Source organism: Hyaena hyaena, unplaced genomic scaffold, assembly GCF_003009895.1.
Source record: "Hyaena hyaena isolate Hyena2069 unplaced genomic scaffold, ASM300989v1 scaffold_1713, whole genome shotgun sequence".
NCBI classification, from domain to species: domain Eukaryota; kingdom Metazoa; phylum Chordata; class Mammalia; order Carnivora; family Hyaenidae; genus Hyaena; species Hyaena hyaena.
In genome coordinates, this window is record NW_024082346.1 from 46412 (window position 1) to 190590 (window position 144179).

The 144179-nt window shown below is 37.8% G+C and overlaps 1 protein-coding gene across 2 annotated transcripts; it reads left to right on the top strand.

The window, feature by feature from the left end:
- The first annotated feature begins 46637 nt into the window (after positions 1–46637).
- On the top strand, positions 46638–111075 carry MAGED1 (MAGE family member D1). Of its 2 annotated transcripts, none has more exons than XM_039224690.1 (13): positions 46638–46658; positions 104932–105005; positions 105739–106455; positions 107106–107774; positions 107909–107972; positions 108175–108254; positions 108428–108519; positions 108738–108817; positions 108909–108951; positions 109215–109277; positions 109935–110049; positions 110294–110679; positions 110882–111075. In XM_039224690.1, the coding sequence occupies exons 2-12, from the start codon at positions 104961–104963 to the stop codon at positions 110669–110671; spliced, it is 2346 nt and encodes a 781-aa protein (XP_039080621.1). In that variant the 5' UTR covers positions 46638–46658; positions 104932–104960; the 3' UTR covers positions 110672–110679; positions 110882–111075. The 2 variants fall into 2 exon arrangements, with proteins under 2 accessions (XP_039080621.1, XP_039080620.1); XM_039224689.1 differs by lacking the exon at positions 46638–46658 and adding an exon at positions 104245–104396.
- Positions 111076–144179: the final 33104 nt, after the last annotated feature.

Genomic DNA, 144179 nt, shown 5'->3' on the forward strand with positions numbered 1-144179 from the left:
CAGCCCATCTGCACATCTTGATCAAAGGTTATATGTGGGATCACATGAACTCAGCCACACACTGACATGAGAGTTCGAGGCCTAACACACTACTAGGGAAACTGTGCTAGAGTCTTAGCAGTCTTACCATACTCAGAGGTAGCTGCCACACTGGTTGTGTTGCCAGCATGTCCGACCATAATCACAAAGAATGAGTCTGATGTGCATTTGGTTCCATGAGCCCCTGCCATGACATTAACATCAAAAGCCTGCTGGTGTCCTGCCAGAGCATCAAAGAAACTTCCTAGAAGGCATTTCTTGAACCCCATATGTCATTTTGTGCTAATAATACGTTTCCATTCAGGAAGGAAAAGAGATGTTCTTTTTAATGTCAACTTTGCTCCCCTACCACGTTTTACCCAATGTCATAAGGTTGTGACTCAATTCTCCTCTGTTCTTAGTGTTCATCCTTTAAGACTCGTGTTTCCTGAGATAAAGATCCTGCCATCTGAGCGCTCACTATTCTCTAGCTAGGTAGATGCATGTGGCTCGACACCATTTGTAGATTGATGGGTTCTTGCTGTGTGAGTCTATTCTGAAGAGTACCAGGGAGAGGGAAATTCCCATTATGTAAACACCTCAGGATCTAGTCTTTGGATGATTGAAAAATATTCCATCTGGGGCGTCTGGGTGTCTCAGTCCATTAATCCTCTGACTTTGGCTCAGGTCATGATCTCACGGCTTGTGAGTTCGAGCCGCAGCGTCAGGCACTGTGTTGACAGCTCAGAGCCTGAAGCTTGCTTCGGATTCTGTGTCTCCCTCTCTCTCCCCAGCTCACGCTCTGTCTCTCTCACTCTCAAAATAAATAAATATTTAAAAAAATTTTTAAATTTTGATCATGTTCATATGTCATGTGAAACTAAATGGAGACATCATAATCTTGCAGACTCACCCATTGCCATGTGACATTTCCTCCTTCCTCTGAAAACTTGTTGTAGATTTACTCAACTCTTCCTGAAAAATCAAGGCACTGAAGGTATGAAAGCTTCCTGCTCAAAGTAGATACTGTAGGAAAGTAGGAGCAAGGACACAGCAGGGTGCCTCATCATTATTAATTCTGTTATTATCCTGTTGATTGCCCCATGCTTGCTTCTTAGTTATAAAATCTGTTTTTTGCAATAGATGAAGCAAACCCTTCAGATATCCAAATGAGAAAGGAGAAGTAGTGTGGTGGCTGGGTGCTTTCTCTCTCAATTATACTTGTGTGTCTGCCAGAAAAGAGTCATCTAACATGTGAGAGACAGTGAACAGGTCGTGTCCACAAACACTGACCCTGGGGAAAAGAAACATTTTTTATTTTTGTTTCTTTGTTTTTCATTCCCACCTGAGATGGCTGGGTTTCTTTGCTGAGAGTTAGAAAAGAGTGTACAATTTCTCTGCTGTAATCTTGAAGTAATTCATCCACTAAGAAATGAAACTTCACCATGACAGGTCTGGAAACCAGTGTAGATAATTTCTTACCTCACCCAGTTTAATCTTGAATAGAAAATAAAGGGTCTGTGATGAAGAACCTTTTTAATTCTTTTCTATCTTATAGAATTGAGAACACTTCACTCACTCATTTATTGAAATGACTATGGAACTACAGTCCACCAAAGTAGGCCAAAACAGACAGGCCAAATCTTATAACAGGGCAACTTACTGTGAAAGAATAAAGACTCTTTTTTGTATAGTATCCAAAATATGCAGGACAGGGAAAAAATCATTCTTCATATGTGGAACCAGGAAAGCTAAAACTTAAATGAGCAATGGCAATGCCCTGACAATAACAGAGATGACTCAGATGTTGGGACTAGTTTGCAATGATTTTAAAGTAACCAGTATATAATTTCTTGAAGGAGTAATTATGGATTACTGTGAAATTTAAAAATAGTAAACCTTTCCCAAGTTACAGATATGATACAAAAAGTACCAAATGAAATTAAAAATTTAAAAATACAGTAAAAAAAATAAACACTTGCTGGCTGGGTTCCATTGTAGAATGTAGATGACAGAAGATAAAAGCAGTGAACTTGAGTACAGATCAACAGAATATAGTTTTTGGGAAAATGGCACAAGCAAACAAACATGGGCAGAGAGGTGGGAGCTGTGATTAAAGCTAAAGAGCTAACGTTTGTATCATCTGAGTCCCAGAAAGAACAAATATTTGAAGCAGTATACACCCAATTCTGATATGACACAGAAGGTGGGATAATCACACAGGGAAGATAAACCATAAATGATAAATATGTTCTATGATAAATTGATTTCTAATTGGAAACATAGACAATGTACAACAATAGATAGAAAATGTAGAAGCTGTAAAAGGGATAAATAGATGCAAAGTGTAAAAGGGAATAAAAGGAGAATGCCAGAATTCATACTACTACAATAGCTCTGAAAAATGTTTCTGTTTGCATTGTCAGTAATTGTGAACTTGAAGAGGGGACAAAGAGGGCTTCCCAAAGTGAAACACAAGTAGAAAAAAGATGAAAAAATGGAGAGTAGAACACCCAAAAACTGTGGTACAATTTCAAAATATATGACATATGCATGAATGGAATACCCAAAATGGAAGTAAGAGAAAAAAGAGCAGAAAAAATAAGTGGAAAATGATGATTGTGAAATTTCCAAATTACTGATAGGCACTGACTCATACATCCAGAATGCTCACAGCTATCAAAACAAAACGAACAACAACAACAACAAAAAAGGCTACCTCTTGGCCTAAAATTGGAATTAAAGAAAAGACAAAGAAGAATTCTTGAAGAAAGCCAGACCAACACGCACACACACGCACACAGACACAGACACACACACACACAACACAACACACACACACACCAAGAACAGAAAGAACTACAATGACAAAAGCTGCTTACTGGTAGAGGAACAAGAAGAAAAGTACAATGGAGTCGTGTCAGTAACCATGAAGCAAGAAGAGAGTATAGGAGATCTTGTTAAAGTGCCAAAAGAAAAATAACTCACCCACCTACGATCATTTATGTGTCTAGTAAACAATATTTTATAAAAAGAGATGGTAAATAAAATCTCTTCTCTCAGACAAAAAAAAAAATGGAATCATCACCATTAGACGTATCCTGCAAAAATGGAAAAGATTTTATTGAGGAAATAATAAAAATGATACAGGTCAAAATTTTGGATTTATACAAAAAGGAAGTGAATCAGAGAAGAAATATATAAAGGTAAATAAAGTTAATTTTTCTTGTTTTTAATAGATCAAACGTGTCTTGTTTATACAATAAGACGTATTTATTTTTTTCTTAATAAATGGCAAAGAAATGTTTAAATAATGAGAGTTATAGTGTATCTGGTTATTATAGCATATGAATAAGTGAAAAGAATGACATTCATGTAAACAGGGCAAAACTATTGTCAGTTACCTGCTCAATTTGTCATAGTGTCATTTGAAGGTGGCCTTACATTAGTTTAAAATCAATGTGTAACCTCTAAGGAAAGCTCTAAAATGTTTTTAAAGACCTATAAGTGATACACTAAGAGGTGAAAAAAAACTGGCTTTATATAACATGTTCAATTAAAACAGAGAAGGAAGGAAAGTAAGCCTCTTGTAATGAGTAGGAAACAGCTATAAACAGGGTTGATATAAATGCAAGTGTTTTGGTAACCACTTTAAATAGGAATACTGTAAAAATAGCAATCAAAAGTCACAGTGAATTTTATTTTATTTTATTTTTTGATTTGATTTTATTTGATTTGATTTTCTTAAATAGTTTATTCTCAAGTTGGTTTACATATAACACCCAGTGGTCATCCCAACAAGTGCTTTCCCCCATGCCCATCACTCCCCTTCCCCTCTCCCACACTCCCATCTTCACAAGTGTAGGGGCACTGGGTGGCTCAGTTGGTTAAGCGTTCGACTCTTGGTTTGGGCTCAGGTCATGATCTCACGGTTTGTGAGTTTGGGCCCCAAATCAGGCTCTGGGCTGACAGCATGGAGCCTGCTTGGGATTCTGTCTCCCTCTCTTTCTCTGCCCCTCCTCTACTTGCTGTCTCCCTCTCAAAAATAAATAAACATTAGAAATAAAATAAAATAAAATAAAATCCACAAGTGTATATTGTCCTCAAGCACCTATTTGCAATATAGTGATTCTGATAGGGTATAGTAGAAGTATGCAGAAAGACACATCATGCTAACAGTAAGCTAAAGAAGTCTAGAGAATTTATATTAATTTCAAACTGTCAGGGGCATAAAACTCACAGAAATTGACAGAACTGTCACAACCACAAGAAACCTAAGAAGACACGACTACCAAATATGAGTTATTATCCTGGATAGGATCTTAGAACACAAAAAGAACATTAGAGAAAAACTGAGAATGTCTGAACGGAGTATCACATTTGGTTAATGATAATGTATCAATATCAGTTTTGTTAATGTTATAAACGTGCCTCACTAACATAAAATCATAATAATAGGGGAATGGGATTTTGGGGTATATGGGAACTGTCTTTACTCTCTTTATAGTAATTATGCAAATCTGAAACTGGTTTAAAATGTAGGATTGATTTTTAAGATTCTCTTACAGTTTGTTTTCCTCTCTCTCTTTTCCCCCCTCACGTACGTTCATCTGTTTTGTTTCTTAAATTCCACATATGAGTGAAATCACATGATTGTTGTGAACACTGGGTGTTGCCTGTAAGGGAAGAATCACTGAATTCTACCCTTGAGACCAATATTGCACTGTATGTCAACTAACTAGAATTTAAATGAAAAAAAATTTAAAGTAAATAAATAAATTTTAAAAATAAATGAAAATAAAATGTGAAGTTTATTTTCAAAAACAACATTGCTGCCATGTTGCAGTAGTCGCAGCTTTCTTGATGCTGTCTGGACAGATATTAAGACATAAAATGTCATTTTTAAAACAAGTATACTCAACCCTACTACTGTAACAAGGCTGCAGCCAATAATGTTTGAGCAGGTGAATTGTAGATGGATGAATTTATTTATTTTTTGTTTTTTTTAAATATTTTTTTAATGTTTTATTTATTTCTAGGAGAGAGAGAGAGAGAGACAGCGTGAGCAGGGGAGGGTCAGAGAGAGAGGGAGTCACAGACTGAAACAGGCTCCAGACTCTGAGCCGGCAGTCAGCACAGAGCCGGATGCGAGGCTCGAACCCACGAACCGCGAGATCATGACCTAAGCGAAAGTCGGACGCTTAACCGACTAAGCCACCCAGGTGCCCCAGAACTTATTTTTTTAATAGTTTATTGTCAAGTTGGTTTCCATATAACACCCAGTGCTCATCCCCACAAGTAAAGAGCTCTACTACTCCCACCACCATCTCTCCACTGGCTTGGAACCCTTTGGGGATATGACAGAGAGGAGGCAGCTCTGTGTAAAGCTTCAGTGTAAGGGCTTCAAGTCGTTCTTGGACAATGTGTACCCAGAATTGCATGTGCCTAAAGATGAACCTGGCTTCTTTTGGGTGTTACAGACCAAAAGACTGGAATATTTCTGCTTTTACTGTGAAAACCAAATCTGGGACACCAGATCTGTACCTCTGTCATGGAGTTGGTGAGAACTAGTTTCTCAAGTACATGTCCCAGGAAGAAATAGGCTATAACACCCACCAGCCAACTGATTTGTAAATGTTTAAAAATTTAAGGACAAACTATAGCAAATATTGACATTTGTATTATTGTACAAAATATTCACTGCCACACCCTGAAATGACTTTCCCTAGTGGAAGTATTGTATATCCCTGATGAACGCATGCATGTCCATATGACTTAGCCTGCTTTATGGCATATCTAATCTAAATGGAATGTCTTTGTATGTGTGTGTGTGTGGTATGATATATTTATTATTTAATTTTTAGCATACAGTATTTTATTAGTTTCAGGTGTACAACATAGTGATTCAAGAATGCCATACATCACCTGGTGCTCATCATGGTAAGTACACTCCTTAATCCCCAGCACCTATTTAATCTATCCCCTCTGGTAACCATCAGTTTGTTCTCTATAATTAAGAGCCTTTTTCTTGATTTGTCTTTTTCTCCTTTGCTCATTTGTTTGTTTCTTAAGCTGGATATATGAGTGAAATCATATGGTATGTGTCTTTTTGTGATTGATTTATTTAGATTAGCATTATACTCTCTAGCTCCATCTATTGTCATTGCACATGACAAGATTTCATTCTTTTTAGGTCTGAATAATATTCCATTGTATATATATACCACTGCTTCTTTATCCATTCATCTATCGTTGGACAGTTGAACTGCTTCCATAATTTGATTATTGTAAATAATGCTGATATAAACATAGGGGTGCATGTGTCCCTTTGAATTGGTGTTTTTGTATTCTTTGGGCAAATACCCAGTAGTGTGATTGCTGGATCTAGGGTAGTCTATTTTGAACTTTTTGAAGATCCTTCATGCTATTTTCCAGTGAGGCTGCTCAAGTTTGCATTTCCACCAACAGTGTAAGAGGATGCAGAGCATCATCACTAGCACCTGTTGGTTCTTGTGGTGTTGATTTGCGCCACTATAACAGGTGTGAGCTGATAGCTCATTGTAGTTTTGATTTGCATCTCCCTAATGCTACATGATTATGAACATCTTTTCATGTGTCTGTTCGTCATGTGTATATCTTATTTGGAGAAATGTGTGTTCATATCTTTTGCCCATTTTTATGGGATTATTCATGTTTTAAGGTGTTGAGTTTTATAAGTTCTTTATATATTTTAGATACTTTTTATCAGATATGTCATTTACAAATATATTCACCCATCCCATAAGTTTGCCTTTTAGTTTCGATTGTTTCCTAAGCTGTTCAGAAGCTTTCAATTTTGATAAAGCCCCAGTTTTTATTTCTGTTTTTGTTTCCCTTGCAGGAGACATATCTAGAAAGAAGTTGCCAAGGCTGGTGTCAAAGTGGGTACTACCCGTGTACTCCTCTAGGATTTTTATGGTTTCAGGTCTCACATTTATGTCTTTCATCCATTTTGAATGCATTTTTATGTATGCTTTAATAAACTTGTCCAGTTTCATTCTTCTGTATGTTGTCTTCCTGTTTCCCCAACACCAGTTCTTGAAGAGATTGTCTTTTTCCGATTGGATATCCTTTCCTGCTTTGTTCAATATTAATTCAACATACAGTTTGAGTTCGTTTCTGGGTTTTCTATTTTATTGCATTGATCCAAGTACCTGTTTTTGTGCCATGACCATATTGTCTTGATCACTACAACTTTGAAGTCTGGAATTGTGATGGCTCCAGCTTTGCTTTTCTTTTTCAAGATTGCTTTGGCTATTTGGGGCCTTTTGTGGGTCCCTATAAACATTAGGATTGCTTGTTCTAGCTCTGTGAAAATGCTGGCGGTATTTCAATAGGGTAGTATAGACATTTTAACAAGATTTGCTCTTCCAATCCATAAGCATGGACTGTCCATTCCTTTGTATCCCCTTCAATTTCTTTCATCAATGTTTTATAGCTTTCAGAACAGATCCTTCACGTGTTTGGTTAGGTTTGTTCCTAGCTGTCTTATGGTTTTTGGTGCAAATTTAAATGGGATTGCTTCCTTCATTTCTTTTTCTGCTGTTTGCCTAGTGATGTATAGAAATGCAACAGATTTCTGTATGTTGCTTTTGTACCCTGTGACTTCACTGAATTCATAAGTCATTTTTAGCAATTTTTTTGGTGTAACTTTTGGGTTTTCTATATAGAGTATCATGGCATCTGCAAATAGTGAAAGTTTTACTTTTTCCTTGTTGATTTGGATGCTTTTATATCTTTTTGTTGTCTGATTGCTGTGGCTAGGGTTTCTAGTACTATGTTAAATAACAGTGGTGAAAGTAGACATCCCTGTCTTGTTCCTGACCATAGGAAGAAAAGCTCTGTTTTTCCCATTTATAATGATATTAGCTGTGGGGTTTTTTGTATATTTTTTGTATATGACGTTTATTATGTTGAAGTATATTCTTTCTAACCACACTTTTTTCAGGATTTTTATCATGAATAGATGTTGCACTTTGTCAAATGATTTTTCTGCATCTATTAAAAGGATCATATGGTTCTTACCATTTCTTTTATTAATGTGGTGTATCACATTGATTGATTTGTGAATACTGAACCAGCCCTGCAGCCTGGGAAAACCCCAACCACCGTTGCAATACAGGAGTAAATTGCACTTGATTGTGGTGAATGATTTTTTTAATGTATTGTTGGATTTGGTTTGCTAGTATTGTATTGAAAATGTTTACATTCATGTTCCTCAGAGATATTGACCTGTAGTTCTCTTTTTTAGTGGAGGCTTTATCTGGTTTTGGTATCAGAGTAATGCTGACCTAATAGAATGAGTTTGGAAGTTTTCCTTCTTTTTCTATTTTTTTGAATAATTTGAGAAGAATAGGTATTATCTCTTCTTTAAATGTTTGTTATAATTTGCCTGTTAAGCCATCTGTTCCTGGACTTTTGTCTGTTGGGAAATTTTTCTTTTTTAAAAAAATTTTTAATGTTTATTTATTTTTGAGACAGAGAATGAGCAGGGGAAGGGTAGAGAGTAGTAGTTTTTCTGAGTTAAGTATTGCAACTCCACCTTTCTTTTGATGTTCACTTGCATGATAAGTGTTTCCCCATCCCCTCACTTTCAATCTGCAGGTATCTTTAGGTCTAAAATGAATCTCTTCTGGCAGCATATAGATGGGTCTTGTTTTTTTCATCCATTCTGACATCCTATGTCTTTTGAGTGGAATGTTTAGTCCATTTACATTCAATGTAATTATTGATAGATATGTAGTTAGTGCCATTTTATTACTTGTTTTTTCTTATTTCTGGAGATATTCTGTTCTTTTTGGTCTGTCCCTTCCACTCAGAGTCCCCTTTAATATTTCTTGCATTGCTGGTTTAGTGGTCATGAACTCCTTCTGTTTTTGTTTGTCTGGGAAGCTCTTTATCTCTCTTATTCTAAATGATAGCCTTCCTGGATAGAGTGTTCTTGGCTGCAGATTCTTCCCCATTCAGCACTTTGAAAATATTATGCCACTCCTTTCTGGCTTGCCAAACTTCTGTTGAGAAATCTCTAGCTAGACTTATTGGTCTTCCTTTGTAAGTTAAGGACTTCTTTTGTCTGGCTGCTTTTATAATTTTTTTCTTTATCACTATATTTTGCAATTTTAATTGCAATATGTCTTGGTGTTGTCCTGCTTTTGTTGATTTTGTACTGCTTTTGTTGATGGAATTCTCTGTGCCTCCTGGATCTGGATGTCTGTTTCATTCCCCAAATTAGGGAAATTTTCAGCTATTATTTCCTCAGAAATGTTTTCTGCCCCTCTTTTCTCTCTTCTTCTTCTGGGACTCCTATAATATGAATGTTATTATGTTTGATGGAGTCACTGAGTTCTGTAAGTCTATTCTTATGTTCCATAATTCCTTTTTCTCTCTTTTTTAAGCTTCATTATTTTGTCTTCTATATCACTTATTTGTTTCTTTGCTTCTTCCAGACGTATGTTCGTTTCACCAAGACTATTTCTAATCTCAGTTATTGCTTTCTTCATTTCTGACTGATTCATTTTTTAACTCATTTATCTCTGTGATAAGGGTCTGTCTCCCTAATGTCTTCCATTCTTTTCTCAAGTCCAGAGAGAATCTTTAGTATCATTGCTTTAAATTCTCCATCAGGTATGTTACTTATATCTGTTTCACTTACATCTCTGGCCTGGCCTTATCTTGGTCTTTCATTTGGGATGAATTCCTCTATCTTGGTATTGTGTCTAAGTCTCTGCCTTCTTAGGAGTGTTAAAAAAGCCACTTATATCCTGCTGCTGAGTGTAATGGATTTATAAAGAAGAGATCATGTTTGTCCAGAGCCTTGCACTTCACAGAGTCTCTGGTATGGGCTGTATGCACACTCTGCTGTTGTGTTGTAGCTGCTCTATTCTTTAGGTCAATCATCCACAGAGCCTCTCCTTGACTGCAGTGGGCAGTGTTTGTTCCTTTACCAGAGGTAATGAGTTTTAAGTAGGTGTGCTCTGGTCTGCTTGTTAAATGAGACCGGATACTACTTCCACTAGAACTGAAGCCCTGCTGAACTCTCTGCTCGGGAGACATGGTGCGTGCAGGAGTTTCTGCTGGTCTTCTGGGGAACGTGCCCACTGCTCTGGGACTGAGGCAAGCTTGACAGAAAGTGGCAGTCCCATCAGAGCACAAGATTACTGATCTTGGTGTAACCATGTTAGGCAGCCAGTGTGGACACTGCACTGCTTTCCATGGTGGCTGTGTGTTCATGCTGAGGGGCAGAGGAGGGAAATGGTGCCAGTAAGCTCTTTTGTTCCCAAGGAGACATCTCCATGAATGCTGCGCTCCAAGAGGAGTGAATATTCTCCCCACTGTGTGTCCCAGTAGTTTTTCAGGTCGCTGTTTCCAAACTGTCTACCTTCAGATTGTTTGCCTGTCTTCTCTCTAGAAGCAGAGCAGTGCCTTCCAGACTCTATCCCTGCCAAGCCTTCGGACTTTTAAAACTCCAGGATTTAGGGACATGGTGTTGGCAGAGGTTTGTGCCTGTCTTCTGGATGAGGGGTCTGCTGTGCTGGGACTAGGGCAAGCTTAACCAAGAAGGGAAGTTGGGCTGGAGTGCTGGGGTTTGGGGCTTGGTATAAGCAAGTTAGACAGCCAGTGTTGGTGAACCAATTCCTTTCAAGAAATCTCTGGTTCTGTTACTTGGATAACACTTACAGATATATTCTGCAATATAATTTTTGCACTCATAACTTCATCTCAACATCTGTTTTCTGAAATCTCAATCTGTGACAGAGATTAATATTGTAGGAGATGAGAAGTGGGCAGATTCAGGATACATTTTGAAGGTAGAGTTGACAGAGTTTGCTGATGGATCATATATGCCATATAAGGCAAATACTTATTAATATTTGTTTTAATTAAATATACGACAAATATTACTAATCTTCATTAACTTTAAATCTGGAACATTCTATACAGTGAGGAGTGTCACATTTTCTTGAAGTCAGGTATGGCTATGTTCGTTTCTCTGATAAATGAAATAAAAAGTGTCACTTATTTTTGGAAGCAATTAAGAACTGATGAATGTTTCTCCATGGTTTCTTCTTCCTGCTGCTGTAACTCTGAGGATTCAGAGGTTGTAGACTGCATTATCCTATGTCCCTGGATAAGGATAATATAGAGAAAATATCCCATTTGATCCATGAAAAACATGTACAATGAGCAAGAAATAAATGTTAAAACACTGAGATTTTTGTCTATTTTATTACAAAAACCTAATATTGCTTAGCCTGACTAAAATAGCTACTGGTACTGGAAATGGATTGCCACAGAATCAAAACCCACAAAAGCCTAAACATATGGCGCTGACTTAACAATGTGATGGTAGATGGTGAGAAAAAGTTTTTTGGAAGCACAGAAGACTTTAAAAATTTGTTTCTGTTCACACATTTGATAAATAGCAAAGCTGAATTTGAATGTAATAATATTTGACTCCAAAATCTATGCCATTTACTATTTTGTATAACCTTTCATTTGAGGTTGAGGAAGTTGGATAGTAGTGGCTTGTCTTTAACTGATGCATTTATCCTTTCATACTGTATGTGTAATACTGAGTAAGTACCAGCCATTATGCAGAATGGAATAGGAATACATAAATTAATAAGTCAATTTTTAGTTATGTTGCATTTGAGCTGACTTTAAGACTGTGGAGTGGAATGGTCCAGTAAGAATTAATTAGTTAATCCGTTCATTCATCCCACAAATCAGTGTCCAACATTTGCAATGGGCCAAGAACTCCGTTATATGTTGGGAATGCAATGATGAGTTGTATAATTCTTTTTTTGCATTTTTTATTTTATTTTTAATAGTTTCTTGTTTTATTTCAAGTATGTTCATGAGAAATAATGCTTTGTAGTTTTCTTTATTTGTAGTGCTTTTGTCTTGTTTTGGAATTAAAGTAATAGTTAAATCATAAAATAATTATAGGAAGTCCCCCCTCTTTTATTTTCTGGAGGAGATTATGTAAATTGCTGTTAATTATTCTTTAAGTGTTTGGTAGACCTGTCTGGTGAAACCATCTTGGCATAGAGATTCCTTTTTCTGGAATATTTTCTTTTTTTTTTCTTTTTTTTATATGGAAAATAAGGTTTTATTTCTTTTTTTATTTTTTTATTTTTTTTTTACAAATAGTTTATTGTCAAGTTGGTTTCCATATAAAACCCAGTGCTCATCTCCACAAGTGCCCCCCTCCGTGCCCCTCCCCCCTCCCGCCCACACCCATCAGTCCTCAGTTTTTGTCAGCATTCAAGAGTCTCTCATGGTTTGCCTCTCCCCTTTTCCCCCACCATTTCCCCCCTTCTTCTCCCCCATGGTCCTCCGTTAAGATCCTTCTAAGATCCTCCTATACGTGCAAACATATGACATTTGTCCTTCTCTGCCTGACTTATTTCACTCAGCATAACACCCTCAAGGTCCATCCATGTTGCTACACAAGGCCAGATTTCATTCTTTCTCATTGCCATGTAGTATTCCATGGTATAGATAAACCACATCTTCTTGATCCATTCATCCGTTGATGGACACTTAAGCTCTTTCCATGTTTTGCCTATTGTTGAGAGTGCTGCTATGAACATTGGGGTACATGTGCTCCTATGCCTCAGCATTTCTATATCCTTTGGGTAAATTCCTAGCAGTGCTATTCTTGGGTCGTAGGGGAGTTCTATTGTTAATTTTTTGAGGAACCTCCACACTGTTTTCCAGAGGGGCTGTACCAGTTTACAATCCCACCAACAGTGTAGGAGGGTGCCCGTTTCTCCACATCCTCGTCAGCATCTCGCGTTCTCTGATTTGCTCATTTTAGCCACTCTGACCAGAGTGAGGTGGTATCTCAGTGTGGTTTTGATTTGTAGTTCCCTGATGAGGAGGGATGCTGAGCATCGTTTCATATGTCTGTTGGCCATCTAGATGTCCTCGTTGGAGAAGTATCTGTTCATATCTTCTGCCCATTTCTTCACTGGGTTGTTTGTTTTTTGGGTGTGGAGTTTGGTGAGTTCCTTATAGATTTTGGATATTAACCCTTTATCTGATATGTCATTTGCAACTATCTTTTCCCATTCTGTTGGTTGCCTATTAGTTTTGTGGGTTGTTTCCTTTGCCGTGCAGAAGCTTTTCATCTTGATGAGGTCCCAATAGTTCATTTTTGCTCTTGATTCCCTTGCTTTGGGGGATGTGTCAAGTAAGAGGTTGCTGCGGTGGAGGTCAAGAAGGTTGTTTCCTGCTTTCTGCTCTAGGGTTTTGATGGTTTCCTGTCTCAAGTTCAGGTCCTTTATCCATTTTGAGTTTATTTTTGTGTACGATGTGAGAAATTGATCTAGTTTTATTCTTCTGCATGTTGCTGTCCAGTTCTCCCAGCATCATCTGTTAAAGAGGCTGTCTTTTTTCCATTGGGTACTCTTTCCTGCTTTGTCAAAGATTAGTTGGCTGTATACCTTTGGGTCCAGCTCTGAGTTCTCAATTCTGTTCCATTGGTCTACGTGTCTGTTTTTGTGCCTATACCATACTGTCTCGATGATGACAACTTTGTAGTAGGGGCTAAAGTCTGGGATGGTGATGCCTCCCATTTTGGTTTTCTTCTTCAATATTACTTTGGCTATTCGGGGTCTTTTGTCGTTCCATACAAATTTTAGGATAGTTTGTTTTAGTTTTGAGAAGAATGCTGGTGCAATTTTGATTGGGATTGCATTGAATGTGTAGATTGCTATGGGTAATAATGACATTTTAACTATATTTATTCTTCTAATCCATGAGCATGAAATGTTTTTCCATTTCTTTGTGTCTTCTTCAATTTCCTTCATAAGTTTTCTATAGTTTTCATCATACAGATCTCTTGTATCCTTGGTTAGGTTTATTCCTAGGTATTTTATGGTTTTTTGTGCAATTGTGAATGGGATCCATTTCTTGATTTCTCTTTATGTTGCTTCATTGTTGGTGTATAAAAATGCAACCAATTTCTGTACGTTGATTTTGTACCCTGCAACTTTGCTGAATTCTTGGATAAGTTTCTGGAACATTTTCATTACAAATTCAAAGTCTTTCATGGTTATAGGACTAATCAAATGATCAGATTATGTATATTATATTGGATTGAGTTTTGACAAGTTGTAAATTTTGAGGAATATGTCTTTTTCTGTTAAGTTGTCAAATTTATGAGTATAAAGTTGTTTGTAATATTCCTTGTTACATCTTTAATTATGTAAGATCTGTAATGAGATTCCCTATTTGATTCCTGGTATTGGTGATTTGTGAGTTCTCTCATTTTATTTTCGCTCTTCTAGCAAAAGATCAATGTTATTGATCTTTTTTCCAAAGAACTTACTTTTGCTAATACTTGTGTATTTTTTTAATCCACCTATGTCATTGAATTTGAAGATTCTTGTAATCAGCAGCATGCAATTAGATCTTTTTGTTATTTTGTTACAGGTTCTTCAGGCTCTAGTTTGTTTGTTTTTACTCCATCTCTATGTCCACATTAGATAAATTCTATTGATATGTCCTCAATTCATTGACTCTATGTTTTGTCTTCTCCATTCTACTATTGAGCTTACCCAGGCAGAAGTTTCTTATTTCAGTTATTTTGTTTTATTATTTCTTACTGAGGATTTCTATTTTTTCATTTAAAAGAATTTTAAACTACTTGTTGAAGCATTTTTGTAATGGCTGCTTTAAAATTCTTGTCATGGATGTCTCGGGCTCTGGGGATGAAGAAGCTTCCTGAGTAAAACTCCTTGTTGTCCCTTATCTCTGGCAAGAGGGTAGCCTAGGATGAAAGGAAAGCACTTTCCATGGCTGCTTGTTATCCACAGGTCTCATGAAAGATCATCCTGATCATGGCCATTAGGCCTCATTGGTATTGGTAATGGTATTTCTGTTCAATTCAAGGCAGAAATGAACCTATCTTAGCTTTCTGCTATGGATAAGTTGGGCTTTGGGAATTCCAGGCCTGGGTTGCTTTATTCTATTGAGTTAAGGGAGGTCATAAGACATTCTCCCCACCTTCCAAGGTCTTCTTATATGTTTTTTTATGTATCATGTATAGAGTTTTTAGTTGTACTTGAGGAATAATAGGGAGAAGTGTATTTATCTTGTTCCAGAACCAAAAATCAACAGGTGATTCTGAATGAAAATTTTAGTTTGCAAGCAGACCAATGATATGTTTCTTTGTGTCTACATGTTTTCCCCCTATCTATACTGGAAAAAAAATCCTAATTATAAGGTTCCTTGGTGCACAGTAAGCCATAGCACTTATTAGTATTGATTCATATGGGTTCTGTCCATGACCCTAACATACTCATCACTCCTACCAAAAGGGATTAAAAGTTCATCAAATTTTCTTCCTAATTCACCAGTTTCTGGACTGTATACTGACAGCCTACTACCTCTTTGCTTACTGATTTTTCTATAGCATATGCCCAATAGTTTTTTTAGGTTTCAAGTTTATTGGATTCCATTCTACTCTTTCAGTATTTCACTCTTGTCACTTATATAGACTTACGTATTGCTAAATTACCTCAGATACAAATTTGGAAGCATGAGTGCAAATATAGTGTACATTATAAACCATGAGTATGGTATATAATAGCATCTTATATCTAAATAATACATGATAAATTTGTTAAAGTGAAGTTAACATATGTTAGAGTCGTTATAAAATGACTTTATAAGTTTTTAAAGAGAACTAAATTATCTAAGTCCTTATGGTCATGAATTTTAAAACATATAACATGTTAAAGACATAAAAATGTATACAGAGGGCTTGCTGTCCGGTGCCACCTGCATCCAGAGCACTGACTCCACCAGCACTGAGAAACAGACCAATTATAACAAGATGTAGTGCTACAGTGTGCCGGTAGGGATATATTCAGTCATGACATCTGAATTATCTAGAAAACCTTGCTCAGAAACTTCCAAGCCTTGTGGAACTGTACCTTAATTCAAATAACATACTGGTGGTTCCAGAAGCCACTGGGTCCCCTGTAAAGCTCCAATGTTTGGATCTTAGTGACAATGGCTTAAAAATTATTTGCCCCAAATTTGGTCATCTGAGAGCTTTATGTCATCTTCGATTAGCTAATAACCAACTGCAATGCCTACCACTAGTACCTCACTGTGGACCAAAATCATCTATGCAGTGTGCCTCACCATCTCTGCCAGCTGCCCAGTCTCAATGAGCTCTTTATGGCTAGAAGCCATCTTGCATGTTTGCCCCGTGGCAAGGACAAAAACAACAAAAATAAGTAACTGGAACTACATCAAATTAAAAAGCTTTTGCATGGTGAAGGGAACAAAACAAAACACACAGCTTACTGAATGGGAGAAGATATTTGCAAGTGATGTATCCAATAAGAATTTAACATCCAAAATACGAATGTCAAAAAATAAGCTGATTAAAAAATGGACAGAGGACCTGAATACATTTTTTTTCTAAGGAAGACATACAGATGATCAACAGGCACATGATCAGATGCTCAACATCACTAATCATCAGGGAAATACAGATCAAAACCACAATTTGATATATCACCTCACCTGTCAGAATGGGTGCTATTTTTTTCATATTTTCTTTTTTCTTTTTTTCTCCTTTCTTTCCCTTCATAGTTTAATGTCAAATTGGTTTCCATATAACACCCAGTGCTCATTCCCACAAGTGCCCTCCTCCATGCCCATCACCCCCCCCTTCCCCTCTCCCCCACTCCCATTAACCCTCAATTTTCTTTCAGCATTCAAGAGTCTCTCATGGTTTGCCTCCCTCCCTTTCCCCAACTATTTTTCCCGTTCTCCTCCCCCACGTTCCTCCGTTAAGTTTCTCCTAATACACCTAAACGTGAAAACATATGGTATCTGTCCTCCTCTGCCTGACTTATTTCGCTCAGCATAACACCCTCAAGTTCCATCCACGTTGCTACAAATGGCCAGATTTCATTCTTTCTCAGTGCCATGTAGTATTCCATTGTATAGATAAACCACATCTTCTTGATCCACAGAATGGATGTTATTAAAGAGAAGATTGGCAAGAATGTGGAGAAAAAAGATCCTTCATATACTTTTGGTGGGAATGCAAATTGGTGCAATCACTATTGAAGACACTACGGAGGTTCTTCAAAAAATTAAAAATAGAACTACATTATGATCCAACAACTCCACTTCTAGATATCTACCCAAAGAGAATGAAAACACTGATTCAAAAGACATGTGTATCCCTATATTTATTGCAGAATTATTTACAATAGCTAAGATATGGGAGCTATCTAAATGTCCACTGATAGATAAATGGATGAGGAAGATGTAATATATACATACAATGGAATATTAGTCATAAAAAGAATGAAATCTTGTTATTTGCGACACCAATGGACCTAGAGGGTATTATGTTAAGTGAAATATGTCAAACAGAGAAAGAGAAATTCTGTATGACTTTACTTATATGTGGAATCTAAAAAAAAAAGACAAACTAACAATCTAACAAACTTACGAACTATCTAGGAGTTTTGGTCATAGATACAGAGAACATAGATAGCTATAGAGAACAAACTCAAACAATGGTTGCCAGAGTGGAGGGGGGGGTGCATGAAATAAATGATGGGGATTAAGGGGTGCAGTCTTCCAGTTGTAAAATAAATAATGCACAGTGATGTATGTATAGCATAGAGAATATAGGGGGAAAAGGTACAGATGTGAAATTTGAGCAGAATCTTTGAAAAAAATGTTTTTAATTTGGGTTTGGAACTCAAAGTTTTAAAAATAAAGACAAGCATGTGCAGTACTAGGGAAATGTGGAAAATGTTGTCATTTGACTTTAAAGCAAAAATCTGTGGTTTGTACCAGTCATAGATTTCAATAAAGTTTTTCAGCTTTGGAGGTGAGAAAAAATCAGGTATAAGTCCAACTAGGTGACAGATCAAGATAAAATGCAGAATGAAGACATTGTGCTCTCCATGCTAGTTACCATAGTACTGGAAAATATACTGCTGTAATCCCTGAGTCTGTGCTGGACAGTCGGCATGAAGTCTCCTTCTTTAGGATCTTCTCTGAGGGAACTCTTGGTATTTCTTAAAATTACTACTATAAATCTGTAAGTCAGAACTATCTCACCATTTTTTTTAATTTTTAAAGTAAGCACAAGGATATTTTGTTCGTCATGTGTCTCCTTGCCAGTGTCTCCTGACATCATACCTGGATGCTTGGGCACAGTGCCTGTCCTCTGGCACCGACAGCATCCATGAAGCTTGCCATGTAGTATCACCTCCTACATTATGTGGGAGTTCCCTGCTTATATGGAAATGATGTTTTTTGAAAGACTGTCTAACTAACATCATGGTGAGTCAGGCTAACATGCTTTAAATTCCAGCTTGGCCATTTAATAGCTGTGTAATTTGGGCTTATAAAAGCTATTTCATTTGTCTAAGTCTCAGTAACAGGGTAAAATTAATACTAATTCATAACACTGTTGTGAAAATTAAATAAGTTCCATTTAAAATACTTCTATCACTCATAAATAAGACATAAGCATGAAGTCAATGTGAATTATTTTTATTGTTTCACTAGACTGTTAGAAAAGATTGGGACTGTGTGTGTCTTCACTTTTGTACCCCAAGCATCAAGCATAATGTCTAGCTCAATGCTCATAATAATTTGTTTGTTACCTGAACTATGTAATAGAAATAGAGATGCTGATGCTTGAATACTTAAACCCAACAGAAAAGGAAGCCCTCATTCAAATTCATTAAAATCAATGTATTTTCATTTTTTTGATGATTTTTAATGTAGTTTATTGTCAAATTGGTTTCCATAAAACCCCCAGTGCTCATCCCAAAAAGTGCCCACCTCCATGCCCATCACCCTCCTTCCCCTCTCCCCAACTCCCATTAGCCCTCAGTTTGTTCTCAGTATTTAAGAGTCTCTAATGGTTGCTTCCCTCCCTCTCCTTAACTAATTTTTCCACTTCCCCTCCCCCATGGTCTTCTGTTAAGTTTCTCCAGATCCACATGAGTGAAAACATATGGTATCTCTCTTTCTCTGCCTGACTTATTTCACTTAGCATAATATCTTCCAGTTCTATCCATGTTGCTGCAAATGGCACATGTACCTCAATGTTTATAGCATCGCTTTCAACAATAGCTAAATCATGGGAACAGCCTAAATGTCCATCCACTGACAAATGGATCAAGATGTGGTTTATATATACAATGGAATACTACTTGGCAATGAGAAAGAATGAAATCTGGTTATTTTAATTTTAAACAATGTATACAAATTTTACAATGTAGCCCATGCACCCACCACTCAGCCTAATAAGTTAAACTATATTTATGCTAATGTTTTGTGTTCTTTGAATCATTATTATGGTTCCGCAATTTTTTTAGTAACTCAGTGTGAGACTTTATTCTATGGAAAACAAGACACACACACACACACACACACACACACACACACACACACAGAACAGAAGCATAAGCCATGCAGCATACAAGTGCAAGTACCTTCGTAAAACAATGCATTTTAATTTTATTGCTTCTTTTAAAATTTTTTGAGTATAGTTGATACACAATGTTGTATTACTTTCAGGTGTACAACATAGTGATTCAAAAAGTTTTTACATTATGCTATGCTCACCTGAAGTGTAGCTACCATCTGTCACCATGCAACGCAATTATGATATCATTGAATATATTCCTTATGTTGTGTTTTTTATTGCCATGCCTTATTTGTTCCATAACTGGAAACTTTTATCTCCAACTCCCCTTCACCCATTTTGAGCATTTCCCCCAACTTCCTCCACCCTGTCAACCATTAATTTGCTCTTTGAATTTATACATCTGACTTTGCTTTTTGTTTGTTTACTCAATTGTCTTTTTTAGATTTCTCATATTAGTGAAATCATATGGCATTTGTCTTTCTCAGTACAAACAATGAATTTTTAAGAGTCAGTTTAAAGCAATGACAGTCAACAATCATTTCCACTAAGAAAACAGTTCTGTTGTCAAAGCCACCTTTGCCACCTGAAGATTCAGTCAGCCTAAACTGGAATGCAGTGTTCCAATTGCAACTAAGTTGTGTTTAAAAGGGGCCTACCCATTTTATCCTTTTATTTCAGTGTATATTCTCAATCAACACCAGGAGTTATCCCACATATTTTAGAAAGATAAGAAAATGAAAATGCAGAAAATAAAAATAAAGGCCATATTTCTTTTTAAAAATTTTTTGTTGTTTATTTTTGAGAAAGAGAGAGACAGAGTTCAAGCAGGGGAGGAACAGAGAGAGAGAAACACAGAATCCAAAGTAGGCTCCAGGCTCTGAGCTGTCAGCACAGAGCCCAACACTAGGCTTGAACTCACAAACCATGAGATCATGACCTGAGCCAAAGTCAGACGCTTAACAACTGAACCACCCAGACACCCCAAAGGTCATATTTCTTTAATTAGCAGAACTCAACATTTTTCACACCTATTGTTTTGTCTGGAAGTCTGACAAACTTAGTTTTTCTTCCCTAAATTTCACTGTAACCAATAATAGCATAGTCTTTTCACCTTTCATTTAATTATATTTATTTAGTTTTTAATACATCACACATTCACATGAAGATTTTAAATGTAGCAAAGGGGACATATTTAATCATTTATTAAAACTGTGATAAAAACCTGCCGTGAAATAAGTATTAGTTGTAAATAAAAATTTTAATTTGTTTCTAACTAAATCAAATCTAAATATTTCCTTAAATATGACCATTCCAAATGCACCGGCATACACTTCTTAGTATATTATATTTACTTTGAAAACAAAATGGTACAAGTGAATAAAACATTATAGATTCTTATGAGATGGCTAAATTTCACCTGAGATTTAAAACTCAATGCAAATTGGGGTGCCTGGGTGGCTCAGTCTGTTAAGTGTCTGACTTTGGCTCAGGTCATGGTCTCACAGTTTGGGAGTACAAGCCTTGCATCAGGCTTTGTGCTGACAGCTCAGAGTCTGGAACCTGCTTCAGATTCTGTGTCTCCCTCTCTCTCTGGCCCTCCCCTGCTCGTGCTCTGTCTCTCTGTCTCTCTGTCTCTCTCTCTAAAATAAAATAAATACATTTAAAATTGAATTCCATGCAAACTATAGTAATGTAGAGTTTATCCAATACATATTCATGCATGAATTTGCATATACCATTAGAATAAAGGTGCACTACAAGGGGTATGACATAAAAAATAGAAAATATATAAAACATAGACATTGAAACTCTAGGACTAATTCAGTAAATTAATCTTTAGAAGACAGCTTAATGTGATTTTTCAATTAATAAAGTTCCAAATCATTTTTTTAAAATACACATATACAACATGATTATTGTAGTGAAATAGTTTGCATTAGTGTGGACAAAGTCAGTTACTGTAAAAGGCAGTTTAGTTAACTCAATTTTCCATGATCAGTTCTAAGTACTGAGTAAGTCCCAGCCCTCTAGTAAGAAAGCACATTTGCGTGACAGCCCACATACATACTTCCTTCACTAGTTCTTCATGTATAGCCCTGTATACAAGGATGCAACAGCGTTCCAGCCTTCTACACAGAAGATGCTGATTGGCAAGATGTTTCTGTGATACAATGGCAACAAAGATTTCTTTAATACAACCATGCATCTCTTCAGAGTTATTAACCTGCACATAGAAACTTCAATATGAGACCAATGGAATAGAATTGAGAACTCAGAATTGGACCCAAAGGTATACAGCCAACTAATCTTTGACAAAACAAGAAAGAGTATCCAGTGGAAAAATCACAGCCTCTTTAACAGATGGTGCTGGGAGAATTGGACAGCAACATGCAAAAGAATGAAACTAGATCATTTTCTCACACCATACACAAAAATAAACTCAAAATGGATAAAGGACACGAACGTGAGACAGGAAACAATCAAAACCCTAGAGGAGAAAACAGGAAACAACATCCTTGACCTCAACCGCAGCAATTTCTTATTTGACACATCCCTTAAAGCAAGGGAATCAAGAGCAAAAATGAACTCTTGGGACCTCATCAAGATTAAAAGCTTCTGCACGGCAAAGGAAACAATCCATAAAACTAATAGGCAACCGATGGAATGGGAAAAGATAGTTGCAAATGACAGATCAGATAAGGGGTTAGTATCCAAAATCTATAAGGAACTCATCAAACTCCACACCCGAAAAACAAACAACCCAATGAAGAAATGGACAAAGGTATGAACAGACACTTCTCCAAAGAGGACATCCAGATGGCCAACAGAAAAGGTGCTCAGCGTCCCTCCTCATCAGGGAAATACAGATCAAAACCACACTGAGATACCACCTCACGCCAGTCAGAGTGGCTAAAATGAGCAAATCAAAGGACTCTAGATGCTGGCGAGATGTGGAGAAATGGGCACCCTCCTACACTGTTGGTGGGAATGTAACCTGGTACAGCCCCTCTGGAAAACAGTGTGGAGATTCCTCAAAAAAATTAACAATGGAACTCCCCTTTGACCCAGCAATAGCATTGCTGGGAATTTATCCAAGGGATACAGGAATGCTGATGCATAGGAGCACATGTACCCCAATGTTCATAGCAGCACTCTCAACAATAGGCAAAACATGGAAAGAGCTTAAGTGTCCATCAACGGACGAATGGATCAAGAAGATGTGGTTTATCTATACAATGGAATACTACATGGCAATGAGAAAAAATGAAATCTGGCCGTGTGTAGCAACCTGGATGGACCTTGAGGGTGTTATGCTGAGCGAAATAAGTCAGGCAGAGAAAGACAAATACTATATGATTGCACGTATAGGAGGATTAGGAAGAACTTAACGGAGGACCGCAGAGGAGAAGAAGGGGGGAAATAGTGGGGGAGAGGGAGAGAAGCAAACCATGAAAGACTCTTGAATACTGAGAACAAACTGAGGACTGATGGGTATGGGGGGGGAGGAGGGAGATGTGCATGGAGGAGGGCACTTGCGGAGATGAGCACTGGGCATTATATGGAAATCAATGTGACAATAAACTATTTGCAAAAAAAAAAAAAAGCCAACCACAAGAAAATTTTTGGAAAGACCACAAATATATGGAGATTAAACAACATGCTACTAAACACTGAAAAAATTAAAAATACATAGAAACAAATGAAAATGAAAATACAGTGGTCCAAAACCTTTGGGATGCAGCAGAAGTGGTCCTAGGAGGGAAGTATATAGCAATACAGGTCGACCTAAAGAAGTAAGTAAAATCTCAAATAAACAGCCTAATCTTCCACCTAAAGAAGCTAAAAAAAAAGAATAACAAACAAAGCCTAAAACTAGTAGAAGGAAGGAAATAATAAAGTCAGAGCAGAAATAAATAATATAGAAAGTAAAAACCAATAGAACAGACCAAGGAAACGAGGAGCTGGTTATTTGTAAAAACTTAATAACATTGATGAACCTCTAGCCAGACTTATTAAAAAGAAAAGAGAAAGAACACAAACAAAATTACAAATGGGAGAGGAGAAATAATAACCAACACCTCAGAAATATAAACATTTATTAAAAATATGATAAAAAACTATATGTCAACAAATTAGCCTAGAAGAAATGGATAAATTCATAGAAATACATAAATTACCAAAACTGAAATAGGAAGAAATAGAAAACTTGAACAGACTGATAACCAGCAAAAAATTCAATTGGTAATCAAAAAACTCCAAAGAAGCAAAAATTCGGGGACAGAAAACTTCACAAGTCAATTCTACCACACATTTAAAGAACAGTTAATACCTATTTTTCTAAAACTATTCCAAAAAATAGAAAAGGAGAGAAAACTTCCACATTCATTCTATGAGGCTAGCATCAATCTTATGCCAAACCAGATAAAGACTCCACTAAAAGATAGAACTATAGGTCAATCAATATCCCCAATGAACAAGGATACAGACATTCTTAATAATAACAATAAAAAATAACAAAGAGAATCCAACAGCACATTAAAAGAATCATTCACCACAGGCAAATGGGATTTATTCCTGAGTTGCAAGTGTGGTTCAATATTCTCAAATCAATCAATGTGATATACCACATTAATAAAAGATAAGAGCTCTATGATCCTTTCAATAGATGCAGAAAAAGCATTTGACAAACTGCAGTATCCATTCATGATAAAAGCCCTCAACAAAGTGTGGTTAGAGGGAATATACCTCAAGATAATAAAAGTCATATATGAAAAAAATCACAGCTAATACTGTTCTCAATGGGGAAAAACGAAGAGATTTTCCTCTATGGAAAATGACAGGAACGTTTACTCTCACCACTGTTATTTAACATAGTACTTGATGGCATAGCCATCAAAAAGGGGGGAAAAGGCATCCAAATCAGCAAGGAGGAAGTCAAACTTTTCACTCTTTGAAAATGATATGATGATATGTGGAAAACCAAAAAGACTCCATCAAAAAACTGCTAGAACTAATACATGAGTTCAGTAAAGTCACAGTACACAAGGTCAGTGTGCAGAAATCTGTTTCATTTCTATACACAAGTAACAAAGCAGCAGAAAGAGAAATTAAAGGGGCATTTGGGTGGCTCAGTTGGTTAAGCGTCCAACTGCAGCTCGTCATGATCTCATGGTTGGTAAGTTCGAGCCCCACATTGGGCTCTTTGCCGACAGCTCAGAGCCTGGAGCCTGCTTCAGATTCTGTGTCTCCCTGTCTCTCTGCCCCTCCCCTGCTCACACTCTGTCTCTCTCTGTCTCAAAAATAAATATTGAATTTTTTTAAAAACAAAGATATTAAATAATCAAACACCATTTACAGTTGCACTAAAAACCATAAGACCTAGGAATAAACCTAACCAAACAGGTGAATGAATTGTATTCTGAAAACTCTAAAACACTAATGAAAGCAACTGAAGATGACATAAAGAAATGGAAAAACATTCCATGCTCATGGACTTGAAGAACAAATATTGTTTAAATGCCTATATTATCCAAAGCAAGCTACACATTTAATGCATTCCCTATCAAAATACCACCAGCATTTTTCACACATCTATAACAAACAATCTTAAAATTTGTATGGAAAGACCCTGAATAGTCAAAGCAACCTTGAAGAAGAAATAATGCTGGAACCATCACAATCCCATACTTCAAGTTATATTACAAAGCTGTAGTGATCCAAACATTATGCTGCTGACACATAATCAGATACATTGTTCAATAGAACAGAACAAAACTGAGAAGTAAATCCATGAGTATAAGGTTAATTAATTTTCAGCAAAACAGGAAAGAATATCCAAAGGGAAAAGGACAATCTCTTCAACAAATAGTATTGGGAAAACTGGACAGCAATATGTAGAAAGCATGAAACTGGACCACTTCCTTACACCATACACAAAAATAAACTCAAAATAGATTAGGACCTAAATGTGAGACCTGCAAGCATAACAATTTTAGATAACTACATAGGTAATGACCTTTTTGACATCAGCCATTGTAACTTCTTTCTAGATATATCTCCTGAGGCAAGGAAACAAAAGCAAAAATAAACTACTGGGACTTCACCAAAATAAAAACCTTCTGCACAGCAAAGGAAATAACCAACAAAACTGAAAGGCAATCCACAAAATGGGAGAAGATATTTGCAAATGGCATATCTGGTAAAGGATTAACATCTAATATACATAAAGAACTCATAAAATTCAATCCCCCAAAAATGAATTGTCCAATTTAAAAATGGACAAAAGACATTTCCCAAGAAGACATAAAAATGGCCAACAGACACATGTAAAGATGCTGAAGATCACTGATCAGGGAAATACAAATCAAAATTACCATGAATTATCCCTTCACACCTGTCAGAATTGTTAAAATCAACAGCACAGGAAACAACAGATGTTGGTGATGATACGGAGAAAGTAAACCCTCTTGCAGTGCTGGCAGGAATGCAAACTGGTGCCCTCACTATGGAAAACAGTATGGATATTCCTCAGAAAATTAAAAATAAAACTGTTCTAATATCCAGCATTTGTACTAGTAGGTATTTACCCAAAGAATACAAAAATACTATTCAAAGGGATACATGAACCCTGTATGTTTATAGCAGCATTACTTACAATAGCCCAATTATGGAAACAGCCCAAGTGTCCATTGACTGATGAATGGATAAGAAAAATGTGGCACATACATATAATAGAATATTACTCATCCAGGAAAAAGTATGAAATCTTGCTATTTGCATAACATGAGTGGAGCTAGACAGTTTTATGCTAAGTGAAATAAGTTAGTCAGAGAAAGACAAATATTATATGATTTCATTCATATGTGGGATTTAAGAAACAAAAGAAATGACCAAAGAGAAAAAGAGAAAGAGGCAAACCAAGAGATAGCCTCTTAATTATAGTGAACAAACTTATGGTTACCAGAAGAGAGGTAGATGGGGGTGGGGGGGTGTTAAATAGGTGATGGAGATTAAGGAATACACTTGTGATAAACACTGAGTGTTGTATAAAGTTTTCAATCACTATATTTGACACATGAATATATTACACTCTAACTAACTGGAATTTTTTAAATGTTTACTTATTTTGAGAGAGAAAGAGGGTGAGAGAGAGCACAAGTGGGGACAGCATCCCAAGCAGGTTTGAGGTTGGAACTCACAAATCATGAGATCATGACCTGAGCTGAGATCAAGAGTTGGACACTTAACCAACTGAGGCACCAAGGCACCCCAACTAACTGGAATTCAAGTAAAAACTTAAAAAATAATTATCTTCCCTGGTATCCTGTATGAAGTACCTTTGAAGAAATTTCCCACTGTTTTCATTTTCCTCAATGTCTTGTAAAATCACAAATGTTATTCTGACGTTTCACTTAGGATTTCCTGAGCTTGAATATTACACTGGGTGACCTTGGGCAAGTCACCTTCAACTCTTGCACAGGTCATCTGCACCATTAAGGTGTGAACATAAAGTATAATTCTATGGGGGCACCTGGGAGGCTCAGTCGGTTAAGCATCCGACTTGAGCTCAGGTCATGATCTCACGGTTGGTGAGTTCAAGCCCCGCGTCGGGCTCTGTGCTGACAGCTAGCTCAGAGTCTAGAGCCTGCTTCAGATTCTGTGTCACCCTTTCTCTCTGACCCTCCCCTGCTCACACTGTCTCTCTCTCAGAAATAAATAAAAAACTTTTTTAAAAAAAGTATGATTCTATGGCATGGGGCAGAATCCACTTCTGACTCAGTGAACCCAGTGCCCACCAGGTCTTCAGCAGACCCACAGTCACCTCATACCTTGCCTGTCTGCTCTTCATGCCAATCTGCATCTCAGCCCTCCATGCATCCACAGGCTTCCAACTACCACTGCTCCCATGCAGGTGTGGCTTTGCTTTCACAGGCATGAACTGCTGGCACTACACAGGCATTTCTGGGCTGCCCCAACCCACACATTGTGGCTAAGATTCTGGAGCCAGCATTCCCAGTCCATGGATTCTCGTGGTTCTACAAATTGTGAGTACAGCATACAGATTATGGATATTAATATCAGGCCTAGGTTCTAGTCCAAGTTTTACCTTTTAGTTAATTGACCTGGACAAGTCATTTAACCCCTTTGAGTCTCAGTTTCCTCATCTGTAATACTGGGGTAAGGATAAGTGCCCACCGTCCTAGGTAGTTATGATAGTTAAATGAGATCATTTTGTTAATTAAGGTGCTTTATCACAGTGCCTGGAACCCAATATATTTAGCTTCCTTTTTTAAAAAATTTAAATGTTTATTTATTTTTTAGGGTGGGGGGTAGAGAGGGACGGAGACACAGAATCTGAAGCAGACTCTAGGCTCTGAGCTGTCAGCATAGAGCCCAACGTGGGTCCAAACCTACAAACCGTGAGATCATGACCTGAGCCTAAGTTGGATGCATAACTGACTGAGCAACCCAGGTAGGTGCCCCTAAATTTAGTTTCTATGGCCATTTTTGTGTCATCCCAAGCAGTAGAAGGGAAACAGAAATAAGACATGGTTCTTGTCTTCAAGTAGCTTGTGAAAAAGTAAGAAGGATAAAGTTGATATACAAATAGCTACTGTAAGAGCTAAAATATGATAAAAGCCATAGGCGTAGGGTTACTGAAATGCTATGAGTTCAAAGGCTTGAAATGTGGTAGATGATGTCAGAATTTTGTGTCTAATTGTTTCATGTGTGATTTTGTTAATGCTGATGTCTGGAAATACAGCATTAAACCTAAGAGGGCAAGTATTTTGCCACCCGCTTTCCCATATCCATTGGCCAACACTACTACTTGATCTCAGATAGGGCCTTAAAAGTTTTGACATACTGATTCAAACATCATTACTAATCAATTGAAGCTGTCCTTGAAATAAAGTATGGGACCTAAAGTATGATGGTCTTGGAAGGACATTAGGAAGGGGGCATAAGCTAATTGTACCAAATGGTAAAAATAAAAGAGATAGAAAGGTATAGATTTTGAAGAAAATTATCACTAGTGAATATTGAAAGACAGATTATATTAAATTGTAATATATGATCCATAATAAAAGTCATAGAGTTGGAGCTTAAAGTGGATAGAATTATTGGCTGTTGGAGTTGTAGGCATCAAGGAGGTTTGAAGCTAGGGCTCCTGGGTGGCTCAGTTGGTTAAGCTTCCAACTTCAGCTCAGGTCATGATCTCATGGTTCATAGGTTCAAGCCCTATATCAGGCTCTGTGCTGACAGCTCAGAGCCTGGAGCCTGCTTCAGATTCTGTGTCTCCCTCTCTCTCTGCCCCACCCCTGCTTGCACTCTGTCTCTCTCTCTTGCTCTCTCTCAAAAGTAAATAAACATTTAAAAATTTGCTAACTAACTTGGTTGTAAATTAGAAAAATAAATTGAAATAATAATAATAATAATAGAAGAAGAAGAAGAAGAAGAAGAAGAAGAAGAAGAAGAAGAAGAAGAAGAAGAAGAAGGTTTGAAGCTAAATTTGAATGGACAATCTAAAGAAATCTTGCAGTTGCTCATGGTGATGGTAGAAATTGCAATGGAAAACAAGAACTGACTGCATGCCAAAGAGCAATGACAGAATACAGTAGATTATAACAAGGAAGATTTGTTAACATGTTCACTCCCTCTACATGATTGTGGCATCTAAATGCCAAGGAATTATAGCTTTTTACTTAATTCCCAGATCTAAATACAGAGCACAAAACACTGGATGAATGGATGAATGAATGAGGGAATGTTTGGTAATCATCAAGCAAGTGAATACAGACAATTTAAGAACAAGTTGAAAATACTACCCTAAAAGAGATTAGATTAGGACTAAGGAGAAATAATGAAAACTGATTTTCCATTGAGCAAATCATATATATCCTCCTTTTCCTGAGTCTTCAACAGGTAATTTACCCTAGTGAGCATTCATTCTTATCTCAGTCTTATCTCAGTCTATCCAAAGATTCTTATTTTTGTCTGCATGTTAGAAACATCTACATACGTTAAAAAAAATCCAATTGCCTCAGCTGTACCTCAGACCAATCAAATTTTAGAATATCTGGACGAGTGACCTAATCTTCAGTATTTTTTTAACTTTTATTTAAGAGGTTTTTTAAAAAAAATATTTATTTCTTTTTGAGAGACAGAGAGAGACAGAGCATGAGTGGGGAAGGGGCAGAGAGAGAGGAAGACACAGAACCTGAAGCAGACTCCAGGCTCTGAGCTGTCAACACAGAGCCTGGCAAAGGGCTCGAACCCAGAGTGTAAGATCATGACCTGACCCAAAGTCGGATATTTAACTGACTGAGCCATCCAGGCGCCCCTAAATGGTTTACCATAAGTAATCTCTACACCCAACATGGGGCTTGAGCTCATAACCTTGAAATAAAGAGTGGAACGCTCTACTGACTGAGCCAGCCAGGCACCTGTCATCTTCGGTATTTTTAAAAAAGCTCGCTAGGTAATTTGTGCTACTGAGCTTGAGAACTACTGGGTTGAGATTAGCTAAAACAAGATGCAGGTGTATTAAATTCTCTAATTACAGAAAAATCCAATATTACAGGAAGAATTAATTTCTAGTAGTTTTCTGTAAGAAATGAAGTATCTCAGTTCTCAACTTATACTTACAGTGTTTATCCTACAATTACATTGTCCCTGGAAGCCTACAGATGGGTTGTGTTTGGCCCTCATAATGCTGAGAATTTTTGAATTGACTGCCAAAATTTTAGAAAATCAGATTTCATATAAAAATGAGAACTTGCAATTTCTCTTGATAATTAGAAGCACCAGTAATATGATGTTCGCATTTCCTAGTGGAACAAGTCAAAACTTAGTAGCTGCTGTCCCATTTAGATGGAATGTTCTCTCTTTTTCCACTCTGATTAGAGACTTATCAGTTTTACTGATCTCATTGAACTAGGTTCCGGTTTCATTGACTTACTTTTTCTCTTTTATCAGTTTCCACTTTGATCTTTATTATTTCCTTTCTTCTGCTTACTTTGAGATTAATTTTCTCTTCTTTTTCTAGTTTCCTAAAGAAGATATTGATTTCAAGCCTTTGTTATTGTATAATATAGATACACATTCAGTGCTATAAATTTCATCTTAAGTACTTCTTTTTTAGAAATAATTGATATAAAACTTATATTAATTTCAGGTGTACAACGTAATGATTCAGTATTTGTTTTAAGTACTTTAGGAGGATACCACAAATTTTGACATATTTTGTTTTTATTTTGATTCAACTAAATAGATTTTTAATTTCCTTTTTGAATCATCCTATAATCCATGAGTTATTTATAAGTTTGTTACTTAGTTTCCAAATATTTATGTATTTTACAGAGTCTTTCCATTATTGATGTCTAAATTAATACCATTGTCATCTTAGAATATGCTTTGTATGGCCTGATTCCTTTAAAATTTATTGGAACATGGGACACCTGGGTGCCTCAGTCAGTTAAGCATCTGACTTCAGCTCAAGTCATGATCTCTCCATCCATGAGTTCAAGCCCTGTGTTGGGCTCTGTGCTGACAGCTCAGAGCCTAGAGCCTGCTTCAAATTCTGTCTCTCCCTCTCTCTCTTCCCCTCCCCCACTCACACTCTCTCTTTTTTTAAAAAAAATATTTTTATTTATTTCTAGGAGAGAGAGAGAGACAGCGTGAGCAGGGGAGGGTCAGAGAGAGAGGGAGATACAGACTCTGAAATAGGCTGCAGGCTCTGAGCTGGCAGTCAGCACAGAGCCCGACGCGGGGCTCGAACCCACGAACCGCGAGATCATGACCTAAGCGAAAGTCGGACGCTTAACTGACTAAGCCACCCAGGCGCCCCCACACTCTATCTCTCAACAATGAGTAAACATTAAATTTTTTAATTTATAGGGACTTATTTTTATTCCACAGAATATGATCTTTATTGGTAAATGTTCCATGTGTACTTGAGAAAAATATATATTCTACTGTTGTTGAATAAACTGTCCTATAAATGTCAATCAAGTCTCTTGGTTGATTGTGTTGTTCAAGTCAGCTTCATATCCCTGATGATTTTCTGCTTATGTTTTCTATCAGATATGAGGGAAGAGTATTGAAATCCCTGACTATACTTGTGAATTTGAATATTTCACTTTGCAGTTGTGAGATAATAGAAAAAATATATATTGGTCTCAGCCCTCAGTTTCTGACACAGAGCTTCTGAAACCCTTGTAAACTCCCAAGTGATAGAATTAGGAGCATCTTTTGTTCCATTGAGGCGACTCTAGGTGGGATCCTGGATGGGGATTCATCACAAGAAAGTCCAAGCCAAGATTAGAAGGTTGGAGTTTTCAGCCCTGTCCACCCCATCCCCCATTCTCCAGCAAAGGGATAAGGGTTGGAAATGGAGTTAATAATTGACCACACCTATGTGAGGAAATCTCCGTATATGGTATTCAAAGAGCTTCTAGGTTGGTGAACACATCCATGTGCCAATAGGGTGATTCACCCCAACTCCATGGAGACAGACGTTCTCATGCTCAAGACCATCCCAGACTTCATCCTATGTATCTCTTCATCTGACTATTCCTCTGTGTCTTCAATAATATCCCAAATAAATTGGTAAACATAAGTATTTTCCTGAGTTCTGTGAGCTACTGTAGCAAATTAATCAAATCCAAAGAGGGGGTTGTGGGACCCTCAGATTTATAACCCATCAGTCAGAAGCACAGGTGATGGAATGCCTGGATGGCTCAGTTGATTGAGTATCCAACTCTTTATTTTGGGTCAGGTCATGATCCCAGAGTTGGGGATTGAGTCCCACATTGGGTTCTGTGCTGATCCTCGAGCCTGCTTAAGATTCTCTCCTTTTTCCTCTGCCCCTCTCCTCCTCCTACTCTCAAATAATAATAAAAATAAGAAACCCTGGACTTGTGATTGACATCTGAAGTATGATGGGGCAGTCTTGTGGGCCCTGTGAACCTGATGCTATCTCTAGGTAGATAGTGTCAGAACTGAATTGAACTAAGTTAAATGGTAGGATACTCAGTTGTTGTAGCAGAACGGCTTGGTGTGGGAAAATCCCACACACATCTGGTGTCAGAAGTGTTGTGAATGCTCTAGTAGCATGAGAATAAAGGAGAAACAAGACGAGGACTGGGGTTTATCCTAACAGCAGTTCTATCAAGTTTTCCTCCACGTAGTTTGATGCTCTGTTATTAGGTACATAAACATTATTGTTATGTCCTCTTATCCAATTGACAAATTTATTATTATTAAATATCCTTATTTTAATGTGGTAATATTCTTTGCCCTAAAATCTACATTGTCTCTTCTTTACACTAGAGTGCACATGGTATCTCTTTTTTTTATAGTTTAAAAAACATTTTATTGAAGTGTGACTGATGTACACAAAGCTCGATGCTTTCTAATTTTTTTTAAATTGTTTATTGTCAAGTTGGTTTCCATATAACACCCAGGGCTCATCCCCACAAGTGCCCTCCTCCATGCCCATCTCCCCCCTTCCCCCATCAGCCCTCAGTTTGTTCTCAGCATTCAAGAGTCTCTCATGATTTGCCCCCTTCCCTCTCCCCCACTATTTGCCCCCTTCTTCTTCCCCACAGTCCTCCATTAAGTTCCTCCTAATCTTCCTATACGTGCAAACATATGGTAGCTGTCCTTCTCTGCCTGACTTATTTCGCTCAGCATAACACCCTCGAGGTCCATCCATGTTGCCACATATTTCAATAATAACAAGGGATACAGGAGTTCTGATGCATAGGGGCACATGGACCCCAATGTTCATAGCAGCACTCTCAACAATAGCCAAATCATGGAACATGGTATCTCTTTATCAAACCTTTTATTTTTATTCTATTTGTATCTTTAAAAGTAAAGTGTACTTCTTATAGGCAGTAGACAGTTGTTTCACTTTTATCCAATCTGCTAATCTATGACACTGAACTGGAATGTTCAGATCAATTATATTTTCTCATTATTGACACAGTTTGGTTTGAGTCTGGTATTTTTCAATCTTTTATTTGTCTTACTTATTCTCTGTTCATTTTTCTATCTTTTCCATTAGTCAAGTATTTTTCTGAATTCATTTTTTCCCTGTTGTCAGCTTATTACCTATAACATTTTTTAATGGACACTCTTGGATTTATGGCATTAATGTTTAACTTACTGTAGTCTACCTTCAAGTAATATTATACAAGTTTGGGGACAATTTAAGTTCCTTAAAATAGCTTGCCCTTTCTTGACTCTTGACCTTTATTCTATTGTTGTATATACATTTTACTTTCCCATATGTTATAAAATTTACAATACATATTATTTTTTTTGTTTAAAGTCAATTTTATTTTAAAAGGTTTGAAATAAGAAAACATTTTCTTATACTTATCCGTTTTGTTACCATTTTTAGAGGAAATACACATTTGTGTGTCTCCTCCACTCTTAATACTCTACTACAATACTACCTCACTTCTGACACCAGATGTGTGTGTGTGTGTGTGTGTGTGTGTGTGTGTGTGTGTGTGTGTGTAGAGGAGGGGCATTCTGCAATACCAAACAATTCTGCACCAGCTGGGTCTTCTACAATTCAATTTCACAGATTAAAGTCTCAGTCCCACAAAACTGCTCCCCCCACAACTCCAAAAGCCAATAGCAAGTCCAAGTGGTTACCTGTGCTTCTGACCTACTGACTATAAATCAGAGGTTCACATGATCTCCTCCTCAGGTTTGATTAATTTGCTAAAGCAACTCACATAACTTAGGAAAATATTTACTTACTAGGTTACCAGTTTATTATAAAAGGATATTAACTCTGGAACAGCCAGATGAAAGAGAAACAAAGGGCACAGAGTTTTCATGCTCTCTCTGGGCACACAATTATCTTCACATCTCCAGATGTACACCAATCTGGAAGCTCTCTGAAAACCCATCTATTTGGGTTTTCATGGAGGCTTTATTACATAAGCATAATGGACGAAATCTTTGGTTATTAGTGATTGAACACAATCTCCAGCCCCTCTCCCTTTCCTGCAGGTTGGGAAAGGTTAATAGAAATGTAAGTTCCAACCCTGTTATCAACTTTGGTTCTCCTGGCAACCAGTCCCCATCTTTAGAGGCTTTCCAAAAGTCACTTCATTAATATAATCTCGGGTGTGGTTGAAAGTGGTTTGTTATGAGTAACAAAAGACACCCATTTCACCTTTATGCCCCGAATCTATTTCAGGAACTGAGGATAAAAGATCAAATATTAAAACAAAAGATGCCACCATGGCTCTTACACAAGAAATTATAAGGGTTTTTAGGAAATCCGTGCCAGGAATAGTGGACAAAGACAAAATATGTATTTATTATAAATAACATTTTTTACAAATAACAATATCACACCACTTCAGGCCCTCTTCATTCCGTTCCATAGGTACATATTTTTATCTGCTATCATTTTCCTTCTGCGTGAAGCACCTTCTTTAACATTTCTTATAGTACAAGTCTGCCAGTAATAAATTATTTGAGCTTTTGTAAATCTGAAAAATGTCTTTATTTTACCTTCACTTTTGAAGAATATTCTTGTCAGATATAGAATTTTACCCTTTTTCTTCTTTCAGTAGGTTTAAAATGTTTATTCATTGTCTTGCTTGCATTCTTTCCAAGGAGAATTCAGATGTCATCATCATTTTTTTCCTCCAGACACAATACGCCTTTAATCTATTTTTTTTTAAAGATTTTCTCTTTTTTCACTGGTTTTAAGCAATTTGATTGTAATATGCATAGGTGTAGTTTTCTTCATTTTTCTTGTGCTTGGAATATCTATCTTCCTGATTCTGTATGTTTATAGTTTTCATCAAATTTAGAAATTTCCAGCTATTATTTCTTCAATTTTTTTTTTCTCTCTCCTTCCCTCTCCCTTTTCAGGCACTCCAATTATCCATCCTTTAGTCACTTGGTAAGTTGTTCCACAGGTCACTGATACTCTTGATTTTTTATGATTCATTTTTTTCTCTGTTTATTTTGGATAGTTTATGCTATCAACTTGTTAATCTTTTTTTTCTACAGTGTCTAATCTGCCATTAATTCTATTCATCATGTTTTACATCAAATAAATTTTAGTTTTCATCTCCAGAATGTCTATTTGGGTCTTTTTATATACATTTCGTGTCTCTACTTAACTTTCTGAACAGACGGAATAGAGTTATAATGTCTATTTAAATGTCTATGTCTCCTAATTCTAACATTTCTATCAGCTTTGGATCAGTTCCAATTGTTTTAATTTTCTCCTCAATATAGTTTATATTTTTATGTGTTATTTTTATTCTTTATAATGTTTAATTGGATATTAGGCAGACATTGTAGATTTTACCTTGTTCAGTGCTGAATATGTCTTTATTCCTCTAAATATTCCTGGCATGTTAAGAACATGTTAATGTACCTAGAAATATTTTGATCTTTTTGAGTCATACTTTTAAGTTTTTTATAAGACTAGAATAGTGTTCAATATAGGTTTAATTATTCCCCTACCAAAGCCACCCTCCTATGTACTGTGTACAATGCTCCATGAATTTTGAGGTTCTCTAGTGTGGCTGATGGGAACAAGCATTATTTCTGGCCCTGCATTCACCCCAGACACTGTTAGCTCTAATCCTTTTGGGTGAATCTCTACCTGGCCTTGTGGATACTTTCCTCAAATGCATGTTCTAATTAGTCCTTAGCCAAATGCTGAAGGGTATCTTTGTAGATATCTGGGGTTTTACTTCTGTGCAGTTTCTCTTCTTTAGTACGCTCCTAAAAATTCTAACCATCTAGGTCTCTCTGGACACTCAGATCCATCTTCTCAATGCAAGGAGTCCATCGGTCTTTTCTTCAATTTTCCCTCCCTGCACCATAGCCCAGAAAATCTCTCAAGGCAATAAACTGGGGAAATCTTTGGGCTCACCTCATTTGTTTCCATACTAGAGTCTCTAGATCTCCAGTGTCTTGAAAACTGATGTTTCATATGGCTTGAAACATTTTATGGTTGTCACAACTATAAGGGCAAATCTGATCTTTTTTACTCCATATTGTCCACAAGCAAAAGTATCTGTTCTTTTTTCTTAGTGTCTTTTAATTGAGGTATTGTACAAGCAACAATATGCACTCTTATGTGTGTATAGCTCAATTATTTATATATCTGTGCAATCGTTGTCAAAATCAAAATACTAAAATTTTCAAGCACTTCTAGAAGGCTAACTCATCCCCCTCCATTGCTCTGTTTTATTGGAAGCTATCTACCTTGTTCTTTCATTCTTACCTCGAGGAAACTTTTGCTACATTTGGGATAAAGCCATATAATTTTATTGCTGCCACACTTCAACTATCAATCCCTGTCTTCTAGAAGTAGTCTCATTTCAAATATTCTCTATTTTTTAATAAATGACCATTAAAGAATAGAGTGGGTTTTTTTTATTTTCCATTGAGATATAATTAACATATAGCATTATATTAGTTTCTGGTGTACAGCATAGTGATTCAGTATACATATATATTGTGAAATGATCACAGGTCTATTTGACATCCATCATTTTACTAACTATAGTAACCAGGCTTAAATTATATCCTCATACCTTATTTATTTTATAACTGGAAGTTTGTACCTTTTGACCCCCTTCACCCATTTTGCCCACCCCTTACCCTCTGCCTCTGGCAACCAGTTTATTCTCTGTGTCTGTGAGCTTGGTTTTTGTTTTGTTTTAAATTCCACTGTAAGTGGGATCATATGGCATTTGTCTTTCTCTGTCTGCTTATTTTACTTAGCATAATTCCCTCAAGGTCCATCCATGTTGTTACAAAGGCAAGATTTCCTTCTTTTTTTATGGCTGAATAGTATTCCTGTGTGTGTGTGTGTGTGTGTCTGTGTGCGCGTGTGCGCGCGCGTGAGCACGCACCACATCTTCCTTATCCATTCTTCCATTGATAGACACTTAAGTTGCTTGTATATCTTTAAAAAATTTTTTTTAACATTTATTTATTTTTGAGAGAAAGAGAGCAAGTGGGGGAGGGAGAGAGAGAGAAGGAGACACAGATTCCAAAGTAGGCTCCAGGCTTTGAGCAAGCTGTCAGCACAGAGCCCGATGCAGGGCTCAAACCCACAAACCGTGAGATCATGACCTGAGCCGAAGTAGGAGGCTCAAATGACTGAGCTACCCAGGTGCCCCAAGTTGCTTGTATATCTTACAAATAGTGCTGCAATGAACACAGGGATGCATAGATCTTTTCAAATTAGTGATTGTGTTTCCTTTGTATAAATACCCAACAGTGGAATTGTTGCATCATATGGTAGTTCTATTTCTAATATTCAAGGAACCTTCATACTATTTTCCATAGTTGTAGAGCCAATTTACATTCCCACCAACAGCACAAGAGGCTTCCCTTTTCTCCATGTTCTCGCCAACACTTACTTTCCCCAAATACTGGGCATAAATATTCAGACTTTCCCAGTTTGAGAATGAAATTCACCCCAATATCACTGTTACCAGGTGTTTATCAATCACATAGTAGAATATCAATAGACGGTAGCAAAAGTGAGTGGTGCTAATGAAATTATGATTATGACTTTGATCAAGAAAAGCAACATGATGCCGTGGAAAAAATAATTGCTTCCTCCTTTTCATCGTTTTTTTTTTTCCTTTTCTTTCTTTTTTTTTCCCTGTTTGTCTACATGGTAAGTCAAAAACTTTATTTTTAAATAAGTGATATTCTTTTCTGGGTTTATCGTTTTTTGTTTGCCCTTACCAATATTTCATATTTTCCATACCTTAGCAACTGAGAAAAAAATAATAATTCAGAAAGAATATTTCTTTAGTTCCGCTCTCATTTAGTCTTCAGAAACTTCAGCCCTTGCCAAATTCTACCTAGATAGCTTTGAATGAACCTAGGGAGGTTTCTTATGTCCCCAAGTTTTCTTATCTTGCCCTTTATCAAGATTATCTCAGAACTATCTGAGATCCCATCCTCAGGGAACTGTTATGGTTCTTTTTGTTTTTCATCCTGCTTTATTATGATAACTTCTCCCTAAAACTCAATCTTTGGGTCCCTGGGGTAGGGCTGGTGGACAGTCTGAATGACTGACTGGGTCTTATTTATAGTTCCTTTCTTCATGTCTTTGATACACATTTTCCTGGTGGCTAATAATGTTGAGCATCTTTTCATGTACTTACTGGCCATTTGAGAAATGTCCATTTAGATCCATTGCCCATTTTTCTAAGTTGAGTTGTCTTTTTATTTTTGAGTTGTACAATTTCTTTATATATTACATATATAAGTCCTTTATCACATATATGATTTGCAAACATTTTCTCCCATTTTGAGTATTTTTTTTTCACTTTCTTGATGGTATCCATTGATGCATGAAAGGTTTTAATTTTGGTGAGTCCAATTTTACCTATTAGTTCTTTGATGTTGTTTGGACATTTCCATCATATCTAAGAGTGCATTGCCTAACTTATAGTCACAAAGATTTACTCCTATATATTCTAAGATTTGTACAGCTTCAGCATTTATATTTAGGCCTATGATCCACTTTTTGCTAATTTTTGTGTATAATATCAGGTAAGGTTCAGGAGGTTACATTCTATTCCTAGTTTGAATTGTTTTTTCTTAATCATGAAAGGATGTTGAATTTTGTCAAATGCTTTTTCTTTGTCTGTCCAGATGATTATGTGGTTTTGTCTTTTATTGAATTGATATGGTGTCTTACTTTAATAGATTTTCAGATTTTATACCAACTTTGCATTTCTAAAATACATTCCAGTATGTCATGGAGTATAATTCTTTATATATGTCAGTGGATTTGGTTTGTTAGTATTTTATTGAGCAATTTGGCATAAAGGTATGTGGTTTTCTTTTCTTGTCATGCTTTTGTCTGTTTTTATTAGTAGGAAAATACCAGCCTTACAGAATTTGGAAAATGTTTCACTTCTATTTTTTATAGCAATCTGTAAAGAATTGGTATTGATTGTAATTGGTTACTTAAAAGTTTGGTAGAATTTATCAGTAAATGTGGACATGGACTTTTTCTTGTGGGAAGTTTTTTATATTACAAATTGAATCTCTATAGGTGTTATAGGTCTACTTCAATTTTCCACTTCTTGAAATTGTTTCAGTAATTTGTTTCTTTCTAGGAATATGTTCATTTCACTTATATGTTCATATTATTCTCTTATATTCTTTGGTTTTTAAATGTCAGTAGTAATGCCTACTCTCTCATTACTCATTTTAGTAATTTGAATCTTCTTATTTTGGTCAGTTTAGCTAAAGATTTATGAATTTTCTTGGTCTTTTCAGAGAAACAATTTTCTTGTTTTGTTGATTTTCAATTTATTGAGGTTTGTTTTATAGCATAACATATTGTCTATCCTGGAGAATGTTCTATGTGCACTTGAGAAGAATATATATTCTGCCTTGTTGGAGGGGAGTATATTATAGAAGTTATTAAGCCTAGTTTCTTTATATTTTAGTTCAAATCTTCTATTTCCTTGTTGATCTTCTGCTTTCTTGTTCTATACATTCCTGAAAGTGGAGTATTAAAGTTTCCAACTATTGTTGAATTCTCTATAAGTCTCTTCAATCCTGTAACTTTCGGTTGCAGTTAATTTGGAGCTCTATTTTTAAGTACATATGCACTATGTTTATAATTTTAATATCCTACGGATGGATATATTCTTATAATTATGAAATGGTTTTATTTATTTGTAATAAACTTTTATGTTTTAAAGGCCATTTTTTCCCAATGTTATACCCACTCAAGCTCTACTTAATGATGAAAAGCTGAATTCTTTACTTTTATTTTCTGGAACAAAACGAAGATATTCCTCTTACCATTTCTATTCAGCATTGTAGTAGAAGTCCTAAACAGTGCAATTACTCATGAAAAACAAATAGCACTAATACTAATTGGAAAGGGGAAAAAGCTTTCCATACTTGCAGACAACATAATTGTCCACAAAAAAATTCTCCAAGAAGGGGCGTCTGGGTGGCTCAGTCAGTTGCGCGTCCGACTTTGGCTCAGGTCATGATCTCACGGTTCATGGGTTTGAGCCCCATGTCGGGCTCTGTGCTGGCAAATCAGAGCCTTGAGCCTATTTCAGATTCTGTGTCTTTCTCTCTCTCTGTCCCTCCCCCACTCATGCTGTGTTTCTCTCTGTCTCAATAATAATAAACATTTAAAAACATTTTAAGATTCCCAAGAAATCTAGAAAACAAAAACCCTTAGAAATATCAAGTGAGTTCAACAAAAATTCAGAATACAAGTCAATGCAGAAAATTTATCATATATCTATAAACCAGTCATGAAATTTAAAAGAAGAAATACAATTTATGATAACTCAAAATAAGGAAGCAATTAGGTGTGAATTTAACAAAAAATAAACAAGATCTGCATGTTGAAAACTATAAAGCGCTGATTCACGAAATCTAGGGAGATCTAAACAAATGGAAAGACATATAACATTCATTGATTTGTAGAATCTACGTAGTAATATAACAAAACCCCCCAATTAACATAGATTTAACACAATTTCCACCCAAACCAAAGATTTTTTGTAGTTTTGGGAAAACTGATTTCATAATTTATAGGAAAAATCAAAGGAATTAGAATAACCAAGCCAATTTTGAAAAAGAGGAATATATTTGGAGGAATCACACTACTTGAGATTAAGATTCCATTTATTTAAAAAAATTTTAAGTTTATTCATTTATTTTGAGAGTACGGGGAGACAGGAGGAGAGAAAGGAAGAGACAGAATCTCAAACAGGCTCTGCAGTGTCAGCACAAATCCCAACGCAAAGCTCAATCCTACAAACCGTGAGATATGACCTGAGCTGAAACCAAAAGTTGGCACTTAACTGACTGAGCCACCCAGACTTCCCGAGATTAAGATTCACTTTAAAACTACAGTGTCATATTGGTGAAAGGATGACACATAGATCAGTGGAAAAGAATAGAGTCTTTAGAAATAGACCAGTACAAATATGGTAAAGTGATTTTTTACAAAGGTGCAGGTCCTTTTAACAAATAGTGTGCATACTAAAGCCACAGATTCTACCACATACTTATTCGAATAACTAACATTAAGAAAATTATGAAGGAACATCTGGCTGGCTCATTTGGAAGAGCATGTGACTCCTGATCTCGAAATCTCGAGTTCAAACCCCATGTTGGGTGTAGAGATTACTTAAATAAATAAAAACTTTTTAAAAAGTATGAAGAATGCCAAGTTCTGGCAAGGACGTGGAGCAATTAGAATTCACATGGGAATGCAAAATGATTCAGCCACTTTGGAAAACATTTTGGTAGTTTCTTTTAAACACTCATATACCATAACCATTTAGGAGCAATCCTACTCCTAGGCATTTCATTTTTTAGATATTAAAACTTATGTTCACATGGGGCGCCTGGGTGGCTCAGTCGGTTAAGCGTCTGACTTTGGCTTAGTTCATGATCTTGCAGTCCGTGGGCTCAAGCCCCACATCGGGCTCCATGCTGACAGCTCAGAGCCTGGAGCCTGTTTCAAATTCTGTGTTTCCCTCTCTCTCTGCCCCTCCCCATCTCGTGCTGTGTCTCTCTCTGTCTCAAAAATAAATATTTTTAAAAATTTAAACTTATGTTCACAGAAAAACTTGTATGTGAATGTTATAGCCTCTTAATTCATTCTCTCCAAAAGTGGAAACTACTCAAATGTTTCAATTAGTGAATAAATAAACAATGTGTGATACATCTATACAATTAAATACTATTCGGAAATAAAAACTAATGAACAATTGATACATGTAACAACTTGATTAATCTCATAAGTGTTGTCCTAAGTAAAAGAAGCCTGTCTCAAAAGGTTACTTATTCTACGCTTCCATTTATATGACATTTTAGAAAAAAAAAAAAACTACGGACGCCTGGGTGGCTCAGTCAGTTAAGTGTCCAACTCCTGTTACCTCAGGTCATGATCTCACAGTTCCCGCGTTGGAACCTTGCATCAGGCTCCAGTTGACAGTGTGGAACCTGCTTGGAATTGTCTTCCTCCCTCTCTCTCTTCCCCTACCCCGCTCACTCTCTCTGTCTCTCAAAATAAATAAATAAACTTAAAATTTTTTTTAAAGATTAGAAAAGCAGAAACTAGATTGAAAGAAAACAAGAGTCTTTGTCAGAGTTTGTGAATAAGGAAGATTTTGTGATGAAAATGATATATCATAGAGACTTTTGGGAGTTATGGGATTGTTCCGTATCTTAACTGTGGCGTCTTTATATGAATCCATGCATGTGTTAATACTCATAGTATTGTTTATGCCAAAAAAGTAATTTAATATATGTAATTTTAAGAAGTACCAAATCTCCTTATGTAACAAGGTGAAACACATGCCTACATATATAGTTAAGTAGAAAAAATTCCTGGTGCAAAATAGTTTGTATTATATGTTGTTGTTTGGTAAAAATGTAATTGTGTGTGTGCATGCATGCGTGTGTGTGTGTGTGTGTGTGTGTGTGTGTGTGTTTGCTTGTATAAGTATAAAACATCTTTGAAAGAATAAGTAAGAAACTCACTAGGTGGCTAGGGGCTAGGTACAAAATGAAAAGTTTTATTGTATATAATATAGTGTCAGTTTTGAGTAGCCGTTTAAAATTATTCTTTATATCTTCATTATAATGTACGATATATACAAAATAATGCATGTGGTTCTAATGAGCACCTAGAATGGATAACTACAGCTTTATAAGTAATATATTTATTATGTTATTTTGTTCATTGCTTTTCTTCTTCACTAAAATGTAAGTTTCAAAAATGCGAGGATTTTTTCCACTCCTTTGTTTATGCATGTATCTCTACTGTCTTGAACAGTAACAACCACACAGTAGTTGACCAACAAATGTCTGTTGGGTCAATAAAATAAAGTGACAAGAACAGGATACATGGAAGCAGAGAAAAGGAACAGTTGTCTGATTTGGGTTAAGGAGTTGAAGGAAGGGTCAGCAAGGTTTAATGAAAGAGATAAAATACGAGCTGATCTATGAAAGGTGAATATTATATAGTAGGGTTCGAAAGCACACAGATTTGAGATCTCAGTGCACTTTCCAAATTGAAAGCACTTGGGTGAAACTTGGACTTAAGGTGGGAAAAGCTGAGTGGTGAGAGATGGGGCTAGAGAAAGAGAGACCAAGTTAGACTACTGAGGCTTTTGTATACCATGGTAAGGAGTTGGGATTTGGTTAGAAACGTGGAGGGTCTGAACTAAGTGATCTTGGTGATTGAGAGAAGTGGATGAAGTCTATAAATATTCATATATCACCTTTTCAGTGAGCTTTTCCATAATGACATTCTTTTCCCCTTCCCCCATGTACATTGGTATCGTACTTACTTGCTTTATTTCTTCATAGTACTTGTCACCTTCTGGAATGTATTTTATTAAATATTTTATTATCTGGCACAAGAATGTGGTTCCTGTGAAGGCAGAAATTTTTGTCCATTTTGGTCATGGTTCTATCCTCAAAGCCTGATGTATATTAACTGCTCAAAAAATATTTGTTTTGTGAATTTGTCAAAATTTTGAATGTGGATGAAGTAAAGGAAAAATGATCAGGTTCAATGCCTTCGGATTTGCGATAATCCACTGGCTCATTTTTCCAGCACAATTCCTAAATGCATTAGTTATTAACAGCATAAACCTCTAATTTTCTGTATTTATTCATCGGTTACTACAATATTCTCTAAATCAACCTCTCTGCCTCCAGGCTGCAACAGTACAACCCATTTTATATATTCTGGTTTTAAGCATTACTATGTACTTTCTTTTAAAATTCTGTGACTCTGTTTTTGATGACATGGCTTGCAAGGTCTTTCTTTCTTTAGTCTCTTCTTACATTCAGCTTTGTCTCTCATTACTGTTGCTTTCTTTTTTTTTTTTAATATTTTTATTTATTTCTAGGAGAGAGAGAGAGAGACAGCGTGAGCAGGGGAGGGTCAGAGAGAGAGGGAGACACAGACTCTGAAATAGGCTCCAGGCTCCGAGCTGGCAGCACAGAGCCCGACGCGGGGCTCGAACCCACGAATCGCGAGATCATGACCTAAGCGAAAGTCGGACGCTCAACCGACCAAGCCACCCAGGCGCCCCTACTGTTGCTTTCATAGTATACTTCATACTACTGCCATTTTCCCTTTCATTCATTCATTCATTCATTCAATAAACTATTGAACATTAAATAAGTCTTTATTAGCACCCTCTGGGAGATATGGTATATTTCAGGTTTTTAATATTCACCAATCAATGGGATAGCCATAGTTTCTACACTGTCTCTTCCACCTATTATTATTTTTTTTTTACAAATAGTTTATTGTCAAATTAGTTTCTACATAACACTCAGTGCTCATCCCCAAAGTGCCCTCCTCCATGCCAATCCCCCCCCCCCCCCCACACCCATCATTCCTCAGTTTTTGTCAGCATTCAAGAGTCTCTCATGGTTTGCCTCTCTCCCTTTCCCCCACCATTTCCGCCCTTCTTCTCCCCCTTGTTCCTCCGTCAAGTTCCTCCTAATCCTCCTATAGGTGCAAACATATGATATTTGTCCTTCTCTGCCTGACTTATTTCGCTCAGCATAACACCCTCAAGGTCCATCCATGTTGCTACACATGGCCAGATTTCACTGTTTCTCATTGCCATGTAGTATTCCATGGTATAGATAAACCACATCTTCTTGATCCATTCATCTGTTGATGGACACTTAGGCTCTTTCCATGTTTTAGCTATTGTGGAGAGTGCTGCTATGAACATTGGGGTACATGTGCTCCTATGCCTCAGCATTTCTGTATCCCTTGGGTAAATTCCTAGCAGTGCTATTGCTGGGTCATAGGGGAGTTCTAATGTTAGTTTCCTGAGGAACCTCCACACTGTTTTCCAGAGGGGCTGTACCAGTTTCCATTCCCACCAACAGTGTAGGAGGGTGCCCGTTTCTCCACATCCTCGCCAGCATCTAGAGTTCTCTGATTTGCTCATTTTAGCCACTCTGACTGGCGTGTCCACCTATTATTTTGTAACAGTACAGTGCTGGTAGTTGTTTATGTGTTCATTTTCCCCACAGTTTGGAAGGCCTTGAAATACAGGATTATGTCTCAGTCTTCCTTAGATGGGCACTATCAGAAACAGAACCTTACACTGAGTGGTTGTTCAGAATCTGCTGGTTGAATGACAAAATATGAGTTAACATGTTGAAATGAACTATAAAAATACCAGCAGAAGTAAGGACCTGTTTGCTCCTGACCACATTTTGGTTATTTATTCATTCATCAAACATTGATAATCACCTATTTTATGGCAGGTTCTTTTTTATATTTTTAAAATGTCACTTTTAGCCCTTACACTGTGGGCTCCTACTGCCAATGTCAGTGTGTGTAACATAGTATTTGGGACATGGTGGATGCTTACTATGTAATTGTGAATTGACTGAAAATACCCACCAAAGAGGAGAACTGGGGTACAGATTTGGGGCCCAGAAGAGTTTTCTGGAGGTAGTGGCAAGAGGTAATTAAACACTGAACTTTTAACCAGAGTAAGGATTATTTTTATTATTGAAACTTTTTGTCAGTTGTAATTTTCTTCGTTTTCTTGGTGGGGGGGGGGTGGCATATAAACATACAGGAATTCTTTCTAAATGAGCTTGCCTTTATTTGTTTGGAAATTTTAGTACAGCATGTAACTCTTTGGATACCAAAGAGACAAAAATGATTCAGATTTAAGATTTTTTTAAAATCTTGAAATCAAAGTATGTCACTAATAAAGATGAACTTTTTTTCAACATGGTATGACAGAACACAGTAAACCAGTATAGCAAATACGTAACTGTTGACATCCAAGAGTTAAAGGACTAAGAGTTAGGAACGTGAGACGACAAATCGGATACGTGGGGTTAAATACTGCAGTTCCTGGGATGAATAGAGCTGGGATTTGTAAAGTTACCGAGTCCCCCTCCCAGCTTGTTACAACCTTCTGATCTGACTGATGAGAGAACCAAAGAGATAAAGTATTCCAAGAGCTTGCTAGAGTGGCACAGGAAGTTGCCTAGGGAGGCGTGGCGATGGAAGTTAAATCTTCAGCTCAAAGAAAGGAAATAACACTTCCGGTCACGCCATCTTTGTGTCGCGGCTTTCTTCGCCAAGGTGAGTGTAAAGAAAAAGACTGATAAGTGAATCCTTAAAAACCCTGGGAAAGCCTTCCTCCTTGCTTCAACATAGGATGGAACGAAGAATTCGTCCCCAGAGTACATTGTGTGAAAAATGTTTGTGACTCTTAATGGTGCCGTTCGCCAGTCTTTTTTCCCTTACTCCGAAGATGGCCGGCTGTCATCCCCTCCCCTTTCTGACTCTTGTAGACCTTTGTCCGCTGGTCATTCTTCACCTCTCATTATCCCAGATCCTCTTCCTGATTTTTCCGAGCCTGAGTCACTCCCTATACCACAGATTCTTTTCCTACCTCTTACACCCACCCTCTTCCCCGCCCCCTTTAGCCTCAAAACTTTTGCAACCCAGTTCTGCCACTCTGAATCTACGTTCTTCCTTTTCCTTCAACTCCAGTACCTTTACTCCCCTTGTCTCGCAAGGCTTCTGATCCATTTTGTCCCCCTCCTGCAGAGGCCATTAAACTATATACTTTCCAAAACCAGGTGTGACTTCAATTTCAAGGTCATCGCTGTTTTTTTTTTTTTTTTTTTTCTTAAAAACAAGCAGTGGCAGACATTTCAGAGCCCTAAGAGAAATCGGGTCTTGTTCAAATTATTATTGTTTATTTGTATTCTAAACAAAATTACACATCAGATACTGCAGTGGTTTTTAAACATCTACTCGTAACATTAAAACAATTGGCATAAAGCTGAATCCTCACATTTTAAAGGGGTAAACATAGTGGATTTTCCTGTAACCCGGTGTCATCTCTTGAGGGTGGAAGGTTTCCTATCTCCTTTAGAACTTGTAATAGATCAGAAATCGTTGATAGATATGAAATCCAATCACAAGTTTATTTTTTCATTTGAGTTATGCTTATTATGCAAATCCTTTTCTGGTCTCTGGTAGCAACATTGAACAGCAAGCTGGCAGATTTTTCAAAGTTTTCCTGAGAACTTTGCAAGATTATCTATTTGGTGCAAGCCCGTATGTATTTTTCTGTTACATTTGTCATGTTTGTCTTGTGAGAACATTAGTTAATCACACTCTATTATTTCAGTTTTTTACCTAAGAGAGGGGGAATGATCATTAAACTTACAATGAGGGTCAGGGCTTTTCAGGCTCTAAAGAAGAATTTAACCAAGGATCTCCTTGAACAGGTGATTTATTCCTCCCTTCTGTAACTAAATAAGAGGTACACTTGCCAAAATAAGAGGTAATTCTTTTTCTAGGCCAGGTATAATTTTCAGTTCTTTTATAAAAAGATGAGGCAGAGATTTTGTGATACCAAAACACTTAGGAACTTTTGTGAAGGGAATTGCTGATGTCTCTGTATTCTCTATTCAAATCATAATTACATAGCATTTGAATGTCATACAGCTTCCACCCACTGTCCAACCATCATTTATTCATCCAAGAATTTTTTATTGAATAACTTTTACATGTCAGACAGTGTTAAGCACTGAGACTACAACAGTGGAAAAAATAAAAAGGTTTTAAAACTATAATCAACAGACAGTAAATGATCTATAATAAGTATGAATAAGTTGTGATAAGGAGGGGATGTACTATTTTAAATAGGATGGTTAGGAAGGCCTTCCTGGTAAGGCAGCATTTGAGCAGAAACTTAAAGGAAGTGAGAGCACAAACTATACAGATGTTAGTGAGAATAACAGATATATCCATGTCAGTGTCTCTGCCTTTGTTGTTCATTTAGTTTCCCCCCCACTTTGCCTGTGGTCACTTTTCTGCATAGCTTTAATGCAACACTCTTCATACTCAAATAACCTATTACAACCATATAAATTTCTCATTCTTTTTCTCCTGGCTAGCTTCTTGCTATCCAGTTAGGTATATTGTCAGCCCCTCTAGGAAGATATCTCTATATCCATCCTCACATCTTCCTCTGTGGCGGATTGTGTGCTATCATACAACATATTGGCTGACCTTTCTTAGTGCTCTTATTGCTGTGTGCTCATGACACATCGCCCATAAATGTTTGATATGTTAAATTGGAGTGAATTTAATACTTGTCTGTCTGTATAGGCAACCTTTTAAATATAGTTGGCCCCCTAATGTTCAAAACCACTATCATTGTCATTTTACTAATGACAAAACCAAGACTCAGAGGTGGACAGTAACCTGATTTTGGTGGTGGAGTTAGTTATTGGAGGTAAGGTCTGTGAGACAATTAGTCCTGGCCTGGTTTTCTATGTCTTTTGTCTGTCTCTGTTTCTCTGTTTATTAATGAGAAATACAAAGTATACGGACTATTTTATTATTTTATTATAAGACATAATCTGGGTATAGAAATTTCATTTAAAAATTTTTCTTATAAATCAGATTATATCAGGAGCTTGAAATACTTCCTAATTATAAATATTAAGAGCTGAGGGGCGCCTGGGTGGCTTAGTCGGTTAAGCGTCCGACTTTCGCTTGGGTCATGATCTCGTGGTTCGTGGGTTCGAGCCCCGCGTTGGGCTCTGTGCTGACTGCCAGCTCAGAGCCTGGAGCCTGTTTCAGTCTGTGACTCCCTCTCTCTCTGACCCTCCCCTGTTCACACTGTCTCTCTCTCTCTCCTAGAAATAAATAAAACATTAAAAAAATTAAAAAAAAAAAAAGCTGAGAGGTGTGGTGACTCTTTATACATGATCATTTTTTAATAAATCTAAACAAGCATAAATTGAAAAAAGAATACAATGAATACTTTGATACTCTAAATTTAGATTCAGCAGTTGTTACCTTTTGCTATATTAGCTCACTTGCTCACTCACTTGCTCACTCTCAACCATCCATCCATCCATTCATTTTATGAATTAAAGCATAAGTGTTTATTTTCTGGTCTATGTATTTGGTTGAACCATTTGAGATTTGCAGGCTTTATTATTATTATTTTTTATTTTTAAATTTATATCCAAGTTAGTTAGCAAATAGTGCAACAATGATTTCAGGAGTAGATTCCTTAATGTCCCTTGCCCATTTAGCCCATGCCCCCTCCCACAACCCCTCCAGCAGCCCTCTGTTTGTTCTCTATATTTAAGAGTCTCTTATGTTTTGTCCCCCTCCCTGCTTTTATATTATTTTTGCTTCCTTTCCCTTATGTTTGTCTGTTTTGTATCTTAAATTCCTCATATGAGTGCAGGCTTTATTTTTAAGTAAACTTAAATACACACAGAAAGGTACATGTATTAAAAATATATGGCTCAAAGCATTTTCACAGTGTAAACACACATGTGTAACCAGCATCCAAATTAAGAAATAGAATATGATTAGCATCTGAAAACCCTTGAATGTATCCCCTTCCAGTCACATCTAAACTGCCAATTAGCCACAACCCTTGCTTCTATCACTGTTTAATAATTAATAATTTAATAATTTTGCCTGTTTTTGAACTTTATAAAAATATGGTAAACTTTTTTGTGCCTGACCTCTGGCTTAAGGTTTTATTTTTGAGATTCACCCATATTATTGGGCACAGTGGTAATTCCTCATTCTCATTGCTATGTATTCCGTTGTTTGAATATATCATAATAGATGGGCATTTTGTTTGCTTCCATTTTGTGCCTGTAAATAAAATAGTATTGTGAACACTGTAGTACATGATTTTTGGAGATATATGCACATGTTTCAGTTGGCATATATCTAAGAGAAGAATTGCTGAATTAAGTTATGCATATGATTAGTTTTAGTAGATGCTGTCAGCTAGTTTTCCACAGTGGCTATATAGGCATATCTTGTTTTATTGCACTTTGCAGATACTGTTTTTTACACATTGAAGGTTTGTGGCAATCCTGAGTCAAACAAGTCTTTCGGCACCATTTTTCTAGCAAGATTTGCTCACTTCATGTCTCTGTTACATTTTGGTAATGCTTGCAATATTTTAAACTTTTTCATTATTATTATATTTATTAAAAATGATGTGTGATTAGTGATTATGACTTTCTGAAAGTTCAGATGATGGTTAGCATTTTTTAGCAATAAAGTATTTTTAAATACAGTATATACATTTTTAGACATAATGTTATTGCATACTTAATAGAGTACAGTAGAGTGTAAACATAACTTTTATATCCACTGGGAAACCAAAATATTCATTTTTCTTGATTTATTGTGATATTCATTTTATTGTGGTGGTCTGGAACTGAATCTACAAGATCTCTGAAGTATGCATGTACTATAAAACTCTCAGTACAAATCTTTAAGAGTTCTACTTTCTCTTGTCATTGTATTTACTCTTTAAGGAAAAAAAAGTAGCTATTCTAGTGGTTATGAATGGTATCTTATTGTTTTAATTTGCAAATCTGATGATAAATTTGCATCTGCCCATATATTTGTTGGCCTGGGTATTTTTTTTTTATGACATACTTGTTCAATCTTTGACCACTTTTTCTCCTAGACTATCTTATTGATTTGTTGAGATCTTTTTACATTAAGAATGTTAATATTTTGTTAGATGTATTTATTGCAGATCTCAGTTGCTTGCATTTTCAGTTTCTTAAGGGTGTCTTTTGATGAACCATCTCAATTTTATTTTATTTTAAATTTTTTAACTTTTTTAAAATTTATTTTTGAGAGAGAGAGAGAGAGAGAGAGCGAGAGAGAGCACAAGCTGTAATGGAAGGGCAGAGAGAGGGGGAGATACAGAATCTGAAGCAGGCTCCAGGCTCCCAGCTGTCAGCACAGAGCCGGACGCATGGCTCAAATTTATGAACCAAGAGATTATGACCTAAGCCGAAGTTGAACTCTTAACCAACTGAGCCACCCAGACACCTCTGTCTCAATTTTATAATTTTTCCTCCTTATGGCTAGTGCTAGTTTTGTTAAGAAATCTTTGCCTTTTTCAAGGTCATGAAGACATTTTTCTTTGTTGTGTTATTGTTTAATCTCTCATTTGTATTCACAATTTATTTGTAATTGATTTTTTGTATGTTTTCAGTGTGAGTTAATGGGTATGAGTAAAGGTCCTCTCCCTTTTTTGTATATCAAAATGGACATCCAATCAACCCAATATCACTTATTGAAAAGATCATTCTTTCCCTTCTATAGCATCATATTTTTCATAAATCAGATGATTAGGTTATATGCGTGGACTTGTTTCTGAATTCTGTTCAGTTTGGTTTACTTCTCTATTCTTGTATAAGGAGCACTGTCATAATTAATGTCATTTTGTAATATGCCTTATATATAGTCATTTGGTCCTACAATTTTGTTTTTTTCTTCAATAATCCCAAATTGGTCTTTTGAATTTCCATTTGCACTTTAGAATCAGCTTGTCAGTTTCCACAAAAATTCTTCTTGGCATTTTGATATAGATACCACTTAATACCATGGCACTTTACCCCTAAATATCTCAGCGTTCATCTCCTAATAATAGGGACACCAAGAAAAATTGACAATAATATCCTAATATCATCTAACACCTAATCCATGTTCAAATTTCTTTTTTCCCGCAATGACCCTTTTATAGCTGGTATTTCTTTAAACACACACACACAAACACACACACACACACACACACCATTTACTGAAGTTCTATTTTTTATCAGGCAATGTATACATATTATTTAACTTAATCAAAACAACAACAAAAAAAGAGTAATGATGTACATATTCTTCCACTTTACAGGAAAGGAAAGGAATTATACTTGGTTAAGAAACTTGTTCAATCTTAAAGCTTCAAAGGCCATTCACATTCAAACGCATAGTTCTATAATATGAAATCCCTTGATCTTATCACTGTATCATATCAAATACAAAGGAATAAAGGTAAGAATCAAATAGTAAAGAGATAGGGAGAGGAAGAAATCCTGCTGAGGGACCTATTAAATATAAAATACAGAATATAGGTCTTAGAGCTGGTATTTAAAACCATCACCCAACCTAGATTAATGTATATTTATAGTTTTTGAGATTTTTTTTGTTGTCATTGTCTCTATTTTGTTGAACTTGTGGATATTTATATATTTAGCACCTTTCAATCCATTGTAGTCATTATTTCTTTTGTTGCTCAAACTCCAGTTTGGAACGAGTCAGTTGGAACCTCTAATATTGGTTTCTTTTTAAGTTTATTACTGAAATTTTCAAATATATTTAAAGTAGGAGATAATAAAATAAACAAGCATGTATTCATTTCTCAGCTTCAACAACTAATACCATTTTGCTGGTTGTGTTTGATCTTTTCTCCTCACTCGCTTTTTTCACTGGGGTATTTAAATTTTTTTTAAGTTTATTTATTTTGAGAGAGACAGCATGAGCAAGGGAGGGGTATAGAGAGAGGGAGGGAGACAGAGAATCCCAAGGAGGCTCCACACTGTCAAACAGAGCCCGATGTGGGGCTCAAATTCACAAAACTGTGAAATTATGACCTGAGCCAAAACTAAGAGTGGGATGCTTAACCAACTGAGCCACCCAAGGTGCCCCTTCACTGGGGTATTTTAAAGCAATCTCAGACATAATGTCATTACACAGGTAAGTAATTCACTATACATCTCTAACTCTTAAGTGCATTATATTAAGTAACCACTAGGCCATTACACTTAATAAGATTAAGAGTAATTCCTTATATTATGTAATACCCAGTCCATATTCAAATTTCTATGATTGTCTTAAAAATGTCTTTTTAGGGGCGCCTGGGTGGCTTGGTCGGTTGAGTGTCCGACTTTCGCTTGGGTCATGATCTCGCGGTTCGTGGGTTCGAGCCCCGCGTCGGGCTCTGTGCTGACTGCCGGCTCGGAGCCTGGAGCCTGTTTCAATCTGTGACTCCCTCTCTCTCTGACCCTCCCCTGCTCATGCTGTCTCTCTCTCTCCTAGAAATAAATAAAACATTAAAAAAAAATTTAAAAAAATGTCTTTTTATAGTTTCTTTGTTGAATCTATATCTAAACAAGGGCCACTGTTTATTGCCACTAGATATATTTGTCTTAATCTTTTTCTGTTAAAACCTTGTATAGTCAATCTATTCACATTTTAAAGACCATTGGTTTGTTAGAGAAACTAAGTTATTTATCCTATTGACAAATGGATTTAGATGATTGCTTCCTTCAAGTGGTATTCATTTTGTTTTCCCATCTGCATGTTTCTGTTCACTGGCATTTAGAACTAGATTAAGTTCAGTTTAAATTATAATTTTTTTGTATTTTGTTTTGCCTTTTCAAATTTTTGTAGCTTTTTATTTTCAAGTTAATTAACATACAGTATAGTCTTGGCTTCAGGAATAGAACCCAGTGATTAATCTCTTATCTACAACACAGTGCTCATCTGGAAAAGTGCTCTCCTTAATGCCCATCGCCCATTTAACCCATTCCCTCACCCCCATCAACCATCACTTTGTTCTTTGTATTTAAGAGTCTCCTGTGAATTGCCTCCCTCTCTGTTTTTATCTTATTTTTTCTCCCCTTCGCCTATGTTCATCTGTTAAGTTTCTCAAATTCCACATATGAGTGAAATCATATGATATCCATCTTTCTCTGACTTATTTTTTAAGGGGAAATTATTTCAAGTAATGATATGCACTTTCTGTTGCATTTCATCATATCTGGTTTAACTTTTTTAACTGATGCTGGTTTTCATTTGTGTTTTCAGATGTTGTCAGCCTGATCTCTCCATTTTTTTAATTTAAAAAAAAATGTTTATTTATTTTAGATAGAGAGAAAGCAGGTGCGTGTGCCCACATGAGCATGGAAGGGGCAGAGAGAGAGGGAGACACAGAATTCGAAGTAGGCTCCAGACTCCAAGCTGTCAGCACAGAGCCCAAAGCAGGGCTACAACTCACAAACTGTGAGGTCAAGACCTGAGCCAAAGTCAGATGCTTAAATGACTGAGCCACCCAGGTGCCTCAACTCCATTGTAGCATGTCTTACCAACCTTTCTCCTGTTGGTTTTAGCAGCCATTGAAGATAATTGTCTAAATTCATTACTTCATTAATAGCTTAAAAAGTGTGGTCTGATTAAATGATTTTTTTCATTTATCAGAGTAGTGGGTTGGTTCCCTAGAGAACTTCATTGTTTTCTTTAATATTATTAGGAATTCATGGGTTTTTATGTATTTTATATATCCATTCCGATGCCCAAACTGTCGTCTTAGATATTAGGAGACTTTTCCTATATCCTTTACATGATCTCATTAGATCTTAGCTTACTTGCTTTCTGACACAAGATATTTTAGGCTCATTCCCTGCCCCAGTCCTGGCATCAGCCATTTTGCAAGGAGCCATGTATTCCTTGAGTACTTAGAAACCAAGATATTTGGCTCAGGGGATTATTACTATTTTTTTTTTTTTTTAGTGATGCTATGTGGCCTTTTGTTGTGCCCTTTTCCTTACTATTTTGAATACAAGTGAATGACTCCACCAGCATTCCATTGATAACTAGCTAAGCATGTCTTTCCTTGTTTATATAGTCATTATTTCAGTAAAAATTTGTAGACCACACTACGATGTATCTGATCTTACACAGGGGATGTAAAGGTAAATCTGACTTGTTTCCTGTCCTTGATGAACATTCATTATAATGGGGGTATGAGTAAATGAACAGACAGTGTCTAAAGAGTATGGTAATCACTATAGTGGGCATAGTATGCAAGTGTGGGCAAGTAATAAGCTGTGGGGGAGCACAGAAGGGGCATCTGAAAATGCTTTGGAAAGGAAAATAATGCTTGATACTGGATGAATAAATGAAGTATGAAGGTAGAAGAGCTATGAAGGGTGCTCTAGTCAGAGGAAACTGGAAAGAGATAGAGGAGATCTTGATATATTCAAAGAAAGGCATATGTGTGGTTGGTTATAACTGGAACATAAGTTTTATGTAGAGGAGGAGAAATGAAACTGGAGACATAGATAGAGGCCAGGATGTTGAGAGCCCCAAAAGTTAAGTCCGAGAACTCGGATTACACTCTGAAGCCTATGAAAAAGAAGCAATGGAATTGTCTTAAGCAGATGAGATATACAATTCTCTTTGTGATGTGCTGATGATGTACTGGGTGAGTGGATGGGAGTGGGACTGTAGGAGAATGGTAAAGAGGGAGAGATGTAGTGGTCCAGGAGAGAGATAATATCATGTTACACTGCATTCTCTGTGTGTGTGTGTAGTGTATAGGAAAGTTGTGTGTATATTTATTACATATACTATAATCTGTTATAATCCATAATATATATATACACACATGTAGGGTGTAGTGTAACATGACATTTTATGTATATGATAATATAATATATGTGACATATGTATATAAAATAGGCCTGTGCATACACATGTATATAGCTATATATGCATACAGATCTAGGCGCCGTCCCATTGGAACAGGACTAAAACAATATTTCAGTAAAGAAGTATTGCCCAAGGGAAACTGAAGAGTGAAAAAGGGCTAATAAGCACTCCCTCCTTGACCAAATGTGAGTCATGCTCCTTGGAGCCCTCTTTTCAACTAGATCCCATCCTTGGGCATTGTCTTTGGCCTGTCTGGTCCAGTTTTAGAAGGTTTCCTGCTGAGGGGCGCCTGGGTGGCTCAGGTCATGATCTCGTGGTTTGTGGGTTTGAGCCCTGTGTTGGGGTCTGTGCTGACAGCTAGCCCAGAGCCTAGAGCCTGTTTCGGATTCTGTGTCTCCTTCTCTCTCTGCCCCTCCCCCACTCATGCTCTGTCTCTCTTTGTCTCTCAACAATAAATAAGTGTAAAAAAAAAGTAAAGAAAGTATCCTGCTGAATCAATTTATTGAGACTCCCCCCAACCTTTGATATGTGATCATCCTACTTTGCTTTCAGCAAGATTTCTAAGTCTGTTTAGCAAGAATCCCCCTATCCTTATGTCTCCTCTTAATTTTCTATCCATTGACCTCCCACCCCCCGCGCCCCCCCCCCATATACTCCTTGGCTATAGATTTCCAACTGTCCTTATTTAATTCAGAGTAGAGTCCATTTTCCCTTCCCTATTACAATAGTCTTGACACTTATCAAAATAGTGTTTATAACCTTACTATTCTTTTAACAGGCCACACCAGAACTTTTGTTTATTGTATTCTTCCTCTTCAAATTTCCACCGGTTGGCACTGAGGACCACATGAGTAATTTGAGAATTCCTCTTCTTCCTCTTCTCCCTGGGATTTAAGGGTGTGAGGAGAAGTGAGATGATTGCTCAGCTTCTCCCAGAGATTGGAATGTACCCCTAACAGTTATCTCTGGCAGAGTGGAATGATAATTGAAGATACTCATCTCCTTTTATGTGCTTCTGTGTGCCAAGCATGGTTGTATACTAATGAACATGTATTGCATTTGTCTTTTAAGACTACTGTCTTAAACCTTTTTAAATATAAAACATGAAATTTGTCTAATGATTATGTAAGATATAGATTCAGAGGGGTCTGTTAGATTAGGGACTTAGGGGAAATGAGGGCAGTGAGCATGTATGGATTAGAGTTAGTGAAGGCTAATGTGCAGAGGACTAATAATGTAATTGGTGAAAGTGTTGATCAAATGAGTGTAGACTCTGGTGTCAAAGATCCTGTTTGTGAAAAGTAGAATAGATAAGAGGTAGTACATGTATATTTTTAGGAAGAGAGATTTGAACACGTTTATATTTTCTACAGGGGAGGAGCTGATAAAAACAGAGGTTAGAAATAATATGAGAGAAAGGAAATAACTGGAGAAGCAAAATGTGGAAAAGATGTGTCAAGAACATATGAAGTACCAGCCATGAACATGAGAAGGGGAACCACTTCTGATGTTGGAGTTAAGAAGAATCAGAAAGGGATGTTTTGAAGTTTGGGAAAGGCAAAACAGGGAATTTCTTTCTTGGTGTCCCTATATTCTCTGTGAATAAGGTAGTGAGGGCATTCTAGAGTGTGAGAGGGGATGGCCAGGGCCAGAGGAAAGAGGAGAAAGTTACAGCCTTCTTTACTCAATGAAAAAAGATTAATAGGCAATATTGAACCTATCTAGGCTGGAAATGAAGTGTGTTTAGTTTTTTTTCTTTTTTTTTTTTCCAGTTATGTTCAGCTGCCAAGAAGTAGGAGCAAGGAAGGCAAACATTGGGCTCGGTTTTATTTATTTTATTTTTATTTTTTTGCATTTTATGATTTTTTATGAATATAATTTATTGTCAGATTTGGCTTACATACAACACCCAGTGCTCATCCCAATAAATTGGGCTTGATTTTAGACTTGTGACTATGGCAGAGATGACTGACTGGCTAAATAAGTAAGTTGTTGAGGTTACTGATAAGATTTGTTCAGGTTATAAGACCATGGGATCTAATCTCATCAAGGAAAAGTATATTCTCAGGAAGATTAATTCTATGGATCCAGAGAAAGAGAAGATGTGTGAATATATGGTTGAGTATGGGAGAAGTTGTATAGGAATTTTAAAGCTCAAAGAGTAAAAGTTGATATGGAAGACAAGAAATTGTGGTCAGAGTAGATTATTGGAGTTTGAGATTTCAGAGGAAAAGTATTTCTGGATGATGACAAAGTTCAGTGGGTAGGTGAGTTGGAATAGAAGAGGTCAAAGAACTGTGAAGCTGGGGTGATGGACAAATCAGACATGGGATCATTAAAGATACTGGGGAAGATAAAGTGTTGAAGAGTTGAGAGGCAGACAAGGAAGATGCTGTATTTTGTGGAAGGGGTGAGTATAACTGAGAGACAGATGGCATAGAAATAAAGGGGCCAGCAGGGAGGAAGATTTAGGGAATGGAAGCAGCAATGGCTAGCATGAGATGTTGCTCTTAACCAGCTTAGTAGTAGATCCCTTGGATGGCCCTGGCTTTATTTGTTTCACTTATGTCCTTGTCTCTGTCTTTGCCTTTTGTATTACCGGGGTTAGGTGCCAGGAAAGGACTGGTGGTAAAATCTTGAATGTAAGGGGAGCTAAGATACCACTCTATATTGATTTCTATTCTTGGAGAGACTTGAACAACTGCGCTTAGCAACTTTAAGGGAAATGATACTGCTGGTAGGACCCTGGCTTGCCCAGGTGTGTGTTTCCAAAACTCCTATTGCAAATGAATAGGGATAGCCAATCCCCATAGCTTTTACAGAGAGAGGTAGATGCTTTCTATATAATGTTCCTCATCTCAGAAAGGTTGAGAACATAACGCTTTAAGGGAGTCCCATAGCTCTGTGCTGACAGCCAGCTCAGAGCCTGGAGCCTGTTTCAGATTCTGTGTCTCCCTCTCTCTCTGACCCTCCCCTGCTTACACTCTCTCTCTCTCTCTCTCTCTTTCTCTGTCTCTCTGTCTCTCTGTGTGTGTGTCTCTCTCTCAGAAATAAATAAAAACTTAAAGAAAAATGGGAGCCCTATGGAAGGCCTTGGATTCTTCCTTTAAAAAAATATTCCTTAAATTGTGCAGTATAACAAAATTACTGAAAGGTGCATAAAACATAAATGTGCACTAAAGTAAATAATTATAAGGGAACTTGGATGGCTCAGTCAGTTGAACGTCCAAGTTCGGCCCATTCATGGTCTTGTGGTTCATGGATTCGAGCCCCACATTGGGCTCACTGCTGTCAGTCAGTGGAGAGCCCACTTTGGTTCTTCTGTCTCCCTCTCTTTGCCTCTCCCCTACTTGCACTTTCTCAAGAATAAACATTTTAAAAAATAATAAGATGAATAATTATAAACACCCATAAAAAAAAACTTTCAAAACTAAAATAGAACATTGCAGATTATCCAGAAGCTTCCATTCTTAATTCTCTCTCTCTCCCAGAGGTAATCATTTATCCTGACTTGACTTTTATGGTAATCACTTCTTTGCCTATGTATAGACATGTGTGTGCATATATACCTATTTTTACATTTTACTGTTTATGAACATTTGGATTGCCTTCTGTTTTTGGTTATTGTGAATAGTGCTGCTAAGAACATTTTTGTGCACATCTGTTGCACATGTGTATTCTCTAAGATATAGTATCTGGCAGACAGATTACTTGGTAATAGCTTATGCATCCCTTCAACTTCATTAGATAGTGGAAAACTGAATTCCAAAAGGATTGCACCAGGTTTGACTTTGAGATGTATGTGAATTTATACTTTGGTTTTTTTCTCCCCCACAGTTTTGAAAAGGCCAGAAAACTGTGGCTTGGAGATGATCAGGGGTAGCCAGGACCTGCCATTTGCTGTGAATATGAGGAACTTGGTTACTGTTTCACATTTCTCCTGAACAGTTGCACTTAGCTGCTTCAGGAGGCTTCCATAGGAGAACGTTGGTTTGGTCTTATCTTTCCTAGAATGTTAAGGTCCAAGAATTAGGCCCCAAAATTGCATGTGAGGCCATTTGAGAATGAAGGAGGATTGATTGTTATCCTGCAACGCTCCTCCTTCGGAAGGAGGTCCAAACAGTTGATCTAAACAATTAGCCAGAGGTTGTGTAGGGGGACTCTGAGTCAGTTGCCTCTTCTTCAAACTCCAGGGTCAAGAATCAGAACCAGGAAGTTATTGTCAGAGATAACCAGCATCTGTGGATGGCAGAATATAAAGACAGGTGTAATGGCTTAGATGACCCTGTGTCTTTGGAGGGTCCTTGAACAACTATCTAGCTATTTAGCCAGCTCCCTCCTTGTTCTTTTTGTCCCAGAGTCTGTCTGTTAGGTAGCCTTTTCCTTAAGAAGGGCTCTGACTTGTTTATTTCTTTCCCAGAGTTTCAAGGTTTTGTGGACGTACCTGTAGTGATTAAAAATTATGAGTTTTAACAACTTATAGAAAATTGACAAAATGTTCTATGTGAAGATGTGGCATATTATACATATGCATTATTGATTTTTGAAATAAATAGTGGAATAACAATTCTAAAGTTTAATTACAATTAGTATTTAATATACTTCTTGGATCTGACTGTATTTTTAGTTATTTCACTAAAATTAACATATTAGCATATTTACCATTAGGAGATGCTCATTTCATATTTTAGTTTGCTGTTTCTTTACTTTTTACTACTGTTACTGTTTTTGCTTTCTTTCTGTGTGTTGAGAATATGAACTTTCAAGATATGTCATTGAAAACAGTGGCATGCTTGTTGTAGCTCTTCACTTGATATCTTTCATCCTTTGGCTGTGTCAAGCAGTTTAATGCTTTGACTACAGTCCCTCACCTATTTGCAAGGTAAAGACATTCTAGAAAACATGTCATCTTTTTTTTTTTAATTATTATTATCATCTGGGCACCACACGAACTTTGTTACCTTTTACATGTTGTGCTCTGCTCTGTATCACATGGCAGCCTACCTCAGGATGCCCGTCTCACAGATACTGCTTGAATAGTATGTTACTAACAAGTTTATAATACTAGTGTGCTGTGGTTTACCAATTGGGAATGTTGGGACCAGGGGTGTGGGAGAATCAGCAGGCTTATGAGAGAACTATCTCATCTATGGCTAGGAGAAGGGGGTGTTCTAAAAATCACTGAAGGGTATAGGTAAGCTTCTTTTTATAGGAGGGGGATTATAGAGGTCACAAAGGAAAGATTCCAGGTGGGAAGGAGAACAGTGAAATGATAGCTTCAAGCGGAAATGGGCATAGCTCACTACTTTTCATGCCCTCTGTTTGCCTTCTTGGTTATCAGGAAAATATTTTCCCAGGTCCTGGCAGACAAGTGTGGATGAATAAAGGGGGAAGTCAAAGAAGGTGAGAGGGGAAACATACACAGCCTGAGAATGTCAGAAGTGCTAGGACACTAGTGGGAAAGATAGAGTAGAAGTCTTAAAAAATTAGATAGACCACTAATCAATTAATCAAATAAGTAAGCAAAAATGTAGTGGTCTAGACTCTTCTGGATAATGAGGACATAGTTAAATTGGATGTATTTTCTACTGACTCTAGTGGATGAGATAGACACAGACATTGTTATGATGGAGGGGAGACCAGGATGTGGTACTTTCAGTAGAAACATGGAGGAGGAGGGTCCTCTAACCCATCGTAGAGGCTCAGAAAAGGTCTCCTGGAAGGCACCAGGTTAAGAACTTAATTCTACATAGAAATAGCCATTAATCTGGCAGTGGATAAGAATTGTCTGAGTGTGGGGACCAGAGAGCAAGTGGTCATTATACCATGTATAGTAGCTGCCTGGGTATTCCATCTAGCCTTGAGCTTGGGAAGTACCTGAAGAAATGGGCATTTGAGAGGTCACTCTGGTGTAATAGAGCTAAGGATCAAGTAGAAATGAATATTTTCATAAGTGGTTAAATTCATGATGTAATATTGATAACCTTAGCCCTCATGAAAGAGCAGTCTCTTCCACTTTCCTCAGTATGCCATGAAATTATTTTCTACATATGCCATGTTTTCATCTTGTTTAAGGCATTCTTTCTTACCTTGATTTCATAAAGGTATTCTACTATATTCCCCTGTAAAACTTTTATAATTTTATTTTAACAGTTTTATGATCCACTTGGAATTTTATTTTTGTGATGTAGAGAACATACTTAATTTTTTTAATGATTTATGAGTGGTTCCAGGATTATTTACTTAATAGTCTATTATTTCTCCAAAGATTTACACCAAATTGTAATAGATGTATGTGTCTGCTTTTAGGCTTTCTATTCTGTTCCATCGGTCTATTTGTCTATATCTATACTAGTTCTACACTGTTAATTACTATAACTTTGTAATGCATGTGGTAGGGAAAGACCCTTTTCCTTATTCCTCATCCTCAAAAGTAAATTTTTTGCCCGTTACTTTTCCATATGAATTTTAAGGTAAGCTTAACATGGTCTTTAAGAAACATTGAAAGTTTTATTAGAACTTCTTATTTTTAAAAAAATTTTAATGTTTTATTTATTTCTGAGAGAGAGAGAGAGAGAGGCGTGAGCGGGAGAGGATCAGAGAGAGAGAGGGAGGCACAGAATCCGAAACAGGCTCTAGGCTATGAGCTGTCAGCACAGAGCCTGATGTGGGGCTTCAACCCATGAACAGTGAGATCATGACCTGAGCTGAAGTTGGATGCTTAACCGACTGAGCCACCCGGGCACCCCTAGAACTTCTTTCTATATATAGATATATAGATTTGGTTGTATCTTTACAACAATGAAGGTGGTTCATCTCCATTTATCTAGGTATTTTTTAATGTCTTTGAAAGAATGTTTTATAGTTTTCTCTATAAGGGTCTCATGCCTGTTTTGTTAGAAATATTTCTGTGTCCCTGATAAGCTTTTGTTGCTCTCACTAATATTTTTAAATTACATTTTATAATTGAATGTGACTGGTGTATGGGAGTGCTTGATTCTTAGATCCTTTCACCTTGCTTACTTCTTTCTCAGGTCCAATTGTTGTTTATAGGTTTTCTTGAGTTTTATAAAAACTTTATATAAAACATACTTAAAAGTACATAAATCATAACTATATAGCTCAATGAATTATCACAAAGTGGTTTTGGCTTGTTAATGTAATTTGTGAATGATTGTAATTTTTTTCTCCCTTTCAATCCTTGTACTTCCAAAGACTGATATCATTCTGTATAGAATAAAATAGAATTTCTTTTCTGAAACAACTTTGACTGAAGCATCTCTGAGGCTTCATATTCTAAATAGTGGTGTTTTATGTATAGATACTGTTGAAGTTATCAAAAAAGGGAAATTACCTGTATTTGGTTATTCCAACAGAACTTAATAGAAGAGCCGGTAGGGTGGTGATAATTCAGTTAATTGACTGCAGTCCAGGATTTGGTGAAATGCTGAAATGAAACTTGGTGATAGACAAACATATACAAATTAATGTGCTGAGACTAAAATAGATATAAAATGAAAAGCACACCCATCTTACACTAATACATACTTTCTAGTGACCAGAACACTCAGGTCTTCTCTCCAGGGCATGTCAGTTCTAATACTAGGATAGTTGGGAAGTCAAACTAAGAAAACAGCTTGTTGTTTACTATGAACATGGAATTAAAGCAAAGAAGGTAGAGAATCTCACAAACGTGGGCCTTTGTGCCACTGTGGATCATTTGAGGAATACATTTGAATGCATTGCTCTCTCCAACACACTCCAAGCAGTTTGAGGGGCAGCAAGATATAGTGGAAAAATATTGGACTTCGTTGACATTGAGAGGGACTTGAATCCTAGGTCTTTGCACATTATTCTTAGTTAAGTTGCTTCTCAGAGTTTCATTTTTCTCACTGGTGAAACAAAAATCATGACACTATTAATTTAAAAAAAATACATTCTTTCAAATTATTTGTTATATAGTGAGTCCTGCAGAGTTGGGGGGTTTATATTTGTTAATCCATGCCTGTGGGTGAATAAGAAAGTGCCACTGATCCTTTCTAATTTGTCAGAATGACCTTAGCAATATTAATCTATTTCCAAATATAGCGATTGGAATTACAACTTTATGAACAGGTTATATTAGTTTTCTATTGCTGCTGTAATAAATTATGACAAACATAAATATTAAACAAATTTATTATCTTAACAGTTCAGGAGATCAGCAGTCCTAAAATCAAGGTTGTTGGCAGGGTTGAGTTCCCTCAAGAGGCTCTCAGGGAGAATCTATTTCCTTGTCTTTTTCAACTACTAGAGGCCACCTGAGTTCTTTTGTTCATGGTCCTTTTCTCTCTCTTCAGATACAACAGTATAGCATCTTCAACTTCTTTGAAAGTCAGAGGACTTTCTACTTCCACTATTCTATCTCCTTCTCTGACTTTGATCCTCCTGCTTCTTGTAAGGACTCCTGTCATTACAGTGAGCCCACTAGGATAATCCAGGATAACTTCTTCATCTTAAGATCCTTGATCACTTAATGCAAAGTCCCATTTGCCATGTAAGGTAACATATTCACAGGATCAGAACATCTTGTGAAGGCTATTATTCTGTCTACTACACCTGGTCAATGAGTTAACAAGTAAGATACATAGTTAAAGTTACACATTTCTTTTGTGAGTTATTTTCATTGAACAAAGCATCAATTTCTAAAGTTGTGGGAGTCCTACAAAATGTCTAAATAGTACTTCCAAGGAAAAAAATTCTATTAACAAAGAATAGAACTAGTTGGCAGCAATTATGATTATTCATAAGTCTCCATTTTGTAAAAGAGAGCTGATTGACATTCTTGTTAAAATTCTCAATTTAACATTTTTTAAATTTAGATTATTTGAAATAAAGGTGAAGCAAGGAAAGAGTACAGAGCTTTCATCTCTCTGAGTTTCCTTTTGTTGTTGTAAAGATTTGTATTTGTAAAGTTAGGCTCTGGAATTCCATTAACTAATTTTAAGTAAAAAGCAAGTCTGGAGCCCAAATTTGCATATGGAAATGGAGAAAGGGCTGAAAAAAGTTCATTTGTTATCAATGAAATTCTATGCTTTGTGCCTTATAAAGTAGTTAAGATTCAATGTGATCACTTTTACAAGGCCCTGACACCAGAGCAGTTTGAGTCTTTAATATTTTCTGTACCTTCTGCCTTTTTGTCTTTTTGTACTGTACTCTAATAATTTTCACAAATTTATTTTCTAATCTGTTGATTCATCCTATTCCTTGGGGTTTTCACTTGAAACACTGTTATTTTCTTCAAAAAGTTTGATTAGGTTTAATTGTGATATACCACTTCTTATAGTTTCCTGACACTTGGAAATATCTTCAAGTTTGATATTTACTTCTTTATCTGTAGGAAAATAGGTATCTTATAGTTTGTGTCTGCTAACCCCAGTGTTTAAGTCTTTTTTATTATCAGCTGATCCTGCTGTTTTGCTTCTTTATCAAATTCAAGACTCAAGGATCCCCAGGGCAAGCCACATAATTTAGCCTAAGCTGCAAAATGACCTGCTTCCATTCATCCACCCCTTGAGAATGGAGCCCTTTGAGGTTCCGGCTTATTAAGGAAGAGTCTTCTGTTAGTTTTCCTCTCTGTGTAGTTCTGGACTTTAATCTGTTTCCTTTGTCTTTGAAACAACTAAAATGAAAGTTAAAATTTTGGGGGGATAGACAAATGCCCTCAGGACAGAAATTGCCTCCCTGCATATCTATTTCTCTAGATTCCCCTTTCCCCCTGCTGTTGCCCTGATGTTTCCATATTTTTATTGCCCTGTATTTTTATTGTTTTTAAGTAGATGTTACTTTTTCATTAAGATTTTGTTTTGTTTTGTTTTCAGCTTGAGGGTTTGTCCAAACTACCTCATGGGCAATTACCAGAATTAGAAAAATTTCCTACAACTTTTTCTTACATATTCTTTGAGATAAGGTTTAGGATCAGAACTTCTCATTACCTTATAGGTTTTCTTTTCTTTATTTTATAAAGGAAACATCCACTACTAAGAAAAGTAAATATACTTGCCTAAGGTCACATAGCAAGTAAGTAGTAATATTAGAATATGAGCCCAGCTCTGTCCAACCCTGAAGCCTGTGTGCTTGACCCATTCAATGCACTGGCATCCTTTGGATTCCATTGGTTTTTGTTCCTGGAATGTGGGATGTTTTTCTTCTAGGAGGGGAGTAAATGTCTCAGTGTGTTTTTCTTACTCATAATCTTAATCCCTCAAGGTCAGAGCCTTCTCTCTTGCTCCTGGGAAACACATGCATTTCTGTGTCTCTTTCAGAGATCCATGCCTATTTCTGAGACATCTTAATATATAAGAGACCCTCTTCTACCACCTACCCTGTGCCTTTCAGAACTGAATTTAGGGACATTCAGTACCCCAGCTTTAACCACAAAGTTTTATTTCCTTTTCAACTGCAGGAGTTTCCACCTCGAAAGACCAAAATGCATTCCCAGCTGAATTTGGAAAAAGCTAAAGACAAAGGGATCCAGGAAGAAATTCTCTTAGGTGAGCAAAGAAAGGAGAATGAGACAGGTAGGAGCTTGAGAGCTTATAGTTTTGTTAGGTAGTGTTAGGGTAGTTTTGGAATTTTGGTTGGTGAATGCCCACAAGACACCTTGACAAGGTGGAAAACACAGGAGCTTTGGAGCCAGACACATTTGAATGGACACTCAGTTCCCCTACTTAGTAACTCTAAAATATTGGGTAAGTCAGTTCTCTCTGACATCAGTTTTCTTCATGCGTACAATTTGAATAATAATACCTATCTCTCTCTCAAGGTTTCCATGTGAAATATAGGTAATATATTTTGGTGAAGTGTATGTACTTGATAGTAAAGTTGGTATGTACTTGGTAGAGAGTTATGGTAATTATTCTCATTATTGTTGTAACTGTAGAGGCAGAAAAGTGTCCGTTTTTTTCCAGGTGGGCTATTTAGTGTATTTAGTACCTATTTGCATTTTTTTGTGAATGGTTTACTCATATTCTTTGCCCGTTTCTGTATGTGGGCCTATTTAGTTGATGAGATTTTGATGAATAGTATCTCATTTAAAGAGAGAAATTTCAGGGGTGCCTGGGTGGCTCAGTCGGTTAAGTGTCCGACTTCGGCTCAGGTCATGAGCTCACAGTTCGTGGGTTCAAGCCCTGCCTCGGGGTCTGTGCTGACAGCCAGCTCAGAGCCTGGAGCCTGCTTTAGATTCTGTGTCTCCTCTCCTGCTCACACTGTCTCTCTCTCTCAGAAACAAATAAAACTTTTTTAAAAATTAAAAAAAGAGGGAAATTTCAGAAAAAGTCAAAATTCTAAAGAATGTTATAGATCTAAAATCCAAGGTCAGTTTGTCAGAGTCTCTACTGTGGAGACTTAGCATGTGATGGCATAGCTGCAAGAAAGTTTGGCAGGGAAGAAACTAACATTCATTTTTTTTCTGGGGAAATCTGTTGCAGGTACAGTACTGCCACTTATAAAAATAATCCTATCAAAGAGAAAGAATTTGAGTGCATTGACTGAGGAAAGACTGAGCTCGGTGTTTTTATATGAGGAAAACCCTAGGAGAAAGATCATAGAGGTATGGTTTATAGGACTATAACTGCAAAGGTTTTAGAATTTGTGAGACTCTGGAAACTTTTCAACAGGGAGAAGCCCTACATGTATGATTAATGTCTAAAAGCCTTTTGTCAGTGTTCAAGGTCGATGCCTCAGAGTACCCATAGTAGAGAGAAACCCTGTGAAGGTAATGAGTATATAAATTTTTTGTCATGGTGCCAGGCTTATTTGACATCTGAGGATTCACAACTGAGAATTTATTCATATGGCTATGAAAACATGGGGAAGCCTTCAGGCAAAATTTAATTCTGTTTTAACACCAGAGATTTCATAGGGTAGGAAGACTTTCCCAGTGTAAGACAAAGCAGTTGGTAATCAGACTTTTTCAATAATATGAAAGTGCATAGTGGAGAGAAACCCTATGAATGTAATGACTATAGGAAAGACTTCAGGACAAGCTCATACTTTTTTTTTTTAAGCCTAGGAGAGTTCATAGGGGAAAAGAACTCTATACTTGCAATGCCTGTGGGAAGGCTTGCAGATCAAGCTCAGACCTTACTAAGTATAAAAGAATGGACAGTGCAAAGAAACCTTATGGTATGTAATGAATGTGGGAAAGGGATTTTGGTGATATTAGTGCTTATTGAACATCAGAAAATTTATACTAGAGATGGAAGGAGATCTTTATTTATCACCTGTAAATTCATAGTAGAGAAAAAAAACTATATCGTAATGAATAAGCCTTCAATTAGAAGGTAAGCCTTATCTATTGTCAAATGATTGGTAAAAGCAAGGTCTTCTCTGTACATTAAAAATGTGAGTATGCTTTTAGTATGATTTAATCTTATTTGACATCAGTGGGTCCATAGTGAATAAGAATTTTCCAGGTGCATGGGGCGCCTGGGTGGCTCAGTCGGTTAAGCGTCAGACTTCGGCTCAGGTCATGATCTCGTGGTTCGTGGGTTCGAGCCCTGTGTTGGGCTCTGTGCAGAAAGCTAGCTCAGACCCTGGAGCCTATTTCAGATTCTGTTTCTCCCTCTCTCTGACCCTCCCCTGCTCACTTCACCTCTCTCTCTCAGAAATAAATAAAACACATTGAAAAATTTTTTTAAAAAAAGAATCTTTCAGGTGCAGTGAATGTAGAAAGGCCTTCAATTTGAAATGTAATCTTACTCAGCATTAGACAGTACAGGCTTCTTACTAATGTAATGATGTGGGAAGGTCTTTGTGAGAAAAATCAGATCATGGTAAAAATGAAGAAAAGATTCATAATAAAAGTTGACTAAAATACTTTACATTTATTCCATATAATTATACACCTACCATGTGCCAAGCAGTATAAGAACTTTGCATAATTTGGTTAATCATTTAACTCTTGGCAACTGTCATGTAACATAGGGATTCTCATCCTTGTTTTACATGTGAAGAAACTGAAGAAATGAGATGGAAGAATTTTCCTAAGGTCACACACATAGCTATCACTAGAAGAACCAGGATGTGAATCCTAGATAATTTAGTTGTTGAGTTTATAATGGCAATGTGTAAATCTTCAGAGATATGTTAGCCTTTATTCATCATTAAGGAATTCATTCCAGAAATTGGAATTAATTCTTCACTGTAGTGAGTTTTGGAAACCTCTAGTCAGTTTTGGAATCTGATAAATACTCCCAGAAACTCCACACTGGGCTCCATAAAGTGGAGTAAGGATCATTAAGAGTTTATCCTGTAACTCCTTTGAATAGGGATTACTTCCAATCTTGGAAGATTTCATTAATAACGAAAGTCTACTCAGATGCCTGTCCTAACCATTTCTTATGGCATAGGCAATTTGTTGTAATATAGAGAACACAGAGTCTGGGGTTGGCTAGGACAGTTTCATCACCAGGAAGTAAGGGAGAGTGGTCTAATTCTAAAAATGACTGAGTAGGAATAGAAGACAGACAGATGTGCCGGGAGCTTTTGGAACAGAGCCAGTTCATTTTTGGAATTGTAACTAGACAAGCCAAAATAAACAGACTCTATCCCATAGGAAGTAGACAAACTAGAGTATATGCTATGATTTTCTCCTTGGATGGGTATAAGTATAGGTTGCTTGTCTATCACCCAGTATTCACAGAAACTGCTACTTGAAATTGCCACAAGAATATTCATTGTCCTAGCATTCAAAGATCAGTGTGACTTCCAGAAACTCAAGATATAAAAAATAATTATAAATTGATTTTTATACCCTCTCACTCCAAGGAGGCAGCATGGTACAGCAGAAAGTATCCAGGTTCTAGAACCAGATATACCTAGATTTATTTCCCAACTTAACCACCTTCTAGCTGTGTGACCCTGGTTACATTAATAATCTCTCTGAGTCTCATGTTGTTCATTTTTTAGGTCAGGATATTAATACCACATCAAAAAGATTCGAGGGATTGTAAGGGATATAAAGTGTTTATTACATTGCCTGCCACATAGTATACACTTAGTGAATTTTTGCTATTGTTTTTGTTAGTTCTGCCATGGCTTCAGCCCTCTACAATACAGAGCTCCCTCACCCCAGTGGTTTTACAACTGTATTGCAGTATTAATCACTTTGGACCACGGGGCTTCTGCTAAGTACCTTTGTGTAAATTGGAAGTAGTACCTCTTTTTCAAAACACTTTATTACTACCTGTTAGAAAAATGTCATAATCAATACAATTATCTATTGTTGTGTGTAATGTGAATGATATTCTGCAGAATCATATGATGCACCATTTGTACAGTCTGCATTTGGTAGGCTAAATAATGGACCTCCAAAAATGTCTGCCTCTTAATCCCCAGAGCCTGAATATGAACCTGATGTACCTGATGTGTACCTGAAATGATAAAAGGGGTTTGCATATACGATTAAGTGAAGGATTTTGAGATGCAGATGTTATTCTGGATTGTTAGAGTGACCCAATGCAATCACAAGTGTCCTTATAAGAAAGAGGCAAGAGGGTCAGAGATCTAGAGAGAAGATGTGATGAGGAAAGAAGCAGAGGTCAGAGAGGAAGGAAGATGCTGAGTTGCTGGCTTTGATGAAGAAAGGGGCCATGAACCAAGAAATGTAGACACTTGGTAGAAATTAGGAAAAGCAAGGAAATGGATTCTTCTTTTTTTAATTTTTTGTTTGTTTGTTTGTTTTAGGAAATGAATTCTTCTTTAGAGCTACCAGAAGGAACGTAGCCTTGTGAACCCATTTTAGAATTCTAACTTCCAGACTATAAGAAAATAAGCTTACACTGCGTTAAGCCACTAAGTTTTTGGTAATTTGTTGTGGGAATAAGAGAAAAACTGGCTGCACAGGCAGCCCAGTTTGTCTGGAACTTCCAGGCCACTTATTTCTGGTCATGAACAGTTTTATGCAGTATACCCCCTGTGCTCTATATAAATCATTGTTGTATTTTTGTATTATGGATTTTGGGATTTGGAAAAATGCCCCAATAGATTGTTTTTCATTTGAGAAAGAGGTTTTTAGATCCAGAAGATCTGGATGCAGAAGGAATGAAGATAAGTTGATCCATTGTTTCTCCAAGTGTGATTGGCCTGTTGCCCAGTTTTGCAGGTGTAATGCTTTGCTTATTAGATTTCTGATCCTTAGAGATGAATATTTTCTGAATGAATTGACAAAACTGAAGTGTAAATCATAATGCCAATATATGGGGATTTGTCTCCTCTGATGACAAAATGTCTCTTCAGTGGGCATTGCTGGATGCACATGAACAGAGCTTACCTCCCAATGCTGATTTTTGCTACAACATTCCTTTCTTAAACGTGCCATTGCTATAGTCATATTGTTGCAAAGATTGTTTAGGAGGTACTCTGCCTAATCCCATGTTAATTTTCTTAGTAACTCTGATTATTATTGAGGCATGCCAGTGTGGCAACCTACACTCCAGGAGGAGAAATAAATTTTATATTTTGTGCCAATTCCAATGGATTGAAATAGGTTTTCACAGTATGCTGTCTTGAGAATGGTTCTGAGGTGAAGGGGGACAATACTGTGTTTAAATACTAATGTCTGCCGTAGGTGTGAGAATGGCATCAGACTGGCCTCATATATTACATCTTCATGATGACTCTTAGTCATTCAGAAACATTTGTTAAGCATCTTCTCTATACCAGGGACTGTGACAGATATTTTGAATAGAGATATGAATAAGACATGCTTCTGGTCCCAGAGGTGCTAATATTAGAAGAGACACATAAACAAATACACCCAGTAGAATACTACACGTTGATTTAAAAAAAAATCCATATAGAGTGCATTAGAGACACAAAGGAGGAAATAGTTAATTCCAGTGAGTGAGAGGGCTCCAGAAAGAAATTAATGCTTCAGTTAAATAGTGAAAGGTGTGTAGATATTGTCCATGTTACCAGCTGGGGTTGAGGAATAGAAGAGAGTCAGTCATTCCAAACAGTGGTGATAGGAGCAAAGACACATTATATGAAATAACTCTGTTGTTTACAGTATGTTTATGGTATGTTTAAAAAGCTAAGTATAGTTAGAACATAGAAAGTGAGAGAGGATGTAATGAAAAAGAGGCAGTGGTTAGATCAGGGAGATTCTTTTTTGTTTTAATTTTTTAATGTTTATTCATTTTCGAGAGACAAAGCATGAGCAGAGAAGGGGAGAGAGGGAGACACAGCATCTGAAGCAGGCTCCAGGCTCTGAACTTTCAGCACAGAGCCTGACGTGGGGCTCAAACTAATGAACCACGAGATCACCACCTGAGCCAAAGTCGGACACTTAAACAACTGAGCCACCCAGGTGCCCCTAGATCAGAGAGATTCTTGAATGCTATACAAAGAACAGTGGGGAGATATTTGGAGATTTTAATCAAGGGATTAAAAGGATCAGATTTGCATTTTAATGCATAGACTGGAAAAGACAGAACTGGGTACAGAGAGACTCAATCAATCAGAGGCTATTACAGAAGAGGACAGATGTTGAAGTTTGAGTTAAGGCAGTGGGAATGGAATGTGAATGCATACGTATGGGAAATTAAGAACTCAGTCGCTGACTGTATAGGGGAGGCACTCAGAAAAAGGAATCTAGATGGGGCGCCTGGGTGGCTCAGTCGGTTAAGCGTCCGACTTCAGCTCAGGTCATGATCTCGTGGTCCGTGGGTTCGAGCCCCGCATCAGGCTCTGTGCTGACATCTCAGAGCCTGGAGCCTGTTTCAGATTCTGTGTCTTCCTCTCTCTCTGCCCCTCCCCGCTCATGCTCTGTCTCTCTCTGGCTCAAAAATAAATAAACGTTTAAAAAAAAAAGAAAAAGGAATCAAAGATGATCTTAAGTTTTCTTTCTATCTTAGATAGTTGAGAAGATGTAAAAGCCATTCCATGAGCTGGAGAACTCAGAATGAGGAAGAGATTTGGTGGGGAAGTGGCAAGAGGTAGAATGATGAGCTTAATTTTGAACATGCAAAGTCTCCAGCACCTTTCCATGTGTCCATGAGGAAATGTCTAGTAGCCAGTCAGAAATTTATTCTGCTGCTGTGTAGCAAGTGAGATTACAGATAGATTTGGAAGTCATCAAACATAGAGGTGGTAGTTTTAAAGTATGAATGAGAAGTGTGTGGAGTGAGGGGGGGAAAAGAGAGGGAGGATTCGGGAACAGGGCAGAATCCCAGAAACAGGCATTTTAAGGGAGTGTAAACCTAGCAGTAAAAAAGCTGCAGGAAAGGTAAGAGGGAAACCACAGGAACTATTGCATTCTAGTGTGCCCTCTTGTGGCTGTCTGAGTTTCTTCCCCCCAGAATAAATATCCTCTTTGCTGTCTTCAGTCTCCAGTCTCCCCTGTCCCTGACTAATTTGGATTCATAATTCCCAGCCCACTCTACCTGTAAGACAGGTCTTCTGGCAGTCACTTCCCAAGTGTAAAATTCCCCTTTAATAGCTACAATTAAAAAGAGGGTTTTTTTACATTTATTTATTTTTGAGAGACAGAGAGAGAAAGAGCACAAGTTGGGGAGGGGCAGAGAGGAAAGGAGACAGAATCTGAGATAGGCTCCAGGCTCCCAGCTGTCAGCACAGAGCCCGATGTGGAGCTTGAACTCACATACTGAGAGATCATGACCTGAGCCAAAGTTGGATGCTTAACTGACTGAGGCACCCCAATTAAAAAGTTTTTTTTAATGTTTTTAAATTTATTTTTGAGAGAGACAGAGCACGAGTGGAGGAGGGACAGAAAGGGAGGGAGATCCAGAATCTGAAGCAGGCTCCAGGTTCTGAGTTGTCAGTACAGAGCCTGACACGGGGCTTGAACTCACAAACTATGAGATCATGACCTGAGCCAAAGTCGGACACTTAACCAACTGAGCCACCCATGTGCCTCTAATTGTCACTACTATTTAAGAACGATTTGGAACACCCTCCCTGCAAAAAAGTTGCAAAAGAATAAAAAGCAAACATTGGAGCGTTCTTCAGTTTCTACATTTATATGTTCCCCACCTCTTTTGTCTGTTCTATTGGCCATATTAATTTCAGTAAATCCAAGTTCTCATTACATCCCTTTCCTTAATAATTAACTAGCTCACTTTATAACTAAAATATATTTTATTTTGTTTTGTTTTACTATAGGAAGTATATATTCTATATTATACAAAGACCTCTATATGGCTTAAAAACCAAATAGTAACAAAAAGTGATGGTGTTCAGCTTTAACTTTTCCCACCCACCAGACTCAAATACCTGAAGTAGCCAGCTTTGAAATATATTAGCTATTTCTTTTGCTTTCTATCTCAATAATGCTAAACAATATGGCTATACTGACATAGCTTGGAGATACTGTGGATTCAGTTCCAGACAACTGCAATAATGAGTCAAATGAATTTCTTTGGTTTCCCAATGCATGTAAAAGTTATGTTTATACTATACTGTAGTCCATTAAGTGTACAATAACATTATGTCTACAGAAACAATGTACAGACCTTAATTGAAAAATACTTCATTGCTAAAAATCCTGACCATCATCAGAGTTTTGAGTGAGTTGTAATCACTGATCACAGATCACCATAACAAATATAATAATAATAAAGTCTGAAATACTGTGAGAATTACCACAATGTAACAGAGACACAGATCAAATGCTGTTGGAAAAATGGCGCTAACAGATTTGCTCCATGCAGAGTTGCCACAGTTCTTCAACTTGTAAAAAATGCAACTTTCTGTAAAACTCAATAAAGTGCAGTAAAACAAAACATGCCTATATAGTGTTTCTTGACTTATTTCAGATATTAGCTGTTGATTTACCATTACGATAGATGAAGATTAAACTCTCACTTTTTCTCTCCCACTTTCCTTCTTCATCTTTTTAATATTGTTACAACATATATTTTGGTTAACCATGATGTTTATATTGTAATTGTGCAAACACTACACTAAAGAGATAAGTAGTTAATTGCAATTACATTTCTCTTATACACGTGTTCATCATTTCTAGAGATAATAACTGCTTTCACCTCCATATCTTAATATATTTCTATCCTTTCCATCAGATATATCATGTCTGGGTTTTTTGGTTTTTTGGGGTTTTTTTTTTGTTTGTTTTGTTTTTGTTTTTGTTTTGCAATATGCTCAAGTAAGGTAGCTTATCCAAAAAATGTTTTTCTGGAAATCCCCTTTCTAGAGCCTTCTGTTCTGCTCTAGTCTGGACTATTTCTATTCCTGATTCCTGGAAGTTTTTAGGATTTCCACTTTATCATCAATATTCTGAAATTTCATGGTGATGTATGGACTTTGCATCATATTGTGCTGGACACATGGTAGACTTCTTCAGTTTGTATATTCCTAAACTCAGGCTCTAGAAATTTTTATTATTTCTTTTTATAATTTGCACATTCCATAAGGACAGTGATTTTTTTTTTATTTTTTATTTTACAAATAGTTTATTGTCAAATTAGTTTCTACATAACACTCAGTGCTCATCCCCAAAGTGCCCTCCTTCATGCCCATCCCCCCCTCCCCCCCACATCCATCAGTCCTCAGTTTTTGTCAGCATTCAAGAGTCTCTCATGGTTTGCCTCTCTCCCTTTCCCCCACCATTTCCGCCCTTCTTCTCCCCCTTGTTCCTCCGTCAAGTTCCTCCTAATCCTCCTATACGTGCAAACATATGGTATTTGTCCTTCTCTGCCTGACTTATTTCGCTCAGCATAACACCCTCAAGGTCCATCCATGTTGCTACACATGGCCAGATTTCATTGTTTCTCATTGCCATGTAGTATTCCATGGTATAGATAAACCACATCTTCTTGATCCATTCATCTGTTGATGGACACTTAGGCTCTTTCCATGTTTTAGCTATTGTGGAGAGTGCTGCTATGAACATTGGGGTCCATGTGCTCCTATGCCTCAGCATTTCTGTATCCCTTGGGTAAATTCCTAGCAGTGCTATTGCTGGGTCATAAGGGAGTTCTATTGTTAGTTTCCTGAGGAACCTCCACACTGTTTTCCAGAGGGGCTGTACCAGTTTACATTCCCACCAACAGTGCAGGAGGGTGCCCGTTTCTCCACATCCTCGCCAGCATCTAGAGTTCTCTGATTGGCTCATTTTAGCCACTCTGACTGGCGTGAGGTGGTATCTCAGTGTGGTTTTGATGTGTATTTCCCTGATGAGGAGGGATGCTGAGCATCGTTTCATGTGTCTGTTGGCCATCTGGATGTCCTCTTTGGAGAAGTGTCTGTTCATGTCTTCTGCCCATTTCTTCACTGGGTTGTTTGTTTTTCGGGCGTGGAGTTTGGTGAGTTCCTTATAGATTCTGGATATTAACCCTTTATCTGATATGTCATTTGCAACTATCTTTTCCCATTCCGTTGGTTGCCTATTAATTTTCTGGGTTGTTTCCTTGGCTGTGCAGAAGCTTTTAATCTTGATGAGGTCCCAACAGTTTATTTTTGCTCTCGATTCCCTTGCTTTTGGGGATGTGTCAAGTAAGAAGTTGCTGCGGTGGAGGTCAAGGAGGTTGTTTCCTGCTTTCTCCTCTAGGGTGTTGATAGTTTCCAGGACAGTGATTTTTATCTATTTTATTTATTTCCGTATCCCCAGTGCCTGAATGATAAGAATGCCTTATTCATGATAGACACTTATTACTTGTTGAATGAATTAATTGCTATTTACATTTAAAATAATATAAAGTAATGCTAATAAATCCCTGAGCCAGGACAAGTAATAGAATATTAGTGGTACCTTAGTGCCCCCATCCCCAGCATATGCCTTTCTCCGGTCACATGTCTATCTACCTCCACCTAGAGGTAACAACTACTCTGGCTGTTGTATTAATAATACCCTTGGTTTTTTTATAGTTTTATCACCTATATGTGTTACAGATGATATTATAAGTGACCTATTGTTTAATTTTTAAGAAATTGAAAAGCGAGCACAAATCTAGTTGCATGAAGAAAGGGTATTATTGCCTTGTTAAAGTCTTCCAGAAAAACAGGTTTTGGGTCAAAGACTGACTTCAGCTTCTCTGAGAATTTAATAAAGCCATATCTGGGAAAATGAGTGAATGGCATCATTAAGTTTGGTGTTACTGATGAAAGTCCTGTGGTCTGCCTAATTTACTTTTTCTATTGTAGGTAATCTTTGCTTTCTATCTGTAAGCTTGTAAAATGTTTTCTTTATTATTTATTTAGTTCAGGAATTTGATCAGAGTATGCCTAAGTATTTCTTAGAATATATGCTCCATGAAGGCAGGGATTTTTGTCTGTTTTTTTCACTGATATATCTCAAGTGCCTAGAACAGTGCCAGACACATAAATAATAGATCCTTGTTAAATGTATCAATTAAATGAATATATGGAAGCATAAACTAATAAATGGACAGGTGACTGGATAAAGAAATCAATCTTGCCTGGTATTCAGAGGCCCTTTCTTTAGCTTAGGGAAATTTTCTTCTGTCATTTTCTTTTTTTTTTTTTATTAAAAAAATTTTTAATGTTTTATTTATTTCTGAGAGAGAGAGAGAGAGAGAGAGCATGAGCAGGAGTGAGTCAGAGAGAGAGAGAGAGAGAGAGACACAGAATCTGAAACAGGCTCCAGGCTCTGAGCTGTCAGCACAGAGCCCAAGGTGGAGCTCGAACCCCTGAACCGTGAGATCATGACCTGAGCCGAAGCCGGACGCTTAACCGACTGAGCCACACAGACGCCCCTGTCATTTTCTTAATATGGCCTCTCTTCCCATGTCTCTTTTCTCCTGTAACTCCCTCATCCACCCACTTATATTCACATGATAGGTCATGAAATATCTTGTCCCTCATTGGCTCTGTTCCTTTATCATCATCATCATCATCATCATCATTTCAGTACTTTAGTATAAATCTTGCATTTCATTTTCTAGTCCAGTAATTCAGAGCTTATTAGTGACCCTTCGTTTTTTCATTTTACTATTTCATTAAAACGTTTTAAAGCTTGGAGCTTCCAGAAAGTTTTTGGTATATGTGTGCTGTACTTTACTTTCTTTAGGTGTTTTTTTTATTACCCTTTAGTCTGGTTTTCACATATCTTGTCCAATAGTTTTAATTCCCTTTGACTGCTGAGACATAATTTTGTTTATATGTTTGTTTTTATGAATGATAACTTTGTAAGCCCTAATGTAGATTGGAAAAAGTGTATGTAGGTCAGTACAGCTAGAACACCAACTGTAAATATGAAAAGTGTTCGTATGCAAAAGACATCCTATTCTAATCCTCACACTATTGTATTTCCAGAGAACAGTTGACATTTCTTTACAACACTCATTGTCCCATTGTAGAACTAAAAATTCTAATATTTGGGCCTAGTCAACTTGGACACAAATTATACTCTGAAATGCTGTTCTTTCAGTGAGAGTAGACAAACACAGTGTTTAAGTTTGTATGCAATGGCTCAAAAGCTAACACAAAGCTAACTAGCAAAAAAGAAGAATTAAAATGACTTAGATCTAAATTTATGGAGAACCTGTTAACATGAGCATCCTATCAGACTAAATTCCAGTTTTTTATTAAAAGATTTTTAACCCCGGGACGCCTGGTGGCTTAATTAGTTGAGTATCCAACTCTTGATTTAGGCTCAGGTCATAATCTCACAGTTCATGGGTTTGAGCCCTGCGTTGGGCTTTACGCAGTCGCACAGAGCCTGCTTGGGATTCTGTCTCCCTCTCTTTCTGTCCGTGTCCTGCTAGCTCCCCCTCTCTCAAAAGTAAATAAATAAACATTGAAAAAGAGTTTTTTACCTCTTAAGGAATGGTTCACATTGATCTTTCTTTAATAAGGCTTCCATACAACTGGATGAATATCTAAACCCCTGTCTAATATTCCACACAAAGGTTTGCTGTCCCATCCCATGGCAGAGCTCTTGGCTTAGCCCTCCTAGGACTTAACAATATGGCCAATGAAGGTAAATCCAGTTGGTGTCTGTTCCCCACCATCCTGATAGTTACAATGGTAACTACTCCTTCAGACTTTGGACTCCCTAATCCAGAGGAATTGGGAGTCTCCAGGTGGTGGATTAGCTAAACAAAAACAAACTTCACTTGGAAACTCCTATATGTTAAAATCTGGATAAATCCAGTAAAGAGAATTTCTGTGATTTCAGTGGTCCACATTTTGTGGGAATTATAAAGGAACAATAAAAAATACTTGTCTTCCCAGCCTAGGTTCAGAACCAACTGAAATATAAATTTAAGAATCAGATAGATGGAGACCAAAATATCATCTTCATTACTAGTAAAGGTGACTGGAGAAGATGGTTTTATTGTGGACTCTCTAATGCTGGACTCCAGGATTAGGCAGACTTACCTAGGCAATTACAAGCAATGCTAAAAAACTGAGACTCCAGGCCAAAAGTAGTCCCCTTATTGCATGGCAAGGAGCTAGTCAGAATGCATGTAGGCATTCAGACTCCTGGGAGAAAAGCAGAGTGCAAGGGCCTGAGCCAAGTACACTCAGGTATTTCTCTCAAACATACTAGTCTTACAACTCATTCTTCCTCCCTTGGGCAGAAAAACAGGAGTGCTAGTCTACTTGAAATTCTTCCACATAGAAACATGAGAAGTAAAGATTAAGTGTTCCCTCTAACACAGCTCAGTGATATATCCAGTATTGCCATTTGCTTGATGCTATCTGTCTCTTCAAGACCAAAAATATCACAAATTTGCTGTAACAAAAAAAGCTATTAAGATATTTTAGGAAGACTTAAGTATAGTGCAAATAGCTTAACTGCATAGATCATAATTAAAGATACATCCATGAAGTATTTAAAAACCTCATCTAGGGGCGCCTGGGTGGCTTAGTTGGTTAAGCGTCCGACTTTCGCTTAGGTCATGATCTTGGGGTTCGTGGGTTCGAGCCCCGCGTTGGGCTCTGTGCTGACTGCCAGCTCGGAGCCTGGAGCCTGTTTCAGTCTGTGACTCCCTCTCTCTCTGACCCTCCCTTGCTCACGCTGTCTCTCTCTCTCCTAGAAATAAATAAAAACATTTAAAAAAATAAATAAAATAAAAATAAAAAATAAAAACCTCATCTAAATGCTGTAACAAAACATGAAGAAACACTGCTTAAAGGCAAATGTACCAAAAGGAATCCATTCACAACTATTTGTGAAGTGGGAACACTGAATATTGTATCTTTTGAGCATGATATGTGCCTCTACTTACTAGAGCTCTGAAATGAGGGTTCAGGTTAGAAATTTCTTTATATTATCTGGGTTCATGTAATATCCACATGTTGGGGAGAAGGAAAGGGAGAAAAGAGAAAATGAGTTTTTAGGGGATGGGCACCATGTGTAACATTGTAGATGATCTGGGCCGTGTGTTTGATGCAAAGATGGGGAGAGTATTGAGTGACAGTGGGATAGTGGGAGTGATGTAAGGTATGTGTGATAATCATGGCATTGGGTGCAGTGTGAATAATGGGGGAGAACAATTTGAAATCACTTTGAAAATGAAGGGGAGCAGGGCACCTGAGTGGCTCAGTTGGTTAAGTGCCCAGCTTTGGCTCAGGTCATGATCTCCTGGTTCATGGGTTCGAGCCCTGCATTGGGCTCTGTGCTGACAGCTCAGAGCCTGGAGCCTACTTCGGATTCTGTGTCACCCTTTCTCTCTGTGCCCCTCCCCCATTTGTGCTCTGTCTCTTAAAAATGAGTAAATGTTAAAAATTTTAAAAAAAGAAAATGAAGGGGGACACTGAATAATAGTGACAGGACAAGATCAGTATGTATGAGATAATAGTAGTTATGGTCACAGTGTTGTGTGTCGTACTGTGGAAGATGAGAATTGTGCGTGGGGGGGCTTGTGTGAGAGTGTGAGGAGGAAGAGAGAATAGCAGGAAAGAACACAATGAGTCAGTGGGATTATTGTGTTTAAAAACATTGATGGGGCATTTCAAGTAGTAATAGGTTGTAGACAGTGGGTGGAATGGGGTAAGTTTAAGGGCTGGTAGAAGATAGACATAGTGGAAGTGATAGGGTTAGTGTTTATGTGTGTGCTGCTGTGGGAAATAAGAAGTGTATCTACTTTCAGAAGCAGATAGGTGCAGGGAGATGAATAAAAAGGGGTAATGGAAAAGCGTTAAGATAATTTGGAATGTGGACATCATGAGTGTGTTGGATTGTTGAATAAAGTATATGATGGGAAAATGCAGAGTTTTGAATGTGAGAAACAGGAAGAGTATGTGTGACAACAGAGGTGATGTGGGTGTTGGTTGTGAGTGTATATGATAGGGAGATGGCATGAGCATGTGGGAAAGCTTTGGTAGATGATGAAGGTTTTATATTGGGGATATGGACTATGTGTATGATAGTGGGTGTGGTTAGACACTGTTAGTGTAGGGATTGAGTGATTGTAGGTGTGATTGTGAATGATGTCGGTATGTGTAACAGTGGGGGTATGTGTGATTAGAACTAGTTGTATATGACAGTGGGAATCATGGTACTGTATGGACATTGTGTATGTGATAGTACAGGATAGGACTGTATGTGCAGAAATAAGAGTAATAGAGATAGTGTGCATGCAAGTGGGATAGTTTGGAGAATTGGAACAGTGTGGAGAGATCACAAGTCATAAATCATAGTCATTAGAAGTCATAGAGGGAATCATGTGTGAATAAGGTAGTCTGTTAAAGACTATGTGAGAGAGAAAAAGAAATTTTTCATGTTTTGTTATGGGCATTAGGAATTGCATTTGAATACATAAGTAACAAATCTGAAAATGAATTCTTTAAAATGATTGGAGGTATCTTTATCTTATCAAAAATCCAGTGGATTGAAGTCTAGGACCTCTATGATTTCATCAGTGTCTTGAGCCTCTCATATACATATTTTGTGGTTGTTGTTGTTTCATGATCTTTAACATGTGGCTCCCACCTTTCAGGTGCCTCATAGTTGCAGGATGCCTTCTACAACTCCATCCATCATTTCTATGTTCCAGATAGGATAAGGAAGAGGAGAGGACAAAATACCTTGTCAGTAGAATTAGTCTCTTATATGGAGCTTTCCAAAAAATCTTACCAAACAATTTCCACTTATATCCATTGGACAGAAATGTCACATATGGCCACCACTATCTGCAAGAGTGTCTTGGAAATATAAGTTTATGGCTGAGAATGTTGTCACCTATAATAAAAATCAAGGCTTATTTAGTAATAAAGAAGGGATTTTGAGTAGGATGCAGCCAGTAGAAAAGAAGAATGGTTCCAAACATGGGAGAGAAGGTATAATTAAAAGATCAGAATCCCACGGGTAACAGATAGTCAGGATTCAGGGTATAGGGACACTATAAGACTGGCACAGTTTGAGATGCTGGTGATATCATGGTAAACAAAAATGGACATGTTTCTCTGCCCTCATGGAGCTTACTGTCTTGTGATTAAAGACAGACATTAATCACAGACCCAAATATTTGTGAGGTGACATTGTCATAAGTGCTGTGGAAGTGAAGTACATGGTTCTGTGAATAGATTTAAAGAGGGTTTTACCTATTCTGGAAGGCCAACGATGGAGGAAGTGAGGATTGAACTGAGACCAGAGCACAAATTCAGAATTAACTGGTGGAAGGATGTATGGATGGTTGGGATGGGGGAAGAGTATTCCCAGAAGGGAAAATAGCATAAGCAAAAGTACTTATATGCTCTCTTTGTTTTTAAAGTGTATTTTATTTTATTCCATTTAGAATATTTGCTGTTGTTATGTCTTCTTCAAATTCACTAATCTTTACTAGTTAATTCCATCCAGAGAATTTTTCATTTCAAATATTATGGTTTTTATTACTACACATGTTTTGCACCCAGCTTTTTATCTTACTGAGTCCCAATACTTCATTTTTACTCTTGATTCCCTTGCCTTTGAGGATGTATCAAGTAAGAAATTGCTGCAGTTGAGGTCAAGGAGATTGTTTCCTGCTTTTCCCTCTAGGGTATTGATGGTTTCCTGTCTCACATTCAGGTCCATCATTCATTTTGAGTGTATTTTTGTGTATGGTGTGAGAAAATGATCTTGTTTCATTCTTCTGCATGTTGCTGTCCAGTTCTCCCCACACCATCTGTTAAAGAGGCTGTCTTTTTTCCACTGGATACTCTTTCCCTCTTTGTCAAAGATTAATTGGCCATATATTTGTGGGTTGAATTCCAAGTTCTCTATTCTATTCCATTGGTCTATGTGTCTGTTTTTGTGCCAATACCATACTGTATTGATGATGACAGCTTTGTAGTAGAGACTAAAGTCCGGGATGGTGATGCCTCCCGTTTTGGTTTTCTTCTTCAATATTACTTTGGCTATTCGGGGTCTTTTGTGGTTCCATACAAATTTTAGGATACTTTGTTTTAGTTTTGAGAAGAATGCTGGTGCAATTTTGATTGGGATTGCATTGAATGCGTAGATTGCTTTGGGTAGTAATGACATTTTAACAATATTTATTCTTCCGATTCATGAGCATGGAATGTTTTTCCATTTCTTTGTGTCTTCTTCAATTTCCTTCATAAATTTCCTATAGTTTTCATCATACAGATCTCTTATATCATTGGATAGGCTTATTCCTAAGTATTTTATGGTTTTGTTGTGCAATTGTGAATGGGATCAGTTTCTTGATTTCTCTTTCTGTTGCTTCATTATTGGTGTATAAAAATGCAAACCATTTCTGTACATTGATATTGTAACCCTGCGATTTTGCTGAATTCATGGAACAGTTCTAGGAGGCTTCTGGTGGAGTCTATCGGGTTTTCTATGTAGAGTATCATGTCGTCTGCGAAAAGTGAAAGTTTGACTTCTTTTTTGCCGATTCTGATGCCTTTGATTTCCTTTTGTTTTCTGATTGCTGATGCTAGGACTTCCAGCACTCTGTTAAACAACAATGGTGAGAGTGGACATCCCTGTCGTGTTCCTGATTTCAGGTGGAAAGCTCTCAGTTTTTCCCCATTGAGGATGATATTACCTGTGAGCTTCTCATAAATAAATGTCTTTTATGATGTTTAAGTAAGTTCCTTCTATCCCGACTTGCTCGAGGGTCTTTATTAAGAAGGGATGCTGTATCTTGTCAAATGCTTTTTCTGTACCTATCAACAGAATCATATGGTTCTTATCTTTTCTTTTGTTAACATGAAGTATCATATTGATTGATTTGGGAATATTGAACCAGCCCTGCAACCCAGGAATGAATCCCACTTGATCATAGTGGAAAATTCTTTTTTATATGCTGTTGAATTCGAATTGGTACTATCTTGTTGAAGATTTTTGCATCCATATTCTTCAGGTATATTGGCCTGTCGTTCCCCTTTTTTGCTGGGTCTCTATCTGGCTTGGGAATCAAGGTGACGCTGGCTTTATAGAATGAGTCTGGAAGTTTTTCTTCTATTTCATTTTTTTTGGAACTGCTTGAGAAGAATGGATATTAACTCTGTTTTAAATGTCTGGTAGAATCCCCCAGGGAAGCCATCTGGCCAGGAGCTCTTATTTGTTGGGAGATTTTTGATAACTGATTCAATTTTTTCACTAGTTATCGGTCTGTTCAGTTTTTCTATCTCTCCCCATTTGAATTTTGGTAGTATGTTTAGGAATTTATCCGTTTTTTCTAGGTTGTCCAGTTTGTTGGCATATAATTTTTCATAGTATTCCATGATAATTGGTTGTATTTCTGAGTTGGTTGTAATAAATTCCTTTTCATTCATCATTTTCTCTATTTGGGTTCTCTCTTCTTTTTGAGAAGCCTGACTAGAGATTGATCAATTTTGCTTATTTTTTCAAAAAACCAACTCTTGGTTTCATGGAGCTGTTCAACTTTTCTTTTTTTTTTTTTTTTTTTTTTTTTCTGTTTTTTTTTTTTTTAATTTCTTCTTCTACTGGGTTTAGGGCGTTCTTGTTGCTCTGCCTCTAGTTCCTTTAGGTGAGCTGTTAGATTTTGTATTGGTGCTTTTGCTAGTTTCTTGAAATAGGCCTGGAGTACCAATACATTACTCTTGGGACTGCCTTTCCCGCATCCCATAGAGTTTGGATTCTTGTATTNATCAATTTTGCTTATTTTTTCAAAAAACCAACTCTTTGTTTCATTTTTCTTTTTTTTTTTTTTTTTTGCTTTCTATGTTGTTTATTTCTGCCCTAATTTTTATTAAATCCCATCTCCTACTGTGTTGGGGTGCTCTTGTTGCTCTCCTTCTAGTTCCTTTAGCTTCGCTGTAAGATTTTGTATTGGTGCTTTTGCTAGTTTCTTGAAATAGGCCTGGAGTACCAATACATTACTCTTGGGACTGCCTTTCCCGCATCCCATAGAGTTTGGATTCTTGTATTTTCATTTTCATTTGTTTCCATATATTTTTTAATTTCTTCTCTAATTGCCTGATTGGCCCATTCGTTCATTAGTAGGTTGTTCTTTGGCCTCCATGTTTTTGGAGGTTTTCCAGACTTCTTCCTGTGATTGATTTCAAGTTTCATAGCATTGTGATCTGAAAGTGTCCATGGTATGATCTCAATTCTTTTATATTTATGGAGGGCTGCTTTATTTCCCAGTATGTGATTTATCTTGGAGAATGTGCCATGCGCACTTGAGAAGAATGTGAATTCCATGGCCTCAGGATGTAGAGTTCTAAATATATCTGTCATATCCATCTGGTCCAATGTGTCATTCAAGTCTATTGTGTCTTTAGTGATTTTCTGTCTAGTTTATCTATCCAATGCTGTAAGTGGAGTACTAAAGTCCCCTGCTATTAGCACATTCTTATCCATAAGAGTGTTTCTGTTTGTGATTGTTTTATGTATTAAGTGGTCCCGTATTCATTGTGTAGACATTTATAATTGTTTGCTCTTCCTGATGGATAGACCCTGTAATTATTATATATTGTAATTATTATATAAAGCCCTTCTTCATCCCTTGTTACTGCCTTTATTTAAAGTCCAATTTGTCTGATGTAAGTACAGCTACTCCAGCTTTCTTTGACTTCCAGTAGTATGATACATATTCTCCATCCCCTTACTTTCAATCTGAAGGTGTCCTCCAGTCTAAAATTAGTTTCTTGTAGACAGAAAATAGATGGATTTTGGTTTTTTAATCTATTCTGCTACCCTATGTCTTTGATTGGAGCATTCAGCCCATTTACATTCAGTGTTATTATTGAAAAATATGGTTTTAGAGGTACTCTGTTCTCTGTAGGATTCATGCTTGTAGTGGTGTCTCTGGTACCTTGTGTTTCTTGCAACATTTCCCTCATAGAGTCCCCATTAGGATCTTTTGTAGGGCTGGTTTAGTGGTGATGAATTCCTTCAGTTTTTGTTTAGGAAAACCTTTATCTTTCCTTCTTTTCTGAATGACAAGCTTGCTGGATAGAGGTTTCTTGGCTGAATATTTTTTCTGTTCACTACATTGAAGATTTCCTGCCATTCCTTTCTGGCCTGCCAAGTTTCAGTAGATAGGTCTTCAACTACTCTGATAGGTCTCCCTTTGTTTGTTCGAGCCCTTTTATCCCTAGCTGCTTTTTCAGAATTCTTTCTTTGTCCTTATATTTTGCCAGTTTCACTGTCATATGTTGTGCAGAAGATTGATTCAAGTTACATCTCAGGGGAGTTCTCTGTGCCTCTTGGATTTCAATGTCTGTTTCCTTCCCCAGATTAGGGAAGTTCTCAGCTATAATTTGTTCAAGGACTCCTTCAGCGCCTTTCCCTCTCTCTTCCTCTTCTGGAATTCCTATGATATGGATATTGTTCCGTTTCATTGTATCGCTGAGCTCTCTTACTCTCCTTTCATACTCCTGGATCTGTTTATCTCTCTTTTTCTCAGCTTCCTCTTTTCTATAATTGTGCCTTCTAATTCACCTCTTCTCCTCTCTGCCTCTTCAGTCCATGCATTGGATGCCTCCATTTTATTATGCACCTCACATATAGCATTTTTTAAAATTAATCACAACTATTTTTAAGCTCCATAGTCTTTGTTGCAATAGTTTGTCTGATGTCTTCCATGCATTTTTCAAGGCTAGCGATTAATTTTATGACTATTGTTCTAAATTCTTGTTCAGTTATGTTGCTTGTATCTGTTGTGAGCAATTCTTTAGCTGTCACCTCTTCCTGGAATGTCTTTAGAGGAGAGTTCTTCCATTTCGTCATTTTGGATAGATTTCTCTCTTGTCAGTTTTCAAAGTTTGTTATGTGCTCTGCATCTGTGAGTACTGCTATATTAAAGAAGGCTTATTGACTGTCCAGGGCCTGTCCATTCAGATAGTGTTTTTTTAATGGTGTCTTTTGGTCTCTCGTTGAGACTTTGGTTATTTTATTTCACTACTCATAGTGGTATTTGGGACTCTCCACCATGTGTACTTTTGCTTGTTTCTTAAAGTAGCCCTATGAAGCTGACTTCTTAGTGGACTCACTTTTCCTCCCAGCCTCTTGCAGTTTAGAGTCTTTTGGCTTCAGCCCTTCTTTTTTTTTGAAAGATGCAAGCAGGAGATATGGAACTGCCTACTTCCTTGCCATCTTGCTGCCTCTCCAGTCTTTTTTCTCTTTTTAAAGTGATATGGCTTTAACTAAAATTCTGAGGCAACTTAAGAAGTCACATTTGATATCCTGCTAAATGTATTGTGTTTTCTTCATGCTGAAATGACAGAAATAGACTTCTGCCATTGTTTAAACATCAGAATAACTTAGATTTATATAATTCCCCACTAAACGAAATCTTCATAGGTTAGTTACTGAGAAAGCATAGGTTATTTTCGGCACTGAGTATGGATTTCTGAATTACTTTGCATAAGAATATGTATTTGGCCTTTGAATAAATATTTAATATTGAATAATATTTTTTAATGAATGGAATAAATGATACTGGAAAAGAAAGTAATAATTTGTATATTTTCTCGATCATGAATTCATGAACAAAATAAGAGGCAAGCCACAACCTAAAAAAGTATTTGCAACAAATAAAATAGACCTAAGGTTAATATCTTTAACAGTTAAAGAACTCTCACAGAAGTAGAAATCACTAAAAAACATTATGTGTTCCCCTTCATTAATCATAAAATAAATACAGTTTAAATCAATTAAATATTTTGTCTATCAAATCAGATAAGATATTTTAAAACATGCTTAATATGATCAAGGGTACATGAGAACTCTTCTGCATTAATAGTGTTGATAAAACATTCTGGAAAGCATTTTGGTATTGAATAACAGCCTTAAAATAGTTCATACCATTTCTAATAATATGCCATAGGAAATAATTGGAGGTATGTACAGAGCTTTGTTTGGAAAAAATCACCACAGTGATAATCTAATTAACAAAAATAAATAGAAACAACACCTTGTTAATCAGCTGAGTAGGTAAATTTATATAATGAGATATTATATATTATAATGAAGTTTACAAATGCTTTTTAATGTCTTGGGAAATTTTATGTCAGAATAATTGTCATGTAACATCTGCTAAAAACAATCTCAGGTGCAGTATATTAATTATCATTGTCCTTGTGGAAGTGGGCATGTGCACTGTTAGAATTGATATAGACCATTTTTCTAGCATTTTTCAGTTAATCCTCATTTCATAAAATGAAATCAGAAAATGCCACGAGCTGAAGCGTGTGATGACTTAAGTCCAGCCCCTGTTATACCTGTTATAGTTGTTGTTAATATTTCATGATTCTCAAATTAGGTTGTTTATAAGTTTTATGTTGATGCTGAACATTTGAGGACACATAAGAAGCTAAATCATAACCCAGGTGTCTAAAAACATTCAGATATACCTGTGGATTTTCCAGTGCAAATGACGGAGGGCCTCTAAGTCACAAAATATCAAAAGCTCATATGGTAAGATTTGAAATATCAAACACCCTCAAACTGCATGGAGATTCTACTTGCAGGCTTCCACCCCTTATCTCTTCTGATAGCCTTCTTTTTTTTAATGGAATGTTAATTGCTGTGTTGATGTGAGTGAGGAATTAACTGGAAGAGAATAGGGCATTATTCAGTGTGAAGGAAGATGTAACCTATTTACGTTTATGCCTAGATCATTTGTTGTAATCTTGAGATGTTACTTTCCCTGTTCTCATGTTGCAAACTGACATCTAAAACTCAATAAAGTATCTTAAACTTGTGCATATCTCACTGGACTCAGTTTTGTTTCCATTTGACTGAGATGCATTAGTCCTTGAAAACAAGTAATACATGTATTTTGCTCATCATTATTTCCCCAGAACGTATCACAATGCATAGCCACCTAGTAGGCATACTTTAAAATTGCTCTTAAAATTATTTTTTTAATGTTTTATTTATTTCTGAGAGAGAGAGAGAGAGAGACAGTGTGAGCAGGGGAGAGTCAGAGAGGGAGATACAAAAACTGAAGCAGGCTCCAGGCTCTGAGCTAGCTGTCAGCACAGAGCCTGACATGGGACTCCATCCCACGAACCGTGAGATAATGACCTGAGCCGAAGTCGGACGCTTAACCACCTGAGCCACCCAGGTGCCTCACCATAATGTCTTTTTAATTTTTTTTTTTCATTTTAATTCCAGTAGAGTTAATGTACAGTGTAATATTAGTTTCAGGTGTACAATATAGTGATTCAACAATTTTATACATTACTCTGTGCTCATCATAAGTCTATTCTTTAATCCTCATCACCTACTTCACCCCTTCCTCCACCTACCTTCTCTCTGGTAACCATCTGTATAGCTGAGTCTGTTTCTTTCTTTGTCTCTCTTTTTCCTTTCCTTGTTGGTTTTTCTTAAATTGCACATATGAGTGAAATCATATGGTATTTGTCTATCTCTGACTTATTTCATTTAATATTATATTATCTAGTTCCCTTCATTCGTTTTTATGGCTGAATAATATTCTGTTGTACATATATATATGCCATATCTTCTTTATCCTTTTATGTATTGATGGACACTTGGGCTGTTGCTTTCATAATTTGGCTATCTGCAATAAGCATAGGGGTGCATATATCCCTTTGAATTGCTGTTGTTGTTTTTTTTAATACCCAGTAGGAAGTACCGTAATGTTTTATGTCTGGGTCTCAAGGTTTATAGTACCTATGTAGAAATTTCAAGAAGGACCCATTATTTCATAGGATTATTCTACCATTAACTTAGAAAAGGGAATTGTAATCTCATGCTATAATTTTGGTTTTATAATTTCTTCTTGCATATTTGTTAAATTATGATTTGTATATTATTTATATTATCCAGCAAACTTTTCATCTAAAGTAATGTCCTGGCTTAAAGTACTATGGCTGCTCTTAAAACATCATCTTTTATTTATTGTGTGCCAATACTTACCCATTCTTTTGTTTTTATCCTTGATATATGTTTATGTTTGAGATACCTCTCTTTTGTATTTCATGCAATGGAAAAATGGATTGCCTAAATTTCCTTTGATTAAAGCACCCAGAATATCTATAATAGCAGTTTTGATTTCTTCTTTGAAGGAAGGCTTCATTTACTCCCTCTCTTATGCACTTCCTTTCTATGTAGATCCAAGTTTCTACCCTATACCATTTTCATTCTGCCCCAAGAAAATCTTTTAACATTTATGGTAGGATAGGTCTACTGGTGATGGGACAATGTAGGAGAAGAAGGAGAAAAACAGTGGGGGAGAGGGAGGGAGGCAAACCATGAGAGACTCTTGAATGCCGAAAACAAACTGAAGGCAGATGGGATGGGGAGAGGGGAGGGGGGGTGATGGACATGGAGGAGGGCACTTGTGGGGATGAGCACTGGGTGTTATATGGAAACCAGCTTCACAATAAACTATTTAAAAATTAAAAAAAAAGATCTACTTGTGACGAATTCCTTCAGTATTTATTTGTCTGAGAAAATATTTCTCCTTCACTTTTATTTTTCTTAGAGTTTTTTGTTTTTATTTATTTTTAGTATATTTTTCGTAGTTTATTGTCAAGTTGGTTTCCATATAACACCCAGTGCTCATCCCGACGAGTGCCCTCCCCCATGCCCACCAACCCCCTTTCCCTCTCCCCATCCCCCATCAGCCCTCAGTTTGTTCTCAGCATTCAAGATCTCTCATGGTTTCACTGCTCCCTCTTCCCAACTATTTTTCCCCTTCTTCTCCCCCATTGTGCTCCGTTAAGTTCTTCCTAATCCACCTATACGTGCAAACATATGTTATCTATCCTTCTCTACCTTTGTCAAGCATTAATTGGCCATATATTTGTAGAATAGAGAACCCATTCCGAGTTCTCTATTCTATTCCATTGGTCTATGTGTCTGTTTTTGTACCAATACCATACTGTCTTGATGATGACAGCTTTGTAGTAGAGGCTAAAGTGATGGTGATGCCTCCCGTTTTGGTTTTCTTCTTCAATATTACTTTGGCTATTCATGCTCTTTTGCGGTTCCATACAAATTTTAGGATAGTTTTAGTTTTGAGAAGTATGCTGGTGCAATTTTGATTGGAATTGCATTGAATGCGTAAGATTGCTTTGGGTAGTAATGACATTTTAACAATATTTATTCTTCCGATCCATGAGCATGGAATGTTTTTCCATTTCTTTGTGTTTTCTTCAATTTCCTTCATAAGTTTTCTAGAGTTTTCATCATACAGATCTCTTACATGTTTGATTAGGCTTATTCCTAAGTATTTTATGGTTTTTTGTGCAGTTGTGAATGGGATCGGTTTCTTGATTTCTCTTTCTGTTGATTCATTATTGGTGTATAAAATTGCAAGTGATTTCTTTACATTGATTTTGTACCCTGCAACTTTACTGAATTCATGGATCGGTTCTATTGGGCTCCTGGTGGAGTCTTTCGGGTTTTCTATGTACAGTATCATGTAGTCTGCAAAAAATGAAAGTTTGACTTCTTCTTTGCCGATTCTGATGCCTTTTATTTCCTTTTGTTGTCTGATGGCTGATGCTAGGACTTCCAGCATTATGTTAAACAACAGTGGTGAGAGTGGACATCCCTATCATGTCAAAAGCTCTCAGTTTTTCCCTGTTGGGGATGATGTTAGCTGAGGGCTTCTCATAGATTGCTTTCATGATGTTTAAGTAAGTTCCTTCTATCCCGAGTTTCTCATGGGTCTTTATTAAGAAGGGATGCTGTAGGGGCGCCTGGGTGGCTTAGTCAGTTAAGCGTCCGACTTTCGCTTAGGTCATGATCTCGCGGTTAGTGGGTTCAAGCCCAACGTCGGGCTCTGTGCTGACTGCCAGCTCAGAGCCTGGAGCCTATTTCAGAGTCTGTATCTCCCTCTCTCTCTGACCCTCCCCTGCTCACGCTGTCTCTCTCTCTCCTAGAAATAAATTAAAAAATAATTTAAAAAAATTTAAAAATTAAAAAACAAGGGATGCTGTATTTTGTCAAATGATTTTTCTGCATCTATGCAGATCATATGGTTTTTATCTTTTGTTGATGTGATGTATCACATTGATTGATTTGTGACTATTGAACCAGCCCTGTAACCCAGGAATTAATCTAACTTGATCTTGGTGAATAATTCTTTTAATATGCTGTTGAATTCGATTTGCAAGTATCTTGTTGAGGAATTTTACATTCGTATTCATCAAGGATATTGGCCTGTAGTTCTCTTTTTTGCTGGGTCTCTGTCTGGCTTGGGAATCAAAATGATGCTGGCTTCGTAAAATGAGTCTGCACGTTATCCTTTGATTTCTATTTTTTGGTATAGCTTGAGAAGAATGGGTATTAATTCTGTTTTAAATGTCTGGTAGAATTCCCCAGGGATTCCATCTGGCCCAGGACTCTTATTTGTTGGGAGATTTTTGATAACTGTTTCAATTTCATCACTAGATATGGGTCTGTTCAGATTTTCTATCACTTCCCATTGAATTTTGGTAGTGAGTGTGTGATTAGGAATTTGTCCATTTCTTCTAAGTTGTCCAATTTGTTTGCATATAATTTTTCATAGTATTTCCTGATAATTGCTTGTATTTCTAGGGGTTGGTTATAATAAGTCCATTTCCATTCATGATTTTGTCTATTTGAGTGCTCTCTCTTTTCTTTTTGAGAAGCCTGGCTAGAGGTTTGTCAATTTTCTTTATTTTTTCAAAAAACCAGTTTCGTTGATCTAGTCAACAGGATTGTTTTTTTGTTTTGGTTTTTGGTTTTTGGTTTCTATTTGTTTATTTCTGCCATGAAGTTTATTTTTTCTCTTCTCCTATTGTGTTTGGGGTGCTCTTGTTGCTCTTCTCCTAGTTCCTTTGGGTGCGCTGTTAGATTTTGTACTTGTGATTTTTCTAATTTCTTCAAATAGGCCTGTAGTGCAATGTACTTTCCTCTTAGGACTGCCTTTGCCGCATTCCATAGAGTTTGGATTGTTGTATTTTCATTTTCATTTGTTTCCATATATTTTTAATTTCTTCTCTAATTGCCCGATTGGCTCATTCGTTCTTTAGTAGGGTGTTCTTTAGCCTCCATGTTTTTGGAGGTTTTCCAGACTTCTTCCTGTGGTTGATTTCAAGTTTCATAGCATTGTGATCTGAAAGTGTGCATGGCATGATCTCAATTCTTTTATATTTATTGAGGGCTGCTTTATGATCCAGTATGTGATTTATCTTGGAGAATGTGGCATGTGCACTTGAGAAGAAAATGAATTCCATGGCCTCAGGATGTAGAGTTCTAAATATATCTGTCATATCCATTTGGTCCAATGTGTCATTCAAATCCATTATAACTTTAATGATTTTCTGTCTAGTTGATCTATACATTGCTATAAGTGGAGTAATAAAGTCCCTGCTATTAGCACATTCTTATCCATAAGATAGTTTTTGTTTGTGATTGTTTTACGTATTTAGGTTCTCCCATATTTGGTGCGTAGACATTTATAATTGTTTGCTCTTCCTGATGGATAGACCATGTAATTATTATATAATGCCCTTCTTCATCCCTTGTTACTGCCTTTACTTTAAAGTCCAGTTTGTCTGATATAAGCATAGCCACTCCAGCTTTCTTTTGCCTCCCAGTAGCATGAAAGATATTTCTCCATCCCCTTACTTTCAATATGAAGGTGTCCTCAGATCTAAAATGAGTTTCTTGTAGACAGGAAATAGATGGGTTTGGTTTTTTTATCCATTCTGCTACCCTATGTCTTTAATTGGAGCATTTAGTCCTTTGACATTCAGTGTTATTATTGAAAAATATGGGCTTAGAATCATTGTGTTCTTTGTAGGATTCATGCTTGTGATGGTGTCTCTAGTACTTGCGTTCCTTGCAACATTTCCCTCAGAGAGTCCCCCTCAGGATTTCTTGTAGGGCTGGTTTAGTGGTGACGAATTATTTAAATATTTGTTTAAATGAGAAGACTTTTATCTCTCCTTCTATTCTGAATGACAGGCTTGCTGGATAGAGGATTCTTGGCTGCCTATTTTTTCTGTTCATCACATTGAAGATTTCCTGCCATTCCTTTCTGCCCTGCCAGGTTTCATAGACAGGTCTGTCACCACACTGATAGGTTTCCCTTTGTATGTTATGGCCCTTTTATCCCTAGCTACTTTTAGAATTCTCTCTTTGTCCTTATAGTTTGCCAGTTTCTCTATGATATGTCACGCAGAAGATCGATTCAAGTTACGTCTGAGGGAGTTCTCTGTTCCTCTTGGATTTCATTGTCTGTTTCCTTCCCCAGATGGGGAAGTTCTCTGCTATAATTTGTTCAAGGACTCCGTCAGCACCTTTCCTTCTTTCTTCCTCTTCTGGAATTCCTATGATACCGATATTGTTTCGTTAGATTGTATCACTCAGTTCTCGAACTCTCCTTTCGTGTTCCTGGATCAGTTTATCTCTCTTTTTCTCTGCTTCCTCTCTATCTATAATTTTATCTTTTTATTCACCTATTTTCATTTCTGCCTCTTCAATCCATGCATTAGACGCCTCCATTTTATTATGCATCTCATTTATCGCATTTTTTAATTAATCACAGCTATTTTTAAGCTCCATAGTCTTTGTAGCAATAGTTTCTCTGATGTCTTCCATGCCCTTTTCAAGCCCAGTGATTAATTTTATGACTATTGTTCTAAATTCTTGTTCAGTTATGTTGCTTATATCTGTTTTGTGCAGTTCTTTGTCATTTTTTCCTGGAATTTCTTTAGAGGACAGTTCTTCCATTTCATCATTTTGGCTTGTTTTCTGTGTCTTGTTAGTTTTAAAAGCTCGTTATACACTGTGCACATGCGAGTACTGCTTTTTTAAGAAGGCTCTTTGACTGTCCAGGGCCTGTCCGTTCAGGAAGTGTTCTTTGAATGGTGTCTCTTTGTCTCTCTTCTTTGGTTATTTTATTTCCCTACTTGTAGTGGTATTTGGGACTCTCCACCATGTGTACTTTGGCTTGTTTCTTGAGGTAGCCCTGGAAAAGAAAACTGACAGACAAACACACAGGGAACAAAGGTACACAAACGCACAGACAAATCCAACAAACACGCGAACTGAAAGGGATACAGAAAAAGAAAAAACAAAAAGGGGAAAAAGAAAAAAAGAGGAAGGAGGGAAAACAAATAATAAAAATTAAAATTAACAAAAAGAAAAAAAATGAAAGAAAAATTAAGAAACCCCAAAAGATAAAGGACAGTTTAAAAGCATATAGCCAGAATTTCCAGCTACAAATAGAAAGCAGGGTGTATGCCGTGCTGATAGAAGAGCATATACAAAGAGAGAAATGACAGTGCAGGGAGGAATTGAAATTAGTCAATGACCAGACAGAGAGACTAAGAGGCTTAATTCAGAGAGATTAAGAGGAGAATATGCTAAGAAGCAAGGATAAAGAAACATAAATAATGTTACTCAGTGAGGCTATATATATAGTCTGATTACTCCAGAGAGAGATATAAAGGTAGTGGTGAAAGTGTAGAATATACATATAGAGAATGGATTAAGTGTGACTGTTTAAACAAACCAATGATCAGAGTGCCCAGTACAACGGGGGGAGGGATACGAATGATACAAGGGAAAATATAACTGAATAGAAAGAAATGATCTAATCATGGCAGTGCATCCCTGCTGGTTTTTTCCTGCGCTCTGGTATTAAAAACAAGAAAACAAAAAAGACAACAACAACAACAAAAAACCCAGCTCTCTAGTGGGGATGCGCGTGGTTTGGTGTAGGCATGTGTTAGCCTCCACTGCATCCAGTGGGCTGCTCCATGAGGTCCCGCCTTGGTGGTTGTGGGGAGAAAAATGGTACCACCCTAGTTCCTTCTGGAACCAAGTGTTGCAACTCACTCTTTTGGGTCTTATCTCCCTGTGCCGCGGGCTTAGCCAAGGTGGACCGTGCTCTATGTCCCAAGTGATGCCTCATTTCCAAATCTTTGTCTGAATGCCCCATTGATACTACCAGAAATAAACTCACAGGCCGAGTCCCTCCGTGGAGTTTCAAGCCTGTTGCCTCCCCACTCTAATTGTACTTTTTTTTAAAAAGCACCAGAATTGAGATCTTCTACTTCCAGCAGCAAAGGGTAAATGGCATAGATGTACTTTTCTGGGCATTATGTATAAACCTAACACGAGAAGATCTTGAAAATTAGAGAGAAGGTGGCATACTCTATAGGGTACTTGCATCCTAAGGAATGACATGGGGGTGAATTTCCTGGGTTTTCTTTTGGCCTCATATAGCCCAGATCAGATTTTGGGGAAGCTTGCAAACACCAGAGGACATAGACCAAAACATTAAAAAAAAAAAAAAAAACCTCAACATAACTCTGTTCTTTCCATATCTAAAAGACAAAATACAGTATAGCAAGACAAAAAAAATTTCAGACAATAACTGCTCTACTCTAGCTGTATACTAGAGGGAAGACTGTGCCCTATCCCTGCCAGCAAAATCCAGTGTAGAGACCCTATACTTCCACCCTTGGCAGCCTGTATTGTGGTCTCTAATCTCCTGACAGAATGTCAGGAAAGGGTGAATTGGGAGTGGGAATAGCCCAGTCACCATAATGTCAGAAACCATGTGAGAAGCCTTGATTTCCATCCCTAAAGATGGTAATGAGATACTTCTCTCCGTAACCAATGAAGTCATGTCAAAAAAAGGCCTAATGGAAAATCACCAGCCAGCACTAAAATTGATAGACATTTACCATGTAATTTGGTACCCAAGTCTCTTGCAGTCAGGGTGATATCAGTAGAACTTTAATGTGGAGCTGAAACTCTTACTGAGCCCTCAATAACAAAGAGCTCCTCACTCTCAGGTGTCATTGGAGGCTGAGTGAGAATATGGACTTCCACCCACATGTTATAAAACAAGATTTAAATAAAATTCAGATCCTCATAACATACTATGCAAAATGTCTAGGATTCAATTGAAAATGACTTGTTATGTTAAGAACTATGGTAATCACAACTTGAACGAGAAAAAACAGTCAATACACACCAACACCAAGAGGACACAGATATTAGAATCCCCTAACAAGGATTTTAAATGCTATCATAAAATTGTTTCAATGAGCAGTTTGTGCATTCTTAGAACAAAAGTAAAAATAGAAACTCTCAACAAAGAATCAGAAAATCTATCAAAGAAATAGAAGATATAAAGAAGAATCTAGAAGAAATTTAAGAACTGAAAAATGGGGTGCTTGGGTGGCTCAGTCGGTTAAGTGTCCGACTTTAGCTCAGGTCATGATCTCACTGCTCCTGAGTTTGAGCCCCATATCAGGCTCTGTGCTGACAGTTCAGAGCCTGGAGCCTGCTTCAAATTCTGTGTCTCCCTCTCTCTTTACCCCTCTCCCACTCACATTCTGTTTCTCAAAAATAAACCAAAAAAAAATCTCTGAAAAATCCAATAAATGAACTTCTAAAAAACCTCAATAGTTAACTTCAACAGCAGAATATATGACAGAAGAATGAATCAGTGAACTCTAAGATGTAATAATAGAAATTATCCAATCAGACCGAAAGAGATTTAAAAAAAATAGACTGAAAACAAAGCCTCAGGCAGTCGTTGGACCATTACAAAAGATTTAACACTGGTGTCCTCATAGTCATAGAAGAAGAGAGAAGGAAGGGCTAGAAAAGTAGCAGAAAATTGCCCAAATTTGGAAAAAAGCATAATCCCATAGAGTCAAGAATCTGAGTAAACTCCAGAAAGGATACAACTAAATAAATTCACAGCAAGGCACATCATTTTCAAACTTCTGAAAGCTAAAGACAGAAACTAAAAATCTTGAATGCCACCAGAGAGAGAGATGATAATTTACCTGCAGGAGAATACCAAGTCAATGACAACAGATATCTCAGTAGAAACCATGGAGGCCACAACACTTTTCAAGTGCCGCAAGAATAAAACTGTCAACCCAGAATTAGATGCCTAATGAAAATATTCTTCAGTAATGAAGAGGAACTTGAGACATTTTCAAAAGGGAAACTAAAGAATTTGCTACTAGCCTTGCTATCCTAAATCAATGGCTAAAGGAAGGTCTTGAAAAAGAAGGAAATTGATAAAGAATTTTGGACCATCAGTAAAGAAGAAAGAACAACAAAAAATAAAAATTGGGTAAACATAACTGACTTTCCCTTTTCTTTTGAGTTCTTTAAATTATGCTTGATGATTGAAGCAAGAATTAGAATACTGGCTGTAGTTCTCAAAGTATGAAGAAGAGATATTTAAGATAATTGTATATATGTAAATTTAATTTGTAAAATCTTATGCAAATTATAAATGTTGGTAAAAGTATGTAAACAGAAACAAGGTTTCCACATTTCACTATACAGGCAAAATGTTGATATGAGTGATATATTGATATTAGACTTCTCAGTTTTCAGAACTGTGATAAATTAAATAAGTAGTCACCCAGGTCTCTACCAGTCAGGCTGTTATCAGTAAAACCTATTTACTTATTATATATATAATGTGATATATACATATATGATAATACTATATATATGTATGTATGTATATAATATGTATGACTGTAGCAACCACTGCAAAAGTCTATTTAAAATTATATGCTCAAAACCATTATAGATAAAATAGAGCTTGTCTTAGTCCATTTGGGCTGCTATAGCAAAATACCATAGACTAGGGAGTTTATAAACAACAGAACTTTATTTATCACAGTTCTGGGGGCTGAGAAGTCTTATGTTGAAGGCACCTGCATGGTTGCATTTGATGAGGCTCTCTTCAGAGCTGGCATCTTTTCACTGTGCCATCACATGGTGGAAGGGATTAAAAATATCTCGGGAGCTTCTAAGGCACCAATTTCTTTCATGAGGACTCTACTCTCACAACCTAAACACCTCTCAAAGGTCCACCTCCTAATACTATCATCCGTGGGAAGTTTAGGATTTCAACATATGAATTTTGGAGGGATACAAACAGAATAGCAGAATTCTACAAAAAAAGTTTAGCTCATTGGAAGGCAAGAAAAAGAGACATGAAAAAGAAAAAAAAAACAATTATGAAATGGGCAAAAGACATGAAGAAACATTTTATGGAAAAGAATATATGGATGGCAAATAAGCACATGTTAAAAATGTTCAACATCATTAGACATTAGGGAAATGCAAATTGGAACCACTATGAGTTAATTAGTTCACATTTATGAGAGTGGCTAAAAAAATACAGACAACAGATGCTGGCAAGGATTTGGAGAAAATGGATCACTCACACATTGCTGGTGGGAATGTAAAATGATACAACCACTCTGGGAAAGTTTGGCAGTTTCCTATAAAACTAACATGTTCTTATTATACTACCCAGCAATTGTGCTCTTGAGCATTTATCCCAGAGAAATGAGAACTTATGTTCACGGAAAAAAATATACACAAATATTTATAGCAGCTTTATTCATAATAAACCCAAATTGGAAACTACCCAAATGTCCTTTAGGGGGTAAATTGTTAAACCAGCTGTGGCACCTCTATATCATGGAATAGTATTCAGCAATAAAAAGGAACAAACCTTTGATATATATGCATAACAATTTGGAGGTATCTCACAGGCATTGTACTGAGTGAAAAAAAAGTCACTCACAATGTGACACATTATATGATTTCTATTTTATAATCTTATTGAAATGCTAAAATTATAAAGATGGAGAACCCATTAAGGGCTGCTACAGGTTAGGGATAGTGGAGGGAAGGATGAAGAGTGCAAGTGTAAAAGTGTAGTACAGTGAAATCTCTGAGGATGGAATAGTTCTGTATCTTGATTGCTGTGGTGATTACTATAGAAACCTCCACATGTGAAAGAACTATACATATATATCCTACCAATGCCAATTTCTTGACTTTGATACTGTATTGTAGTTACATAACTGTGCCCATGGGGGAAAGTGGCTGAAGGTGTACCTAGGACCTCTCTATACATCTTTGCAATTTCTTGTGTATCTATCATTATTTCAAAAAGTTAAAAAATTAGAGTAGAATTAATAAAATAATTTGTTAAGAACATCTGGCCCAGTTATATTTCAAAAATCATGCCATGAGTATTAGCTGGTTGGTAACCATTACCACTACCACTGAACACTGGATACTAGATGCTGCCCTTGGGCCTGATACCATTGCTGCTCCTAGAAAATGGATTTTCTTGTGGCTACAGAAATGTCATTGAATTCTATCATTGCATCTTTGAATCACTCCCTTCAGACCGTTAGTTTGGAGTTGTGACTATTTATGCAATTAAAGAATTGACTCCACAGGTATGTGCGGTCTACAAACCCTGGAATAAAAAAAAAAAAAAAAAAAAAGACTGTACATTCCAAAGAAAGTTCTGGCTCTTGACAACTTCTTGGGGAATAATCTCTAAGCTTAGAATATTCTGCCTTTTTGTTCACCTGGGGCTTGGGCCACACCAGATAGTTTACATTAACAATGTGATTTATAATGGGCCTTGGCCCTTGTGGTATTATATATTATGTACATATAGTGTACTTGTGGCCTTGTGGTACCTCTGCACAGGCTGGTGACTTAGTAACTAAGGTTAGCCATACAAGTGTCCCATGCCTACGTTAAAATCTCAGCTCAGGCAAACTTCCCTGGTTGCCACATAACTCGCTGGGAGGTTTGAGCACTGGCCATACAACTCCACTGAAAAAAGACATCTGGAAGCTTATGCCTGATTTCTCCTGGAGTCTTTCCTGTGCACCTTTTAGTTTTGTTGATTTAAAATCAGTATCCTTTCACTGTAATAAACAATAGCCATGAATATAACACCTTTTCTGAGTTCTATGAGTCCTAGTGAATCAATGAACCCAAGAGGAGTTTTCAACACCCTACCATAGTGGTAAATCCTATATCACGTTCTGTTGGCTGCTAAGGGAATGTGAAAAAGTGAATATCTGGCCTTTATGACTTTTGCAGTTTGAACTGTTATGTAATATAAATTATATACATAGTATTTCCTTACTAAAATGTGAAAAAAATAATTGAAATGTATCTATTCCTAAGGGTTTTCAGTAAGCATCTGTAGGGCTGTATAAAGAAGTCCAAAATATAAGACAGACAACACAAGATAAATAGGTAAAAGACTTGCATAATTACCTTACAAAAAAATCTAATCAGTTCATTAATACATGAATATGTGTTTCACTACTTACCTGAGAATTGTAAATTAAAACCACAGGAGATACCAATAAAATACACATCACATTGGCAAAAAGTGGGAAAAGTCTTGTATAAAAGTGCTTTATACAAGCACTGTAAAGTATGTCAGTCTTTCTCCCAAGCATCTGGTCAGAGGAATGAAAAATATTAAGCATAAAATTCAAGGATATATGTAATGAGTATTTTATTGCAGTGTTGTTTGTATGTATATGCCCCAAAACCTGTGACTAGAATGACCATTAGTGGGGAAATGGTTGACTACATTGTGGTACATCTGTATCATGGAATATTATGCAGCAGTATAAAAGAATGAATCAGGTAGATTAGCATGAACTAAAATAAGTCTGATGCACTTAAAGTGTATATGATCTTAATTTTTGTTAAAGTAAAAAATGACTTTTTCACCATGGAAAAATATAAAAATGGCTGTTAAAATGTATGTTTGGCAAATGAGGGTAGAGGTGAAAGGAGTGGGAGGAAATAAGCAAATAAGCAAAAAATGCAATTTAAAACATTTATGGCATACACATAATCCCATTTATGTAAATATATATACATGTTTCATGAAAAAGTAGCATCAAATCTTAATAGCAATTATCTCAAGGTGTTGCCATTAGGAGTGATGTTTACTTAATTTCTAAAATATTTAAGTAATGTTTAAATTTTTAGTGACAAATAGGCATTATTGGTACAATGAGGAAAAGTAAGTAAATTCATCACAGGAAAGAAAAAAAGAATACCTCTCAGGTTTCTTGCTTGAGCAACAGGGTGGATGGTAGGATTAATTAATTAATTCATTAACAAACATTTTTAATATATAAAATATACCAGGTATACCATATTGTATGTACAGAGGATACAGCAATGAATAAAACAAGCAAAAATTCATCTTCCTAAAAGGCTTTTATTCTAATTGGGAGAGTGTGGCATGATTAAAGAGAAGCACAACGTGTTGGTGAGGAAGAGAATATATATATAAATGAATCAGTTTGAGACTTGTTTAATTTGAAAATATTAAGCGTTATCCAATTGCAGAAGTGAGGCATACAATTGGATTATGGATCTAGAATCCACAGGCCAAGTCAAGACTGGAGAAACAAATACAGAAGCAGATAGCATTTAAAGTGGTGTTTCAGACCTCCTTTCCTGAGTCTGATCACGTACCACTGCAGACACTTACAGAGGAAGTGCTGAGAAAAAACAGGCAGCTGACAGGGGAGGTTGCTATGCAACAGATGAGGAAAGTCATCCAGCCAGGCAGAATTGATGTTGGCCCTTGGGGACCAAATGCTGCCATCCTTCCTAGCTTTAGCTTTCTTTCATATGCAGACTCCTGGCAGGAGCTGATGCCAGAACAAATATGAAATGTACAAAGATCTGCCTTGGATTTTTGGAAAGTTATCAGTTCAATTTGAGTCCTTTCACATCTGTATATGATTTTCTGTCTGAGTCTCCAGTCATCTGGAAGCATAGCAGCATGTGTGTCCTTGGGTCGGACTCCAATCAGTGCTATTTGTGCTTCCCATTTTGCATGTTGAGAAGTTGGCTCAGAGAAGTGGAATTACCTGAGCCGGCTCACACAGGGAGGGATAGAATGGCCCAGCACTCCATCCCAGGAATTTAGGCCTAAGCCCTTGAAGGAACCAGGGTAAACATTTACTCTGAATCCGGGCTTGCCGTGGTTCAGGCACACAAGTGCCTGATTGTCCTGACTGCTCCATTGGGCACCAGAAAAGCCTCGGGAGCAGCGTGTTTGTGCCACTCACAGGGAGAGGCCTGACAAAGTAGGGAGTGGACCCCAAGGAACAATTCCCACACCTGGATGGACCCACATAGAGGGGTGGGGACTAGGGGCCTCTACCTGAGTTCTCTTGTATGCAGAGCATGAGCTTAAGTCTTAGAGAACACAAACCTTACTTGTTTGGGGCAGGGTGTGTGTGTGTCTGTGTGTGTGTGTGTGAGTGTGTGATCTGTCACTCAACCTGAAGAGGGGAGGGTGCCTCAGTTCCCAGGCCAAAACTAGTGGAGCATGGGTTTTGGAGTCAAGAAAGCCCAGGCCCGCGTTTTACATTTTCTGTTTACTGGCTCTATGGCCTTATCTAGTTAATACAGTGTATCTGTGCTTCAGCTTTCTGACCTATAAAATAGGGATGCTGACATCCACCTTCCAGGGCTGCTGTGAGAAGACAATCCCCAGCACAGTCTGTGCTGTGATGTACAAACTGTGCCCTTCCCTCCCCATCTCACTAGCACGCAAGATAAACGCATGGTTGGAGCTGCACAAAGGGAAAGAAGCTAATGTTTATGAGTCTGGGATCTGTTGAGGGGGTTTCATATAGACTTGTGTGTCAGGTGCAGATTTTTTCTATCTCTAACAGTGTATCCTATCTGGCCATTTCTTTTCCTGGTTCCCAAAGTAGATAAGCTTAGCAGGAGCCTAGCACTTGTTGCAATTAGAGACCCCACACAGACACCTCCTTAATAGTGACCTAAGTGCTGCTAGGCAGGGGGGTGGAGATGCATGCCGACCCGATGGGAGGGGCCCTAAGAGGGAAGGAACAGAACAGAGACGCATTGCGGAAAAGGTAGGGGGCCGGTGTGTGGGGCAAGGGGTGGGACCTAAAGGCGCCGCGCATCTGTTTGGGGGAGGGGATATTGAGGAAGGAGGTGGGACCATGGTATACTGACGACCTGGTTGGTGGTGGGATGGTGTGTTGGCAAAGGGGCGGGATTGCTTCCCACTGCACATGCGCACCATGGTGTTCAGAACGAAGCTTTTGTTGGGGAAGCGGGCGGGACTTTTATTTGGTCGGTCAGTTCTTGCGCATGCGCACAACTATCTGAGGCGGTGGGTGGTATATTAGGCGGAGAGGCGGGGTCGTCTTAGCTGCCGCGCTGGCATTTTCTCCTGGACAAGGAGAGGGTGCGGCTGCCGAGAGCCGAGCACTGCAATCCTGATCCTCTGAGTCGTGAAGAAGGGAGGCAACGAGGGGGTTAGGGTTGGGGCCTGAGGCAAGGTGAGAATTAGCCCCCAGACAGGGCATCTGCCCCCTGGTGCGGGCCCCCCATTTTTCATTTCGATCCCTTTACCCGGATTCTGATTTCCCTTCCACTCCCCGAATCCCGATTCACACCCCTCACCCGACCCTCCTTTACTCGTAACCCCTGTTCGCTCTCCAGACCCCTCCCATCGTTAAAAATTTCCACAGATTGCTCGACCTCAGTCTGTACTGTCATACGATTCCTCCTGATTTGAAACTTCCATTCAATTTACCATATGCGAGTCCCAGCCCATTCCCCCTGGATTCACAACTGTTAACTGGTTTTCCGTACCCCGATTTGAAGCTTTTTCCTGGCAGTAGCTTCTCGGGATTCAGAACCACCATCCTGACACCCATTCACTTTTCCCACCCCAATCCAGCCTATTCCCCTCACATTCAGCACCTCATTCGCCCCCACAGTCAACCCCCAGACACCCCCCCCCATTTCAGTCCTTCGTATTTGCTCTCTGTAGTATAATGCCCAGCTCCTCCTCCACACACCCCCCTCCAGGCTCTGCTCTTGCCAGAGGGACAGGAGCCATGGCTCAGAAAATGGACTGTGGTGCGGGCCTCCTCGGCTTCCAGGTGAGATCTCCACTCCCCACCCCACCATTTCCCTAGCCGACAGTTCCCTGGGGCCCCTTTGGCTGCCTAAACGCCTGGATCTGATTTTGCCCTCTTCGTGCCTAGACTCCGTCCTCTTTCAAATTCCCATGGTTTATGTCCAGGGCTGGGAGGGGGGGTATTGGGGGGGAGGGGCGTCCCTTTTCAGCCATCAGTCCCTGCTTAGAGAAAGGGGAGACCCTGTTAGTAGTCAGGGCAATCTGCCCAGAGAATGCGGGTTGGGTAAGGAACCATTTTTTTTTCCACAGTCCTGACGCTTGTAGAGCAGTCTGCCACCCCCTCCCCCAACCTCCCGCGGCCACCCTCCCTCTCTCCTGCATTATCCGCCCCTGCGACCCCCCTTATTCTCCTCAACTCCTGGAGGCGGCACCCTTGCTCTGACTCGCCTCTCTTGCTGAGCTGCTGTCCTGAGCTGCCGCACACCGCATTGCTCTGCTCTAACCTCCTCCATCACCCCCCACCTCTCCCTTCATTCCACTTGACCCCACTCCTCATTCCACCCCATCCCTCGTTTAGTCTGTGCCCCACTCCAGCCCTACCACACGTTTTGTTACCACTTCACCTCCCATTGCCCTTTGCTGGTGGTCTGGATCTGTGCCTCAGCCTTTTTGCACCATCCTCCTGCCTGCACCTCCCCTGCACTGCTCCCCCTACCCTCCCGCTTCGAATTTAATTTTCCCCCCTGTATTTGCAGGCTGAGGCCTCGGTAGAAGACAGCACCTTGCTTATGCAGACCCTGATGGAGGCCATCCAGATTTCGGAGGCTCCACCTACCAACCAGGCCACAGCAGCTGGGCCGAATGCTGGTCCCCAGAGTTCACAGCCCCCAGCAGCCAGTGAGATGGCTGACATTCAGGTTTTAGCAGCTGCTACTAGGCCCAAAACAGCTTTTAAGGCTCAGAATGCCACCACAAAAGGCCCAAATGGTGCCTATGATTTCTCTCAGGCTCTTAATGCCAAGGAGATGCCCAATGCACCGCCCAAGGCAGCCTTTAAGTCCCAGAATGCCACCCCTAAGGGCCCAAATGCTGCCTATGATTTTTCCCAGGCAGCAACCACCAGTGAGTTAACTGCTAACAAGTCTGAGATGGCCTTTAAGGCCCAGAACGCCACTACTAAGGTGGGCCCAAATACCACCTACAATTTCTCTCAGTCTCTCAGTGCCAGTGAGATGGCCAACACTCAGCCTAAAACAGCCTTTAAGGCTTGGAATGACACCACTAAGGCCCCAACGGTTGATACCCAGATCCAGAATATTAACCAAGCCAAGATGGCCACTTCCCAGACTGAAGTAGAGACCAATCCAAGTATCCCTGAATCTGATGGTGCAGCTGCACAGACATCAGCAGATGGTTCCCAGGCTCAGAATCTGGAGTCCAGGACTATAATTCGGGGCAAGAGGACCCGCAAGGTGAGATCCCTGCTAGCTCCACTTTGTTTTGGGCTCTCTTCTTTCTTCTCTGAGGTTGTTCATTTGTTCTAAACAAAACATACGTATACAATGGCCTGTATTCAGCTAGGTTGTAGGGGATAATAAGATGAATGTGATCATTTCTGCTCTCTGAAAATCCACAGACCAACGGGGAGATGAGATGTGGACATGTAATATATACACTTCGCATGTAATTCAGCTTAACACTTTTCGTAGTAGTCACCGTGTGTTAGCTCTTTAGCCAGGCACATTCATACAGGCTATCTCATTAAATCTTTAAGATATTACCAGCTAGGGATCATAGTCTCAGTTTTATATAGAAGGAAACTAAGTCCCAGAGAGGTGGAGTGACTTGAGTGATTTGTCCAGGGTGGTACAAGCAGAGCCAGTGGTGGACATAGGAAGAGGAGAAGCCTCAGGCCCCACCCTTGGGTTGCTCCTGGCCTGGTTCAGAGATGAAACTCCTGCCTGGAAGACAGTGAAAGAAAAGCCCAGGACTCAGGGTGACCATTGGCTAGTGGGTCAGGCTGTCACTACAGGTGAGGGTTTTAGGGGGCCTTCCTGGAATAGATAGGGTGAGGACACAAACATCTGGTGACCCTAGACTTTCCTTCTCTCTCATGATGCAGATTAATAACTTGAATGTGGACGAGAACAGCAGTGGGGATCAGAGACGGGCCCCACTGACTGCAGGGACGTGGAGGTCTGCACCGGTTCCAGTTACCACTCAGAACCCACCTGGAGCACCCCCCAATGTGCTCTGGCAGACCCCATTGGCCTGGCAGAACCCATCAGGCTGGCAAAATCAGCCAGCTCGGCAGACCCCACCAGCACGTCAGAGCCCCCCAGCTAGGCAGACCCCACCAGCTTGGCAAAACCCAGTTGCTTGGCAGAACCCAGTGATCTGGCCAAACCCAGTGATCTGGCAGAACCCAGTAATCTGGCCAAACCCCATTGTCTGGCCTGGTCCGGTTGTCTGGCCAAACCCACTGGCTTGGCAGAATCCACCTGGATGGCAGACCCCACCTGGATGGCAGACCCCACCAGGTTGGCAGGGTCCTCCAGATTGGCAAGGCCCTCCTGACTGGCCGCTACCACCTGACTGGCCTCTACCGCCTGATTGGCCACTTCCCACTGACTGGCCACTCCCACCTGACTGGATCCCCACTGATTGGCCAGTCCCACCTGACTGGCAAAACCTGCGACCCTCGCCAAACCTGCGTCCCTCTCCCAACTCGCGTGCCTCACAGAACCTGGGTGCCTCACAGCCCCGAGATGTGGCCCTTCTTCAGGAAAGAGTAAGAATAAGAACTATTTTACCCAGTCACTTTTCCCTCTCTTCCTCTTGTCTTTGTCATCCATTCATCTATAATTCAATCAAGTTTTCTATAAATATCTTAGTAACTTTAATGGTTTCCTTTTCCTCTCCCAGGCAAATAAGTTGGTCAAGTACCTGATGCTTAAAGATTATACAAAGGTGCCCATCAAGCGCTCAGGTATGTATCCAGTGCCCTCCCCTCACTGCATGCTCTGTGGACATCCCTTTGCTTATATGTCCCCTTCCCTTGAATCCCCTCTTTCCATGGCTGATTCTTCATTTTTCATCCTTGAGGGCCCTGTGTTCCCTTTAGTAGGGCTGGCAAAGGAGTTGTAGCTCTGTGGCCCTTGCTTAGCTCAGCTCTCTTTTCTCTCTTACAGAAATGCTGAGGGATATCATCCGTGAATATACTGATGTTTATCCAGAAATCATTGAACGTGCATGCTTTGTCCTGGAGAAGGTGAGAAGGCAGCCCTGAGGAATAGGAATAATGAGGGAAGGTCTTGATATCAAAGATTCGTGGGATTCCTACTGCGAGTTTAGGACTGAAGTCTCACAGGGAGGTGAGCAACTGAGTATGTGTAGCTGACGCTAGGTTTTGTAATTTCATAGTCTATTTTCTTGTCCCTATAGAAATTTGGGATTCAGCTGAAGGAGATTGACAAAGAAGAACACCTGTATATTCTCATCAGTACCCCGGAGTCCCTGGCTGGCATACTGGGAACGTAAGATGGGAAGGGAGGTGGACCATTGCCTTTCTCAATGCTTTTTTTTCTGGGAGTGTCAAGTAGGTCAGGGTCCAAGATTCAAGGTCACATACCAGGTCATGGTCAGAACTGGGGTAGAATTATCCCCAGGAATACTAGGGAAGCTAGATGGATTAGCTGTCTGGAGTATCTCATACAAATGGCTGCTTAAAATACAATTTTTTGTACTCCTTTAGGACCAAAGACACACCCAAGCTGGGTCTCCTCTTGGTGATATTGGGCGTCATCTTCATGAATGGCAACCGTGCCAGTGAAGGTGAGTGGCTGGACCTGCAGCTGGGGGTTGGCTACAGCCTGATTTTCATTCTCATTTTCCGTCCCTTGTCTCCCCTTGCCTCCCATTGCAGCTGTCCTCTGGGAGGCACTACGCAAGATGGGACTGCGTCCTGGGTATGATTGGGCTCTCTCATCTCTTGCCTGTTTATATCATCCTTTGGCAACAGAGGATGGTCCCAGGATTGCATCAGCCTAATGGTCTAGGGGATTGGTTTGGGGAGGTACAGAGCCCAAGGATGTGACCTGGGTGGATGGGGAAATAGTCCTGAACTCTATGCTTCTTCTCTCATCTCTGACCTCTGTGCTTGAAAGCTCTTTTCTTTTCTTTGGGCAATGTCATAGTCTCTGATTATGGGTTTCTTCTTTTATGTTATCAGGGTAAGACATCCTCTCCTTGGAGATCTGAGGAAACTTCTCACTTACGAGTTTGTAAAGCAAAAGTAAGTGATGTCTAAGGGGCTTTGTCTGGTCCTCATGAGTTCTGTGTGCTGGTCAGCCTCAGAGAGTCCTTCAGACAGTCTTTCCTGTGCTCATTTCTTATACTATACCTATACATATACATAGAAAAACACACATGTACTTGGAAGTATTAATTGAGTGGACTGCTCGTGGTTGGAATTTTCTGAAGTATAATTATCTTGCACGTGAAGCCTGTCCAGTATACCCATAGTAGACATTTCCAAGGCTGAGGTTTACACCCCACTGTAATCATTGCAATGGGCCAACTGTGGCTCAGTAACAAGATTACAAGAACATGGAGTTAGAGCTGTGATGGAAGGGGTGAGATTAAGCGTTGTCCTTTCTATGACCCTATATAAGCCACCCTGCGGTTCTAGGTGATTAGTTAATATAAAAATATTAGTACAAGAAGTCGAAGGCCTGACTATTAGAATATAATTAAGCTAGGTTTAGGAATGAGTCTGGGGGAACTTCCTACCAGAAGTTGGGGGTGTCAAAATATAGTATTATGAAACCTTGAAACTTGAGAATAAACTATGAAAGAAAAAATAAACATTAAATACAAAGAAAAAAATATAGTATGCATTGTTGGACTACTATTCTTGCCTGGGTAGAAACAAAGACCTTTCTGCTCTAAGGTACCTGGATTACAGACGAGTGCCCAACAGCAACCCTCCTGAGTATGAGTTCCTCTGGGGCCTCCGTTCCTACCATGAAACTAGCAAGATGAAAGTGCTGAGATTCATTGCAGAGGTAATAGAGGAACTGATCCAGACTTGATAGGTCAAGGGATGAGGTATGACTGGCTGGGAAGGGTCCAGAGCAAGAATGAGACGTTAGATATTGCACATGGTAGGTGCTACATTACTGGTGGTATTTATTGTTGTTGTTATATAAACAGTAGCACAAAGTAGGGCACTAAATAAATAGTAGGTGCTTCATAAATATTAACTCATATGATTGTAGGTTTTATTTTATTTTCTGTTCCTCGTCTCAGGTTCAGAAAAGAGATCCACGCGACTGGACTGCACAGTTCATGGAGGCTGCAGATGAGGCCTTGGATGCTCTAGATGCTGCTGCAGCTGAGGCTGAGGCCCGGGCTGAGGCGAGAACCCGCATGGGGATTGGAGATGAGGCCGTATCTGGGCCCTGGAGCTGGGATGACATTGAGTTTGAGCTGCTGACCTGGGATGAGGAAGGAGATTTTGGCGATCCCTGGTCTAGAATTCCATTTACCTTCTGGGCCAGATACCACCAGAATGCCCGCTCCAGATTTCCTCAGACCTTCGCTGGCCCCATTATTGGCCCTGGTGGTACAGCTAGTGCCAACTTCGCCGCCAACTTTGGTGCCATTGGTTTCTTCTGGGTTGAGTGAGATGTTGGGTAGGTATATCACTTTGGATTGGGCAGTTAGGGTCATTGGGAGATATAGGGTCCACGGGAATGAATTTATGTACACCATCTGGGAGTCTTAGGAAACCCCTGGTTGGGAGATGAAGAGAGCATAGGGAAACACTATTTGGTATTTATATTACTATTTGATATATATCATTGATTTTAATTTTTTTCTTTCTTATGTCCACAGATATTGCTAATCAGTTGCAATAGTCTTTCCCCTGAGTGAGGCTGAAGCCTCAGATTCCTTCTAAACACAGCTATCTAGAGAGCCACATCCTGTTGACTGAAAGTGGCATGCAAGATAAATTTATTTGCTGTTCCTTGTCTGTTGCTTTTTTCCCCCTTCTGTGCTGTCAAGTTTTGGTATCAGAAATAAACATTGAAACTGCCAAATGAATTAGATCTGCCCTCTGTTTTTTCCATGTTTGGGGAGAGATCAACTTGTTTATATGGGAAAGATTGGGCCTCAGTGCTAGCTTGAGGGGCAGATTAGCTTTCAACTGGTGAAAATATGGGTAGATCCTGCTTATGGATTGGGAAACAAAGGAGGGAATAATGAACACAAGTGTTAATGAGGTCCAGGAACTAGTATGGTCTACTTTATAAGTAATACTTGAGTGAATTATATGTGATAGACATGCTGCTAGGTGTCTTGGAGTGACATTAAAAGAGATGAAATAATGGGAGAGGGTGTAGGTGGTCAGACAGTTGCATTTAATAAGACAAAGGAGGTAGAACTCCAGGTAATGACAGGGTCCAGGGAGTAGGTGGTTGAAGGAGAGGGAAAATAACTGTTCTTAGAGATGATATTCTAGGATTCTAGGTTTTTGGTTGTATTAACCATGTGGAAAGTGAAATAATTCCAGTATAGGGGCAGGGGTAGGAGCAGAGAACACAGTTATCCAGATGCTGGAGTCTCCTGTATGAGTAAGAAGATCTCATACCCTTAGCTACATTGCCTATACAGAGGTGGATTCATAAGGCACGCCCTCCTCATCTCTGGATATGCTTCCCAGGAACCTGTCCCTCCAGAAAGCCCTCACAGTCCCCCATCTCCACAGGATCAGGACCTCATCACAGAGACAAGTTCTTACGGATAATAAAGGAGGCCTCACATTGGCTTCTTCTCCCTTCCTGCTGGGAGAAAGAAGAAACTTTGTTGTTAGAGAATAAGAATTGAGCAAGACAAAGCTTTGTAAGAGCTAGCCTGCGTTTTGTGACTGTGAACAAGGGCCTGGCTTCAGTTGCTGAGGTCTTTGCTGGAAGCAGAGCTCTGAGTGAGGGTAAAATTAGGCCTCAGTCATAACTTCCTCAGAGGTGAGGCTGTACCTAAGCATGTGGGCAAGGGCAGAAACAGGAGCAAAGGCAATTTAACCTCCTGGGAAGGGCTCAGTAGTGGGCAGGAACAGTGTCCAGGGCTTCCTCAGGTTCTCAGGTGATGTCCACATTGTGGGGAGACAGAGAGCCTAGGATTAATAAGAAGCCAGAACTATGAAGCTCCAGCCCCTCCCCTGCCTCTTGTCCTCACTACCAGGCTCCCCTTTCAGCCAGGCCTGGATCTCCACCCTTTTCTCAGGCAAGCCTCTGGGGAATCTCAGCATGAGGTCTTTTGGATAAGGGTTGCTCTAGCCCTATATCTCTATGTCACTTCAGGCCTGGGCCACGGTTCCTACATTTTTGGGTGCCGGTTATTCTACCTGTTGGTATGAAACACCCAAACTCTCTGGGATTGGGGAGGCCTCTCTACACAGGTGGGCTTTCACCATATGCCAGCTTAGGCCATGGAATCCCTCACCTACCTCAGGTTTCTCCCATTGTGTGTTTACAGCTTCCACATTCAGGTAGATGGACTCCACTTTGCAGTCTCAGAAAAGAACAACCAGTCCATCCATAAGCCCCCAAGGTAAACACAGGTCTTTCCTGAGGTGTCATTCATTCCCATGCCCATCACCACCCATACTCCCAGCTCCATGTTGTGTGCAGAGTGTGACTGGGCTGTAGGGAGGGGAATGTAGACCAGTTGTGTGATGTATGGGGAAGACACAAGGTCTAAGAGGAGCCAATGTGGTGTCCTCCCACCTGCCCCTAATAGTCTCAAAGTTCTCTGAGCCTCAGTTGCTCAACTGGGAATGGGAAGGAGATGAGAACAGACGATCTCTGGGGCCTCCCCCAACTATTGTGTTCTGTGAGGCCGCAATCTAATCTATATAATAATGACAGAGCTCTGTGGATCTTCTAAGCTGTGCTAAGTGCTGATGTGGTGGGAGAAACTTGGGACAATCAGTCCCAGGTAAAGTTTATTTAAAATAGAACAATGTGGTTATGGCAACACTAGAGGTGTGGAAGGTCACAAGGAAATTCTGGAAGCCTGAAGAGGAAGGGTTGGGTTATTGGAGCCTGGAGATAGCAGAAGAGGCCCAATATCTGTGGAAGCCCCCTTAGCTCCATCCCTGTGGATTGCATCCTACTCGGCTTCAGTGCACTGTCTGCCCTGTTCACACCCCAGAAGAGATTTAATTCTGTCCCTTCCCTGTTCATGAAATTCTGGTGCAATTTGGACAGTTGGCAAAACCTATTGAATAATATATCTAAATCAAATAATAGTATTATATTAATGTTAGTGGTCTGATTTTGATTACTGTACTGTTTTCTGTAAGAGAATGCCTTTGTAAATTTCACTCAAAATATTTTAAAAATTGTGTGTGTGTGTGTATGTGTGTGTGTAGAGAGAGAAAAAGGATAAAACACAATAAAATGTTAGCATTGGAGAATCTAGGTTAAGCGTATACAGGAACTATTTTTACTATTCTTGCAATTTTTTTGGAAGTCTTAACTTACATCAGAATAACAAGTGAAAGATAAAAATTATTTTAATTTTTAAAAAGATTCACTAAAATTTACTTATCTGTCTAAACACACTCTTGCCATTGTACGCTTTGGAAAAAAGACACTGTAACATGATGCAGTTATTCTTCATGCAAACAAAAGTGCGTTCACTCCTCTCTAAAGAAAAAAAACCTAAGTCTCATAAGTTGTTGCATCCATATCCCAGTCCAGGGATGATGGTTCATCCTAATTAGCAGAGATTTTGAATGAGGACTTTTAGGAAACTGGACACAAGCCAGATTTAGTGAAGTGGTATATGAACTTTTTGGGACTGGTCTGGAATATGACACTCTTATGTTAGATGTGAATGCTCATCAAAAGGCTCTCAGTAATTAGGTGAGCAATATAATCTACTGAATCTGAATCAAGGTCAGTAAGCTTCTTTACTCAGCTACTCCTGTTCTTGCTTAAAGGGCACCTGTACAAAGTGGTCACAGTGGCATTAACAGAGGCTATGTATGACCTCAGCAGCATGGTTTCCCTTCACAAGGGCTGATGTGACCACATCCCCCAACAATTGCTGAATGCCAAACTTGCCAACGTTATACTGAGTTCCTGATATGTACCAATATTAAGGGGACCAGGCAGGCACCTGGGAGTATGGTAATTAAGTTGGACCCATTATATCATGGAGAAGTTTGTTGGTTTTATGATTTCTCTGGAATAAATGAGTATCTTAGATATGGATTTGCCTTTTCTGCCTATAGTACTTCTGTCAGCACCACCATCTGTGATCTTACAGAGAATGCTTCGTCCACAATTGTGAATTTTATGCAATGTTGCTTCTGATCAAGGGACTCACTTTAAAACCTAGAGTGTGGTAATGGCTTATTCCCATGGAATTCACTGGTTTTATCATGTACTGCACCCCGAAAAAAAGTTTTCCTTATACCATGGAATAATGACTGTATTGAAAACAGGCCACCAGTTGAGAAACAACATTCAATGTGTTAGAGGTGCTGTCCTACAATATATAGTATATAGTATACATTGTCTGTATATACATATATAATATATAATAATATGTAACATATAATTATAATATATAGTATAAACTAGCCACCAATATATGTAATGTCATCTAGTACTAGAATTCCTAGGTTTAAGAACTACATGATGGAACTTAGAGTTGTCCCTTTAACTTTGGGCTCTACCAGTTTAGAGTTTTTAGTACCGAAGCAATGAATGTTTCTATCAGGCTACTTAACAATGATTCCATTAATTTGGAAGTTGAGATGTCCACCTGGCAGTTTTGGAATCATCAGGCCAATGGACAAATAGGTAAAAATTGGGACTTTTGCACTGACTAAGGTGATTGATTTCAATTTTCAAGAGGAAGTAGGGTTGCTGCTACATAATGGGGGCAGAATGGGGGTGTTAAGGACTAGAAGATCTTCTAGGGTGATTTTATCATGTCCCAAAGTGGTTAAAATTCTTAAACTACTACAGCAACCCCATATGGGCAAGGCTACCAATCCCTCAGACTACACATAAATGTTTGAATTGTTTCTCTTGGTAAAGAACCCATCTGATTGAGATGGTGACTGGATGATAGAAAAAATGACATGGAGAGTAAAGAAAAGTTTATATCCCAACTTTGACCTGGTAACCAGTTTTAAAAATGAAGATTAGGGGCGCCTGGGTGGCTGTTGGTTAAGCATTCAACTTCAACTCAGGTCATGATCTCATGGTTTGTGAGTTTGAGCCCTGCGCCGGGCTCTATGCTGTCAGCTCAGAGCCTGGAGCCTCTTTCAGATTCTGTGTCTCCTCCTCTCTCTGCCCTTCCCATGCTCATGCTCTGTCTCTCTCTGTCTCTTAATAATAAATTAAAATGTTTAAAAATTTATTAAGTGAAGACTGTAGTACAATAGATACTCATATTTTGTTATTTATATGTTTATGTTTATATATTTTAATATGCCCATTTTATTTCTCTTTTACCTACTATTTTATATATGGTGAGTTGGTGACAGTTGAGTCTTTTATTTATCCACTTTATTACAGAATATTGATATAACATTCATTTGAACTAAAGGAAGAATGGATGACATCTGAAGACCCTAAAGTTGAACCTGAAAGCTATGATTGATACGACATTAGTTTATCTCCATTTGGGGATGAGTGAAAGCATTTTTTTAATTTTTATTTTATTTATTTTTTTACAAATAGTTTATTGTCACGTTGGTTTCCATGTAACACCCAGTGCTCATCCCCACAAGTGCCCTCCTCCATGCCCATCTCCCCCCTCCCCACCCCACACCCATCAGTCCTCAGTTTGTTCTCAGCATTCAAGAGTCTCTCATGGTTTGCCTCTCTCCCTCTTCCCCACTATTTCCTCCTTTCTTCTCCCCCATGGTCCTCCGTTAAGTTCCTCCTAATCCTCCTATACGTGCAAACATATGATATTTGTCCTTCTCTGCCTGACTTATTTCGCTCAGCATAACACCCTCAAGGTCCATCCATGTTGCTACATATGGCCAGATTTCATTCTTGAGTGAAAGCATTTTTGCTTGTATGAAGAGTAGTTGCATGTTATCATTTTTCCAAAGTATGGGATGACAATAAGTATATGTAGATGTTGGACAAATGTGCTGTAGTGAATATCTCTCTTGTTGGTATCCATTAATATTTCCTAATACCATTCACTTTCCTTTTAGGGAATGCAGTTCGCCATTTTTGTGGTAGATGAAACTGTGGTAGACAGAAGTTAAGGATGGCCTACAAGATCCCCATTCCCTGGTGTATATCCACCTTTTAACAATTATTAAATAAAACATTAGATGCTACTGTGAAGGGATTTTCCACATGTAATTAAGGTCCCAAATCAGTTGAATGTAAAATATGGAAATCATCTTAGCTGGGCCTGACCAAATCAGGTAAGACCTTAAAGGCGACTGCACTCTAACTGGCAAGAAATATTTGAAGAGTGAGAGGGATTTGATACATGGAAATTCTCTATTCTTGGATTTGAGATGGAGGCTATATGGCAAAAGAATATGGTGGCCTCTATGAACTAAGACAGGCCTGTAGTGGATAGCCAGCAAAGAAACAAGAACATCAGACCTACAGCTGCAAAGATCGGAGTTATGCCAACAATCTGAATAACTTGAAAGTGGATTCTTCCCCAGAGGCTCCAGAAAAGAATGTAGCCCTGCCAATCCCTTGATTTCAGGCTTGCCTGAACAGAGAAACCAGTCAAACCATGCCCAGACTTCTGACCTACAATTATTATGAGATAATAAACAGATTTGTCTTAGCCACTCAAGTTGTGGTCATTTGTTGTGCATTAATAGAATACTAATATGTAGTCTTCGTGAGATGACATGTCCAGATGCTTGCCTCCTCCTATTGAAATAGAGTAAGCCAGATTCTTCCTCTTCTTGTTCTGGTATTGCCAAGGGGCAGGATTGCAATCTACTCTTATTCACATGCCCTTTTGTTGGACTTTGAAACTTAAATAATTGTCACAGGAATGAAATAGAATGATTTATGTGGTCTTATCCCCAGAAAAGCATCCTGATCAGCTTATTCCTCTCTTTGTGCTTCCTATCCAGTTCTCAAGTTACTTTCTCCAGTCATCCTTTAGTTCTGTGTCTCTGACATCTTTCTACTAACATCCATTTATTTACATTGGCAAGAAAAGCTTCTCGTTGCTTATGACCAAAGATGTGTTGGGGCCAGCTTGGACCTGTGTGCACTTTGACCCATATTTACATTTAGTGAAATTGGTAACTTGAAACTGGCCATAGTGGGATGATAAAAAAAATGTCAACGACTAACAACCAAGGATTTTGTTTTGTTTTGTTTTGTTTGTTTTGAGAAAGAGTTACTAACCATTTACTAGCACACCATTGCTTACAATCAAAATCATAAAGGATGAAACATGTAAGTGCATGGAAAAGGTCAGGATAGTGTGAGCTCTAGAAGGCCAAGGGCAGGAGGCTGTTGTAGAAAGAACTTGGATTTTGCCATCACAGATCCCTTGGCTTCTTATTCTGAATCCCTTAATGTGTGATTTGGGGCAAGCATTTTCTCCACATTGTGCCTTAGTTTACTCATCTATGAAAGTATATGAGGAAAATAAAGTACTTGGAGGGAAAACACCACTAAGTGTTTGTTAAATTTCTATGCACTCTCCTACATTTTTCAGCCACCTTGCAGTTTTGTTGGGGTCTTATGACTATTTCTAGTCAATGAATAGGAGTGATATATGGGTGAGTAGTTTGATGTCTTGGTGGAGGTGATGCTGGTGGTAATAGCATCCAGGGAAACACTGGAATGGCCTTTAAATCTGGGTCTGGCTCCAACTTTCTCTGTCTCTGCAGTACCCAGGTACATAAGGGCTCACATGTAGAAGAAGTTTAATATTTCTTTTAAAATGGAAGGGGAAAGTGAAAGAGACTGAGTACATTGGGAGAACAAATCCAAAGGTGACCAGAGGAACAAGTGTAGATTGGGGCCACATTGAAGAAAAGCTTCAAAGATCAGACTGAGCAATTTAGATTCTCTTCTGAGGCATTAGCCATGCACATGATGTCATTTTTTTTCTCCCACTAGACTTAGTATCCATTGAGATTCTTGCCTCATTCAATTATTACCGTGCTTATTGTCCAGAGATGACATTTCGTATTCATCACCCTTTCTACTTTCTAAAAGTTGGATTTCTACTGTTGATTTTTTGTTGTAAAGAAATTTCTTTACCTTTCCATGTAGTAATGTGTACAAGCATGTATGTGTATCAGTGTTGACTCATTAATATTATTCTATTCAATGAGTTATAATCCTTTACCAAGATTAATTATTTAGATATGATAATAGTTACAGAATTGATCAATGAGAAACCCTTCAGGTTGACTCCTGAGTCCATTTAACACATCTCCATCATTTTTTGAGTATTTCTTACATTTGGCACAGCAAGCTATTAGAGATTCATCTTCAGTATTTCCTGCCCCAGCCATCATATATTTTACCATGGAGCCCTGGCTTTTTGCAATGGGTAATAGTGCTTATAAACCAAGAACTGGGTGTTAAATGTGCTCACTGCTATAGAAGTATCATTGCTATTAGACCCTCTCAGAGGACACATTTGGGAGACATATATATTTGTGTTTGTATATGTGTGTGTGTCCACATTTTAGTCTATTTTACACCCATATTAAAAACCATGAGTTCAGGGGCGCCTGGATGGCTCAGTAGGTTAAGCGTCCGACTTCGGTTCAGGTCATGATCTTACAGTTCATGGGTTCAAGCCCCGAGTCGGCTCTGTGCTGACAGCTAGCTCGGAGCCTGGAGCCTGTTTCGGATTCTGTGTCTCCCTCTCTCTCTGACCCTCCCCTGCTCACGCTGTCTCTCTCAGCAATAAAGTTTTAAAAAACATTAAAAAAATAAAAATAAAAACCATGAGTTCATACTGTTACCCAAATTATAGTCCAACACAGGATTCATTTTAAATTTCTCCCTTTCAATAATTGTAACCCCCTTCTCTGACAGTAAGAAACATAACTCATATTATCTATGTATATAATTTATTTATAAACTCAATGTTAGTCTACGCAGAAATTAGTTTCAGAATTTCTAACCCATGATTATTGAGGAAAACTCAAATAACAGCAAAAGGAATCATAAAACTATTACTTACAGTTCAGTTTTTTTATATTAAATTTTTTATTTTTTATTTTTAATGTTTGTTTATTTTTGAGAGAGACAGAGAGACAGAGCATGAGAATGAGATGGCAGAGAAAGAGGGAGACACAGAATCCAAAACAGGCTCCAGCCTCTGAGCTGTCAGAACAGAGCCCAACGTGGGGCTCAAACTCACAAACTATGAGATTATGACCTGAGCTGAAGTTGGATTCTTAACTGACTCAGCCACCTGGGCATCCCTGTATATTAAGTTTTTATTTTAATTCTGGTATAGTTAATATACAGTGTTATATTAGCTTCAGGTGTATAATACTGTGACTTAGTTCCATACATACCTGCTGTTCATCACAACAAGTGCACTCCTTAAGCACAATTACATATTTCACCCATCCTCCCCACCTGGCTCCCCACTGGTAACCATCAGTTTGTTCTCTATAGTTAAGAGCCTGTTTCTTGATTTCTCTCTCTCTCCCTCTCTCTCTCTCTCTCCTTTACTCGTTTGTTTTGTTTTTCAAATTCAACATATGAGTGAAATCATATGGTATTTGTCTTTCTTTGCCTGACTTATTTCACTTAGCATACTACTTGGTAGATCCATCCATGTCATCACAAATGGTGAGATTTCATTTTATTATGGATGAATAAAATCCCATTGCATACATTTACCACATCTTCGTTATCCATTAATCTGTTGTTGGACATTTCAGCTCCTTCAAAAATTCGGCTATTGTAAATAATGCTGCTATAAATATAGGGGTGCATATATTCCTTTGGATTGTTTTTGTACTTTTTTACATTTATTTATTTTTGAGAGACAGAGTGTGAGCGGGGGAGGGGCAGAGAGAGAAGGAGACACAGAATCCGAAGCAGGCTCCAGGCTCTGAGCAAGCATTCAGAACAGAGCCTGATACGGGGCCCAAACCCATTAACTGTGAGATCATGACCTGAGCCGAAGTCGGACACTTAGCTGACTGAGCCACCCAGACGCCCCTGTTTTTGTATTTTTGAGGTAAATAGCCAGTAGTATGATTATTAGATCATACACTAGTTCTATTTTGAACTTTTCGAGGGACCCTCATACTGTTTTCCAGTGGCTGCACCAGTTTGCATTCCCACAAACAGTGCAAGAGGATTACTTTTTCTCCACCTCATTGCTTGTTGTTTCTTGTGTTTTTGATTTCAGCCATTCTGACAGGTATGAGTTGATATCTCATTGTAGTTTTGATTGTTTCCCTGATGACCAGTGATATTGATTATCTTTTCATGTGTCTGTTAGCCATCTGTAAATCTTCTTTGGAGAAATGTGTGTTCATGTCTTCTGCCCATTTTTAATTGTTATTTGTTTTTTGGGTGTTGAGTTGTATAAGTTCTTTATATATTTTGGATACTAACCATCTATTGGATGTGTCATTTGCAAATATCTTCTTTCATTCAGTAGGTTGCCTTTTAGTTTTGATTATTGTTTCCTTCTCTGTGCATAGCGTTTTATTTTGATGTAGTCCCAATAATTTAATTTTGCATTTATTTATTTTGCTTCAGGAAACATAGCTACAAACATGTTGTTATGACCAATGTCAGAGAAATTACTGCCTGTGAACTCTTGTAGGATTTTTATGGTTTCTGGTCTCACATTTAGGTCTTCAATCCATTTTGAATTTGGTATAAGAAAGCAGTCCAGTTTCATTATTTTACATGTAGCTGTACAGTTTTCCTAACACCATTTGTTGAAGAAGCTATTCTTTCCCACGTTGTTGAAGATTAACTGACCACATAATTGTAGGTTTATCTCTGGGCTTTCTATTTTGTTCTATTGATCTATGTGTCTTTTTTGGTGCCAGTACCATACTGTTTTGATTACTAAAGTTTTGTAGTATGACTTGAGGCATGGAATTGTGATACCTCCAGTTTTATTTTTTTCTTTTTTTAGGATTACTTTGGCTTTTTGCGGTCTTTTGTGCTTGCATACAAATTTTAGAATTGTTTGTTCCAATTCTGTGAAAAATGCTGTTAGTATTCTGATAGGGATTGCATTAAATGTATAGATTTCTTTCAGTAGTATATACATTTTAACAATATTTGTTCTTTCTTTCCATGAGTATGGAATGTCTCTCTATTTCTTTGTGTCCTTTTCAATTTCTTTCATTAGTGTTTTATAGTTTTCACAATACAGATCTTTCACCTCTTCGGTTAGGTTTATTCCTAGGTACTTTATTATTTTGGGTGTGAATGTAAATGATGTTGTTTTATTAATTTCTCTTTCTGCTATTTCATTATTGGTGCATAGAAATGCAACAGTTTCTGCACATTGATTTTGTATCCTGCAACTTTACAAATTCATTATTAGTTCCATAGGGGAGTCTTTAGGGTTTTCCATATAGAGTGTCATGTCATCTGCAAATTGTGAAAGTTTTACTTCTTCATTTCCAATTTGGATGCCTTTTATTTCTTTTTATTTTCTGACTGCTGAGGCTAGGGCTTCCAGTCCTATGCTGAAGAAAAGTGGTGACAATGGACATCCTTGTCTTCTTCCTGACCTTAGGGGAAAAGTTCTTAGTTTTTCCCCATTGAGTATGATGTTGGCTGTGGGTTTTCATATAAGGCCTTTATTGTGTTAAGGTATGTTCCCTTTAAGCACATTTTTTTGAGTTTTTATCCTGAATGGATGTTGACTCTTGTCAAATGATTTTCTGCATCTACTGAGATGATTATATTATTTTTATCTTTCATTCTATTTTTATAATTAATGTTTATTTATTTTTGAGAGAGAGAGAGAGAAGAGGGAGGGCAGAGAGAGAGGAAGACACAGAATCTGAAGCGGGGTCTAGAGCTATTAGCTATTAGCTAAGAGCTATTAGCACAGAGCCTGACATGGGGCTTGCGCTCACAAAGCATGAGATCATGACCTGAGCTGAAGCTGGATGCTTAACTGACTGAACCACCCAGGCACCCCTCTTCCATTCTATTAATGTGTTATATTACATTTGTGAATTTACATGTTGACCCATCCTTGCATCCCAGAGATAAACCCCATTTCTTCATGGTGTATAATCTTTGGATATGTTGTATTTTGTTAAGAATTCATGAATAGGGGCGCCTGGGTGGCTTAGTCGGTTAAGCGTCCGACTTTCACTTAGGTCATGATCTCATGGTTCGTGGGTTCGAGCCCCGCATCGGGCTCTGTGCTGACTGCCAGCTCAGAGCCTGGAGCCTGTTTCAGTCTGTGACTCCCTCTCTCTCTGACCCTCCCCTGCTCACGCTGTCTCTCTCTTTCTCTCTCTCTCTCCTAGAAATAAATTTAAAAAATTTAAAAAAAAAAGAATTCATGAATAAATTAATCAGGAATAATTTTCTTGTAGTGTGTTCATCTGGCTTTGGTATCAGAGTAATACTAGCTTTGTAAAGTAAGTAGGGGATGTGTCCTTCTTTTCAATTATTTGGAAGAGCTTGAGAAGGATTGGTATTCCCTTTTTAATGTTTGGTAGAATTCCCCCATGAAGCCATCTGATTCTGGGCTTTTCACAGTTGGAAGATTTTTGGTTACTGGTTCAATCTCCGCAGTAGTTATTGGTCTATTAAACGTTTCTATTTCTTTTTTTGTTTTGTTTTGTTTAATTTAAATCCAAGTTAGTTAACATATAGTGTAATAATGATTTCAGGAATAGAATTTAGTGATTCATCACTTACATATAACACCCAGTGCTCATCCCAACAAGTGTCCTCCTTAATTACCCCTGGTGCATTTAGCCCATCTACCCACCTAAGACCTCGCCAGCAACCCTCAATTTGTTTTCTGTATTTAAGAGTCTCTTATGGTTTGTCACCCTCTCTGTTTTTATATTATTTTTGCTTCCTTTCCCTTATGTTCATCTGTTTTGTATCTTAAATTACACATAAGAGTGAAATCATATGATTTTTGTCTTTCTCTGACTTATTTCACTTACCATAATACACTCTAGTTCCATCCACATTGTTAGAAATGGCAAGGTTTCATTCTTTTTGATCATCGAGTAATATTTCATTGTGTGTGTTTGTGTGTGTGTGTGTACATACACATATATACATACATCCATACATGCATACCACATCTTCTTTATCCATTTGTCAGTAGATGGATATTTGGGCTCTTTCCATACTTTGGTTATTGTTGATAGTGCAGCTATAAATATTGGGGTGCATGAGCTACTTCAAATCACCATTTTTGTATCCTTTGGATAAATACTTAGTAGTGCAATTGCTGGGTTGTAGAATAATTCTATTTTTAATTTTTGAAGGAAGCTCCATACTGTTTTCCAGAGTGGCTGCACCAGTTTGCATTCCCACTAGCAGTGTAAAAGGGTTCCTCTTTCTCCACATCCTCACCAACATCTGTTGTTGCCTAAATCATTAATTTAGGCCATTCTGACAGGTGTGACGTAGTATCTCATTTTGGTTTTGATTTGTATTTCCCCGATTATGAGTGATGTTGAACATTTTTTCATATGTCTATTGGCCGTCTGTATGTCTTCTTTGGATGTGTCTATTTATGTGTTTTGCCCATTTCTTCACTGGATTATTTGTTTTTTGGGTGTTGAGTTTGATAAATTCTCTATAGATTTTGGCTACTAACCCTTATGTCTGATATGTCATTTGCAAATATCTTCTCCCATTCTTTCGGGTGCATTTTAGTTTTGCTGATTGTTTCCTTTGCTGTGCAGAAGTTTTTATCTTGATGACGTCCCAATAGTTCATTTTTGCTTTTGTTTCTCTTGACTCTGGAGACATGCCAAGTAATAAGTTGTTGCAACAGAGGTCAAAGAGTTTGCTGCCTGTTTTCTCTTCTAGGATTTTGATGACTTCCTGTATTACATTTAGGTCATTCATTCATTTTGAGTTTATTTTTGTGTATGGTGTAAGAAGGTGGTTCATGTTTATTCTTCTGCATCTTGCTGTCCAGTTTTCCCAACACCATTTGCTGAAGAGACTGTCTTTTTTTTCCACTGGATATCCTTTCCTGCTTTGTAAAAGATTAGTTGGCTATACATTTGTGAGTCTATTTCTGGGCTCTCTATTCTGTTCCATTGATCTATGTGTCTGTTTTTGTGCCAGTACCATACTGTCTTGATGACTGTAGCTTTGTGTAACAGCTTCAAGTCTGGAATTGTGGTGCCTCCAGCTTTGATTTTTTTTCAGGATTGCTTTGGCTATTTGGAGTCTTTTCTTTTTCCATACGTATTTTAGGATGGAAGAATTCTGTGTGTTATTTTGATAAGGATTGCATTAAATATGTAGATTGCTTTGGGTAGTATTGACATTTTAACAATATTTGTTTTTCCAATCCATGAGCATGGAATGTTTCCCAATTTTTTTGTGTGTCTTCTTCATTTTCTTACATAATCTTTCTATAGTTTTCAGCGTATAGATTTTTCACCTCTTTGGTTAGGTTTAGTCCTAGGTATCTTATGGGTTTTGGTGCAATTGTAAATGGAATCGATTCCTTGATATCTCTTTCTGCTACTTCATTATGGGTGTATGGAAATGTTACCAATTTCTCTACATTGATTTTATATCCTGCAACTCTGTTGAACTCATGTAACAGTTCTAGCAGTTTTGGGGTGGAGTCTTTTTGGTTTTCCACATAGGGTATCATGCCATCTGTGAAGAGTGAAAGTTCAACTTCATCCTTTCTGATTTGGATGACTCTTATTTCTTTGTGTGTGTGTGTGTGTGTGTGTGTGTGTGTGTTTTATTACCGAGTCTAGTACATAGAACACTATGTTGAATAACAGTGGTGAGAGTGGATATCCCTGCCATGTTCCTGACCTTAGGGGGAAAGCTCTGTTTTTCTCCATTGAGGATGATATTACTGGTGGGTCTTTCATATATGGCTTTTATGATCTTGAGGTATGATCCTTTTATCCCTACTTTCTTGAGAGTTTTTATCAAGAAAGGGTGCTATAACTTGTCAGATGCTTTCCCTGTATCTATTGAGAGGATAGTGTTGTTCTTATCCTTTCTTTTATTAATATGATATATCACATTGACTGATTTGCAGATATTGAACCAGCCCTTCATCCCAGGAATAAATCCCACTTAATTGTGATGAATAGTTCTTTAAATGTATTGTTGGATTTGGTTTGCTAGTATGTTGTTGAGAATTTTTGTATCCATGTTCATCAGGGAAATCGGTCTGTAATTCTCCTTTCTCGTGAGGTCTTTGTCTGATTTTGGAATCAAGGTAATGCTGGCCAAGTAGAATAAGTTTGGAAGTTTTCCTTTCATTTCTATTTTTTAGAACAGCTTCAAAAGATTAGGTGTTAACTCTTCTTTAAATGTTTGGTAGAATTCCCCTGGAAAGCCATCCAGCCCTGGACTCTTGTTTGTTGGGAGATTTTTGATTACTAATTCAATAGTTATGGTTATGGGCCTGTTCAAATTTTCTCTCTCTTCCTGTTTATATTTGGTAGTTTATATGTTTCTAGGAATTTGTCCATTTCTTCCAGGTTGCCCAATTTGCTGGCATATAATTGCTCATAATATTCTCTTATTATTGTTTGTATTTCTGTGGTGTTGGTTGTGATCTCTCCTCTTTCATTCGTGACTTTATTTATTTGGATCTTTTCCTTCTTCTTTTTGATCAATCTGGCTAGGGATTTATCAATTTTGTTAATTCTCTCAAAGAACCAGCTCCTGGTTTCATTGATCTGTTCTACTGTTGTTTTTTTGTTTAATTTTGATATCATTGATTTCTGCTCTAATCTTCATTATTTCCCTTCTTCTGCTTGGGCTTTATTTGTTGTTCTTTTTCTAGCTCTTTAAGGAATAAAGTTAGGTTGTGTATTTGCGACCTCTTTTCCTTCTTTAAGAATGTGTGGATAGCTATATACTTCCCTCTTATGACCACCTTTGCTGCATCCCAGACGTTTGGGGCTGTCGTGTTTTCATTTCCATTGGCTTCCATGTACTTTTTAATTTCCTCTTTAATTTCTTAACCCATTCATTCTTTAGTAGGATGTTCTTAATTTTTTAAATGTTTTATTTATTTCTGAGAGACAGAGAGGGAGAGACAGCATGAGCAGGGGAGGGGCAGAGAGAGAGGGAGATACAGAATCTGAAACAGGCTCTAGGCTCTGAGCTGGCTGTCAGCACAGAGCCCGATGCAGGGCTCGAACCCATGAACCATGAGATTATGACCTGAGCCAAAGTCGGACGCTTAACCAACTGAGCCACCCAGGTGCCCTAGGATGTTCTTGAATCTCTAAGTAGTCATGGTCCCAATTTTTTCTTGTGGTTGATTTCAAGTTTCATAGCCTTGTGGTCTAAAAATATGGTATGATCTCAATCTTTTTGTACTTGTTGAGGGATGATTTGTGTCCCAGTATGTGATCTATTCCAGAGAATGTTCCATGTGCACTCGAGAAGATGTGTATTGTGCTGCTTTAGGGTGACATGTTCTGAATATATCTTTTAAGTCCATCAGGTCCAGTGTGTCATTCAAAGCCATTGTTTCCTTGTTGATTTTCTGCTTAAGATGATCTGTCCACTGCTGTAAGTGGGTTGTTTAAGTCCCCTATTATTATGTTATTATTATCAGTGTGTTTCTTTATTATGTTTGTGATTAACTGATTTATATATTTAGGCTTGCCACATTGGGAGCATAAATATTTCAATTTTTAGATTTTCTTGGTGGACAGACTTAATTATGGTATAATGATCTGCTTCATCTCTTGTTACAGTCTTTACTTTAAACTATAGTTTGTCTAGTATAAGTTTTGATACTTCAGCTTCCTTTGCTTTTTTTATTTTTAATGTTTTATTTATTTCTGAGAGAGAGAGAGCAGGAGAAGGTCAGAGAGAGAGGGAGACACAGAATCTGAAGCAGGCTCCAGGCTCTGAGCTAGCTGTCAGCACAGAGCCCAACGTGGGGCTCAAGCCCACGAACTGTGATATCATGACCTGAGCCAAAGTCGGTCGCTTAACTTACTGAACCACCCAGGTGCCCTCCTTAGTAATTTTTTGTCTGGATGGTCTATCCATTATTAAAAGTGGGATGTTGAAGTGCCCTATTACTATTGCATTTTTCTGCTTCAGTTCTGTAAATATTTGCTTTATATAATTAGGTGCTTTAATTTTTCATGGATAAATATTTAAAATAGTTATATCCTCTTGATGAATTGACCCCTTTATCATAATATGATTACTTTCTGTGTCTCTTGTTACAGTTTTTTGCTTAGAGTCTATTTTGTTTGATATAAGTATAGTTACCCCACTTTAATTTGTTTTTTATTTGCATTGAATACCTTTTTCCATTCTTTCCCTTTCAGTTTGTGTGTGTCCTTAAAGTTAAGAGATGACTCTCCTGTAGGCAGCATATAGTTGGGTCCTAGATTTTTAATTCATTAAGTCACTCTATGTCTTTTGATTAGAGATTAGTCTATTTATTATTATTATTTGATTAATATATTATTAGTATTAGTCTATTTTAAGTAATTATTGATAGGTATGGACTTAATATTGCCATTTTGTTCATTTTTACTTGTATTATAGGGATTTTTTTCCTCTCTTCTTCTGTAATTTGATGATTTTATACAGTGTTATGCTTTGATTCCTTTCTTTTTATCTTTTATATATCTACTACAGGTTTTTGTTTTGTAGTTGCTATGGGGCTACATAAAATAGCTTATAACCATCTATTTTAAGCTGCTAACAAGTTAACTTTGAAAGCATAATAAAGCTCTACATTTTACTCCCTACATTTTGTGTTCAATATGCCATCTATATCTTTTTATATACTATATCTATCCATTAATAAATTATCATAGCTATAGTTTTTTAAACACTTTTGCCTTATGACCTTTATACTATAATTATAGATGATTTACACACCACCACTACAATATATGAATATTCTGAATTTAACTATATATTTTACTTTTTAAAAAATTTTTTTATGTTTTATTTATTTCTAAGAGAGAAAGAGAGAGAGAGAGAGAGACAGCGTGAGCAAGGGAGGATTGGAGAGAGAGGGAGACACAGAATCTGAAACAGACTCCAAGCTCTGAGCTAGCTGTCAGCACAGAGCACGATGCAGGGCTCGAACCCACGAACCGTGAGATCATGACCTGACCCGAAGTCGAACGCTTAACCGACTGTGCCACCCAGGCACCCTAGATAATTGGTTTCTATGTTTGGTGGATCCATAGCTGATACTAAGCAACTGAACTAAGTATCTCCAACTTTTAATTTTGAAAAATTTAAAACTCGAGAAAATTTGAAAGAACTGAAAGAAGACTAAAATGAATACTCACAGGGGCACCTGGCTGGCTCAATTGGTGGAATATGCAACTCTTGATCTCGGAGTTGTGAGTTCGAGCCTCACGTCATGTGTAGAGATTACTTAAAAATAAAATCTTAAAAAAAATAAAATAAAATGAGTACCTGAAAACAAATGTTAATAATCTTCCATATTAGCATGCACACATTCTATCTTATTTATTTATATCTTTCATCTATAAATTATTTAACTATATATTTTACCTTTACTAGTGAGTTTATACTTTAATATATTTTATTGATACTATTACTTTTCTTTCATTTCAGTTTGAAGAGTTCCCTTTAACCTTTCTTTTAAGGCTAATCTACTGGTGGTAAACTCTTTAAGGCTTTGTTTGGAAATATCTGTATCTCTCCTTCAATTCTGAGGAACAGCTTTTCTGGGTAGAATATTCTTGGTTGACCTTTTTTTCTCTTTCAGCATGTTGTCTATAACAAGATTCTTGCTGTAAAACTCACTGATAACCTTACGTGGATTCCTTAGTGTGTAACAAATCACTTTTCATTGAATCCTTCTAAGATTTTCTCTTTAACTTGAGATAATTTATTAAAATGTATCTAAGCATGGGTCTCTTTGGATTTATATATTCTTTTGTTATTCTTTGGATTTCTTAGGTCTTGATGTCTGTCTTTCCCCTGGATTTAAGTAAGGTTTTTGCCTCTTTCTCTTTCTCTTTCTTCTCCTTCTGGGTCACCTATACCTCATATACTGATACTCTCAACAGTGTACCATAAGTCCCTTAAGCTATCTTTACTCTTTTCATTATTTATTCTTTTTGCTTTTCTGATTAGACTTCCACTGCCCTATCTTTGAGTTCACTAACCTTGCTTCATGTGATCTAATCCAATGTTTAATCCTTCAGTTGAATTTTTCAGTTTAGTTATGGTATTTCAGCCTTATAATTTCTGTTAGGCACTATTTAATAATTTCTATCTCTTGTTGAAATTCTCATCTTGCTCATGTATTTTTATCCTAGATGAACATATTTACAACAATCATATTGAAGTTTTTGTTGGGTATCTCTACGTCATTAAGGTTGGTTTCTGGAGATATATCTTCTTCTTTTGTTTCAAACATATTCTCCTGCTTCTTCATTTTCCTTGACTCTCTGTGTTGGTTTGTGCACATCAGATAAAATGCTACCTGTCAGTCTTCACAGACTTGCTTTATGTAGGAGATGAATCTCATCAATTAGCTCAACCCAAGCTCCTGGTTACCTTTCACACTTTTGTATTTGTCCAAGCTACCACCTTTGTTCTTAGTGACTGCTAGTAAATTACCATGTTCCAAAATCTACCACTATCCCAAATGCTTGGGAATACACACATACTTGTTCAGGCTTCCAAAGGACTACTAATTGCTACTTCCACTCCTTGATAGAGGCTAAATGAAAGTTTAATCTTCAGGCTGCAGGTGGGAAAGTCAGGGCCTTAGATATACAGTCTGGCACTGATCAGGGAGAAACTAAGAGCTGAATGTTTGTGCCTACTCACTCAGTGCTGAGTCAGAAGATATAGACATTGGAGTTTTTATGCACTCACATAGAACCTCCTCTTTTTTGTGTGTATTCTCGAGGGACTTGTGACTACCAAACCCTATCAGTGTCCAGTGATAGGTAATTTGCAAGCCCAGTGCTCAGGTGGCAGCCATAACAGTTAGAGTGCTAGATGTATAGGCAAATTCCTTCCAGGAAGAAGTCAGAGATTTGGTTTCAATGTTGGAGTGAACCAGTGGGAGAAGGTGGGGGACATGCCCATAAGCTCTTTCTGGCTCATGGGAGGATCCTAGTCTGCTTCCACATGCAGGCTGATTAGAAGCTGAACTTTCAGGAAGTGCTCATGCACCCTCTTCAAAACTGCTTCTTTCAGCTAGAATCAAAGGGATGGAAAATAACAAATGTTGGAAAGAATGTGTGGAGGGGGCAGCCCTGTGCACTGTTGGTTGGAATGCAGATTGGTGCAGCTGCTGTGAAGAACAGTATGGAGGTTCTTCAGGAAATTGGGAACATTGTGTGCCAACTATATAATAATAATAATAATAATAATAATAATAATAATAACCAGCTTCTTTTTTTAATATGGTCCTGTGGGACTCATGAATACCAAGGCCACTGGCTATCAAAGCTAGGTGATTTGAGGGCCCATCCCTTGGGTGATGGCTGTAAACTTTCTGGTGCTAGATGTATGTACAAGCTCTTTGCAAAAATAAACTGGTGACTTAGTTTTGTTAGAGTGAGCTGTAGGGAGAAGTTTGAGGACCTGCCCACTAGCTCTTTCGTGCTCTTGGAAGAATCTCAGTCAGCTTTCAGGTGCAGGCTGATTAGAAGCTGGACCCTTAAGCTGCAGCTGGAAAGTATGTAGTCATACTATTTCCATGGAAAAATGGAAAGATTGGAGGTTTTTTCCTGCTCCATCTTCAGAGTCTGAGGGGGTATAGTTGTGGGATGTGTTCACATGCACATTTACCAACTGCTTTTTTGCTTGCTATGATTCTATGAGAGCTGTGAATGCTGAACCCCATTGGCTCTCAGAGGTAAGTGACTTGGGAGCCTGTCCCACAGTTGGAAGCTTTAAAAGTTAGGCGCTAGGTGTGTGGTCCAAACTCTTTGCTCCTAAGGGAGAAACTGGGAGTTAGAGATTCTCAATTGTAAGATGCTGTGCTAGGAGTTTATGGTGAGAATTTGTTGAAACCTTTCCCACTAATTTCACTGTGGGTATTTCCTCAGTTGCCCAAATATAGGTGCCACTCAATTAATTTCTGGATTTCTCTCAGAGGGAATTGATCCATGTGTTTTTATTTGATATGTCCATGGGAGGAGGGAAAGGCAGGGGCCTCATATGTCAATATTCTGATGATGTCCCACTCTTTTTAAAAATTTTTAATTGCTATTTTTATTATACTAAAATGTACATAATGTAAGAATTTCCGTTTTAAATATTTTTAAGGTTACAATTCAGTGAAATTAGGTATATTCACATCATTATGCAAGTATCATCAGTATACAGTTCCATAACTTTCTCATAATCCCAACAGAAGCTCCTTAAACATTCAACAACTCCAGATTCTCCATTAACCCAGTACTTCATAACCTATTTTCCTTCCTGTTTCTATGAATTTTTCTATAATAGATATTCATAACAGTGGAATAATGCAATAATAACACAATTCTTATGTCTGGCTTATTTAACTCAACATAATGTTTCCAAAATTTATCCATATTGTAGTATGTATCAATACTTCATTCCTTTTTATGGCTAAATATTTTATTGTTTGGGTATACCACATTTCTTTATCTGTTTATCTATTGATGAAAATTTGGGGTGTTTCCACATTGACTATTGGTAATAATGCTGTTATGAACACTGATATACAAATATATCTTTAAGTCTCTGCTTTGAATTCTTTCAGGTACATTGCTGGATCATATGGTAATTCTACATTTAACTTTTTGAGGAAACAACAAACCGTTTTCCAAAGGGGGTGAAAAATTTTATTGGATATGTCAACAAAAACAGACAGCAAAAATAAAAATAAATGAACTGGAATTTATCAAAAATTAAAACTTTTGGGTATTAAAGGAAGATGAAAATACAATTCAGAGAAAATAAGAAAATACTTGAAAATTTGCATTTCTCTAAGATTAGTAAAGTTGAACATCTTTGCTTGTTTTTGTATGCATATTGACTATTTTCATATCTTATTTGGAGAATTATTTATTCAAGTCATTTGCTCATCTTTGAATAGGGTTGTTTACTTTTGTTTTTGAATATTAGGAGTTCTCTATATATTCTGAATATATTAGTCCCATATCTGATGTGTGATCACTTTTAGTTTTGTTTTTTTCAGTTTGGCACATGATTTCAATTACTGTAACTTTATAGTAATTCTTCATTTTCAAATTTTTATTCTATTTAGTAAACATATATGGTAAAAATTTTTCAGGTGTAGAATTTAATGATTCATTCCTTACACAAAACACCCAGTGCTCATTACAAGTGCACTCCTAAATACCTATCACCCATTTAGCCAATGCCCCATCCACTTCCCTCAATCAAAATTCAGTTTGTTCTCTATACTTAAGAGTCTCTTATGGTTTGCTTCCCTCTCTCTTTTTATTTTTCCTTCCAATATGTTCATCTGTTTTGTTTCTTAACTTCCATATATCAGTGAGATCATATGATATTTGTCTTTCTCTGACTTATTCACTTAGCATAATACACTCTAGCCCTATCTACATTGTTGCAAATGGCAAGATTTCATTCTTTTTTCTCCATTCATCAGTCGATGGACATTTGGACTCTTTCCATAGTTTCGTTGTTGATGATGATGATATAAACATCAAGGTGCACATGCCCACTTGAATCTGTATTTTTGTATCCTTTGGGTAAATAGTGCAATTGCTAGGTCATAGGGTAGTTCTATTTTTAACTTTTTGAGGAACTTCAATACTATTTTCCAGAGTGGCTACACCAGTTTGCATTCCCACCAAGAGTGTAAGAAGGTTCCCCCCTCTCCACATCCTCACCAACATCTGTTGTTTCCAGTGTTGTTAATTTTAGTTATTCTGACAGGTGTGAGGTGGTATCTCATCGTGGTTCTGATTTGTATTTCTCTGATGATGAGAGATGTTGAACATCTTTTCATGTGTCTGTTGACCATCTGTACATCTTCTCTGGAAAAGTGACTATTCATTCTTTGACCATTCATTCTTCTGTCCATTTCTTAACTGGTCTATTTATTTTGGGGGGTGTTGTGTTTGATAGTTTTCTTTTTTAATAGATTTTGGATAGTACACATTTTTTATGTTTATTTTATTTTTGAGAGTGAGAGAGACAGAACGTGAGTGGGGTAGGGGTAGAAAGAGAGGGAGACACAGAATCCGAAGCAGGCTCCAGGCTCTGAGCTGTTTGCACAGATCCGATGTGGGGCTCAAGCTCACGAACCATGAGATCATGACCTGAGCTGAAGTCAGACCTTCAACCGACTGAGCCACCCAGGTGTTCTGTTACTACCCATTTTTTTGATATATCATTTGCAAATATCTTCTCACATTCTGTAGGCTGCCTTTTAGTTTTATTGATTGTTTCCTTTGCTGTGCAGAAGATTTTTATCTTGATAAATTACCAATAGTTCATTTTTGCTTTTGTTTCCCTTGCCTCCAGTGATGTGTCTAGTAAGAAGTTACTATGGCTGAGGACTAAGGGTTGTTGCCTGTGTTCTCCTCTAGGATTTTGATGGTTTCCTGTCTCACATTTAGTTCTTTCATCCATTTTGAAGTTTTTGTGTGTATATGGCGTAAGAAAGTGTTCCAGTTTCATTCTTCTGCATGTTACTGTCCAGTTTTCCCAACACCATTTGTTGAAGAGACTTTTTCCCATTGCATATTCTTGCTTCCTTTGTTGTAGGTTAATTGAGCATATAAGTATGGATTTATTTCTGGGCTCTCTATTATGATCCATTGATCTATGTGTCTATTTTTTGTGCCAGCACCATACTGTTTTGATAACTAATGCTTTGTAGTATATCTTGAAATCTGGGATTGTAATACCTCCAGATCTGTTTTTTTTTTCAATGGGTTGCTTTGTTTATTCTTGTTTATTAAACGTTTTTAAAGCTTACTTATTTATTTTGAGAGAGAGCACACAAGTGGAGGAGGGGAAGAGGGAGAGGGAGAGAGAGAATCCCAAGGTTTGTGAGGCTCAAACCTACAAACTGTGAGATCATGACCTGAGCTGAAACTAGGAGTCAGACACATAACCGACTGAGCCACCCAGGAGCCCCTCAGACCATTCACTTTTGATCTCTAGCAGTTCAGTTTGAGTCTTTTAAAAATAACTTTATGTCTCTTATTAACATGCTCACTCTTTCCTCTATCTTCTTCAACAGATATCAATTTTAGTATTTGTTCTAGTTCTGTGAAAAATGCTTAAATGGATCCATATTTTAACATCAAAGTCAATTTTTACACATAGTGTAATTTTTCTATGATCAGATCAGTTTCTGTCAAAGTAGTAATGATCTATGTCCCTGGGTTGGGGAGGGTTCTCCTACAACTGCTCCCTACCCCAGGGAAAGCCCCTTCTCCCATCCTTTCTTCATTCCTCTCTTAGAGAGGGAAGACTGATGTGATGGGCCAGATTCCAGAGCACTGTGTGCAGTATCTCTGCACACTGAGAGGCAACACCCATGCATGTAGGACACGTGCATGCTCTCTCTCTTACAATACTAAGTGGTAAACTGAGTCAGTGCTGACCCATGATGGAGTGCTGCCACATTACTCTTCCTTTATTTTCACTGGAAATTTGGGGCTGAGTCATCATCCTTCCACATTAAGGGTCAGTCGTAGTAAGATGCAGAAATAGTCAAAGAAATTCTGTTTCATTCTTGAGTCCAAAACTGTGATTCAACCCAACTCGACCAGAAAGCTGTACATTCTTTTGCCTCATGAAAAGGCCATGCTCTGTTTCCTATCTACACAAGATGTTCCCTTCCCTTGGAAGTTACCCTTTCTTTCACTGTTTTTCTGAATTACCTCTACCCTGTTTGATCCCTACCTTTTCTAATTAGCTCCAGCATTGATGTCTGGGAGATGCAATTAATACATCATTATATTCATATATTTTATCTTTTCTGTACTTTACCTGATTTTTTTAGTGCTTAATGTATTATATTGTATTTTGTATTGGTTGCTATTTTTAATACCACACTTTTTAAAAATTTTTATGTTTTATTTATTTCTGAGAGAGAGAGAGAGAGACAGTATAAATAAGGGAGAGTCAGAGAAAGAGGGAGATACAGAATCTCCAGGCTCTGAGCTGGATGTCAGCACAGAGCCCAACGCGGCGCTCATACCCACGAACCATGAGATCATGACCTGAGACAAACTCAGACGCTTAACTCACTGAGCCACCCAGGAGCCCCAATAACATACATTATTCTATAATGTACTAAGAAATGTAATTTAGTGAAAAGATCATGTGATTTGAGTTCTTACTTAACAATCTTCTATTTGTGCTGAAGGCCTTACATTGAAGGGTACTGGGAACTGGCCCAGTGAATGACATTACAGGTTGTTCAGTGTATGTATCCTTTAAGGAAAGCCCTGGAAGGAGGCAGAATGGCAATTTAGAGTAGGAATGGGGCATTTTTTATCCCCTGGACAAATACTAGCCTCATATTGTCAGATTCTTACCAGGAACCTCACATTCTACTGTAGATGATAACATACCCACCCAAATGTCATAAACTACCTTGAAATGTCACATGTATCCATTCAAATATATATTTATCTTAGATATTGCCATGCTCTCATCCAGAGGTTAACACTGGTTTTGGCAGGCATGGTTGGTGGACTATATGTATGAAAAAACAAGGTAAGTTTCTGCAGTTCTTAGTTGTCTCAACCATTTGCATGGTCATTATTCCCTCCATGTTCTCCTTCCTGCTTCTTCTCCATTCTTCTTTAGAAGATTCTATCCCACTTAGCCCTTTTGTCACCTGCTCTCATTTTCTGGGTTCATATTAGGATATCATCAGTGCTTTTCTGCCTTCTTAGGGTTTATGGTGGTGCAAAAACATGTCTACTGGTACTCTGAATAGGAAGACTGGTTGAATGGAGGACTGATCAAGGCTTTCCAAATTTCTTCATCGGTTATCATAATAAGCAGATAGTCCTCATTTAGACATCATTTTGTCTTTCAGGAGTTTGACCTTGATATTTAGATCGCCCAAACTGGCAAAGATATCCCAGGCCAACTTAATGACTTTTGCTGTTTCTCAGTTGTCTCAATTATAATTGAATTCGACACAGCAGTTTATCTTTAATAACTAATCCTTCATATGTAACTAATTACTGTCTTTCCTTACAGTCAATGTTATTTTATGTACCTTTACGTACCGTGGTCTTGAAATAGACAATACATATTGAGAAATGCCTTTTAGCAATCATTATTATATATTTGCAGCATAACTATCAGTTTCCAATATATATTTTTCCCTGCACAAAAACCTCATACTTACAGGTTTATATCAACTACTAATATAAGCATAGTTAAAATGAGATGAGATAAATTTCTCTTTGGTGATCAGTTGCCAAATATGCCTCCACATAAGCAGGTGTCGTCAGCTCTATAGTCTCTATAATCCATCCTAAACTGCCTGTTATGTAACAGTTTCTCCACTGCTGGAAAAGTGATTCTGTGTTCCCATAGGCTCTGGTAAAGTTGCATTCCTCTGCCATCCAAAATAAATCCACCACTGAGATCATCCCTTTCACATGGTGCCATCACTCAAATTGAGCCCCAGTGGAATGTTCATACACTAAGTACTCCCTAATACATCTTAGGAAAGGGCAATAAAATATGTCATGACAAAGCTAAGTTTAATGTAATAAAGTGGTTTCAGAATGGGAGACAATTTTCCATCTTAGTTCATCTGAATTTTTAATATCTTGGCTAAAAGACTCCTTATCATTCCTTATCAGTATTGTTAATACTGACCCATAGTGAATAGTAAAACAACATATAACTTAAGAAATATATAACACCATCTTACAGCTTTGCACCAAGATTACTTTGGTATTTAAGTATCATACTTAATAATATTTATATGTATCAGAGAACTCACATTTTCATGGCTCTTAAATATAAGTTGCCTATTAAGTAGGTTTATTTCTGTCTAATGAATTAAAAATAACAGTGTATTTTGCTAACAGAAAAGATTTGATAATATCCCAGTGTCCCAGAAATGATCATGGATATTTTATACTGAAATATTCAAAATATCCCCCAAAGTATCATTTTAGCAATAACAAATGCAGCAGTTTATGTCATTCACTATGTGAGAGAAAAGGCATCCATCATTCTTGGCCATTCCCTGCAATTGACGCTATCATGAGTTTTGTAGACCCTGTTTAATACCCCCGTTGAAATTATTTCAGCTATTTTTTTCAACTATTCTTTCTTGACAGGATAAAGATAAAACACCTTGGGGCGCCTGGGTGGCTCAGTCGGTTGAGCGTCCGACTTCAGCTCGGGTCATGATCTCACTGCTTGTGGGTTCAAGCCTTGCCTGCATCAAGCTCTGTGTTGACAGCTCAGAGCCTGGAGCCTGCTTCGGATTATGTATCTCCTCCTCTCTCTGCCCCTCCCATGCTCATGCTCTGTCTCTCTCTTTCTCAATAATAAATAAATGTTTTAAAAATTTTTTAAAAGAGTCTGTTTTTTAAAAAAAGATAAAACACCTTGGCATGTGACTTTTAAAAAAAAATCACAACAGACTTCTAAGATTTATATGGAAAAACTTGGCATGTGACTTTTATTTATTGTTTATTTTTATTTTTGTTGAAGTATAATTAAAGTACATACAATGTTATATTAGTTTCAAGTGTACAACATATTGACTTAACAGTTCCATATATTATTCAGTGCTCACCAAGTGTAGTCACCATCTGTCACCATACAACGTTATTACAATATTATTGACTATATTTTCTATGCTGTGCTTTTTATCTCTGTGACACATTTATTTTATAACTGGAAGTCTGTACCTTTTGATCCCTTTTATCTATTTCACCCATTCCCCCCACCCATCTTCCCTCTAGCAACCACCAGTTTGTTCTCTTCATGTAACTTGCAAAGACTTCTTATATTTTGAGCAAACTGTCCTAGCAGCTCCACCTCTCCTTATTCTCCTGAATCACTACCCCCTCTTACTTGGCACTCACAGACTCTCTTGTCTTTTTAAAGTAACTTATGCATTCTCCACTAAGGGTTCTGGGCCATGCCTTATTTTTGATAGCTCTGTTTCCCTTGCAGCTGGTACAGCTTGTTGCTTGTCTGTGCTGGATTGTTGATGCTCCGTGGTTGTTTGCCCTAAAACCTATAGAGAATAATGATGTTGTATTTCGGTCAGGAAGTAAAGGGAGATTTCTAAGTAGTGCTTCTCTGGGCAAGTTTGTGGGTTAATCAATAGAACTTTCCCTTACTTTATTGTGTGGGCTTTCTCTTCAGAAACATTGTATCTCTGGCCTTAGATATTCTCACCTTGGGGAAACTTGCAACATCCTAATCACGAAAGCCTTTATTAGGAACTCTCCACGCTAAAAACTTCTCAGTCTGATCCTTTTGTTCTAATGTGAATTTATTCTGGCCTTGGTGTGTTTCTAAGATTTTGTGTTTCCATGAGCTCCAAAATCCTCTATGTAAAAAGTGTTAGAATGTAAAGAAGTAAACAAAAATAAGCAATTCCCTGCAGAACAATGTATGTAATAGATGAAGGCTAAGTCCATTTCCTTATCCCTTTCCACTTTCATGCCCCTTGGCTCCTGGATAATCTAAACTACTTTTTAATCATATAATTAGATCACAGGAGAGGTGCCAGGGTTATCTCAGGGTTACTAGAGTCCCTTATTTTTGGTGACCTATTGTTCTGCATCTGGAAACCATTAATGCTTCAGTTTTCAATCCCAGCAAGACTATATTTTCTTTTCCCTTAATTATAAAAAGGAAAACTTTTTAAGGCAAAAATTATTATGATATGTATAATAAATGCTGAAATAAAATATATGACCACAGCCACACAGGAGAGGGGTAAGTAAAATTATGCTACTTTAAATTTATTATGCTTATGTGATGTAATAAGTATTAATTCTAACAGACTGTGATAAGTTAAAGATGCATATTATAACCCTTAAGCAACTACTAAAAGTCATAGCTAAAAATAAAAATTCAGTTGTTAAAATACAAAAAAATTTATTATCTTCAATGAATTAGGAATGTGGAATAGAGGAATAATAAATGAATAGGACAAAGAGAATACAAATAGCAACAACAAACTCAAACACATACATAATTACATTGAATAGAAATAGACTACTCCAATAAAAAGACAAAGATTATTAGACAGGATAAGATAGCAAGACCCAATTATTTGATGACAGAAAGAGATGCACTTAAAAATACTCGAGTAGGTTGAAAATAAAAGGATGCAAAGTGGTATATCATGCAAAATGTAAATTTAAGAACCCTGTTGTACCTATATAAATATCAGATGAAGAGGACTTTCAGAAAAATAATATCACATATAATGAAGTGAAAAATTTCATAGATAGTCGCTTAACATAATAATGTATGCAACTAAAGACATAGCTTCAGATTTTCATGAGACAAATGCAGACAGCTCTAAAGATAGAAAAAGACACAATCACAATCAGTAATTGATAGGATAACTACACAAAAAAAATCATACAAGTTAATGTAATTGATATTTTTTATAAAAAAATATATATATTAGCTATGGAATTCACATTATTTTTAAGAGCACATGTAATGCTCACCAAGTTCAACTATATTCTTAGCCATAGCATATCCATATGTATATTTCAGATACATACGTATGCAAGATGGCTCCGTACTTGCACTCGCCCATACATCACACAGAAAAGATCTGAAGTCATTGGAAACCTGAGAGATTGGGAGAAAAAAGACGCAGAATCCACTGAGAGAGCCTTCTAACGTGAGTGCGAACCGGGGAAGATAAAATCGGGCCGGGATCGGAGACTCCAGGGTTGGAGGCGATCCCCCTCTACCCTCTACGGAGAGTGAGAGGGGAAAAAGAGAGAGTCCGAAACAGAAAAACCTCCGCTCGAGGGAAAAACCTCCGCTCGGGGCATAGAAAGACCGTACTTGCCAAATACGTGCATGCCAGGTCCCCTCGTGCCAAATGGTCCGGGGGGACTGAGCGCACAGACTGCTTCTTTGTGCTGGCTCCTGCCGCTATTGTCCTCCCCGGCGGCTGGGGCCCCTGAAAGAGCCGCACGCGGACACCGGGCGTCCGCGCTCCTGGCTGGCTGGAACTCTAGAGCGAAGGCAAAGAGCTAAAACCTGGGAGATTTGCCTGTGAGTTCATGTTTCGGGTAAGGAGCATAGAGGGACCTGGTTTTCCTCACTCCAGCGGGCTCGGGCTCAGTGCACCCGGCAGGCAAGCCCCCGCCCATGCTCGCCAGCCCGACCCAGAGAAGGAAGCAGCAATTCTGACGCCACCCCCAGAGCGAGGCGGGAGGCCTGGAATTGCCCCGAGGGGATTGCCTGGGAAGTTGTGTCTAAGGCAATTTCAGTGGGGCGTGTGGACTGGGATTTGGAGATTGGGACTGGCCTGAGTTGAAGAGTGCAACCAATTTCGGCGGTGCACCCGGTACGGGGAGTTTACACGCCCAAAAAAGCGAGGTGCAGCGCTTGGTTCAAGAAGGGACTGGAGCACCGCCACTCTCCACCCCACAACCGCCAAGACAGAACTCCCGCCTGATGCATTGGATCACACCACGCCTATCCCCGCTTGAGAGCTGCCCTCCTCCCTTTTTCCCCCCTCTTTTACATAGATGGGCACTGTTTTTTGATCCATTCTGACTTCCATATCTTTTGATTGGAGTGTTTAGTCCATTTGCATTCAATGTAATCATTTATAGATATTCATTTATAGATATTATATCTATGGTTATTTTATTAATTATTTTGCATTGTTTCTGAGGATTTTCTCTCATCTTTTCTTGTCTTTGTCACTTCTGATCTCTCATTTGCACTCCAAAAGTCCCCTTTAATATTCCTTGTAGAGCTGGTTTAGTGTTCACAAACCACTTCAATTTTGTTTTTTGTTGTTTATTTGTTTTTTGTCTGGGAAATTTTATCTCTCCTTCTATTCTGAATGATAGCCTAGCTGGATAGAGTATACTTGGCTGCAGACTTTTTCCATTCACACTTTGAATATATCATGCCACTCTCTTCTGGCTTGCCAAGTTGTTTAAGGAATCTCCAGCTAGCCTTCTGGGTTTTCCCTTGTAAGTTAAGGGACTTCTTTTGTCTTGCTGCTTTTAAGATTTTGTCTTTATTGCTATATTTTGCCAATTTAATCACTATATGTCTTGGGGTTGGCCTGCTTTTGATGATTTTGATGAGAGGTCTCTGTGCCTCCTGGATCTGCATATGTTTTCTCTAGATTAGGGAAGTTTTCAGCTATTGTTTCTTCAAATAAATCTTCTGCCCCCCTTTCTCTCTTTTCTCTCTATTCTTCTTCTGGGACTCCTGTAATATGAATGTTAATTACATTTGATTGAGCCATTGAGTTTCCAAATCTATTCTAATGTTGCATAATTCTTTTTTCTTTTTTTCAGCTTTATTTCTTTCCATTACTTTGTCTTCTAGGTCATTAATTTGTTCCTCTGCTTCCAGCCTGCTGGTCATTGCATCAAGCCTGTTTCCTATCTCATTTACTTCACTCTTCATCTGTGATGGATTCATTTTTAACTCCTCTGTCTCTGTGGTAAGGGTCTCAATGATGTCTTCTTTTCTTTTCTCAAGCCTAGTGAGTATCCTTTTGATGGTTGCTTTAAATTCTCCATCAGGCATGCTATTTATATCTGTTCCACCTGGATCTCTGTCTGTGGCCTTATCTTTTTTTTTCATTTGGGATATATTCTTCCATCTTTTCATTTAGTCTAAGTCTCTGCCTTCTTTGTGTTAGAAAATCCAGTTATGTCTCTTGCTTTTGAAAATAATGGCCTTTTGAAAAGGAGATCATGTAGTTCCCAGGGCCTGCCTCTTTAGGGAGTGTCTTCAGTGTGGGCTGTATGTTCTCTGCTGTTTTGTTTTGGCTGCTCTCTCCTTGCCTGCTGTGGTCTGTGTTTGCTCTTGCCCTGAATGTGGTGAATTTTACCTAGGTGTGCTCTGGGCTCTTTGTGATCTAACACCTGCTCCAAAAGAACTGAGGTCCTGCAGAACTCTGGTTGGGAGATGTGTTGTGGGAAGGGGTTTGTTCTCATCTTTTAGGTGAAGGTCCCACCATGCTGGGACTGAGGAAGCTTGGCTGGGAAAGACAGTCTCAACAAAGCACCAGGATGTGGGACTTGGTGTAAGCAAGTTAGGCAGCCAGTGTTGGCACTGTTCTGTTTCTCACAGGTGGCTCTGTGTTTATGCTGAGGGGTAGGGGAGGGAAATGGCACTGGTCAGCACCTTTGTTCCCAGAGAGGGATCTCCATGAACACTTTCTCTTAGTGATGTGCTCCAAGAAGAGAAAATTATCTCCCCCCACCCTCCGCCATGTGCCCCAGGTGTTCTTTAATAACTGTTTCTGCACTGTCCATGGGTTGTTTGCCTGCCTTCTCTCCAAGAGCAGCACAGTGTCCTCCAGGTCCTATCCCAACCGAGCATGCCTATCTTTAAAATTCCAGGCTTTAAACCTTGAAAGAACTCACAAAATTCAGCCATTGTCTCTTGTAAAGTCAATGGCTTTGGGAAAATATTCTCCTTGTACTCCTGTCTGTCCCATCTTTCTCCACAACTATGGCTCCCTCCTCTCCAGAGCACCATGATCTGTTTCTCCCCTAAATCATATCTTTGCACTTCCTATCTTCTTCAATGTGGCCTCTTTCTCCCTTTAGTTATGGATTTTGTTCTGTCAGTGTTCAGGGTTATTTCTGGGGTATTTAGGATGATTTGATAGTTATCTAGTTATGTTCATGGGAGAAGGTGAGCCTAGAGGGCCATCCTCCTCTTTCCATATTTTTTTTCTTAATAAGAAGTTCCACTCCTTCCTTTCCAATGAATATATTTCATTTATTCTTATTATTACAATGGTTATGACTTCCAGTAGAACGTTTAAAAAGGGTGATGAGAAACAGCAGCTTTCATTGTTCCTGATCATAGTCAGAATATGTTTATTCCCTCAACACTAAGTATGATGTTGGCTTTACAATTTACATAGGTACATTTCACCATGTTGAGAAACTTCCAATGTTTTCCTAGTTTGTTGGGAATTTTCATCATAAATTGATATTTAATTTTGATCATTGTTTTCTCTGTGTTTCTTATTAAGATAATAGTTTTTTACTTTTTAGTCTGTTAATTGGATGAATTATATTTACTATTTTCAAATGTTGAACCAGCTTTGCATTCTTCAGATGAATAACATTTGATTGTGGTACATTATCTTTTTATATATTGTAAGATTTTATTTCCAGATATGTTGTTGAAGATATTTGTGTGTATGTTCAAAAGAAATACTATTCTATACTTTTCTATTCCTGCAATATTATGTCTGGCTATTTATCATTATTGTAATACTAGGTACAAAAATCTTTGGAAAGAGTTTCTTGTTCTTCTACTTTCTGGAAGATAAGGCATCAAATTGCTATTATTTCTACATTAAAAGTCTCATTGAATTATCTAGTAATATAATCTAAACTTGAAGTATTTTTTTTCAGAAAGAATTTAACTAAAAATTAAAGTTTCTTTCATAGAGTTATTCAAGTATTCAAAAATTTGGTAGTTTGTATCATTCAAGAAATTAGTTGATTGTTTTTATTGAACTTTTTTTAGAATTAAAAAAATTAAATTTAAAAAAAAATTATTCTTTTTTCTTTTACATTTTTAATGTTTTTTTATTTATTTCTGAGAGAGAGAGACAGCGTGAGCAGGGGAGGGTCAGAGAGAGATAGGGAGACACAGAAGCTGAAACAGGCTCCAGGCTCTGAGCTAGCTGTCAGCACAGAGCCCGACGCGGGGCTTGAACCCACGAACTGTGAGATCATGACCTGGGCCGAAGTCAGATGCTCAACCGGCTGAGCCACCCAGGCGCCCCTAAAAATTTATTCTTG

Coding starts and splice junctions, on each gene's coding strand:
- MAGED1 (XM_039224690.1), top strand. CDS start 104,961: ATGGCTCAGAAAATGGACTGTGGTGCGGGCCTCCTCGGCTTCCAG. Junction 108,255..108,427: donor CATGCTTTGTCCTGGAGAAG/GTGAGAAGGCAG, acceptor TTGTCCCTATAG/AAATTTGGGATTCAGCTGAA. Junction 108,952..109,214: donor AAGATGGGACTGCGTCCTGG/GTATGATTGGGC, acceptor TTATGTTATCAG/GGTAAGACATCCTCTCCTTG.